The 144,179-nt window shown below is 42.5% G+C and overlaps 1 protein-coding gene across 8 annotated transcripts; it reads left to right on the top strand.

Annotated features, from left to right (window-relative positions):
• Positions 1 to 46,305: 46,305 nt before the first annotated feature.
• On the top strand, positions 46,306 to 109,779 carry LOC145355351 (uncharacterized). 8 transcript variants are annotated; one of them, XM_080207333.1, is made up of 4 exons: positions 46,306 to 46,911; positions 49,076 to 49,112; positions 84,770 to 84,969; positions 108,731 to 109,779. In XM_080207333.1, the coding sequence occupies exons 1-4, from the start codon at positions 46,873 to 46,875 to the stop codon at positions 108,968 to 108,970; spliced, it is 516 nt and encodes a 171-aa protein (XP_080063459.1). In that variant the 5' UTR covers positions 46,306 to 46,872; the 3' UTR covers positions 108,971 to 109,779. The 8 variants fall into 8 exon arrangements, 2 of the variants coding, with proteins under 2 accessions (XP_080063459.1, XP_080063468.1); XM_080207342.1 differs by lacking the exon at positions 108,731 to 109,779 and adding an exon at positions 95,929 to 100,863; XR_013888967.1 differs by lacking the exons at positions 49,076 to 49,112; positions 108,731 to 109,779 and adding an exon at positions 55,245 to 55,402 and having other exon boundaries at positions 84,770 to 91,709.
• Positions 109,780 to 144,179: the final 34,400 nt, after the last annotated feature.

The following is a 144,179-nucleotide window of genomic DNA, read 5'->3' as shown; positions in this document are numbered from 1 at the left end:
GCTTTCTGCTGCATTAATGATGCATGCCCAAGAAACGTACCAGGTTGCTGGTGGGTGGTCTCTGATTCACCCACACCGCTGTTAGCTTACCCCTTCCTCACTCTTATTTAAAATGCAACCATGCGCAGCCTTCTTCATCTTGGCAACTCAGAACTGATCCACTTGGCCTTAAACCCAAGAAGTTGGCAGCCTCACTGGAGCATCTATTGGATGTAGTTAAGGCCTGCTGTGGGGTCCTCTATCCCTGATTTGGCTACAGGAGATCCAGCAAGGTCATCAATCTGGCTTGCAAGACAGTGGCAGCTATGGTCAGCATCATACAAAAGAGGTCAGCTACCCAGTGCAGGAAGAGAATGAATGGCTTATCCATTCCTCCAGGGTAAGTTAATTATCTCATCACACTAAACTCGCACACTTGCAAGTCTATCACACATTCATCGGCATCTCACTCCTTGCCAGCACAAGACATTACTGCTCATTCTCACACGCTCTCACACCTCCATCTGACCTCACCTCCTCTGGAGCTTGCGTTCCCATCCCATCCATCGCTCCAGCCACAGATTTGAAACATCTACATCATCTGACCTGGCATGCATCTTAACTACACTCTCTCATCTCTCCTCATGTGCACAATAAAAGAGAGAGATGCTTCATGAAAGCCCAATTAGGGCGCTCCAGTTAGCGAGGAGGTAAGTGCCGAGCGTCCGACGGCTCTCTGCTTGAGATCAGTGAGGGTGGGGTGGGTAGGTCTGCTGCTGCTCTGCCTGTCATAAGTGAGGGGGGAGGGCGGTGGCGTCTGCTGACACTCTGCCTGAGATTGGTGGAGGGAAAGGTCTGTGGTTAGTCTGGATGGTGGGGGTTGGGGAGATAAGGGGGTCAGTAATGTTGTGGGGGAGGGGCACTGTCTGTCTTTGGGGGCCAGGGGGAGGCATTAACAGGCCCGGGAATGATGCGGCAGGGGAGCCACATTCTATTTTATTCCTCTGCGCATGAACAGTTGGAGGCGCTGATCAGAGCTACAAGATTTTGGGTGCATTAAGCCCCACCCACAGGCTTCTGCAGCGCGACTCAGAATTGCTGATTTTTTTTAGGCAAAGTGCATATGGGGGTGCCTGAGAACAGGTTTAAAAGTCGAATCTGAAACACTCCCAGTTTCAAGTCTACCCAGCACTTAGTGCCCTTTTTTACCATTTTGATTCTACGAGTGCTTTGTCCTGTTTTAAAGTTGCCTTTTTAAAAAAATCACTTTTAAAATTTATTAGTCATGAGTGTTGCTGGCTGGGCCAGCTCGTCGCTAACCACTCTCCTTTTCAGAACAGTCAACCACGTTGCTGTGGATCTGGAATTACATTTAGGCCAGGACAGAAGGTTTCTTTCCCTAAAGGACATTGGTGAACCAGATGGGCTTTTACAGCAACTGACAACAGTTTCATAGCCCTCAACTGTGACCCTGCCAACACATTGGATGAGGAACTAGAGGATACCACAGCTAAAGTCCTATCACAGCTCTGACCCACCCTCCACTAGCACAGATACAAGCACCTTGCTGCAAGTAAGGCCTAGCCTCTGGGTCATAATCCGCTATAGGCCTCACGTCTGCTGAGTCCAAGTTAGGTGAAGAACCCCTGGATTCGGTCTTAAGTCAGTTAGTGGAGCTGCCGTGATGAACATTGGAATAGCACAGAGGGACTTCAGCTGCATTCATCAGATTGCAATCTATGATGGAGGAATCCATCTGCGTTCAATCTAAGGTGATAGCACCCACGCTGTATCTGTCCGTGGCTTCATGATGAGAGGATGGACACATAACTCTCAGTCCAGCTTCACCTTCTCTTCAAAAAGTCAGCCAAGAGCTCTTGGGCCCCAACAGGGAGGAGGACCAGCACTTGAACAAACCACAGCTATCCAACCAGGTGACTCGCTGGCTGAACCAAATCTCTTCTTCCTGTGACCCCATCACCTTCAGCTGTACAGGCTGTGGAGGGTACACCTGCCCCATAGCAGGATACCCAAAGGAGGTCAGGGACCTTCTCTGTTCTCCAGGGAATGTCTGCCAAAAACATCACAGACAACAAGGAGTCAGCAGACTGCCTACACCTTCGCTGTGAATTTTGGAGAAGCACAAAGATGTAGCTGTAGGGTTTGAAAAGTTTGGATAGAGAACTGGTTGACAGGCAGAAAGTAGAGTGGGAATAAATGCGTCCTTTTCAGAGTGGCAGACAGTGAGTAGTGGGGTACCACAGGGTTCAGTGCTGGGACCTCAGCTATTCACAATATACATTAATGATTTGGACAAAGGAATTGAATGCAATATCTCTAAATTTTGGAGATGAAACAAAGCTGGGTAGCAGTGTGTGCTGTTAGGAAGATGCTAAGAGGCTGCAGGATGACTTGGACAGGCTGACTGAGTGGGCAAATATTTGGCAAACACAAAATAATGTGGATAAGTGTGAAGTTATCCATTTTGGTGGCAAAAACAGAAGGGAGATTATTGCTTGAATGGTGGCAGTTTAGGAAAAGAGGAAACCCATCTGGGGTGGCACTATGGCACAGTGGTTAGTGCTGCTGCCTCAGAGTGCCAGGGACCCGGGTACGATTCCCGGCTTTGGCCACTGTCCGTGTGGAGTTTGCACATTCTCCCTGTGTCTGCATGGGTTTCCTCCAGGTGCTCCGGTTTCCTCCCACATGCTAAAGATGTGCAGGTTAGGTGGATTGACCATGTTAAACTCGCCCCTTAGTGTCAGGGGGGACAAACTAGAGTAAATGTAAGGGGTTAGGAGGATAGAGCCTAAGTGGAATGGTGGTCTGTGCAGACACGCTGGGCCAAATAGCCTCCTATTGCACTGCAGGATTCTATGATTCTATGAAGTGCAATGTGACTTGGATGTCATGGAGGAACAATCGCTGAAGGTTGGCATGTAGGTACAGCAGGCGGTGAGGAAAGCTAATGGCATGCTGGCCTTCATAGCAAGAGGATTTCAGTGTAGGAGTAAGAATGCCTTATTGCAGTTATATTGGGGCCTTGAGTATTGTGTGCAGTTTTGGTTTCCTAGTCTGAGGAAGGACATTCTTGCTATTGAGAGAGTCCAGCGAAATTTCACTAGACTGCTCCCTGGAATGGCAGGAGTGACATACGAGGAGAAGTTGGATTGACTGGGCTTGTACTCACTGGAATTTAGGAGAATGAGAGGGGATCTCCTGGAAACATAAAATCCCGATGGGACTGGACAGGCTAGATGTGGAAAGAATGTTCTGAATGTTGGGGAAAGTCCAGAACTAGGGGTCACAGTCTCAGAATAAGGGGTAAGCCATTCAGGACTGAGATGAGTAAGAACTTCTTCACTCAGAGAGTTGTGAACCTATGGAATTCTCTACCACTGAAAGCTGTTGGGACCAGTTTGTTAGATATGTTCAAGAGGAAGCTGGATGTGGCCCCTATAACTAAAAGGATCAGGGGATAAGGAGAGAAAGCGTGAGGGGGATACTGAAAGTGCATGATCAGACATGATCACATTGGTGCAGGCTCGAAGAGCCAAATGGCCTACTCCTGCACCTATTTTCTATGTTTCTATGTTACAAAGATTTAGGAGCACTATGATGACATGGGTTTTGAGACCACATATATAATATAAACAAAGGTAAATGGAATCACACTCATTTCACATCTTCTCTTGTGTATGCCTCCTTCTTATAATGAGCTGTGTTGCTTTCAATCGCGTGTGATACCTTAGTCTCTCCCCTTAGACATGGCCAGACCAACCATTGCAAAGTCCAGAGATTAAGAAGAGGCATTTCAATATTTGACAGTCAAGTTTTTGATTACATCATGCTCAAGTGGTTTGCATCCATTTTAAACAGAAGATAACTGAAGCCCAGAATCCCAAACAGAGCATGTACAGATGTCAGTGCGATTTGGAAGAATGCATCACAGACAATTTAGCCATGTCCAAATGGATTCACAGCAACGAATCATCATCAACTGTGGATCATTTGATTCACCATTGATGTTACACAGAATGCATAATTCCATTGCTTGAGATGGATTTATTTGAGGAGCCTTGTTAGATTAAAACCATGCAGCTACAAGCCCACAAAGGATCTTGCGACAGCTCTTGACTCTTATAGGCTGTTGCTGGGAGATATTTGAAGATACAGCACCTTTTGACATCTGATGCAAAGTTCCCTCCACCATCTCAGCAAGGACCTCATCTCAGCAAGGACACTTACCACTGAGGGTTCATCATCCTTCAATTGATCAGCACACTGTTAGCTTGATGTATTCACTGTCATATTGAAATGCATGGACAGGATGAGAGGAAAAACAACACTGGTGTTCATGCTGTCCATGATAGATGACATTTATCTAGGAGGGTATTTACTGCAATGTGACATTCTGTCCATGAGATCTCGGGTCAATCAGGAAAACATGTGTACACCTAACTCATCTGGCTGGTGTTATGGCCTCTACCCTTGCAGCCTCAGCTTCCTCAACCTCATCCCCTTCATCCTCCTCATCAAAGGAGATTGCAGCTCCTCCGTCTCTTCCCTCCCACCCCCACTCCCCTTGCTGTGCCAGGTTGTGCAGTGCATAGTAAGCCACAATGCCCCACTTCCCCAGTATAGATCTAGACCTGCAGCCCCTTCTCCTATCTGAAGCCAGTTTTCCTCGTTCACCGGTACAGCTCTAGCTTTTCAGCTCTTGATAAACCACCTAGGCTGTACCGCTGGTTTGTTAGGTAGAGACTTGCCTGTGATTTAAATTCAATAAAAATTTTGAATTAAAGATGAATGATGACCATGAAACTACTGTTGATTGTTGTAAAAACCCGTCTGGTTCACTAATGTCCTTTAGGGAAGGAAATCTGTCATCCTCATCTAGCCTGGCCTACAAACAACCACGGCAGTGTACTTTGTTCTTATATGTCCTCTGAAATGGCCTAAAAAATCACTCAGTTGTGTCAATCTGCTACAAAGTCAATAAAAAAGAATTAAATCAGACAGACCACTTGGCATGGCATGGGCACCCAAACGTGCTGATCCTGAAAAATCCTTCTTACTAACATCTGGAGGCTTGAGCCAAAATTGGGAGAGCTGTCTCATAGCTGACAATCACTTTCCCAATAATGTTCCAGAGATGACACCATTGTCCCTGAATATGTCCTGTACCACTGGGGTGAGCTCATTCCACCAGTGTGACATTGCAGGATCCACTTCCTAAATTGTTTTTAAGTAAATGTCAAAAGATAGGACAAAAAAAGTTGGCTGTGGAATGACAATCTGCACACTGTTTTTCCAGCCTGATATTAATCAAAATAGTGATAAAATTCTGCCATGATCTGTGAAATAAGGGTCTTAGAAACTCACAGATGTATTTAATTGATTGCCCAGCAAAGGTTTTACAAATGGGTTCTTTTATAGACGATCATGGCACAGATTAGAGATTGAATTAAATATCATCTGTTTTTAGTTTGATTGTGCCACGCAAGCAACCCTGAAAAAAAATCAAAATTTCTTCATACGAAATAATGCGTCATTTATTGATCTTACAGATGATTATCAATATGTTGTGTATTTGCCTGCAATGTGTCATGTTTATTATCTTTGTTTTTTTTCTGAATATCTACTATGAATCCAGTTACATTCCAGGAATTGCAATTTGTCAGCTAGATTTTTATTTTCCCACAATTATAAATTTCAACCTCTTTCCAACCACCAAAGATACAGCGCTGCAGATACAACAAAACTAACTACCTGAGAACTGCAAAGGCATATAGATAAATAGATTAACTTTATCAGGAATAAGGATAAAATACTTCACACCTGAAGAAGAAAAGATAATGGACTAAGTTCGTATGAATAGTTATGAAACATTTAAGGATAAATTTGAAGGAAATCTTGAATATAAACGCTATTGTTCAATCTATCCAGTCACTGCAGTGCAGCAATCAGCAAAGCCAACAGAACGTTGTAGTTAAGATTATGTTGTATGGTGTTCAAAATTTGAGTTGTGATGGTATAGTTTGGGAATAGGGTTCAGGGATTTGGAGTTTAATTTGGACTTATGGGGCAATTTTTCTGGTCCTGCCTGCCACAGGAATTGTTATGAGCATGACGGAAAATTTGATGGACCATTGGAAGGTCTGTTGATCTCAGGTGGGAATTTCTGGTCTCGGAGCAGGTGGGACTGGAAAATCCAGAAACTCCTACCCATTGTAAAATATGGAATACATTTTGGTGGAATTGGATGTTGACAGAAAACATTCCTACTCCCAAAGTTTAAGGTTATTTATTGGTGTCACAAGCAGGCTTACATTAACCTGTTCCTGTGAAGTTCCTGTGAAAATCCCCTAGTCGCCATACTCCGGCGTTTGTTTGGATACACTGAAGAACAATTTAGCATGGTCAATGCATTTAACCAGCATGCTGTTTGGACTGTGGGAGGAAACTGGAGCACCCAGAGGAAACCCATGCAGACTCGGGGAGAATGTGCACACTCTGCACAGACAGTGACCCAAGCTTAGAATTGAACCCGGGCCCCTGGTACTGTGAGGCAGCAGTGCTAGCCAGTGTGTCACCGTGCTGCCCAAAGTGGTGCATATGCCTATGGTAATGCCCGGATAAGGAAGGCAGAAGTAATCCAACCATTCTGACTTAAAGTTAAAACTGTAGAAAAGAGGAGCAAGTTTCTTGTGTGACTGACCGAAGCTGGAAATGGTTATATTCTTGGGCTTTGAATGCCCATAGCACTTGTCTGAAATGTCAGTCTATGAGTGTTGACCAGCATGTGCACAGTATCTATTTTCAAGACTCATTTTGGATGGCATTTTGCAGCCCAAATGCGTGCTCATGCTTGTTCTGGCGGTTGTAAATCCAAGAGCACAGTACTGGCCTCCAATTTCTCAAGCAAGTGTAACTGCTCCTATCAGCAAGCTGCCTGCCCAGGACAATGAAGATATTAGGAGAGGAGTTACTGGAATCGGTTTCTAACTTGTGCAAGTGAGGGCAGTGGAATTAGGTGAAAGAGAAAGGAACAGAGGTTATTGGGAGCAGAGGAGGAAGAGGTATAGCATCTGAAGAGATCTGTGTGGAGTATGAATATAGAAATAGATCTGGGAAGTGGCTGGTTTCTGCGCTGTAAATTCAATGAAGCAGCTGAAAGAAAGATTTGCATTTATGTAGTATTATGTAGTCCCTACTGAACATCTCAAAGTGTTTTACAGTTTGTATGGCCTCTCTTTGAACATACGCTACAGGAAGTGTGCTCAGCAACAAACACGGCCCCCCCCCCCCACCCCTCCCCCCCCAGCACTATTTAAAACAATCAACTATCTTCAGGTTAGCTTCTGATGTGATGTGTATTCTGTTGTAAAGTAGGAAATGCAGCAGTCAAAATGCACATAGCAAACTCTCACAACAGCAGTGCAATAATTTGTTATAGAGATGTTCATTGAGGGATAAACATCAGCCAAGACACCAGGGATAACTAATGATCCTGCTCTTTTTTCAAAATATAGTGCCATGCAATCTGTTACATTCACCTAAGCAGGCAAGTGGGGTTTAACATCTCACTTGCAAATCAGCATCTCTGACAGAGCAGCACTCCCTTGCTACTATACTGGAATGCCAGCTTTGATATTCGGGATTAAATCCTGGATTTGGACTTGAACTCAGATCTTGTGTCTTTGAGTGCAAGAGTGCTGCCAACTGAACCACAACTGACATAGCTGGCAAAAGCTGTTCTCAGCTGCACTGCTAAAGAATGATTCAACAAATTGCTTTTTTTAGCATATTCACAAGGGGAAACATATTTTTTCAACACTCTCCTGTCACGAAGTATTTACCATGGGATTCATTACAGGCATTCTCGAATCTCCTGTATAACGTAGACAAAATTGGAGCAGGATGAGGAGGAAATTACAGGACGTGCAGGTTAAAACTACACTAAAGGAAAAAACATACAGTTAGGAATTACCCTGCCATCAAAGGCGATGGACTATACTACATCCTCAAGAATCTATCAGAAGGCAGTGATTTGTTAAGGAGGAATAAAAGGAGCAATAGCTGCAAAATTTGCTTCTGCAGTGTGTTGTTTTGGGTGGCAATTTTGTACCCAAATGGTGCATACTTCCAATGTAGCCCATGTCAGATCCCATTGCAGTAAGGATTTTAGTGTGGTTGTTGAGAGTGTCTATCAAAAGTATGCAAAATAGGCAGATCATATAATGCTGATTTGTCTCCAGTGCATCTTCAACCTTGCCATCCCAACAACTGCCCTTTCTTTAAACACACCATGCTTTCAGCAGCCAGAACAACCCCCCTCCCACCCCACCAACACTGGGCCATTTCTGTGGATTTCTATTGCGCCTTCTTAGGTTGTAGAGCTAGTTTGCTACTGTGGTTTCAGATTGTTGAAGTCTACAGGGAGTTGTGGGGGATGGGGGGAGGGAGGCTGCACATACTAAAGGCCTTAATTCTGACTTCAGTTGGACTACTTGAGCCTTGTCATGGATGCCGTTGTTTTCATCCCGCTTGCTGTACAGCGAGAAAGAAAACAATGAAAAGAGGCAGCACAGAAGATGAGATGCTCAGAGAACTCAATAGGTGGGGAGATGGGCTCTCAACTGGAGGCCTGAACCACTCAGGATCTTCAGCGAGCATTCTTACCTCAACCTTGGCCAGGAACAGTGTGTGTATTATCTCATTTTATGAAGGAAGTGCTCACTAAAATTATGTGTTTTCCTTGCCATTTAAGTAAGTCCATGTATTTTAGCTCTTTCACGTGTGTGCATTCTTGTCTCTCTTGCCTTTGTTTTGTTCCTTTTTTAAAATGCAATTCTACATTCACTTCTTTCCAATCCTCATCAAGGGTAACACTTGAAATGTTAGCTTGGACATGATTTTGTAGTAGTAATAAATCTGAGTGACATTACTGTAGAATCATTGAACTACAGCAATAGAATATAGTTTGGGTATAACTTGATAACTGGCCCAAAACATAATCTAAATTGCATTCCCAACATCCCAACCAGAATCCAAAGAAGAAAATTATTGTGTAAAATACAGAAAATGTTGGAAATACTCAGCAATTCAGGCAGTATTTATGGAGAGAAACTCTGATCAATGTTCACCCTGCATCAGAAAATTGTATAGCTATTTAGAATTTGAGGGCCATGGCACAGAGTTAACTTGATCTGGGCATAAGAGGAAGCATTTGATGAATTCTAGAACTGTCAATACATTTACACAGGAGAAGTAATTATGTTGATATTATCACACTTGAATCCACTGTTTATGCAGGAAATGAGATATAATGAATAACCTTAGTAACAGTTGCTGAGAAAATCAGCTTTGTACATGTTGGCTCATTAGTCCCACAGTGTTTGCAGTCACGTGCAGTAAAGTACATTACAAATGTTTGAAATGTCAATGGGCAATCAGTTAGCTCATGCTCATCCCATTTATTCGCCATCAGTTCCAGCTGATGAATCAAAAGTGAGGAATAATGAGATGAGTTGATCCTTTCAACCGGGCACTGAATTTCTGAGACACTGACTTCACCTAACCTTATTATCTCTGTTGTCAGGGTTATTTTCACACAACAACTTAGCACTGCTCCCAGTTGGGAGTTTGGAATCTGCTGGAGGGTGCAACAACCTGTGAGTTTTTAAGAATAGAAAATTGAAAGCCATGTGCCTATGAGATCTCCTGATGCATTCGCATGGGTGCTGTCGTCTGCTTGAATGACAGGAATGTGGGCAGAAACCTTTGCTCTCACAGGTGGTGAGCTTGAAGGCAAGAAGGACATTTACCCAATAGAGCTGATGAAGTACCTGAACCCACTGCTTTTTGGCCCCTATCAGAATTAAGTTCTGGGTGGGAAGGCCCATGGTTGAACGTTCTGTTCCACTTGAATTAAGGACCTTAGGTAGCCAATTGATAACCACTTAAGGGTCTCATCCCACCACTGCTAGAATTGACCCAGCTGCAAGCAGGCCTGTTGCCCTCTGTCATGCATGACAGGTGAATTTGCCACCTTGGGAGATGGGAGGAAATCTCAATCAAAAGTGATAGATGAGAGATACTCCCTTGCCTTTGCTTCTGACACACTTCACCATCTTTTCACTTAAAATAACACTATAAGATCTTTTTCACCTACCTAAAAGGGCAGGGAAAGCCCCAATTTGTCATCTCCTCCCCACCCCGTGAGAACCCCACCCCCTCAACATTACCAGCGTGCAGCCTGGATCTTCTATGATCCTGTGACCTGCAGCTATGGTCTCCTCAGTGACGTTACTGAGTGCGAGACAGCTCAGCAGCTTTTGCTAGGTGATCCTTCTACCCCTGAGTATTGATTCTAGGAGAAAGCCCACAAGTGGCTTTACCACTGCCTGATTGGCATGTTGTTCAGTGGTCTTTCCTGAAAATTGGCATATGGGTCTCATGCCTGACTTGCTAGTTTTTCCAAAGCAGCTCATGTCATCTTCTACCTGACACTGCATGAAAGAAGGTCCATGATGTGATGAAGGGACAATAATGCTAAATATTATTGGAAACTGCAATGGGAAATTATTGTGGGGGCTAGTTGTCTCAGATATTTGGGTTAGCAGCAGGATGATACAGAGCTGTGCCGTCTGCTTAAAGGGCAACAACAGCAAACTTGCAGCATAAGCTGGCACATGAGGTGACAATAGTTTCTTTATTTGTTCACAGGGTATGGGTGACACTGGCATGGGCACGTTTATTCTCCAGTTCTTGTTTCCCTGAGAGCAAAGTGGAAGTCACAGAATCACAAGAATTGTTATGATGCAGAAGAAAGCCATTTGACCCATTGTGTCTGCACTTGCTCTCCGAATAAGTAATTCACCTAGTACCATTGCTCTGCCTTCTCCCCATAACCCTACGCATTTCTCCTTCTCTGATAGCAGCCTAACTGAATGCTTCAGTTGAACCTGCCTGCACCACACTCTCAGGAGTGCTTTCAAAAATCAGAGCCAATTTGTTTTATAAAAAGGTTTCTTCTCGTATCACTTTTGCTTAACTTTAAATCGGTGCCCTCTTGTTCTTAATCCTTTCATCAATGGTGAAATGGGCGGACACATGCCAGATGACGTTCAGTGCAGAGAAGTGTGAGGTGATTCATTTTGGTAGAAAGAACATGAAAAGACAATATGAAATAAAGGGTATAACTCTAAAGGGAGCAGCAGCCTCCAGTGTGTACATGTATAAATCATTGCAGGTGATGCAACAGGTTGAGAATGTTGTTAATAAGATTTACTGTGTCCTAGGAATTATTAATTTGGCCATCGAGTACAAGAGTAAAAAGGTAATGTTGAATTTATATAAGTCACTACTTCAGCCTTAACTGAATTTTTGCATCCAGAGTCAACCACTTTAGGAATGGTTAGAGAGAATACAGTAGACATTCATCCCTATTTACTCTGTTTAGATTCATCATGATTTTGAACACCTTTATCAAATCTCCTCTCCACCTTCTTTTCTCTATAAGGAAAACAATCCTAACTTCTCTAACCTACCTTCATAACTGATGTTCCTCATCTCTGGAACCATTTTCATGAATTTCTAATGTAGCTTCTGCAAATGTTTCCCTTGACAACAGGTATGCTGGTGGCTCACTGGCTGCCTACCTGCTGCTGATGGCTATCTTGCTTGGCTCTTGCTCTCACCCTTGCTGGTCTGGTTGCCCAGCCCGCCTCACTCTTAGCTCTAGTAGCTGCTCAAGTCCTGCACTACTCCCTGAAAACCATGCTGGCGCCTGCCTGTCCCTCACACCTGCTGACTGCTCACCTCTCACTCAAGTGGTCGCACCTCAAGCCTCAATGATGGCGTGTGTTCCAGGCTGGCTGCCTTCCTGCTCCTGGCTTTATTTAGCTTGCCCTGGCCTCTGCTCTCACCCTCAGTTGGTGGTCTCACCCTTGCCAGTCCAGTTTCTGCCCAACCCTCTCATGCTCAGCCCTGATATCTGGTCGAGTCACCCCATTACTTTTCTAAAACCACCCAAATTCAGAGCGCTGAGGTTCTGATTGGTGCTCCCACAGCCCCTCTCAGTAGTGGGCCCACCCTTCGACCAGGGCCCCGTGCTGCAGCGCTGCATGTTTCATTGTAAGTCTGCCTCTGGGAATAGGTATTTAGCACTCAAGTCTGTTCCAGCATTCAATGGGATCATGGCTAATCTGCAACTTAACTCCCTATACACACACACACACACACACACATACACAGTCTCATATCTCTTAATACTTTTGGATAGCAAGATCTATCAGTATCAATTTTAAAATTAACAATTGGTCTAGCATAATTTACTGTTTGTGGATAAGTTTCAAACTCCTACTGCCCTTGTGTGAAAAAGGGTTTTCTAATTTCACACCTGACATGTGTAACTCTAATATTTTGATTAAGTTCCCTAGTTCTGGATTCGCCACTCAGCAAAAATAGTTTGTCTCCATCTATCCTATCTGTTCTCCTTAATAACTTGAAAACCTTGATCAAATCACCCCTTAACCATTGAAATTCCAATGAATGCCATTCTCGTTTTTTTTAAATCTCACCTTTAGTTTAATCTTTGGATTCTAGTAAATCTATGCTGCACTCCTTTCAAAGTCAATATATCCTTTCTAAGCTATGGTACCAGAACTGTTAATTGCACTCCAAGTGTGGTCTAAAACTATTGCTGAAGTGTGACTACTAATCCTATATTCTTGTCCTCTGTATATAAAGACCAGTATTCCGTTAGCCTTTGTCATTATCTTTTATACTTGTTCATGACAATTTAATGAGCTATGTACCTGGACCAAGTCACTTTGAATCTTCACTGTTTCTAACTTTTCACCACTTAGCACCCAGTTCTATTCTTTTTGGGTCAAAGCTGATGGCATTGAAATCCATTTTCCAAAGTTACACTCGTTTCTTAATTTACTTTAACAGTAAGGATGGACAACAACACCTTCTCCACGATCAACCTCAACACTGGTGCCCCACAAGGTTGTGTTCTCAGACCCCTACTGTACTCCTTATACACATATGACTGTGTGGCCAAATTCCCTTACTTTTCAAGTTTGCTAATGTCACCACTGTAGTGGGTTAGATCTCAAACAATAACAAGACAGAGTATAGGAATGTGATAGACAATCTGATGAACTGGTGTGGTGACAATAATCTCTCAATGTCTACAAAACGAAGGAGATTATCATCGACTTCAGGAAGCGTAGAGGAGAATGTGCCCCTGTCTACATCAACAGGAACGAAATAGAAATGGTCCAGCGCTTTGGGTTTTTAGGTGTCCAGGTGCCCGACACTGTGATTAAGAAAGCCCACCAATGCCTCTACTTCTTCAGAAGACAAAAGAAATTTGGCGCGTCAGCCATGACTCTCACCAACTTTTACAGATGCACCATAGAAAGCATTCTTTCTGGTTGTATCACAACTTGGTATGGCTCCTACTCTGCCTAAGACCGCAAGAAACTGCAAAAGATCATGAATGTAGCCCAATCCATCAAACAAACCAGATTCCCATCTTTGATTCTGTCTACACTTCCTGCTGCCTCGGCAAAACAGCCAACATAATTAAGGACCCCATACATACCGGACATTTTCTCTTCCACTTACTTCTGTCGGGAAAAAGATACAAAAGTCTGAGGCCATGCACCAACTGACTCAAGAACAGCTTCTTCCCTGCTGCCATCAGACTTTTGAATGGGCCTACCTTGCATTAAGTTGATCTTTCTGTATACCCTGGCTATGACTATAACACTAGAACATAGAACATTACAGCGCAGAACAGGCCCTTCGGCCCACGATGTTGCGCCGACCAATTAAAAAAGCAATGACCCTCTAACCTAAACCAATCCCTTTCCATCCATAAACCTATCCATGGATCTCTTAAACGCCCCCAAACTAGGCGCATCTACAACTGCAGCAGGCAGGGCATTCCAATCCCTCACCACCCTCTGGGTAAAGAACCTACCTCTGACATCCGTCCTATATCTACCACCCCTTAATTTAAAGCTATGCCCCCTCGTGCTAGCTTTCTCCATCCGAGGAAAAAGGCTATCACTGTCCACCCTATCTAAACCTCTAATCATCTTATATGTTTCAATAAGGTCCCCTCTTAGCCGCCTTCTTTCTAACGAAAACAACCCCAAATCCCTCAGTCTCTCCTCATAGGACCTTCCCTCCATACCAGGCAACATCCTGGTAAACCTCCTCTGCACCCTCTCCAATGCCTCCACATCCTTCCTATAATGTGGGGACCAGAACTGCGCACAATACTCCAAGTGCGGATGCACCAGAGTTTTGTACAGTTGCAACATGACGTTGCGGCTCCTAAATTCAATCCCCCTACCAATAAACGCCAAGACACCATATGCCTTCCTAACTACCTTATCTACTTGATTCCCAACTACATTCACTACATTCTGTACTCTCTTGTTTCCTTCTCTAATAACGGTATGCTTTGTCTGCATAGCACGCAAGAAACAATACTTTTCACTGTACGCTAATGCATGACAATAATAAATCAAATCAAATAATTTATCAGAATCTCTTTATAACTTTATGCTGCTTACAATACCATATATCTTTGGTTAGTTGGCTGGACAGCTGACTCATGATGTAGAGTGACAACAACAATCCGGATCCAATTCCCATACTGGCTGAGGTTATTTATGAAAGCCCACCTTCTAAACCTTGCTTCTTGACTGAGGTGTGGTCATCATCAGGTTAGAGTCACCACCAGTCAGCTCTCCCCTTCGAAGGAGAGAGAAGGCTATGATCACCTGAGGCTATGGTGACTTTACCTTATCTTTCAATAATCACAATTTACACCCTATTAAGAACTAGTTGGTGCATCTGCTCTCTTTTTTCAGTTGTTGAAAACAAACTCTTTATTAAGCACAGGAATCATAATTTTGGACTTTGAGTTTTTTATTAATTCTTTCATGGGATGCAGATGTTGCTGGACAAGCCAGCATTTGTTGCACAGCCTATTTGCCCTTGAATTGAGTGGCTTGTGAGACCATTTCATAGGGCGATTGATAATCAACTGCATTGCTGTATGTCTGAAGTCACCTGTAGACTAGACCAGACCAGTCAAGGATGGCAGATTTCCTTCCCTAAAGGACATTAATGAACCAGATGGGTTTTCACAATAATCAGTGATAGTTTCATGCTTACTGAGATTACTTTTATATTCCAGATTTTATTAACAGAATTTAAATTCCATTAGATGCTGTGGTGGAATTTGAATCTGTGTCCCCAGAGCATTAGCCTAAGTTTCTGGATTACTAGTTGAGTGACATTGCCACGACACTAGCATCTCCCCATAAAGAAGTCCACGCCACAAAGGGTGAGGGAGAATCGCGGGTTGAGAAAAGGTGACACTGAAAACAAGAAAATGTGTTTTTGTATTTAGTAATCACACTTTTACGTCATTTTGATTGTATTTTCTTGCTTTCAATTATAAAGATACAGAACGTGCAGGTAGTGTAATTTTTTTGTGGAGAAACTGACTTAATGTTCCATTGTTTCAAGAGAATGAAGTCATGCATAATTAATATTCACCATGTGAGCATGGTGTACTTGGGTGCTATTTATGTACCCATTGTTCTAAGGATTCGTTCAGAACTGCTATGTTTAATGGATGTTTACATCATGTTGCACTTGTCATGTCAACAACAATAAAATAAAGTATTAATTCTGCCCAATATCTACTTTGAGTTAATATAAAAACAAAATTCTTCGACGGCTGAATAATAAAACAGAAAATGTTGGAGACATTCAACACATCTGTGAAGAGAGAAACAGTAAATGGCCATTCTCCTGAAGCATTGGCCTAGATCCTCTGGACAGTGGCACTGGTTCCCTGATTAAAACAGTAGTCTTACCTTTCTCTGGTGGAGACTTAGGGATTGATCTTGGGTGCAAGATTCAGCCACAAGTGGTTCAGGTGAGATCCAAATTACTGAGGCCATTCTTCCTTTGAGGACTTTGGTGGAAGGAATATACTGGAGACCAAGCAGCTTTTCTCTGGCAAGTTGTCTGTGCAAGTGGAGTTGGGGGAGAGAGTGTTTAAATATATTTTGAAGCATGTAGCCTCTACTGTTATTTGCTTTCAACCCAAAATTAACAGCCTGAATATCCTGGAATATATTTCTGGGCATGTTCAGGGCACTGACCTATAATGGTCAGTGTTAGAGACATCAGTGAAAGGTCCAGGCAGTATTTCACTACTCACCAGAAGTTTGAAATTCCCAGCTACATATCAGGTACGTTCACATGTCAGGACTCCCTCTGGATTCTGACACACAACAGTCATGAACGTCTATATGATCTTTGCTAATTCAATTGGAAGATCCAGGTCATTAACTCAAGTTCCCCCTCCGCAGATGGTATCTGACCTGTGAGTGCTGCCAGCATTTTCTATTCTGAGCTGAAAAGTCAACAATCTAAGATCTCAATTGCCGGATATTAATGTAGATTATCCTTTGGAGAATTCTAGCCTGCTGCAAATGTCCTTACTTTAAAGCTTCCAGATAGGAAAGAAATGTGCTACTTATTAGTTTTGATGTGAATCTTGCACAATCTTGAAAGTGATAGTGGATTGGGAACAGTGTAGGAGGAATTGTAACCTCATTGCTATGCAGCCTGACCTACTTTACTTTGCTGATTTCATTATCTTTGTTGTTTTATACAAAGATTAGTTTATTTTCAAAATAATAGTTACAGCAATGAAAACTCTGGCAAAAAAACTCCACAAAGAAGTAATAAATATTAGCAGTGGAAATAGCATATGGTTTGAAATTTAGAATTTTGTCTTTCATTGCTTGAGGGATAGAGTTTAAAAACAGTGAGGTTATGTTGTAGCTGTATAAGGTGCTGGTAAGGCCACACCTGGAGTACTGTGTATAGTTTTGGTCTCCTTACTTGAGAAAGGATATACTGGCACTGGAGGGGGGTGCAGAGGAGATTCACTAGGTTGATTCTGGAGTTGAGAGGGTTGGCTTATGAGGACAGACTGAGTAGACTGGGGCTATACTCATTGGAATTCAGAAGAATGAGGGGAGATCTTATAGAAACATATAAGATTATGAAGGGAAAGATAAGATAGAAGCAGGGGAGTTGTTTCCACTGGCAGGTGAAAATAGAACTAGGGGGCAAAGCCTCAACATAAGGGGGAGCAGATTTAGGACTGAGTTGAGGAGGAACTTCTTCATACAAAGGTTTGTGAATCTATGGAATTTCTTGCCCAGTGAAGCAGTTGAGGCTACCTCATTGAGGCAAGGATAGATAATTTTTTAACAGTAAAGGAATGAAGGGTGATGGTGAGTGGGTGGGTAAGTGGAGCTGAGTCCACAAAAAGATCAGCCATTACCTTATTGAATGGTGGAGCAGGCCCAAGGGGCCAGACGTCCTACTTGTGCTCCTAGTTCTTACGTTTTGTTCTTAAAATCTGAGTTTAGCAAATTGCAATTTCACAAACTCCGATCTATCAAAGATTTCCCCATATAGTGACTGTCTCCTCTTTCTGTCCTGTTACTGTTTCTTATCATCATGCCTACCTCTCGTGTCAACAGCTCTTTATAAATATAAGCCTGACTATTAACTCTCATGTGATACAACTTGTGAGGCTTGCAACTGAGATGATAGCGATGGAACTATTGGATAACTCTCACACACTCACCTGCTGATGCCTGCTGAGATGAGCCAGAAGCTACCATCTATACTGGGTTTGGAGGAGGCTAGATCAATTCAGCTACGTCTATTTCTAACATGTGACCATTCCTCGGGTCTGACTTGGTTTCTGGCACTGGCTCAGTAGGATTCAGTGACCACATTTCATGAATCTCAAGAGACTTGAGCACATAACATTGACCAAACATTGGCAATCGAGTTCAACTCAGGAGGTAAGATGGGAGTGCCTGCCCTTAACACCAAAAAAGCATTCGACTGAGTAAGACATCAAGGAGACCTAGCAAAATATAAGCCAATGGGAATCAGAGAGAATCTTCTTCAGTTGTTGCTGTCATACCTGGCATACCTAGTAGGGAAGATGGTTGTGGTTATTGAGGATGATCATTTTGGCACCAAGACATCACTGCAGGATTTACTCAGGATTGTTTCTTAAGTACAACCATCTTCGACTTCTTCATCAGTGATCTTCTCTCCATCATAAGGGGAGAGTGGGGGTGTTTATTGATGATTTAATAAAGGTTCACAATGTTCGGTACTATTTGTTACACCTCGTGAGGTGTGATGGGACATGTTGGTGTATGATGTAAATGATAAGGCATCAGTGCTATCTAGTTAGTCATGCGTTGGACTTGAGAGAGAAGTTGAAGTCATGCCTAGGGGTAATTTGTCTGCTATGTAAGCTGTTTAGATGTAGTATTAATAAACAAGTATTAACCAGATACCAGAGTATGTCTACTGTCTGTCTAACCAAATCATACACCTGGAGTCCCAGTACCAAAGCACCCAATCTCAGAATACCGCAGATAATGAGGCAGCCCATGACCAAGACCTGGACAATAATCAGCCTTGGCCTGGTGAGTGGCAAATAATATGTGTCTCACAAGTGTCAGACAATACCCATTTCCAACATGACAGAATCTAACCATACTTTAAGTATTCAATAGCATCACCACTAAATTTTTTACCACAAACTTCCTTAGATTACCATTGACCAAAAACTTAACTGGACCAGCCACATAAATACCGTAGCCACCAGAGCAGGTCTGAGGCTGGACATTCTGTCATGAATAATTTAATTCCTGACTCTTCAAGTCTTGCCTACTATCTACAAAGTACTAGTCAGGAATGTGATGATACTCTCCATTTGCCTGGATGAGTGCAGCTCAGAAAAATGTACATGTAGTTCAAAACTATCCAGGGCAAAGGAACCCATTTGATCAACACCCCATCCAGCACCTTTAACATTCACTCTCTCCACCATCACTGCACAGACCAGCAGTGCATATCACCTGTAAGATGCACTGTGGCACGGATGGCACGGTGGCACAGTGGTTAGCACTGCTGTCTCACAGTGCCATGGACTGGGTTTGATTCCTGGCTTGGGTCACTGTCTATGCGGAGTCTGTATGTTCTCCTGTGTCTGCATGGATTTCCTCTGGGTGCTCTGGTTTCCTCCCACAGTCAGATAGATGTGCTGGTTAGATGCATTGGCCACGCTAAATTCTCTCTCAGAATACCCAAACAGGGGCCGGTATGCGGCAAATAGGGGATTTTCACAGTAACTTCATTGCAGTGTTAATGTAAGCCTACTTGTGACACTGATAAATAAAGTTAAATAAACTAAAACACTGCCGAAACTCACAAAGGCTATTTTTTAGTACCTTCTGAACCAGCAACTCTACCACCCAGAGGAACAAAAAGACAAATGTATGGGAACACGGCCACTGCAAGTTCCTGAACAAGTCACACAACATCCAACTTTTTGTTTACTGGGTCAAAATCCTGGAACTCCTTTCCAAATAGCACTGTGGTGTACCTACACTAGATTACCCACAGCAGTTCAAGAAATTAAAGATGGGCAAGAAATCCTGGCCTAACCAGCAATGCTCAGATCCCATGAAAAAAAAACAAATGAAGAACAGAATATAAATAGTACAACACTGTATTTAGTGCCGGAGAAGGAGATAAAACAAGTTGTTACACCTCTGTCAAGTAAATGTCCTTCTCAAAGGCAGTAAGTGATTGGTAATAAATGCTGGCTTTGCCAGCAATGCTTCATACCATGAAAGAATGAAAACATAAAAGCTCTTTTGACATAAAGTAAGGGGGGGTAGTTTTCCTGGGCTACATTTATCCCTTTGAGAAAGTAGTTGATTTGGTCATTGGTCTTATTGTTATTTATGAGACTTTTCTTTGCCCAGGTTGGCTGCCATGTTTCCCTCCATTCCAACAGTGACTGTAATTCAAAATGCATCTTGTATGATGTGCAGTGTTTTAGGTTATCCTGGTATTATGAAAAGCATCAGAGATATGCAAGTTATTTCTTTTAATGAATATCATCTGTCCTTTTAAGCTGCAGCAGCCTTTTAACCAGTTCAGCTAAACCAGAATCCCTTTCCTCAGCAGAGGGAGGGCTGCCTTTAACCCACCCTGCATACAAAATTTGTCATTTCCCTAAGCCCTCCGTCCATCACCCTATCTCCCTCAGGAGCATGCACTGAGATTACATGAATGGACAGAAGTCTCAATTCACCATTTTTCAGAAGGGCCTGTGTGTATCTAGAACTTCAGGTTCAAAATCTACTGTATTCCTTAAGGTATGATGTGGAGATGCCGGTGTTGGACTGGGGTAAACACAGTAAGAAGACTCATGACACCAGGTTAAATTCCAACAAGTTTATTTGGTAGCAAAAGCCACTAGCTTTTGGAGCACTGCTTCGAGTTCTTCATAGCACATGACAACACAGAGTTGCTGAGCAGAGACTGATAGCCAAGTTCCGCACACATGAGGACGGCTTTAACCGGGATCTTGGGTTCAGGTCACGCTATCTGTAACCCCCGCAACTTTCCTGGACTTGCAAAATCTCACTAACTGTCCTGGCTGGAGACAATACACATCTCTTTAACCTGGGCTTAATGTTATCTCTACTCACATTGTCTGTATCTTTAAGACTTGATTACCTATAAAGACTCACATTCCAACCATTATTTTGTAAATTGAGTTTGTGTCTTTATATGCCCTGTTTATGAACAGAACTCCCACTTACCTGACGAAGGAACAGTGCTCCGAAAGCTAATGGCTTTTGCTACCAAATAAACCTATTGGACTTTAACGTGGTGTTGAGACTTCTTACTTTGTTTAAGGTAGCCGTGATGAATTAATTATCCTTACTAAATGACAGGCAGTATTATTTTATTTTCATTAACAACAGAAGTAGAAGTGTCAGAATAGAATTCAGAACAGTTCCTGAAACCTGGGTTATATTAGGTCTTGAACATTTCCCAGTACTAATGGCGTTAGATGCCTCTAAGTAGGTCTATGAGAAAGAAATTAGTTGTTTCACTTTGTGTCTGCAGACAGCACGTTCACAGATCACAGACTTTTTCAACATGAAAAGATAAAGTTAACAGCAATAAATTTTCTGATTGAACACCTCTGTTAACAACAGAGTTGTTTTTTTAAAAGGGGTAATAACTGCACAGTGTAGACACTCTGTGTATTTAATTACTCATCTTTCACATGATTATAGTAGTTAGATCATTAGAATCTTGCTTATTAGAGAGAAGATGCACCTTCAGAATTTTAAAACATATCATTATGAGCACTTCTTTGATCATATTGCTCAGAGTATCTGAAGCAAACTGCAAATGCAACCACCCAAGTGCTGTGAAAGCCTAATATAGTGTGACAAAGGAAACCACTGGAACAGGTAAACAGGTACATGTTTTCACAGCAGTTTAGAGTAACATTTTCATTAAACCACAGAATTCTTTTGGATGCTAATTTCCTGACCATCCCCCCTCCCCCGCCACCCGCCCACCCCTGCTCTTCTCCTAAAGATGTTGACTTTAATATTCTTCCCTCTGGCTTTATTTAGATGGTGGAAGGATACACCCACTCAAAGAGCATTCTGTCTGCCCAAGCCCTTTATGCCTGCATTTGGTGGGCTGTGTCATTAACATAACCTAGTCATAGCTTTGCCCCGTCAGGATTTTGTGTCAGCGAAACTGAGCCAGGAGCTTACAGGCAGCTTACAGACCTGATAAGCATCATTGGTATTATGGTATCCAGACCAGGAGATTGGATGTGAAGGGTAACGCTAGCCTTTGCAGCTTCCCTGATCTTATGACTTGGTATCTTCAGACCATCCAATCTGTGAACAAGACATTAAATTATTGATTGTGGGGCCCTCAGTTGTGCGGAAAGGTCTGGGATGTAGGATGTTTGGAATTATTAACTCCATCTTAATGGCTTGACCAGCCCTACAGCTGTTGTAGATGTGGGCGTAGGATTATCTGTGGAATCCCCAGCAAGGCCGGAGAAATGTAAAGTTTTACTATCATCTCTTCATATCCTGCTCTTCTCTATTCTGCAAAGATGCAGCACCATGCATGATAGCAATCTGGGAACTCTAAATAGTTAAAGACTACCAATAATGGGTTCATGTTTAAAGATACAAGCCTCAAGAGCTCCTCATTGAGACACCAATATTAAGACAGAAGCGTATTGTATTGTCTTTGAGGATTGATATGAGGTGCTTTGTCAATTCAAGTCTTTATGCAGGATCCTGATGACTTTTTGGCAAACATGTTAATTTTGTCCCCATCTTTGTTTCTATAATTGTGGTGTTAGAGACCGAGTGAGCAAAGTAAGTTTAATTTTTGGATTTGGTTTACAGTTAACTTTTAAAAAAAAATTATGGACTATTGGCTGATTTGAATGCTAGTTTAACAGCTCTGCAACTAGTGTTTATTTGGTCTGAAGAGAAGGTAGGTTCATAGAATCATAGAATCCCGACAATGCAGAAGGAGGCCATTTGGCCCATCAAGTCTGCACCAACCACAATCCCACTCAGGCCCTATTCCCATAACATCACATATTTATCCTGCAAATCCCCTGACACTAGGTCAACTTAGCATGGCCACTTAACCTAACCCGCATGTCTTTGGTTCTCTCTTTATGTTTTCTTGCTCCTTTGCATGTTTGTAACATCTGTTTTTCCAGTGCTTTTGTGTGAGGGTGTGTCTGTGGTGTCTGCTTTCATTGCTGTGTCTGTCTGTAACATCTGTTTCTTTGGTTACACCATCAGGTAATGGTCTGGTGCAAAATCACAGCATACTGCAATGAATATTTAATTTTGCACTTACACTCGAGAAAATATTACATACATTAATATCTCCATTTTATAACAAATTGGTGAAACAATTCATTTTTTCCATTGCCTCAATATTAATCATGCAATTGCATCTATAATCTGACTACCAAGTGTTGACTAAAAATCCACGACCCAATAAGTAGATGCAAAATAAGGAATATGACCATTACAAATCCTGAGCAAAACGAAGTGAACAGGATTGAAACATGCACAAATACACTAAAAGGATAGAAAAAGAAGCATAATGTGTCCTGGTAAATGCAGCAAAATACAGTAACAGACACAATCTTAATGGTGATCATTTTTTTCAAGTCTTTTGATACAGAGTTGGTCATCAGAGAATGGATAACAATCACAAAAATATAAATTGTGCACAAGGTGAGGAGGAGTATGACATGCTTAATTCAACGAATGATTATGTCCCTAAGGAGTTTAAATAAGGAACAGGTGAACAACATGCCTTCCCCAATAAAAATAGTCCAAGTAAAATTATCCCCAATGAAATAGAAGTACTTGACAGGCTAAAAATGCACAAAACAAATAGCACTGAACAACATTTATCATCAAGCACCAAGAAAGACAAAATATGAGCTGGGGGGAGGTGTGATTCTCCCAGCCCGCTATGCTGCTAGAGGGGACTGGGAGACATCAGCAGAGGTCATTTCACACTCACTGGATACCACGGCCTACGCATGTCTCCCAGCTGAACATTTCCAGTGTCATCAGCTCCACTCCAGAAATCGGCGTGGAGCTGATTAGCATATGGAAACCTTCTTTTCCTTTTCATTAGCAGGCCCAGTACTGAAGTCTCCAAGCCCCCTTGTGTCTCCCAGACCTGGCCAGGAGTGGTTCACTCCAACATGGTTTACTACTGTTCCCCATGAACAGGGAACAGGCAACCTACCCCACTAAAGGGAAGAGAGGCCACTGACAGTCCTGCAAGAAGTTGGGGGTAAGGAGGGTGCCCCTTGACAATGTCAGATTGGCATTGCCCACTGGGTATTGGCAATGCCAATGGAATGGGGCCTATTGGGAGCAGGACTTATTGGGGGCAATTGGTAAGGATAGAGGGGTGAGCGGTCCTACTGCCACTCTGCATTTGGGATTGCAGGCAGGGGGAGGGAAGAGGCCATCAGGGTGGGGAGATGGTCAGGGCTGCTGAAGGGGGGGGGAGGGGACAGTTAGGGAGATCAGGCTGATGGTGGGGGGGGTGCGGGCATAGGGGCTAGCCCGGGGAAGTCCGGGAGTCCAGCGATGGAGGGGTTGCAGGGCTGGCTGATGAAGCAAGGCCACCGTGTATGTACCAATCTCAGCACTGACAGATTGGCACATGCGCAGTGGCCCATTCAGAGTGAATCACACTGAGGCACTTTGTGGTGCACAGAGCGTCAGAGATTTATTCTGGAAATCATGTTGAAAGAAACTAATGGGATTGACTCTCGTTTTCGTGCAAATTGGGGACTTAGAATTTTTTGGGGAGAATCCCGACCAAGATTTGCAGGGCATTGACTCTCATTCTGTATAAATCAATGAACAGGGTGGGAGTCTTGGGAAGGTAGAGACTGGCTAACATGTTATCCATTTTAGAAAACAGTGAGTAAAATTATTTGAATTACAGACAGATTAGACTGCCCAGGTCCTGAACCCAACTATATATCTCTCCCCAATCCTGTCAAGAAAGTGGACAACATTCAGGCTTGAGAATATATTCGTACTGCAAAAGTGCTAGGTGTTATGATGATGGAGAAAAAAAACTCCGGAATATTGGATGTAAAAAACCTGATTTTTATATTTTAAAATGGATACAAACTTCAATGATAGCTGAGAATATACAGTTGGCCACTGAGAGGAATGACTGCAGGGTGACTCTCTAAAGGACAATGGAACCCCTCCCTCTTCCCAGACAAGGTACATCTAAAAGCATCCAATGATTGATTACCATCTCTAGTAAAACCAAAGGAACAGAATAATTATCTCATCTCAGCCTAGATAGACTAGTGTGTTTTCGATTTCCCATTGGAATATATAAAGGTGGGGTTAAAAACCAGCTGAGAGAGTTGCCCAGGACCTGCCTGCCTGTGTCTGTTGGTCTGTGTCAGTATGTTGTGAGAAAAAGCAGCTAGAGATTTTCCATTCTGAATGTGTACGATACAGCACTGAAAGCAGTGCCCCTGCAAAAAGGAACTAGCTATCTTTTGCAGGAATAACTAAGAACTCTCTCTATCTGACTGTGTAAGTAAACCAGCCAGTATGAATCACAGCTGGAAAAAAAACTGAAATATCTCCACTAAACCATAAGATACCTGCATTGAATAATCAACTACCTACTTCGGAGTTGAGGGGCTTGAGCTATGAGGAGAGGCTGAATAAACTAGGCTTGTACTCGTTTGAGATGTATAAGATGATGAATGGGATGGATAGGATAGAGGTGGAGAGACTCTTCCCGCTCAGAAAGGACAGTAGGACTAGGGGGCAGAGCCTCAAGATAAAGGGGGGGCGGTTTAGAACGGAGTTGAGGAAGGGTGGTGAATCTCTGGAATTCTCTGCCCATTGAAATGGTGGAGGCTACCTCGCTAAATATTTTTAAGACACGGGTTGATGGGTTTTTGATAAGAGAGGGGATTAAGGGTTATGGGGAGAGGGCGGGAATGTGGAACTGAGCCACGACAGATCAGCCAAGATCTTATTGAATGGCGGGGCAGGCTCGAAGGGCTAGATGGCCTACTCCTGCTCCTATTTCTTATGCTCTTATGTTCTTGCAGAAGTCAATGCTACAGGAATGAAATTGTAACAGCTGCATAGGTTATCCTCCACTCCTCTCAAGCGAGGACTGTTCCATATCACATTTATTTATGTTTATTTACTATAAGACTCAATTCTTACTACTCATCTGTCTGATTGCAGATGCATGTGTTTTAACATCTTCTTACATTTTTAGTGGTTAATAAACTTCCATTATTTTAACTTAAGAAAGCCTTGTTGAATTGGCTCCTTTTTAAACCTAATTATTGGATTGGAAAAGGCATCCAAGGGAATGGGAACCTCATTAGATTAAACCTTGTTGCTACCAGCAATGAATAAAGAACAGATTTCCCCCACCAGCTTTGTAACAATTTGGGGGTATGGGTTGGAGACAAATTGAGGGATCTCACCTGGATCAACAACTTTTCACATAACAGAAGTAATGACCATCTCCCAAAAAAAAAGCAAATCTAAACATCTGCCTTCAACATTTAATGTCACTGCCATTGTCGAATCTTCCACTATCAACATCCCAGGGCTCACTAACCAGAAACTAAAGTGGACTATCGTTATAAATACTGTGGTTCCAAGGAGAGACCAGAGGCTTGTTCTGTGCCATATTGAGGGTCAGAAGCTAGATTTATCAATTTTGTCCCACATTGTTGTTAAGGGGTATTACAATCCTAGCCAATATGTCAGGTATTTAAGTCAGTTAGCTATGCTGATATTGTTCTGTGTGCCTACATTCCCAATGTCCTTTCCCAGCAGATAAAACTCTGGGAGTTTTATAAGCTGTTGTCCCATATAAGTGGGCAGATAAGGGCAGTTAAACTTAAATATGGGAGGTGGAAAGTACTATATGAGAAGAAATAATGAGCAGAATAAGTACCTCATAAATGGTGTTGATATAGTTATGGATGAAAGTGATCTAGAAATTTAAACAGACATATTCAGTTTTTACAAAGCAGACCTGGTCAGCCTCTGGGCTGCTGGTTCCTATGTGGGAAATTTCCCCCTCAGAACTCCTGTTACAGAGTGTGCCACCTCCGACCAGTCAGGCAGCAGCAGCTCTCCAATATCAATAGTGCCACTGTGAGCTAAACAAATGAAGTCTGAACCTCGCTGCCAAGATTGTATGGTGCTTTGATCATACCACAACTGAATATTGTGCCCAGTTCCTGAGATATGCAAACCCTGCTGGTGGTTTATGGAGACACACAAATCATCACTGGTGTCACAGGACAGGTATGAGAAAAGACTAGAGAAACGTAGGGTTACAGCCTTGACACAGTGGCTCGAGATGATCTCAGTAAACAGCAAGGAAAAGCTCATTCGGAAAATCATTTCAACTAAATCATGAGAGTTGGACACGGAGACATGGGGCTGAATTTTATGTCCCCCAGAGACAGGTTCAGAATTGAGGGGATTTGTGATCATGTGGGAAGATAAGAAATGGAGGCTCTGACATTTCCACTCCCTTTCGATTTGGTCCAGTGCGGGAAGGCTCAAAGATAACCTCCCTGTGTGGAGGTCAATTGGTGCACTTAAGAAGTCATGTTAGGTTCACTTAAGCTTTTAGCTAGCGATGGATGAGGGCTATGCCACACAAGTTGACCACAATGAAAACCCTCTGTGCCCAATAGAGGCACTTGCCAGCAGGAATGGAGGGACCTGGAGTAAAACCACCTTCTGTCCTTTAAATCGACACCTTTCCTCCCCTTTTGTCAGATCCTCCCAATCTCACCCTGGCAAACTTGCTCCACTTATCTTTTTTTCTGGGGCTCCAGTGATGATACATGATACCACTACATTGCAGTACTGGCAGTGGCCACCTCTCACAGTGGAACTGTTAGTATTGGACAGTGACTGCTGCCTGACTGGCTAGAGGAGGTGCACTCCGTAGCAGCATTTCTGAGTGGACAAATTTCCCACATAGGAGCCAGGAGCCATGAGGCTAACCAGGTAGGTGCCAGATTGGGATAAAATTCCATTGGGCCTCTTAGAAATGGCCACAACGAGGTTACCACCAGTTTTCCAGTCAGTGGACAGGCCCCCATCTGCAACCATTACATTCCATTCATGGATTGAAATTGTTGAAATGCAAATTGTGGACAATTTGTGAATGCAAGTTGTGAACAAGTTGTGTCAATGAATTATTTTGACACTTAGAATTGACTTCCAACTAATGAAAAGCCTTGGCTTCAGTTGAATGTTATGATGAAAGGACTGTAGAATTTTCTTTGCAAATATTTTTACATTCCTCCCAAGTGCATTGACCCTTTCTGAGGCAGAGTTTCACAGACACCAGGCACCTGCTGGAAGGATTGTTCTTTATATATAAGCCTTGCTAGTGAATATTGCTGGGCAAGTCAACCGTGAGGGCAGCAACAAAGCCTTACTCTGACTTGTCGAATATCTACACATGAATACTTACAGCAGTGGTCAATAGGTAGTGACAGATGCAGAAGCATTGCTTTTCCACCACCCCTCACCTTCCCCCGGTTGATGAATTTTAGGTATAGAATCCCAACTGATACCGACACTGAAATCAGCTAGCACAGAACAGAGCCAAGATCAAGCCTGTCTTCTTCCTGGTCTGCATGATTCAGTTACACACTGAGCACTGGGGATATCTGCCTAATTAGAATGTACAGTGCTATGTTGATGGAGAATGTATTTTGTTGGAATTTGATACCAAAAATATCTTCATGTTTATTCCAAACATTTTAGACAGGTAATTCTACCTCACCATTTTCTTTAATATGTGAGGCTTATCTATCAACATTATCTGGTCTTCGGCATCAGATTGACTAATTAAGTTTGCATTTAATCACAAGTGGAATTATTACTGCATGAAAATACAATACAAATTGTGTAATCACAGTAAATTAGCTTGCAAAACTAAATCTAAGTGAGGGAAACTGTATTACTGGCCATAATAATAACTCTGCTGCATATTGAAAATATTGGGACATGCGTGGGTATGAACATATGAATTAGAATCAGGCATAGACCACTCAGCCCCTCAAATCTGATACACCATTCAGTAAGATCGTGGTTGATTTGACTATAACCTCAAGTTGATATTTCCAACCTCAGCTGCACATTTCCATCCATCTACAATAACCTTTCGTCCCCTAAGTTATCAAGAATCTATCTAGCTCTGCCTTAAAAATATTCAAAGGGGGCGATCTTACCTTCTTATCCCACGAGCCAGTGAGATCACGAGATAGGCGAAAAATCAGATCGGTTCCCGATTTCTTGTCTGCCTGATCTTACTGAGCCCGGATATCTGGCAATGTGGGCATGGGGCTGATTATAATATTTTAAACTATTTTAAATGTAATTTAAATATTATTCATGAGCCAGGAATGCAGTCGTCCAGTCTCATTTGCCTCTGCGGCCTTGCTGGTGAATGTCCTCAAAGACTCTGCTTCCACTGCTTTTTGAGGAAGAGAGTTCTGAAAACTCATTATCCTCTGGGAGAAAATATTCCTCCTCATCTCTGTCCGAAATGGTCAACTCTTTATCTTTAAACAGTGACCCAAAAGTTTAGATTCTCCCACAAGAAGAAACATTTTTTATATATACCCTGTTAGGACTCCGAAAGATCTTTCAATCAAACTGTCTTTTGCTCTTCTAAACTTGTGGACACAAATCTAACTATCTAACCTTTCCATATAAGATAGCCTTTCTGGATATTAGACTAGTACACCTTATTCGAACTGCTTGTAATGCATTTACATCCTTCCCTAGACCAATACTGTACACAGTATTCCAGGCATGATCTCAACAATGTATAACTGAAACATAAGTCCCTCCTTCAATTTCACTCACAATAGCAATGACATAGATTTCCTATTACTTGCTGTACCTGCATACTAACCTTTTGCAATTAATGCACCAGCGCACCCAGGTTCCTTTGCACCTCAAAGCTCTGTAATCCATCACCTTTTAAATAATATGCTTCTCTTTTATTCTTATAAAAATAGACAATTTCACATTTTTCCATATTAGACTCTATTTGCCAGACCTTTGTCTACTCACTTAACCTATCTATTTCCCTTTGTATTCTCCTTATGGCATCTTCACAAGTTACTTCCTTACCTATCTTCAGTATCATCAGTAAATTTAGCAACAATACCTTTGGTCTCTTCATCCAAGCCATTTATATAAATTGCAAATAATTGAGGTCCCAGCACTAATCCCTGTGGCACACCACTCATTATGTCCTGCTGACATAATGAAAAGACCTATTTATGCCTGTGGTGCATTCTAATGGAACCTTTCACAAATCTAAGGAATCTCACTTGCCACTTATTTTAAAATCTGAGGATAAAGTCCACCTGCATCCAAGGATTTGTCACCCCACAGTTTGAAAACTTTGCTCTAACACTTTGGGGATCCTATAGATGTAGTATATCTGAACTTCCAGAAGGCATTTGATAAGGTGCCACACAAAATGTTAATTCACAAGGTTAGATCAAATGGAACTAGGAGTAATTTATTAGCTTGGATAGGTGGTTGGCTGCTGGACAGAAGACAGAGAGTCAGGACAAATGGTTTTTTTCTAGATGGCAAAAAGTAACTTAACAAAAAATAATTTATTTTTCTTGCTGGAATGTATCTATTTTGTGTATTCTGAAATATCCCCTCTCCCACTTGGTGGGTACTTTCAGAGGGTCTGTACACCACTCCCACAAATGACCTCTTGCCTTTACCATTTCCCATTTCTATCTAAACCACATCTACATCTTGTAGTAGTAATCACTGTGCCACTGTATCACTGGAGTTGAATCTGTACCATGTAGATCACCTTTATATATCCATTCAACAACAGATCCAGGAGTAATACAATGAAGTAGTTATGTTCAGATGTTATAGATAGATGTATTGTTTGCCTACCCAATAGTATGCACACACCCTTGACAGGAGAGGAAACTAGGGAAAGGTGGAAGGGTACTCTGTTAATTAATAATGGTAATTAATGAAGCATGTTATCTAAATGGTGAGGGATTACAGAGTTCTGAGTGTAAAGGAATCTGGGTGTGCTGGTGCATTAATTGCAAAAGATTAGTATGCAGGTACAGCAAGTAATTAGGAAAGTTATGTCATTGTTATTGTGAGTGGAATTGAAGTAGGGAGCTTATGCTTCAGTTATACATTTTTGAAACTTAAGTCATCCTTCTTTATTGTACTAATATCATCATTAATCAGCAGAGCCATCCCTCCGCCTTTTCTTAGTTTCCTCTCCTCTCTAGGGCATTTGCATGATATTGGGTAGGCAAACAGCACATCTAACTGTGGCATTTGAACACAACCATTTCATTGTCTAACTCCTGGATCTGCTGTTGAATGGATGGATGAAGGTGTGCTGCTGATCTGCATGGTACAAATTCAACTCCAGTGATATGGTGGCACAGTGATTACTGCTGCTGCCTCACAAGTACCATGAACCCAGGTTCAATTCCAACCTCGGGTGACTGTCTGTGTGGAGTTTGCATGTTCTCCTTGTGTCTGTGTGGGTTTCCTCCCACTCCAGTTTCCTCCACACTCCAGAGATGTGCAGGTTAGGTTCTTTGGCAATGCTAAATTGTCCTTTAGTGTCAGGGTAAATTAGCAGCATAAATATGTAGTGTAATGGGGATAGAGCCTGGGTCAGATTGTTGTTGGTGCAGGCTTGATGGACAAATGGCCGCCTTCTGCAGTGCATGGATTCTATGATTCCATGACTTAACCCCAATCCCAAGTGGAATCTAAAGGATCTCCAGCTCTGTCTAGCCACCTGAAGCACTTTTTGAGCTGGCGACCACTTCCCCAATAACATATCATTGATTGGGTTTCCCACAGGTGTCATCAGCCAAGGTTGAAGGATGTATCCTTTGTATTCTTACAGCCATCCATCCTCTTGCAGGTCCAAAGAAGTCAGGATGAAAACATCATGGCAATTCCACTAAAAGTCAACATACATCTGCGTAACTGCTTTCTCGTGCTGCCAAACCAGCTGCTCATGATGGACTGAAATCCCATACATTTTACAAATATTCCTGCTTGATCTGTGGTTGCACCAGTCACCTGTGGGCAAGTAACCAGAAGAGATGCAAACCTGAGAGCCTGTTTCTCTGGTGTTGTCATAGGTGAAGTTGACATGATTGCCAACTCAAGCAAACAATCCAGCAGGGGCCTATTTTATACATTTGTATATAACTGACTAGGAGATCTTGCATATATCTCTAGCAGCGCCTTGGAAGGATGTGGTGGAAAAGAGGCTGAGCACCAGTCACCTTCCCAGCCACATGCATTGTCAGCTAGTCCAGCAAGAACCATCTTCTAGGATTGCAGATGTCTGACACAACAACCTCATGCTCTGGAAACATTGCATTTTCCAGAGCTTTAGGAGTTGAGCTTTTGCCTGTACACCCTATTATCTGGGGAAAAACTCCTACAAGCTGAATCCCTCTTCCATGTTATACCGATGCCAGGCCAGTTGGTAAAGTATGAGATTAGACATTAAACATTTTGTAAGAATGGGTTTATTCACAGAATGCAGCTCTGCAATTGTTACATCCTACCCACCAACCCAATGTCTCAGCAGTCTCATTTTATGTTCTTTTGGGAAACTAAATAAACAAAAGTAATTAACTAAGTAATTTAAAAGCAGCAGTGAAACAAAAAGGCAAAGCTTCAATGGAAACGTAAAGCAAATTGAACGTGTCATCCGGGGCTGAAGCAGTGTCCACCAGTAATGCAAGGCCACAGGTGGACACAGTGGGTGGGATTTTACGGCCTTGCTTGAGCGAGACTGCAAATTCCTGCTTGAAGTCAATGGACATTTCTGTTATCCGCCCCTCGCCTGCACCAATGGCGGGCAGGGTGGTAAAATTCTGGCAGATGTATTCTTTCTCCCTGGACACCCAGTGTGCATGGAGCTGCAGAAGAGGAGAAGACAATCGGGTCATATGACCCCCCATTAATTTCCTACTATCTGGTCGGTTGATGGCCACCTCAGCCTGGCCCAGGAATCGGCTAACATGCTGCTCTATCCCCCTCTCTCTAAATTGTGTGCCCAAAAATCAGGAGCATGGGGCTGAAGTACAACCAAACTTTGAGGAGCAGCTCCCTACCACTCCCAACCCCCCAACCCATACCCCCACCCACCTCCCTCCTGCTCCCCCCCAGCCCCCGCCGCCCCCTCCACCCCCAACCTCAAAGTGGAACTTGAACCCCCAACCTTTTGATGCAGCGATAAAAACAGAAAAATGTTGGAAAATTTTAGCAGGGTTGATGCATCTGTTGAGAGAGAATAGAAGCAACGTTTCGAGTCCAGATGACCCTTGGTCAGCTCTATGTTAAAACTCCCTCCAAGTGTTAAATATGAATGTGCATAAAGGCTGATCTGATAAATCATGAATATTTGCCTTCTTGCTCATAAAGGATGTCATCAAACGGTAATTTTTCTGCTCTGCAGTTTGCCACCAGAGGCAACATCTATCTGCTGCCTTGTAGCCTACCCGGTGATGCATCATATAAAAATTGTCCTCACAACCGTGACATATTTTTTGACACAAGAAATTACATGACCTTTTAATATTCTGTCATATCTGACTCTGATCTTTTTGCATTACTCTAATGCTGCTATGATCAAAACATCTCATTAGTCCTGGTGCTGAGTCATTTCTTCTGCCGCTGTTCTTGTAGAAATGTATTGAAAACATCTTTTTAAAGGGCTATTTTTGCTACCAAGACAGCATCCGCAAAGTATTATTTTTGCTTTTCACTGACTTTAAAGTTACAGAGTGTACCAGAATCAGGCCCACACTTGATTTCAGATTGAAATAGAATTAAATGCTCTGGAGTTATTTCAATCCCTAACACTCCAGAGAAACACCAATACTCCCCACTGGACCTTGTCGCTTTTCAGAGCAATGCTTTAATGCAAAAGACTTTTGTCAGAATTACCAAAGCTTTCAAGGATCATCATTTCCTCTAATTCAAAAGCAAAATACTATGGACTAGAATTTCAAAATAAACTTTGAAAATGCTTGAAATACACGGCATGTCTAATATAATTGTGCATTGTTGGGTTGGAGTAGTTTCAATATCTCCTGAAGACTGTTGACTACAAACACTTGAACGTTATTGTAACATATTTACCAGTTTGAGAACACTAATTTCTTTCCCTGCTGCTTTCTCCTAGACCCTCTGAGATCACATGAGTATATGTCTCTTCCTCCTATGCAGACTGTTGCAGTTAATCCCTTATAAAACTTGGTCCAATATAGTCCATTATATACATTTGACTCACCTGATGAAGGGACAGCACTCCAAAAGCTCGTGAATCCAAAAAAAAGTTGGACTTTAACCTGATGTTGTGAGACTTCTTATTGTGCCCACCCCAGTCCAACGCCAGCATCTCCACACCATGGCAACATTTGACAGCATCAGTGGTGAGAGAAACAGAGCCCCCTATTTTTGCAATAAGAAGTCTCAAATCACCAAGTTAAAGTCCAACAGGTTTATTTAGTAGCACAAGCCACAAACTTTCAGAGCGCTGCTCCTTCATCAGGTGAGTGGGAGCCGTGTTCACAAACAGGGCATATAAAGACACAAACTCAACTTACAAAATAATGGTTGGAATACAAGTCTTTACAAGTCATCAAGTCTTAAAGTTACAGACAGTGTGAGTGGAGGGAGGGTTAAGCACAGATTAAAGAGATGTGTATTATCTTCAGACAGGACAGTTAGTGAGATTTTGCAAGCCCAGGCAAGTCGTAGGGGTTACAAATAGTGTGACATGAATGCAAGATCTCGGTTGAGGCCATCCTCATGTATGCAGAACTTGGCTATCAGTTTCTGCTCAGTGACTCTGCGTTGTCGTGTGTCATGAAGGCTGCCTTGGAGAATGCCTACTCGAAGATCAGAGGTATCCAGTCCAACGCCGGCATCTCCACATCCCAGTTTTTTCCCCAGGGCTGGGTTCTCAGCATTGTGAGATTTCCCAGTTTCGCGGGTCCACCATTAAAAGTAACTGTGGTAGGTTAGATTTTCAGTCAGGAGTGGTGGGGCAGTTGGCTGAAATGGGAGTCAAGATGGCCAATCCTGGAATAAGTCCATAGGTTGCTAGCAGCAAGGCCTGCCTCTGTGCTTTGACAACATGTTCAAATAAATAAATAATAATGAAAGTAAAACAGCCCTCACCCTTACCGTTTCCACATACTCCCCATCCATATCACCAGCTCTTGCTGACATCAACTCCCATGGCCCCTCACACCCACATGCCAACTTATGCTTCCCATCCACCCTATGTCCCCCATGCACTTCATATTAACTTAGCGCCTCTCTACCCCCCCATTGCCCCATGCTAAATTAGTTTCAATTTATGTTAATCCACCCCCCACCAACCATCCTTTGCCCTTATTCTTTCCATGTCAATTAACCAATATCCTTGGACAGTTCCTTGACAGCTTTAATAATTCCTGGACAGCCTTGACACTTCCTGGATAACTTTGCCAGCTATCCAGGACACTATCCAAAGAGGAACCTTATTACCCTCGCTATACAAACGAATTCACAAAGTTCAGACCACCTCTTACTTGTTTGAAACAGTAATCGCCGTGTTTAATGCTCCTAGCCATCGAAAATCTCACTTTGGTGGAGGCAGCTTGTGATTTAAAAGGGCAGCTGTCTTTGCAAATGGTGAATGCGTAAAGCTCAACCTGACTCCAGAACAAAGAACAAAGAAAATTACAACAAGGGAACAGGCTCTTCAGCCCTCCAAGCCTGCCCGACCATACTGCCTGACTTAACTAAAGCCCCCTACCCTTCTGGGGGCCACAGTCATCTATTCCCATTCTATTCATGTATTTGCCAATACGGTCCTTAAATGTCACTATCATATCTGTTTCCACCACCTCCCCTGGCAGCGAGTTCCAGGCATCCAACATCCTCTGTGTAAAAAATCTGCCTCAAACATCTCCTTTAAACCTTGGCCCCAGCACCTTAAAACCTGTGCCCCCTAGTAATTGACTCTTCCACCCTGGGAAAAAATTTCTGACTATCCACTCTGTCCGTGCCTCTCATAATCTTGTAGGCTTCTATCTGGTCGCCCCTCAATCTCAGTCATTTCAAAGATGGGAAGCGCCAGGTACGGGGACAGGAATTAGAAGTTTTGACCAATTATAAAATTTTCTCAGTTGGTGGCAAAAATCTGGGCCAGTTATTAAGTGAAATTCTCCTGCCATTAGGTTCAATGGCAGGTGGAGAGGGAGAAAATTCAGCGGAAGTCCAAAAATGTGTTTAATGCCAGTGTGAATTTCCTGTGGGATCTTCCACTGGGTGGCCACTATGACCAGTCTGAAACTGACTTGAATCCTGCTGATGGGATGGAGATGAAGGCCTGACCCGTTCTCAATGATGCCAGGAGAAAAACACGCCAGTCTAGAACACATCTGGAACAATTTGACGTGCAGAAGTCAGGACTTACAATGGAAATGCCTAGAGCTGTCTCCAGAATTCAGGATGGAGGTTGCTCACAGCCCTGGAATGCCACAGCAATGGGTGGGGGAGCAACAGTCAGGTGGATGTTCCAACTTTTTTATTGTTTAGGAGGTCCATTTTCCAGTTTTAGGGTATTCTTGGAGATTCATTTTTTTTTCAGGAGGTCACCTTTTTTCTTCAATATTGGGTTAGTGATGTTGGGCACCTTTTCAATTTATCATCCAGGTATGATGTAATCCTGTGTAATCAAGCCCATCCTATCACAGAATACGACATGACCTTTCATCAGTACTCCATAACAAATAAAAATACGTAGAAGTTACAACATGGAACCTGGGCATTCAGTCCCACTAGTTCATGGTAGTATTTACCAATTGCATGAGCAAATAGTTCTCATCAGAATTATCCATCCAATATAAACTAATGACATGTAGCACCTGCAGCAGTTATCAAATAATATTGAACTTTCCCCCACAGAGCTGTATTTTCAGAGTCATAAAGTCATAGAGGTTTACAGCATGGAAACAGACCCTTCGGCCCAACTTGTCCATGCTATCCTTTTTCTTTTAAACCCCTAAACTAATCTCAGTTGGCATTTGGCCCATATCCCTCTATATCCATCTTATCCATGTAATTATCTAAATGCTTTTTAAAATATAAAATTGTACCTGTCTCTACTACTACCTCTGGCAGCTTGTTCCAGACACTCGCCACCCTCTGTGTGAAAAAATTGCCCCTCTGGACACTTTTGTATCTCTCCCATCTCACCTTAAATCTATGCCCTCTAGTTTTAGACTCCCCTACCTTTGGGAAAAGATATTGACTATCTAACTTGTCTATGCCCTTCATTATTTTATAGACATCTATAAGGTCATCCCTCAGCCTCCTATGCTCCAGAGGAAAAAGTTCCAGTCTATTCAGCCTCTCCTTATAACTCAATCCATCAAGTCCTGATAGCAACCTAGCAAATCTTTTTTGCACTCTTTCTAGTTTAATAATATCCTTTCGATAATAGGTGACCAGAATTGCACACAGTATCCTAAGTGTGGCCTTACCAACGTCTTGTACAACTTCAACAAAACGTTCCAACTCCTGTATTCAATGTTCTGACCGATGAAACCAAGCATGCCAAATCCCTTCTTCATCACTCTGTCCACTTGTGACTCCACTTTCAAGGAACTATGACCATGTACCCCTAGATCTCTTTGTTCTGTAACTCTCCTCATCACCCTACTATTAACTGAATAAGTCCTGCCCTGGTTCAATCTGCCAAAATGCATTACTTCACATTTGTCTAAATTAAACTCCATCTGCCATTCATCAACCCACTGGCCTAATTGATCAAGATCTCGCTGCAATTGGAGATAACCTTCCTCAATGTGCACCATGCCACCAATCTTAGTGTCATTTGCAAACTTACTAACCATGCCCCCTATATTCTCATCAAAATCATTAATATAAATGACAAATAATAATGGACATGATGTGCAAACCCCAAAAGCTTGTGAGTCTACTATCAAATAAATTGGTTGGACTTTAACCTGGTGTTGTGAGACTTCTTACTGTGAAATAACAATGGACCCAGCACTGATCCCTGAGGCACACTGCTGGTCACAGGCCTCCAGTTTGAAAAACAACTCTCTATACAACCACCCTCAGGCTTCTGTCAAGAAGTCAATTTTTTATCCGTTGAGATACTTCACCCAGGTTTCGGTGAGATTTTTTGTAAAATAACTATATCACATAGCTATATCCAACATTTCTGATGTTAACTGATATCAGTTTCTGCTGGGTTGTAATGCAACAAACATCCCACATTTTAATATAAAGGCAAAATACTGTGGATGCTGGAGTCTGAAAATGCTGGAAAATCTCATCAGGTCTGACAGCATCTGTGTAGAGACAACAGAGTAAGAAATCTCACAACACCAGGTTAAAGTCCAAAGGTTTATTTGGTAGAAAAAGCCACTAGCTTTCGGAGCACTGCTATATCACATTCCAACCATTATTTTGTAAATTGAATTTGTGTCTTTATATGTCCTGTTTGTGAACAGAACTCCCACTTACCTGATGAAGGAGCAGTGCTCCGAAAACTAATGGCTTTTGCTACCATATAAACCTGTTGGACTTTATCCTGGTGTTGTGAGACTTCTTACTGTGTTTACCCCAATCTAGTGCCGGCATCTCCACATCGAGAGAGAAATGAGCCAACATCCTGAGTCAGGCTGACCTTTTGTCAGAGCTCTGAGATTTTCCAGCATTTTCTGTTTCTATTCCTGTTCTTGTTTCTGTTTCTGTCTCACATTTTAACGCCTGGCCAAACCATGCCTCAACAAGTGATATTAAACATGAATTTCTACACAGAAGAGCCAAAGTCCCAGAAGATGGCAATGTCAGTCGCAGTGTTATTGTTGACTTAATGTCGAATATTGAGGTACAGCTGCAGTAGCTCTTGTGTTCATAGTATTAAACTTTGATTAACTCACTAATAACTTGGGTAATGATTGCAGATCTCGAAGAGTCCATTTGGCAGAACTTTCCTCATGTGTTTATTTTAAAGCAAGTTGCTCAGTATAGCTGTTAAATATTTTCCTGATTGATTACTGAATATTTGCCTAGAAGGCCACTGTGCTATTTGAACCTGAACTTTAACTAGGGTACACATTTGGCATCTGCTTACACCACAATGACTAATTACCTTTGAGCCTCTTTACCAGTGCTGTTGTCGTTCAAAAGCCATTCCTGAATACCGTGAGGGAGGATAATTACTTGCTGAGAGTTTTGTAATCGAGTGCAAAGTTCAGAAAATAACAACAGAAAATGCTGGATAAATCCTGGATCTGTGGAGAAATGGACAGAGTTTCGAGTCTGTATGATATTTCTTTCCAGCATCCAGAGAGTTTTAGTTTTATATAACTAATTTTTAACCTGTGGCTCTGGTGTAAAATTGGTATTATGGATTAGTCTCCATTATAAAAACCATGCCAGTTTGGGTGGAAATTAAACCAGGCAGTTATTATAACAGATTGATCCACCAGTTTTGTTAACAGGTGGAATTTTGACAATCTTTTCCCATGTTTTTAAAATCCTTGCAAAGTACCTATTGGGCAGATTTTCTGGCCTCACTCAACCCAAAACTGTAAAATTCTATCCGAGGTCAATAGACTTTTCCATGATCCTCCACTCATCCACTCTGATTCCCGTGGCTGACGGGACAGTAAAATTCCAGCCATTATGTTTCTCTTGTCAATACTGCGTACTTAATGGAACGTTTTTGGTCTGCTTGTACGTTAGCAGCTGTCATCATTTATGACAACAGATAATGTGCTCCACTTTAATAATCAAATGAAAAGTTTGTGTTGTAATATAGTGACTGCATTTTTCCTCTGTTTTCCCCCTCCCCATCTGAAGTTGCTGGAATGATTGCTTGCATGGGACCTGTGAACTTAGGCAGTATCATCAAGCCATTCAGCTCTGGGAATCACTGTAGATACTATCTTCTTTAGCAAGAGTTAATAGTAGTGACCAAGAGTGAAAGTCCTGAATCATCTTTTTCTCCTCCAGCTGAAACCTATTCACTTTTTGAAAACTTAGGTGAAACTTTAAATGATGAAACCGGATCTATATTGTTTGATAGTGTAAGGTAGCCTAATGATTCATAATGCAAAGGTTGTGAGTTCAAAATCCACCATGGCCAATTGCATAACTGAACTTGATGCATGTTGTAAAACCCAAACTAGTTTACTGATGTTCTTCAGAGAAGGGAGCCGATCAAGGTGAACTGTTTTGGCTTTTATGTAACTTCAACCCCACCCACTGTGGTTAATTCTTTGTTCATAGAATCATAGAATCTATGGCACAGGGACAAGTCCTTCAGCCCAAACAGGTCCATGCTGACCAAAAAACCCATCTAAACCAACCCTGTTTGGCTGTATTTGGCCCACATCTCTCTAAAACTTTCCTATCCATGTATCTCTCCAAATGCTTTTTAAATGTTATCAATGTCCCTGCCTTAACCATTTCCTCTGGCAGCTCATTCCACATACATACCACTCTGTGTAAAAATGTTCCCATTAATTCTTTCCCTTTTTAACCTAAACCTATGCCCTCCAGTTCTCGATTCACCAACTTTGCGAAAAAGACTGAGTGCATTCACCCTTTCCATGCCTCTCATGATCTTTTGCACCTGCAGAAAACCACCCCTCCGTCTCCCACTCTCCAAAGAAAGAGCCTGTCCAATCTCTCCCTATAATTCAGTTCTCTCAGGACAACCAGCAATGAAAATTTCAAACTGATTTGCCAGTGTTGTTCACATTCCAAAGCATTTTTTTAATATACCACAGCTTAGAACATAACTGGCACCCCCTTCAACTACCCAGGGGCAGAATTTTACACACCCTGTGCAGGGCGTGCACCTGATCCAGAAGTACATAAAACAGCGTACGATGACATCGGGCGCTCATCTCAACATCATCCCGCAGTCACACAGTATTTCAGATTTGCAATGTAGCTGCTGGCAGTTAATGAGTCAATTGAGGGGATTATCTGCCCTAGTGCCCACAATATTATGCTGCCCATGTGATTTTTTAGGTCATTGCATGTGTAGAACAATGAGTCGGGCAATCTGTTTTCCATCTGGAGCAGGAGGTGGAGAACACTTCAGACCTGGGAGACCTGTCCCTCCCTACCCCACGATTGGTCTACCCCTCGATGCTGCAATTGCAGCCCCCTCTCCTCCCATCCTGACCCCCATCCTCCTCCCAGCTCTGCCCCCCACTATTTTCTATTTTGGTCAGCTTTGAGATGTTTGTTGAGACCAATTGAGGCCCTCCTCCCGATGTTCCAATTTTACAGTGAATTTTACAACATAGAAAAGAAGCCTTTTAGCTTAGAACACTGGAGTTTGTCCTCCACGCCAGTCTCCCAGCACCTTAAATCATCTCATCCTCTCAATATAGTCAATGAATTCAGCTAACTCATTTTGCAGCATAATTATGAGGTAAAACTGTGTAAGTTTCAGTAAGATCTGCAGCTCAGAATGCACAGCAACCTGGAAGAAAAGATACTACCTGGATAATTAATTATTTAGCAGGGTTTGCATACGTTTGTGTCTTTCTAAGTTTAGACTCTGTCCACTTCATTCAATGAAAACTCAGCATAATTTAAATGCAACATTTTATTTTGTTGCCGTATTTCATTTAAATGCTTTATTCAATCCATGGCAAATGTAAAATTCATTACAGCCAGACTTTTGCTGATGGAAACAAAGGCTAAATGAGACTGTTGGATTCCGACATTTGGAGTGGCTGCTTATTCATGAGCTTCTGGTCCTGTCTTCTGATTATTTGCATGCCTAAATAGAGGGACGACAGGTGATAGATATGAATAATGCTAGAGTCTATGCGGTGTTATATTCTTCCATTTCTTTTATCATGGATATGCAGACATGTGGGTCTGTAGTGTCAACAGCCAGTTTTTGCTCTATAGTTGTTTCAGGGCAGCTATTTGCATGTGAAAACCTCCAGTCCCTGACGACTGGCAAAGCCTGACCCGTTAAGAAGAGGTCTTCAAGCCTTTCAATCATTTTAGCCAGCCTAACAGTTAAATAATTCCTTGATGTCAGAATACAAATGATTTGCAGCTTGAAAAAAGGGCACAGATGTGAGTCGTTTTCAAGTCCAGTGTTACTGGCTGAACCAATAGTTGAATGTAAAGAAGCATGGCATCCTACACTGAAGTTCATGCATCTATTCTGCATCAATCTGACACTGCTGCTCTCTTAACAGAGCAGCCTTTTCTAAGCGATTTTTAAGATCCACCCATAGGCTAAGGCCTAGGGTGAAACAATAGACAGACAGATATAACAGTTGGTCCCTATTGACAGAGAGAGACAGGGTGGGCCACACCCGTTGAAATTGATTTCTTTAAAAGCATTGAGAAATGAATGGGAGAAGAAAGTTCTTTCAAAGTCACATGAAAATCAGTCTAATAATTGACTCCCTCTCGGTTTTCTAATTATAAAGTACAGGATGTGAAGCCCCAAACCATCCTGAGAAAATCATGTCCTAATGGACTAAGTAATGCTAATTTTATTTTGGCTTATGGGGAGTTCAGAATTTTAATAGTATGGGTGATTTTTTTTAATGTGTTCAAGGATAAGGGGTAGGAAAGCTTAAGCTAGTTAGTCAAGAGTATTTTTTAACTGTGCATGGGCCAAATGTGTGACTGTATATTTAATCTATGGTTGTGCCAGATGGTAACTAAATGGGAATTTTCAAATCGTGCAGAATGTGCACCAAAGACTGTCTTCATTGGTAGTTTTTAAAAAATGAGACTGAACAAGTTTAGCATCTGCTAGCTGGTATTATATTGCTGATTGAGTATGCCACCAAACAAATACAAGTAGACTTTCTCATTTATTATTGTTTTCTCAATCTTAGTATTCTTTTGCAAATATTGTACCTGATAACATCATTTTTAAGAGCTAGATGTCTGCCAATTAATTATGCTCCAGCTATTTGTTTTAAAGGGATTTCACTTTGTCACAAAGTTGGGAGTGAAATTCCTCCCGATGATAATTTTGCTGGGAAATTCAACGTGAGTTTTATTTTCTGCTCATAGCGATTTTTTTCAATAGAATTGTCACACAACAGAGAATTTATCCATTTCCATTTTGTAATTTTGTTTGGAAGAGAGAGGAGAGCCACGAGGAATCTGACGCCAACCTTCTCCTGATGGCACTCCATGTGAGTGCCAAGAGAGACAGAGGTTTTCTTCTGAGGTTAGGAAACAGAAGTTGGAACCATTTCCAGGTCCTGAACCCAACTCCCAAAGCAAATAATCACCGGGGCTCCTCCTTAGTTGTCATGGAGACAAGTTTGACAGGGGTGGGGGTGGGATTGGAGGTTCAAACATGGGCCCAATTTAAACAGATTAATGCAGCCATGAATTTTTCTTCTATTTTATGGCTTTACTTTCAGTTTGAAAGATTTTAGAATATCTCAGAAGAGCCACAAGACTGGCAGCAACTGGCAGGGCAATCTCTCTATTCCTGGATTTAGATCTTGAGGTATTTTTGCAAGCTGTGGGAGAGATGGCATGTCCTCTTGCCAGAGAGTAGCTGGAGGCGGCCATATAGTCAGAGGGCACAAAGTCAGCACAATGAGTATGATGCTCAGGCTGCCTCTTCCTTCTCTTCCAGGTAACTGTGCTGTTCATCTTCTTGTGGGGCCCATCTAATTTTCTGGGACATTCAAGACTGGCATATCTCAGCACATCCATCCTACTCCAGTCAGCCCATCAAAATCAAAACATGCTTTTTACTGAATTCTGAATGGGCTCTTCAATAATGTTAATTGATGTTATTCGTATTGGGCACGGACTCAGGGTTACTCTTTGCTTGTCCTTGTGAAACCTGGTGGCACAGGGAGAGTGTTGGAAAATTTATGTTTTGGGAAAGCAGTATATTCATTCCTGACCAGCTTCTGTTCCCACTCCAATTCCGATCTGAAGCTTCAGCCCAATATATTGTGGCAAAGCGCTCATCAAAAGTGTTAAACAGAGCATCATGGCAGAATATCCATTTATACGACTACTGTAACTTCCTGATGAGAATCTAAAAAAAAGGATAAAAACAGGACAATTGATTAATACATTAATGCATGAAAAAAGCATTCTGAAATATCAGCAGGGGTTCTGACATGAAAGACTTTCATATTGTATTGTGTTAATTTTATTATACCAAAAATACTTCCATTATGAAGAGGAATAATTCTAAAAATGCATATTCATCTTATTTGTTGAAATTGAAGGATGAGATTTGATATTTTAATACTAACAGTTGTATTAGTTTATGTAGATGGGGATCAGTGTCATTGAGTTTATTGAACTGACTTAGTATTGCCAAATGAATTTTTATCAAAGGCAGTTTTTCATTTTACTAATAGATATTTAAATAAGATAGAGATAATAATCACTGATGTGGAGATCAAAGTGAATCTTCTTAATGGGAATGGAAGCATTTAATTCTATAGTACATTTGTCCAATGAATATAAGAGCCCTTTACATTGGGAAGCATCAAGTTTTGATGCCTAGTTTGTGCTGGAGCGCCTATTCTTAGCATGATATAATGTAATCATAATTCAACTGGAATTGCTGTGGTAACATGTATATTTATTGCATGTTGTAGTTTGGAGCTATGGTAGAGCTTCCAAATTCATTTCCACCACATTGACTGATCAGGAATCTCTTCTACTCATACTAACTATTACAGACATGAGTTGAGAGAATTTGGAAGTCAAAACTCAATCTGTTTGGCCACATTCTGCATCCACCTTCCGTGGAGGGACTAAAACCCAGACCCCCGCTGGCTCAAGAGGTACAGACACAACTTGTCACATCACAAGACATCCAGGATTTTAGTTGGTGTGTTATTATTGTCCTCAGTACCACTGGCCAAAGAAAAAGAAAATATCAACAATTCTTGCTGCTGCTTGTTGTACTATGATCCCAACTGGAAGGGCATGGCTTTAGTGAGGATAGGAAATAAACTCGGTTATGTTACTCTCTGTAGTCAAATAGCTAGCCAACACAAAACACAGTGCCTAGTGCCGGGATCTTCAGGTCATGCCACTGTCCCATTGTTCACATCTTCCTCTGCCAGGGAACCTACAGCAGGTTGCCGTTGGCAGCACCAGGAGATCCATTGGCCCTTATCTCTTATTCCAATTTAGTGCAGGACTTGGGTTGCTATTCGCTGGCCCATCATCACCATCTTGGTATCCTGCACCTATATTGTTCTTCTGGGCTTGACTCACCTTTCCCAATTGCTCACTCAAGTTAAATCTAGAGGAGGGCCACCAAATGTCTTGGTTGGTCTGTAGTTAGATTTTTATTGTATATTTGTTTGATTGGCAAGACAACTTACTTTCCCTTTCCAGGACATTACCTGTGAACCCCATACCTTCAACACCTCCAATTAAATCCTGATCCAAGTTCCATCTTGAAGGCACCTGTCCCGTGTTTGCCTTTGTGGAACTCTGTTCTGTCATATCGCTGTTGTAACTTCAGCAGAACGGAACTGCAGGAAAACAGGAGGCCTGGCATGTTGAATGGGCGTGGGTGCAGTGACGACCATATCAGTCTGCTGCTATCGTAGTTCGACCTGATTGATTTTGGTTAATGGGTCTCATTTAAACACAGGCCAGCAGCAATGGAAGTGCTGATGTTGCGGCCTTACATTTGTGAAGGCAGGAAATCTGCAAGAGCAGATACTGATGTTTGCCCAGAGGAACACCTTAAAGGAGATGGGTGAAAGGGCTAGGGTGTGGTGGGGTCAACGGGCCAACAAATAGAAGTGACAGGAAATGTTAGGAGTAAACCAAACAGCAAAAGTTGTGGGAGCGTTGAAGCTTAAAAGTCACAGATATTACATTTTTCATCATTGGTGTGTCACAGCCTCCCCCTCCCGTTTCCCTAACTTAAGGCTGACAATTTAGTAATAATACATCCGATGTCTGGCATTCTCTCCTATAACCACTAAACAGTGTTTCCTCCAACCCTGCCTTCCTAAAAGCCCCTGCAAAGCTCTTCATTGCATATTCTTCAGTCGACTAACCTGAATTTTTGTTTCTTGCCAATGACAAGTTGAGCTCTATTTTTTTGAATGAACAGACATATATAAAGTCATTTTTGTTTCAGACTGTGTGTGACTGAGCCCATAATTGGATCCTACTGATAACTGGAACATTCCTGTATATTTTAAAATTAAAATCATGAAGAGTTTTTGAAGCTTGTGATTTGATAATGTACAGGTTACCATGTTTCACTGCTGCTATGTGACGATATTGTAATTAGGTTCTATCTTCTGAGAACACTTTGCAGAGGCTGTCGGGAATCAGACCAGCTAATCTGTGGATGAAGTTTTCAGGTCACTTCCCAGCCCCTCCCCCTCCCCCCTCCCCACCACCCCCCCATTGATTCCTACTGACCACAGCACTTTGCAGTAGTCACATGATCCTTGTACCCTGGGTTTAATGGGATTATAGTAAATGACCTTTTGTCCCAGATGGAGAGTTACAGCAGGTCTGTGGATAAAGCACAATTAGTGGTACGTCTTTCTATTTTTATTCACTCGCAAATCCCGCTAGAGGTTTTCACTAAATCCCTGAACCATGCTGCAGCAATGGTTCTGCAATTAGTTGTCAGGTTATGCAGCCACTGAGAAAGGTTGAGACATCTGGGACTCTTTTAAAGCTCTGGAAAGTAAGAAACTGACAGGAGACTGGACAGTTTAAAAATGAGGTTTGATTGGATGGTTGCACAGAAAGTGTTTTCACTGACAGATGAGTCCAGAACCATAGGGCATTTATATAAAATAGCCACTAACAGATCAAATAGAGGAAGGGATTTATTTTATACAGAATGTGGTGATCACTGTGAGCTTACTGCCACATGAAGCAAACAGCAATGACACACTTAAGGGCAGATTTCATAACTGAGAAAGGAACAGAGTGATATGGTGGCAGGTTGAGAGAGGAATCTAGAGTGGGAAGAAGCTTTTGTGATGTACAAATACTGACAGAGGGCACTTGTGCTAAGTGGTCTTGTTTCCATGCTGTAAATTCTATAGAATTGTGTCTTATCTAATTGTAGTTTGATGGTCACAAGTATCTAAAGGATCTGCACTGTAAGTGGAAAGCCTTAACTGCCGTAGGAGCTTATTTCAAATTAGTCCATGTTGCTTCATAATGTTCCAACTTCTAACATGAAATGTCAGATTCTTGTGACCGAGATGAACCCAGATTTCAGGTAGGTGCTGCTTTCGAGTGATTCTCTCTGCCCCATAATTTTATCTGTGTAAAGATGCCAGTTTCCCTTTTATTTTATAAGTGCACAAAATTATGTTCCAGTACAATGTACCCAAGACTCCATTGCATTTTGCCTGATTCATACTCAAGAACTTCTGACTAAACGGAGTCCTCCTTTTCCTCCCTTATTAATATTTTTACTAAAATGGCTGATTCTGCACATCCTGGTAGTATATTGAGAGTGCACAGTCAGAACGCCTGGCCATTGCCAAAGGTGTGTATTTTATTACCAGTGATTTCCATCGAGCATCCATAGCAGCAATAGCCTAATTACTACTGTTTCTCCAGTCTGACCAAACAACGCACTTGGGCTTTCACTCGCAGGACGGTTTGGAATTCCAGTGATATCCCTCCAGTCTCCCCTGTTCCCACTGATGAACTGGGCTGATAAATCATACAAAACGCCGCAGCTTACTGCAGACTTCTCTCGCTCAGTAATCAAATTATTGAGGCTACTGCAGAGAGTTGACTTGGTTTTGATATTTCATCAGTAGGAGTAACACTTCAAGTCCACTTAATTTCACTGAGGCCTATTGCCTCAGCCCCCACCTCAACCTGTACACAAAGAATATCCAGTGGTAATTAAAACAACCACCCCCACCCCCCCTCACAACTTTTTAGTAGGGATGTGTTTTTATCATATTACCTTTAAGATTTATTTTGATGCTGAACAGCTGTCCTTTGCATACCAGGCTGCATTAGGACTTGTTTCACTTTCCCCTAATGCTGATTGCTCAAGTACCTGTATGACTTTCCTGTGATATAGATTCCCCCAGGGCCTCCTATTCCATAAGCTGGCTTGCCTGTTTAAAGTTGAGACCTTAACTGCTTTCCGCACAAGATAATGCTTGTTGAATCGAAACAGAGATAATAATCCCTCTATTTCCCTTTGTATTATGGGGCTGACCAGACAACAATCTGGATTTAGATTGCACCATTTAAGTAAAAGGGAAAAGGAAATGGCTGTCAGGGAGGATTGGAAGAGATCATCAAATTCTTGGTTTAAGAGGTACTTGGGAAGATTGGGAAGGAAGCAGAAAGGTTAGCTGATTTGGAGAGTGAGGTCCAGTGTGTAATCAAGACAGTTCAAGGTCACGCCATAGGAGATGGACTGGAGAGAGGAGAGGGTAAACAGGCAGCCAAAATCAAAGGACAAAGGAAATAAAAGACCAGAAAACACTGCAGAGATCAGGTAAGATGAAGTCACGAAGGGAATTGCAATTGCCATTCCCAATGAACAGGAAGTCCCACCTCCGATAGCTGACAATTGATCAGATGTCAACAGGGCTACTGGGACCATTTGCCACTGATGATACTACACTCGGGGTTTGAGGAGGTGAGCTGTGCTGACTAGAGGCAATCAGTTGAACAGGCAAAGATGCGAAAATTGTAGGGAAGGGGTACCTGAGAACGGAGTAGCACTTTGCGTGTGCCCCCCCCCCCCCCCAGCAAGGGCCTAGGTGTTGTATTAAGGGGAGAACCATCCCCCTGCCCTCCACCAAATCCATGCAATGAAAAATGTTGGAAGGGTGCTTGGTGTGGGCTTCTCCCATGACCAGTTAAATGTTGGTGGAGTTGTTGGGAAGGTGATGGCATAGTGGTATTATCACTGAACTAATAATCCAGAAACCCAGGGTAATTACCTGGGGACCTGGGTTCCAATCCCACCATGGCAGATGGTGAAACTTGAATTCAATAAAAATCTGGAATTAAATATCTAATAATGACATTGAAATTATTGTTGATTCATGTAAAAACCATCTGGCCTATAGGTGACTCCAGACCCACAGCAATTTAGTTGACTCTGAAATATCCTTTGAAATGGCCCAACAAGCCACTCAGTTCAAACATAATTAGAGATGGGCAACAAATGTTGACTCAGTCAGTGATGCACACATCCCATAAATACATTTTTAAAAAGCTTAGTGGCCCAATTAAGGGCCTCAATTGGCTGAATGGCATTACCCTAACTCTAACACTGATTCTATCCCCATCACTGGTACAATTGTGGTGGGGATGGATGGGAACATAGCAAACAGGCAACCCACTGGATTTTTAGGTACTTTTCATCTTTGAACCCGCCAATGCTGTTATCTAAATTCCAGGATGTGGAGATGGTGGCGTTGGACTGGAATAAACACAGTAAGAGATCTCACAACATGTTGTCGTGAAGGCCGCCTTGTGGGAAACACTTCAACAGTCATGGGCATTCGACCTCTGATCTTCGGGTAAGTGTTCTCCAAGGCGGCCTTCATGACACATGACAACTCAGAGTTGCTGAGCAGAGACAGATAGCCAAGTTCCGCACACATGAGGACAGCCTCAACCGGGATCTTGGGTTCATGTCACACTATCTGTAACCCCCACAACTTGCCTGGGCTTGCAAAATTTCACTAACTGTCTTGGCTGGAGACAATACACATCTCTTTAACCTGTGCTTAACGGTCTCTTCACTCAAATTGTCCATACCTTTAAGACTTGGTTACCTGTAAAAACTCGCATTCCAACCATTATTTTGTAAATTCAGTTTGAGTTTTTATATGCCCTGTTTGTGAACAGAACTCCACTCACCTGATGAAGGAGCAGCGCTCCAAAAGCTAGTGGTTTGTGCTACCAAATAAACTTGTTGGACTTTAACCTGATGTTGTGAGACTTCTTACTGAGTCTAAATTCCAGCCCATGGCTTCAGCTTGGCTGTGCATTTTGCTGTTGATTTCCAACATTGTGAGACTGTAGGCAGGGGTGCACTCCAATTCGAGTGAGTGTTGCAATGGGGGGCATCAATTCAAATATATAAAAGAGATGGTTTTACTCTTTGTTTGATTATGAAGCTTGGCTCCTATTGCAACTCTTTTCAAATCAATACAAAAAGGAAAAGCTAGTGGAGAAAGATAATAGAATTGTACTTTTGCAGAATTATTAAGCTCACTGACATTAGATTAGAAAATGAAGCAAAATCAGCAGCAAAGATTTGTACCATAGTACATCAGGAAACATCCTGAGCTACTTTACAAAATGACAATGGGAAACAAATCAGAAGACTTAGAAGAGGGGATTGGAATAGTGGTTAAAGAAATCTGGGCAGCGCGGTATCATAGTGGTTAGCACTGCTGCGTCACATCTCCAGAGACCTGGGTTCGATTCTCAACTTAGGTCTCTGTCGATGTGTAGTTTGTATATTATCCCCAAGTCTGTGTGGGTTCCCTCTGAATGCTTTAGTTTCCTCCCACAACCCAAAGATGTATGGGTTAGGTGATTGGCCATACTAAATTGCCTCTTAGTGTCCCAGGATGTGTAGGTCAGAGGGATTAGTGGAGTAAATATGTGGGGTTACAAGGATAGGGCCTCGTTGGGATTGTTGTTGGTGCAGACATGATGGGCCAAATGGCCTTCTTCTGCACTGTAAGGTTTCTATAAATAGAGGAGCCATTGAGAGCAGATCGGCAATAACAATCCAAATTGCCTATTCTTCCAAAGAATTATTATGCAAAGATTGCCCAGTTGTTATTGGTTATTTATTGCCCTTTGTGTTTTACTTTGAAGAAGATGTCTAACAGTTCCAGCTGGGTGTTGCCCTCCTCTGAAAATGCGACAGTCTTTTGTATTGCTATATGATGGTTTGCACTGTGTTAAAAGCATTGGCTGCTATGGCTCAGGAGGCCCAAGCTGTCATGGCAGTCTTTGCTACATTAGTTGCAATGGGACACAGTGGGCTGAGAAGGTACAGAATTCACTGGCCTCTGTTTTCTCAGAGTCCTCTTCTCACCCTGCCGAGTTTTTCATTTCAGCCTCTCTCTTTCAAGGACGATTCAAACAGTCAGCCTTCAGACGTCATGACTATCAGCAATTGTCTCCTAGTTGTCAGTGGCTATGCCTGCCATCTCCATGTTCCACCTGCAGGTGCAAACGTGTAGCAAAATTATGGCTGTCCATGAGATTGTGATTCATTGGCTAATCCACTGTACAGAAAGTCTTGGGTTTACAGATGTTCCATCCGATGAATGTGGCTGAGTCAGTGCAGTTGTCATTGGCTCAGCAGTGAATGTACACTACTTCAATTAGCATGCCTTAGGCCTTGGTGACGTTGTCCTGCTAAGAGATGTCCAGGATACATCAGTGACAGCGAAGATGGAAACTGTTGAATCTTTCATCTTGCCTAGCATATTAGATCTCATCCCTCTAGAGGAGTGCTCTGGTGATCCAGGCTTGGTAGATTCACAGTTTTGGTGTTCTCAGTCAGGTTGCTGTTCTTCCATGTTCTCTTACTCAGCTTGGACATGACAGCTGCTCCTTTTGCGAGTGACAGATTGGTGGTGATTGTAGAACCTGAATATGTGAATCTATCAAGATCCTCCAGTGTCATATTGTCAATGCTGATAGATGGTGGTATGGCAACAACCTGGACCATGACATCCGTTTTCCTGAGGCTGATGGTTAAACAAACTTTGTACAAGCATGAGAGAATCTCTCCAGTTGCTGCTGAAGATGTTCTTCAGTGGGGAATGTGAATGCAGCATTGTCAGTGTGGAGTAACTCTCTGAAGACATGATCCACCTTTGTCTTGGATCTTAGGTGAGCAAAGCTGAACAATTTTCCACCTGTAGGCACCCGCTGTAGATGAACTGAAGGTTATAACAATTGCAAAGGGAAGAATATGTCAAGGAATGTCAGTGTCAGAAGTGCAGGTGTTCTGTTTTATACCACTGTGGATCTGAAAGAGTTCTGATTTTGCCCTTCCAAAGCTAACCTTATCTGGCATGTTGCCATGAAAATAAGTGATCACAATCAACAGCTCTGACAAGCAGATTAAATAGATTGCCTCTGCTAACCTTGTCGCATTAGTGAGATATAATTGTCTCCTTTGTTTACGGCATTTCTTTTGCAGCTGCTGGACTGAGAAGATTATGACAATTGCAGTTCTGAAATCACACTGGGATTCGGGGTAGATGTGTTCAACCAGGATCTGCAGTCTGAGAAGGGCAACATGGACAAAATCCTTTCTCACACTGCTTGAGGGAGATGCCTCAATAGTTGTTGCAATCATGACAGCTGCCTTGTAGAGTCATGTTTAGAGTTCACTATTTAGCTCTGAAATGTAAGGCCAACTTTTTTTATTGTCTACAGCTTACTTGGTGATAGTGTTCTCCCCATAGTAAAACTCAAAGAATGGTGATATCCTCCACCTTAGCTTTCAATGGAGCATTGTTCATTGTTAGGTGACCCTTTGCCATTTTGTTCCTTCACTGGGACACTTGAATATTTTGGCAGAGTTGTAATTGGACTTGCCGAGCAGTCCGTTGGACTGTGCTTCACGTGGCTCTGACAACATTCAGAGTTTTCTCACTCAGATTGCTCTTGTAATTAATGAGAGTGTATTAAGGAGAGAGACTATTTGGCTTCATTGATGGGTTCCATCACAATGATGTTAGCTCAAACTAGTCAACATGTTACCACTTTTTTTCCTAATTGTTGAGAGTGTGGCATTGCAGATAGTGTCTCAAAGGATAAAAGTAAAAGCAAAATACTGCAGATGCTGAATCTGAAACAAAAACAGGAAATGCTGGAAAATCTCAGCAGGTCTGATAGCATCTGTGGGTTACGTTGACTTTATTCTCTCCTCACAGGTGCTGTCAGACCTGCTGAGATTTTCCAACATTTTCTGTTTTTGTGTCTCAAAGGATGGTCCATTTGTCTTCTGCACTCTGTAGTGAGAGTGCTGGAATTTACATCTGGTGGGCAGCATTGCTGATATTGATATGCAAACGCACTTGTTTTCTGAATGAAAAAGTGTTAAATCCTCAAGTGTTAAATCCTCACCCTAGTGCACACCAGAGAGTGATCTGCATTACGGTAAATGCTATGACAGCTGTGTGTGTTAAGGATAACATTGAGAGAGTTATGTCTGGTGATAATAGATCCAGATGGTGTCAATGGCCTGATCTTGGATGTCTCTAGAACGCCTTGTGGATTTTTTTTCTGAAAGAGGTGTTAGTTTGGACTAATTACTATGGACTTTAGTAAGACGTTTGAATGGACCTTAGTACAGTGTTTACAAGGTCCCACATGGCAGACTGGTACAAAAGTTAAAATCACATGGGATTTGGGGTGGTCTGGCTAGATGGACACAGAACCAGTTTGGTTATAGAAGACAGAGAGTAGTGATGGAAGGGTGTTTTTCAGAATGGAGATCTGTAGCTATTGGCATTCTGCAGGGTTCAGTGATGGAACCTCTGTTGTTAGTAGTATATATAAATGATCTGGAGGAAAATGTGAGTGGTCTGATGAGTAAACTTGCAGATGAAATGAAGATTGGTGGAGTTGCTGATAGTTTTGGATATTGTCAGAGGATACAACAGGATTTAGATGGATTGGAGACTTGGACGCAGAAATGACAGATGGATTTTAATCCTGACAAATACAAGGTGATGCGTTTTGGAGGATCAAACTTAGGTATGAATTATACTGCAATAGGTAGAACCCTTAGGAATATTAACATACTGAGGGATCGGGGTGTGTAAGTCCACAGTTCCCTTGGCAACATGGGTGGCCAAGGTGATTAAGAAGGCATATGGCATGTTTACTTTCATCAACCAGGACATTGAGTATAGGAGTTGGAAAATCATTTTGCAGCTATATGAAACGTTAGTTCGGCTGCATTTAGAGTTTTGAAAGCAGTTCTGGTCACCACATTATCAGAAGAATGTGGAAGCTTTGGAGAGAATGCAAAGAAGGTTCACCGTGATGTTGCCTAGCCCTAAAGGTGTTGGCTATGAGGAGAGCTTGAATAAACTAGGATTGTTTTCACTGGAAAGCCAGAGGCTGAGGGAAGACCTGATAGAAGTCTACAAAATTATGGGAGGCACAGACAGGGAAGATAGTCAGAGGTTTTTTCTCAGGGTGGAAGTGTCAATTATAAGGGTGCACAGGTTCAAGGTGAGGGGGAAAAGTTTACTTGAGATGTGCAGGGAAGTTTTTCATGCAGAGAGTGGTGGGTGCCTGGAATGCACTGTCAGAGAAAATGGTGGAAGCAGACATATTTGCAATATTTAAGAGGCATCTGGATGAGTACACGAATATGGAGGAAGTAGAGGCATACAGGCTGAGTAAAGGCAGAAGGTTTTTTTTAAAATGAAGGCTGAAGGGCCTGTTCATGTGATGTATGATTCTTTGTTCTTTACAGTTACACAAAATCTGTGACAAATCAAATAAAGCTCAGGTAGGCTTTGTCCATTCACATTTCTTTTCCAGGCAATGATTTCTGAGGTCGGAAGGCCATGCCTCCTTTTGGTCCATGTGCTCTCTTGGATTGAAACCCTTCAGTCGGTAAAGATGTTCTGACTTGGGGATGCAGTTGATAGCAATGTTAAATTCCTCCTGGAACTGGGCTTTTGCCTTTATGGTGGAGCACAGGATCAGAACGTGGGTATTTATGCGATTAACTGACCCAACCTGAGTTGAAGGCAATTGGAGAAAAGACATTCTAACCATTTGTGGGACCCATTTTATAGAGGGTAATGGAACTTACACATTGCTCACACATTTCCTCTGGATACTTCCTCCACCAGATGGACATGTAGACTGGAATTCTCCAACTTCGCCTGCAGCTGGGATTCTCCAGTCCCGCTACTGCGAATGGAGATTTGGCTTAGGACCAAACTCCCCATTCTCGCTGGTGGTGGGGCATGAATGACGAGAGAATTCTGGCTGTAATGTTTCTCTGTTAGTGATCTACACCATGGGGGACCCTCCTCTCGATGGGATGCTGTGTAAATGTTCAAACTATCAAGTTCAATGTCGAGCCTGGGAAATTGTCTTTGCACATGAGGGGAGGTGGATCAGCAACTGCGGTCTCCAATTCCTTCAGCAAAAACCTCCCAACATCTGCTGCACTGGCAAGACACCTGGGGAAAATTATACAAACTTTAATTTCGTATCCAAAATCCAAATGAGGAAATGCGAGCCAAGGAAAACATTCTCCAGGTACAGGGTGCCTGAGAGTACAGAATGGGAATCTTTACATTTTTCATCTTATGCTTAAACATAAGGTGCTGACTCTACATTTGACTCTTTGAAAATTGTTCTGAATATTCTCTCTTCACGCTTCAGTTCATGTGAGAAATAATGAACTTTGACAAATCTTGTATGCATTTGCATTCCAATGGAATGATAATATTAAATACAGTACAGAAATTGACATAATGATTTATTGGCATTCCCTAGCCAATATTTCAGTATTCTCTACATTGGTGATGTTAATCTATTCTATCTTTTTAGGCAGAGTGGGTCCCACTAGATACATTCAGCAATGCTATCATCAAAGGAAGACACTGATTTGGGTCTCGGATCGTCAATGCGATTATTCTTGTTTAGTCGTTGTGTATTGAGATGCTTGGAAACTCATCATCCTGTTTAAAAGTCTCCGGGACACAAGGGTAAAGATTCTATTTGCCATCTATGGTGCGCACACGTGATTCCCACTGGGACAAAAAGAGAATGAGAAGACAAGGAGTATAAAGAGAATGCAAGAGATGAAGCTCAGGGGGAATGCTTATTGTAAGATGTATATCAAGGAATGAACAATAAAAGTAATAAAAAGAATGTGGATAGGAATGGAATGAAGGAGGGAAAGGGTTTTATGTGACGATAATAAAATATGAAATAATGAGAATAGGAAGAGGAGAGGGAGAGAGTCCCAGCTACACAGATTACACAGAAAGAGAAGACAGTGGCCTTGTTATGAATCCCTCCACAATGGATGGCAACAGATTCGAGGCAAGTTAAAGACTTAAAGATTGGAAACGCATCCCTATTATAATATGCACACATTCATTGCCTTTTTACAGTGGCAGATTTTGGAGAATTCAAGTGTTCCATTATGAAGATGCAAAGGACCGGATGGAATGTATCCGAGGGTTCTGAAAGAAATGGCGGAGGTGATAGTGGATGCCTTGGTGGTTATTTTCCAGACGTCGCTGGATTCCGGGGAAGTGCCGGAAGATTGGAAAACGGCTAATGTTACGCCGTTGTTTAAGAAGGGTGCCAGGCAAAAGGCGGGGAATTATAGGCCGGTTAGTTTAACGTCTGTGGTAGGTAAAATGTTAGAATCCGTCATTAAGGAGGAAATTGCGAGGCATCTTGAAGGGAATTGCTTGATAGGGCAGACGCAACACGGTTTCATTAAAGGGAAGTCGTGTCTGACAAATTTACTGGAGTTCTATGAGGATGTGTCTAGGGCAGTGGATAGAGGAGAGCCGGTGGATGTGGTCTTTCTGGATTTTCAGAAGGCGTTTGACAAGGTACCTCACAAGAGGTTATTGCAGAAGGTCAGGGGACATGGAGTTGGGGGTAGGGTGTTAGCGTGGATAGAGGATTGGTTGTCAAATAGGAGGCAGAGAGTGGGGGTCAATGGGTGCTATTTGGATTGGCGGTTGGTGACTAGTGGGGTGCCCCAGGGGTCGGTGCTGGGGCCTCAGCTATTTACCATTTATATAGATGATCTGGAGGAGGGAACCGAGTGCAGGGTGTCGAAATTTGCTGATGACACCAAGATTGGGGGAAAGGCAAATTGTGCGGAGGGTGTGGAGAGTCTGCAGAAGGATCTAGATAGGCTGGGCGAATGGGCCAGGAAATGGCAAATGGAATTTAATGTTGGCAAGTGTGAGGTGGTCCACTTTGGTAGGAAGAATGGTAGGAAGGACTATTACTTAGGTGGCGAAAAACTGCAGCAGGCGACGGTGCAGAGGGACCTCGGGGTCCTTGTGCATGAGTCGCAAAAACCCAGCTTGCAGGTGCAGCAGGTGGTCAGGAAGGCGAATGGGATGCTGGCCTTCATAGCGAGGGGGATTGAATATAAAAGTAGGGAGGTCTTGCTGCAGCTGTATAGGGCATTGGTGAGGCCGCAGCTGGAGTACTGTGTGCAGTTTTGGGCGCCGCACCTGCGCAAGGATATTTTGGCCCTGGAGGGAGTGCAGAGGAGGTTTACTAGGCTGATACCGGAGTTGAGGGGATTGAGCTATGAGGAGAGGCTGAATAAACTAGGCTTGTACTCGTTAGAGTTTAGAAGAATGAGGGGAGATCTCATTGAGACGTATAAGATGATGAATGGGATGGATAGGATAGAGGTGGAGAGACTCTTCCCGCTCAAAAAAGACAGTAGGACTAGGGGGCACAGCCTCAAGATAAAGGGGAGGCGGTTTAGAACGGAGTTGAGGAGGAACTTCTGCACTCAAAGGGTGGTGAATCTCTGGAATTCTCTGCCCGTTGAAGTGGTGGAGGCTGCCTCGCTAAATATTTTTAAGAAGCGGGTTGATGGGTTCTTGATAAGAGAGGGGATTAAGGGTTATGGGGAGAGGGCGGGAAAGTGGAACTGAGCCACAACAGATCAGCCATGATCTTATTGAATGGCGGGGCAGGCTCGAAGGGCTAGATGGCCTACTCCTGCTCCTATTTCTTATGTTCTTATGTTCTTATGAAAGCGCTTAATTAACATATTTCAATGGGATAATTGGAAACACAGGGCTTGTTTCCCCCATCGTGACCCATAACATTTCTGGTGGGTTGGGTCGGGAGAGGCGCACATTGGCCATTTCGCGGGTTCTCCGCGAGTGTTTATGACCCACGCGCATCTCGCAATCAGAAGAAAATGGCGCCACCGGGAAAGTGCAGAAAACTAGTGGAAAGTGAGATAAGTCATTTGAATATATTTTAAATGTATTTTAAGTGTGATTATCAGGCCTGGCACAGAACTTGCTGGGCCTGAAAGCATCTCCCGATCCACCAGGAGTACTTCATTCCGGTGGGGTTTAAAGTAGCTCCCAACATTCGGGGAACTATCAGGAGACCATGCTGGAGTGAAGGGGGGCAATCAGGGCCCTCCAGGGGGCTGGGCAGTAGGGGGTGTGATGCCTCCCTGGGCATGGGCATCCTGGCAGTGCCAACCTGCGCCTCCAGCACTGCCCAAGGGGAAAAGTGCCCATGCTCAAGGGACACGTTGGCATAGCTCATTGGGCATTGGACAGTGCCAAGGGGGCAGGGCCTATTGTGTGGGCGGGACCTAGGAGCAATTGAGGTGGGCGGGGGGGTCCTGCCACCACTCTGTATTGGGATCGGTCTGGGCTGGAGGGAGGCCAGAGATCAGGATGGGCTGGTGGGGGTAGGAGTTGGTGGTAATGGTCTGCCAGGGCTGGGCCTGCCTCTTGGGGGAGAGGTCAGCAGTGGGGGTTCTGCAGAGATGAGAGTGGTGGGGGCATCACCACTGCTGGGGGCGGTTGGGCTAGACATCAGGGCACTCTGGGATGCGGTGGGGGGGCGCGTGGGGGGTCAAGGCTGGCCCAGGAATTGTTAAGGGGAGCCATGATCGGGCTATGGGGGGGTGGGGGGCTGGAGGGTCAGCACTGCGGGGGTCCTGGGCTGGCCTGTGATGGAGCTGGCCAGCAAATGGACGAAGACCGTCAGATTGGGATGACTGCACATGCGCAGAGTCCCGGAGCTGTCAGACTCTGGCGTGAATAGGCTCCAGCCCCCTGGGTTTTTAATGAGGTTCACAATTGTGACCTCTGCAGTGCACAGAGTGGGGAGATATAGGTCTGAAGATGCACTGAATAAACAATTGTGATCTAGAACAGTTTTCCCACCAATTCAGCACTTTGAAGAAAATTGCACTGCCTCCACCTGCGCCAACGCCACCTCCCCCCCCCCCCCCCCCGCCCCCCCCCAAGCTTAGACACAACACCGAAAACAAAGTGCAAGATATCAGTCCACAAAGCCAATTCCAGCATTTGATGTGGGCTACGAAGAGCAGGAGTATTCCCTCCATCCCGTTGGCTGTGGATTCTGTCACTCCCCTTATGTGATTAGTGACCCCTGTCCAATCTCACCCTCCCTTGCCCCTACCCTTCAGGATCACTGACCTTCCCTTCTTTCTGTGACCGCCATATGCATATGGTGTCTTCCATTTCCCTCCAATCCATCTCTCATGCTGCCGCTTGCTGGGATCACATGGTGAAAAACGGTTATGTGTCCAGGATAGTGGTGGTAACAGCCTTGCTTGGTGTAAAAATGGAAGAAAGTTGACTCGCCAACTTTAAGGGCGTTCAAATGGTCAGTGGATAGACATATGGATAACATTGGAATAGTTTAGGTTAGAGGGTCATTAGATTGGTTCCAATGGTTGGCACAACATCGAGGGTCGAAGGGCCTGTACTGCGCTGTAATGTTCTTTGTTCTCTGTGTTCTATGAAAACGGCCTCCTTTCCTTCTCATTACATCTTTATTTCTTGCATGGCATAGACTTCATTCTTAGCTTAGGCCTCCACTAAATTTTGAACCTCTTAATCTTGCTTCCTAGAGGTGCCGCAGCAGAAATTGCCTACACACCCCCAGTGGGTAATCTTTGTCTGGTTCCTGTTGTTGAACACCTGTTGTAAACTTTGCCAGCATGAATGTTGGGGGTTGATATGACAGAGAAACCCAATAGTTATAGGTTAATTGAGTTAAATGAACTCTAACCTTCCTGGGTGGGAATGTTGTTACTTCAGTGGTGGGGGAGGGGTGGTGGGGACAGTCAAGCAACAAAATTCTTGCTTTTTACTCATGCAGGAATTTGTGCCCTAGCTTATGCAGGTGCAAAAACCTGGCCATAGGAACTTTTGACTCTATGAAAGTAGGCTGCAGTAACAGCGGGGTTGAATCAGAAGGCTGTAATTTTATCTTGCGATGGTGGATGGGCCATGGATATTATTATAATATGGATGGAACTGTGGGATAGCACATGGCATGTTAGTATGCTAATTTCCAGATGATTAGATTGGATCACAGGGACCTGAAAGAAGAATGGTTGACCCTGCAAGCACTGAGGGCTTGGGAAGATAGCAGGCAATGAGAATACTGACAAGGATAAGCTAGGAAGATTTCAAAACTCAGGAATACTGTGAGGAGTAAGGGAGGAAGATCACAAAGCTTGGACATACTTAGGGCTTGGCAATGCTGTTGAATATTTTCATCATTTTCTGTTTTCAATTTAGATTTAATGTAATTGGCAAAAGAACCAGAGGCAATATGAAGAACAATAAAATATATTAAGTTGCTACCACCTAGACTGCACTGCATGAGAAGCTGGTAAAAGCAGATTCAATAATACCTTTCAAAGGGGAGTTGTATAATACAATAAAGTATGTAGAGCTATGATGAAGGAACATGATTTACGGACTAATAGGAGAGTTCTCTGAAAAGGCTTGGCTTAAACATAATGGGCTGAATGGCTCCTGTGTTACGTCATTCTATGATTCAATGGCATATACATAAGAAAGAGCAAGAGATATCTAGACACAAGAGCAATAATGAATTTTAGTAATTTAGAGCACTAATTAATTTGTGTGTGTGGAAATGTATATGAGACTTTGTTATAAAACATGAAAATAAAATTATGTTGCTCCAGCAAAATGACATGCTCGCAGCCTGGTGAAGTTTCAGCTGCGGCTGGACCGATGGAGCTGTACCCGTTAACAACCACCTCTTTTTGGAGGCAAAATTAGAGAGGATAACTTACTGAAGAGGAAACTTGAAAAACAAAAGTTATATGATTTAAGTTCACAATTTAGCTATCCTAATAATCTTATGTTATTAAATAGAACATTTTACGTCAAACCCACTATTCTATAGATTGATTGCCAATCATTCTACAACTGATCAATTTCACTAAATGATTAAGCTTTACAAACAAAGTCAATATTACAACCATTAAAAACTGGAGCTGATGATCATTTTAGTTACATTAGATTAAATAACGTTTTGTATCTTGTTAAATCAATTATTCTGTTCAATGTTTCCCTTTTTTTATTACATAATAGATTTTTATAAACATGGTGATGAGATATGATAGCAGCTGAATCTCTAATAAAGATTTAAACTCATTAAACAATAGTTACTGTCTGAGGAACACCATTAATATGAGAAAGATTCCATTTTCCCATCGTAACAGCGATCACGCTAAAGTACTTAATTGGTCATACAGTGCATTGAAACTTTCCGAGGTTGCTGTACAATGGCAACAATCATCCCTTACAAGTGCTGACAGGAGTTTGAGAGAAGGGTTAAGATGAAATGCTTTGAGAAGAGAGCTCCAGGGTGATGAACATGAAGGCTGAAGTGTCTCTTATTGATTGGAAGGAGGCAGGGAATATACGAAAGGTCAAAACTCACATAGAGTCTAAGGGGAAAGAAGATGAAATATGAGTGTAAGCTAGCTAGTAATGTAATAGAAAATAGGAGGAGTTTTTTTCAATATATAGAAGGTAAGAAAGGGGCAAAAATAGACATTGGACCAGTGGAAATGAGGCTGGAGAAATAATAATAGGAAACAAAGAAATGACAGAGGGACTGAAGAGTTGCTTTGCATCAGTCTTCAGTGTGGAAGACACCAGTGGGATGCCAGAGCTCCAGGAGAATTGACGGGGGGTGGGGTGGGGTGGGGGGGGGGGGGGGGGATGCTAGGGGGGGCGCGCACATGTGAGTGTAGAGGCCATCACCAAGGAGAAGGTTCTGGGAAAACTAAAAGGGCTGGAGGTGGATAAATAATCTAGACCGAATAGACTACACCTCAAGATTCTAAAAAAGATAGCTGAGGAAATTGTGGAGGCATCAGTGGTGATCTTTCAGGAATCACTGGAGACAGGGAAGGTACCAGAAGATTGAAAAGTAGCTAATGTAACACCACTGTTCAAGGAGGGAGGGAAGCAACAGATGGGAAATTATAGGCTGGTTAGCTTGACTTTGGTCATTAGCAAGATTTTAGAGTCCATTATTGAAGATGAGATCATGGAGTACTTGGAAGTGCATGATAAAATAAGACTGAGTCAGCAAGGCTTTGTCAAGAGGAAGTCATGTCTGACAAATCTGTGAGGAGGTAACAAGGCAGTTAGATAAAGGAGAACCAATAGATGTGATTTATTTAGATTTCCAGAAGGCCTTTGACAAGGTGCCACTTAGGAGACTGTTAAATACATTAAGAGCCCATGTTGTTCAGGGTAAGATCCTGACATGCACAGAGGATTGGCTGACTGACAGAAGTCAGAGAATGGGGATAAAGAGGTCTTTTTCAGGATAGCAGCCGATGACTAGTGGTGTGCCTCAGGGGTCAGTGCTGGGACCACAACTTTTCACAATATACATTAACAATTTGGAGGAAGGAATTGAAGGCACTATTACTACATTTGCAGATGATACAAAGATAAGTTGAGGGACAGGTAGTTTTGAGGAAGTGGGGGGGGGGAACTGCAGAAGCACTTGGACAGGTTAGGAGAGTGGGCAAAGAAGTGGCAAATGGAATACAATGTGGAAAAGTGTGAGATGATGCACTTTGGGAGGAGGAATGGAAACATAGACTATTTTCTAAATGGGGAAATGCTTAAGAAATCAGAAGCACAATGAGACTTGGGAGTCATTGTTCAAGATTCTCTGAACGTCAACGTGCAAGTTCAGTCGACAGCTAGGAAGGCAAATGCAAAGTCAGCATTCATGTCGAGAGGGCTTGAGTACAAGAGCAGCAATGTACTTCTAGGCTCTATAAGGCTCTGATCAGACCCCATTTGGAGTATTGTGAGCTGTTTTGGGCCCTGTATCTAAGGAAGGATGTGCTTGTCTTGGAAAGTGTCCAGAGTAGGTTCACAAAAATGATTCTTGGAATGAAGAGCTTGTCGTATGAGGAACGGTTGAAGATTCTGGGTCTGTACTTGTTGGAGTTTAAAAGGATGAGGAGGGATCTCATTGAAATTTACAGGATACTGTGAGGCCTGGATAGAGTGAACATGGAGAGGATGTTTCCATTATTAGGAAAAACCAGAACTAAAAGGTACAACCTCAGGCTAAAGGGACAAGCCTTTAAAACGGAGATAAGGAGATATTTCTTCGGCCAGAGAGTAGCGAATCTATGGAATTCTTTGCCGCAGAAGGCTGTGGTTATTGAGTATCTTTGACAGAGTTAGATAGATTCTTGACTAGTAAAGGGAATAGAGGTTATGGGCAGGAGAATGGGGATGAGAAAAATATCAGCCATGATTGAATGGTGGGGCAGACTCGATGGGCCGAGTGGCCTAATTCTGCTCCTATGCCTTATGAAACGTTATTAGATAAGTTGCAGAAGTCATGCTGGGCGAGGCCATAAAGCAGTTTGTAAGAAATGTGCTGACATGGGGTTGCCAACTCTAGTTCAACATATTTCTGATAGTTTCTTGACATGATCACTCATAGCTAATTACCCAATACACACTTCCACCATTGACCAGCCAACACTTCCATCTGTGTGAGGCAGGAGGACCTTTGGAGGTCAATTCCAATGTTGACAAACACTTCATTTTTCATTTATGTGATTCTTGACAGTCAGTTAAACAGGCCTTCTTTCCACTTTCAATATTTTTCTCACTAATAAACAAAAATGTGCAAAAGAAAATGAGAAAAAAGACTTTTTTTCATGTCCTTACAGGTGCATGCATTAGTGCTTTTAATTTACAAAGTCTGCATGAAAATTCCAACCCTAGTCACCATTTAACAACGTATGACAAGTTCCTGGCTGGATTTTACGTGAGGGCACAGCACGCTGGAAAGAAGTCCACCCCACAGCCATAATGTGCTGCTGGTGAGTGACACAGGCAGAGAGGTGTGACCTCTGCCCTTCAGTGGGAGAAAGTCCTGCTTCGATAGCTCCTGGTCAATCAGATTGTCTGGCACTTCTGCCAGTCTGTGCAGCACCAGAACTGAGCATTGGGCACTGCCCAGACTGCAAGCAGGCCCATGCAGAGCTTTGATGGCTTCCTGAAAGTCGACATGGAAGGATTGGGCAGCCTAGAGGGAGATGCCAGGTGTATGGGGGCTGATTTTGGAAGACAAAGCAGAAAGAAGCTTAGTGGGGGTGGTGATGTGAGTGGGGAAGATGGGACAACATACCATGGTAACCCCAAAAGATGTGCCCATCTCTCCTTCTTGTCTTTTAATAATGGACTGCTGATATTAAAACCCAATCCTGCTTGCCTGTCCACACCAATGGTTTTATGGCATGGGTAGCAAAATATTTTGGTCAGTTGGTGTTATGGTGTAGTATGCATGCCAGACAATGAAATGTACCTTTAAGAAGCTGCATGGTGACATCTTTATGACATCACCAGGTTGAGGGAGGGTAAACTGTAGAGCCTCCATATTAGATGTTCATTATTGCCTGCGATTCCTACTGCAGACCTTCACTACTGTCTGTGCCTCTGAATCAGTAAGACTTGATATATACATTATGAATCAGGCAAATAATCAACTATGTAACTGTGAGGACCAAGGCTATATCAAGGCCTGTGCGGAGCTGTGTATTATTGTTACTAATAATAAACTTGATATAATTGTATCCAGCCAGAACCCTCATCATTCTCAATATTATGTTTTCGTAGACAGATCACTTGAGGTTCGCATCGAGACCCTCAACATGTATAGCCGCAGCAACACATAGGAAATCACAACAATTGGTTTGGTAACAAACTTAACTGACCATTACTTATTTATTTTAAAATGGCGGGCAGGTCACTGATCTTAGCACCTGTCAACCTTGTCATATAATATGGGACAGCCTGGGGTGGGCAGGAAGATGGTGGACTGGGCATCCCTCAAATTTGATATACAATCCCCCTCCTCCACTGCTGAAAGCATGCCTGGCTGGTGTCTGTAAATCTAACGCCATATTTCTGAATATTCAATACAACTGAAAGTGGGCATTTTTGGGATTTTGGTGGGATAAAATAACCTGCCAACATTTGCGCTCTGAATTTACATATTGAAGATTGGCTGCTTAGAGTCATAAGAGTTATAAAGATTTACAGAGTGGAGACAGGCCCTTTGGCCCAACTTGTCAGTGCCACCCAATTTTTACCACTAAGCTACTCCCAATTGCCCGCATTTGGCCCATATCCCTCTATACCCACCTTACCCACGTAACTTTCTAAATGCTTTTTAAAAGACAAAGTTGTACCTGCCTCTATTACTGCTCTGGCAGCTCATTCTAGACACTCACCACACTGTGAGTAAAAAAATTGCCCCTCTTGACCCTTGGCTAAAGCATTTAAAATACTCAGATTCTGTGCAATTTTACTGCATTAGAAAACAGAGTCTTGAGGAGATGAGACAAATCATATTATTTTAAAAACACAAAAACATTAATTATTGAGCAACATTTGCAAAATGGCACCACAGGAGTGGGAGAATAGATTGTTGTGCAAGTAATGGACAGATGGAGGGGTAATTATAACTGAATAATTGTGCTGATGCTTCCATTCCTGGGGGACTAGATAGATATTGGGAGGGCAATACCAATATCAGAGGCATCCATTGTAGCTCTATAAATTTCTAGATTTTTGTTATGTTCTTTCAATGTCTGCAAATAGTACAGTACGTATAAAAATGCCACTGTTCAAATAGTGATGGTTTTATTGATGTATGAACTGTTATTTATCTCTCTCTCACTCCATATCCACTGGAGTATTCTTTTTTGCTTTCCCTGCAATTTTACCCTTGTGCGTTGTTGAAAATCAATGAAAATGTTAAAACAAAAGCAATAAATAATATCAGTGTTTCAATTAAATATGATTGATCCTGTTAGCTGTCACCACAGCACCTTAAACAAACTGTCTTAGTGCTTTCCTTGAATCATTCTTACCTGGTAAGGAGAAGAGCAAGCATTCTGGACCATGTTATTATACTGATACAGGGAATCATGAACCAATACAAGAACATTTTGATTTGATTTGATTTATGTTAGACACATATATTAGCTTACAGTGATAAGTATTGTTTCTTGCGTTCTATACAGATAAAGCATACCGTTCATAGAGAAGGAAAGGGGAGGATGGAGAATGTAATGTTACAGTCATAGCTAGGGTGTAAGAAGGGTTGTAGGAAAGATCAACTTAATATAAGGTAGATCCATTCAAAAACAGCAGGGAAGAAGCTGGAGGGTGATTCTCCCAAAAAAATTCTGAGTGTTGACTTTGCGTAAAAGCGAGAGCAAATCATGTTGTTTTATTCAGAAGGGGTTTCAAAATGAATCTCCCACACTCTGTGCATTGCAAAGTGCCTCAGCATGAATTCCATTGAAAATCAGTGTTGAAAATAGTGGAGAGGCTGGCAGCATAGCGCTGAACAGGCCATTGCGCGTGTGCAGATCTATCAGTGCTGAGATCAGCATATGCGTAGTGGTCCGTACTGCTGGCCTCCCAGTTGTTAGCCAGCCCTGCGACCCCAGCATTATCAGCAGTGCGACACACTCCTGGCCAAATTGCTGATTCTCCAGATGTGTCCAGGCCAGCCTCCCCCACCCGTGACCCTCCCCACTGGCCCCAGTGCACCTCAATCTCAAACCCCCTGCAGCCCCGAACTCTGCTCCCCCACTGTGGTTCCGGCCCCCCTGCTTTCCTGACCCCCCAACAGGTTGCCCCCCTGACCCTGATGCCCAGCCCTGATCACTAGCCTCCCTCCCTCTGCCACTCAGCCCGAATGCAGAGTGGCAGCAGGACACCCACTCCCACTGAGCACCCTCAGAGTCCTGTCTCCCATTAGGTCCTCCCAATAGATCCCACTCCCTTGGCTCTGCCCAATGCCCAATGGGTGCCGTCAAGATGCCCCCTGGGCATTGGCATGTTGCCCCTTGAGCAGTGCCAAGCTGGCAATGCCCAGGAGGCACCCCTTCATGACGCCCGATCCTCTGGGGGGCCTTGATTGCCCCGCTCTTCACTCAATATATTAGGTTGTTACATAAAGTTAAATCTTGCGGGATCCAGGGTGAGATATTTAAATGGATACAAAATTGGCTTCTTGAAGAAGCCAGACGTTGTTTGTAGAGAGTTGTTTTTCAAACTGGAGGCCTGTGGCCAGCGGTGTGCTTCACGGGTCAGTGCTGGGAGGACTGTTATTTGTCATTTATACGAATGATTTGGATGAGAATATAGGAGGCATAGTTAGTAAGTTTGCAGATGACACCAAGATTGGTGGCATAGTGGACAGTGAAGAAAGTTATCTCCAATTGCAACGGGATCTTGATCAATTGGGCCAGAGGGCTGACGAATGGCAGATGAAGTTTAATTTAAACAAATGCAAAGTGATGCATTTTGGTTGATTGAACCAGGGCAGGGCTTACTCAGTTAATGGTAGGGCATTGGGCAGAGAACAAAGCGATTTAGGGGTACATGTTAATAGCTCCTTGAAAATGGAGTCACAGGTGAACAGAGTGGTGAAGAAGGCATTTGGCATGCTTGGTTTCATCGGTCAGAACATTGAATACAGGAGTTGGGACGTCTTGTTGAAGTTGTACAAGACACTAGTAAGGCCCCGCTTGGAATACTGTGTGCAATTCTGGTCATCCTATTATAGAAAGATATTATTAAACTAGAAAGAGTGCAGAAAAGATTTATTAGGATGCTACTGGGACTTGATGGATTGAGTTATAAGGAGAGGTTGAATAGACTGGGACTATTTTCTCTGGAGTGTAAGTGGCTGAGGGGTAACCTTATAGAGGTCTATAAAATGATAGTCAATATCTTTTCCCAAAGGTAGAGGAGTCTAAAACTAGAGGGCATAGATTTAAGGTGAGAGAGGAGAGATACAAAAGTTTCCTGAGGGGCAGCTTTCTCACACAGAGGGTGGTGAGTGCCTGGAACAAGCTGTCAGAGGTAGCAGTAGAGACAGGTACAATTTTATTTTTAAAACGCATTTAAATAGTTATATGGGTACGATGGGTATAGAGGGATATGGGCCAAATACAGGCAATTGGGATTTGTTTAGGGGTTTTGAAAGAAGGGCAGAATGGACAAGTTGGGCTGAAGGGCTTGTTTCCATGCTGTAAACCTCAATGACTCTATGACTCCAGCGAGGTCGGGCACCAGCTCCTCGCCAGTGGGGATCTTACTAAACCCTGCTGGAATGAACCACTCCAGGCGGGGGAGAGAGTCTAGTGGGCCTGGTAATTTCAGTCCTGGGCCCACTAAGCAAATGTAAAGTACATGTTAATTTGTATTTCCATAAATTATGCAGCTCTGTGCCAATTTCAGACTCGCAGAGACTGTGACATCCAGCGGGGAGCCCGAGAAACGGCCTCTGCTCAAGTCTCTCAGCCTGCTGCGCTACAAAAGCAGCGCAACGGGATGGGAGAGGCTCTCCCCTGTTCTGAGTCAGTTGTTATGTTGCCACTCAGCAACATTTTTTTGTTTTAATCTACTTTCAGTTTGAGAACATACCAGAACAAATCAGTACGATTGCTTCTAAGTATTACCGTGCACTGTCAGAGTTTGGCATTTAATATGCATATATTATGTTAGCATACAGTGGGAGAACATTGGCTTGAATTTTACCTTAAAGGTGTTTTCTGTGCCACATGTGTAATGGGGGTAGGGGAGATATTTTGAGGTCAGATGAATACCCTGTAATTTTTTTTCTGACAGGTTGCCTTTAATTTTTTTTATGTAGGTTTTCTGCCCATAGTCAATTAGACTTTTTGGCTTGTCAGATGGGAAATCCTACAGCATAAGGCCACAGTTGAGCTGATCTGAAAGCAGGTAGTTGAGTGTGGGGTATGGAGAAATTGTGCGTGTGGAATGGTTTTCAAGGGTCCGATCATGTGGTGAGAGAGTCCAATCACAAAAAGGGGTCTGATTGCGTTGGGTCCAATCTTGGCTGTTCTACTTATGAAGGGGGTTTGATAATGTCAGGTTGTATGATTGTCAGGGGTGGGGAGGGTTCTGGTGGTGGTCAATGGAAGAGTGCAATAGAGTTTGGTGGAGGGCTAATGGTGGAAGGATGGACAGATTGCATTCGAGCAGCTTTTATATTATGGTAAAATAAGCAAGACACGTGAAATTCACCATAGCTTGTCGTTGTTCCTCCCAAGTAGGATTGCAAAAGCATCACCTCATGGATTCAACACTTCTCACTTCCTTTCACTGGGTTCACTGGATTTACTAAAGCCTTGGAAAACTGGCCAACATGAGTTACAAATAGAATAACTGTTAAAAGGAAGATATGCAGCTTCATTATAATTTTTAAATGACCAACCCAGCATCCCACCTCCATTAAATTCAGAAATGAATAGATTCAAGGTGGGTTGGGTTCCTGAATTTTAATTTTTAACCCAACTCAAAAAAGGATTGATCTTTACAAAGTGATTCTGAGCAGTTTTTTTGAAAGGAAAGTCAGCATAGCCTTGTTCAGGGGAAGTGTTGTGAAAATACCCCCCTACATTTTGTGTTATGCTGTGGGTGGCAGACTCAGACATTAGTACATGGCTTTTCATTGTCGTTAAACACCTTTCCTGCATGATAATCTTGATTTTGATAACATCTTGCTTTATTGGGCTTTTACAACAGATTTAAAGATTAAAGTGGATTCTCTTTCAAAGAGACAGCACACCTGTCGGAAAAGACTTGAGACCACACAAGTACTTCTAATTGCAGATCCGACGTTTGATCAAGTCTTTCATCATGATATTAATTGGAAGAGAAAGGATATCCATTTTCTTATTATTTTCTGATTGCATTTTTAAATAATCAATTCTTCTATATAATCATTTCCCAATCAGCCTATTTAATTTGTATTGTCAGGCAAACGGATACTCATTATAATTGTGTTCTTCTCAATTGTCCAAAACTCACCTTCATGACTTTCTAAGACAAGTACAATCTGATAAAATGTTAAATCTTTATTTGATATGTTCTATAAACATAACAGCTGGGGGCTGTCAAATTTAGCCACGTATTTCTGAATGTTGGATAAGACATAAGACTGTACATTTTCCAAAGGTAATTATTATGGTTTTTGGCTTAAAAGTGTTAATTGAATCAATTTAACATTTCATTATTCACTCATTATACTGTTCATTATTCACTCATTATACTGTTCATTATTCACTCATTCAGTGAGTTCATTGTCCCAACTGACATGAAATGTGTCTTTACTGTTACAATTGTATCACCCCTACAGTTTAAAGATAGATTAGTCCACAGGCGTAGTGTGAGTAGCAATAGAGACTTACTAGAACCCTCCTTCCTGCAATCTAAACTTGTGGTCAAGTCTGGACTCTACAGGGGAGAGCAGTGAACCGTCACTGCACCTTTGGTTCTTACCTCCTCTGGCAAACACAAAATATGGTACCTGTTCACTATTGGGAGGATAGATTATCCAACTCCAAAAACTCTGGTGCAACTACCAACAAGGGACATTAATAGTAACAATTCCAGTATAACCAGAACCAGGGCTATAAGAGTTAAATTATGAGCTCAGTTTGTGTAGACTAGTCTTACATTCCTTATATATAGAAGATTAAGAGGTGATCTAATTGTGGAGTTTAAGACGATAAGAAGAATTAATAGGAAGAAACTATTGCATTTCCTCCGGTGGCTGAATCCACACCAAGGGAACATAGGCTGAAATTCTCCTGTCTCACCCATTGCAACAATTGTAGCAGGCGAAACAGAAAATTTGGTGGACTATTCAAAGGTCCATTGAGCTCAGGTGAGAATTTCCGATCTTGTGACATGCGTGGCCGGAGAGTCTAGCCCATAATCTTAAAATTAGATCTAGACTGTTCACAGGTAGCTCAAAAAGCAGTTCTTCAGACAAAGGGACTCCCATTAATTGGGCAGCCAGCATAAAATCATGTCCTGGGACTGATCACGGCCGGGAACGAATTTTGTGTCCACTTCCAGGCCTGGCAAGTGGGCGCTCCTGATGGATGAAAAATTCAGGCCTATATCTTTCTTCCGAATATGGAGATGAAAACAGTACATATTATTCCAGATGCAATCTCACCAAGGATCTGTACAGCTGCAGTAAATCTTCCCCACTTTTATGTGCCATTCCCCTTTCAATAAATGGCAACATTCCAGGCCCTATTTTACCATTTTGATTCTGAGTGCTAGGCAGACTTGAAGCTGGGAGTGTTTCAGATCCGACTTTTAAACTCGTCCTGAGATGCTCCCAGGTGCAGACTGCCTGAAAAAATCTCAGCGATTCTGAATCATGCTACACAAGCCTCTGGGCGGGGCTTAACACGCCCAAAGCTCTGCAGCTCTGATCGGTGCCTCCAACTGTTCATGCGCAGAAAATAAATGATAGAATGCTGCTTCCCTGTCACATCCCTCCTGGCCGGATAATGCCTCCCTCTGTCCACCACAGACATTGCTCCACCCCCACAACATTACTGACCCCCTTATCCCCCCAATCCCTGCCATCCAGACCAATTATGGTCCCTCCCTCTTTCCTCCCCACCAATCTCAGGCAGAGTGGCAGTGGAACACCCCGCTCCCCCCCCACCCGCCACAACTGATCTCAGGCAGAGTGGCAGTGGACCCTCCTTCCCCTCCCCACCGATCTCAAGCAGAGTGGCAGCAGACCCACCTTCCCCACTCCCCCTCACCCCCAGTCATCCCCACAATCTGAATAGACTGGGATTGTACTCGTTGGAATTTAGAAGGATGAGGGGGGGTCTTATTGAGATGTATAAGATGATGAAGGGGATGGATAGGGTAGAGGTGGAGAGGTTCTTCCCGCTCAGAAAGGACAGCAGAACTGGAGGGCACAGCCTCAAGATAAAGGGGGGGGGGCAGTTTAGAACAGAGTTGAGGAGGAACTTCTTCACTCAAAGGGTGGTGAATCTCTGGAATTCTCTGCCTGTTGAAGTGGTGGAGGCTACCTCGCTTAATATATTTAAGACGCGGGTAGATAGGTTTTTGATAGGCAAGGGGATTAAGGGTTATGGGGAGAAAGCGGGAAAGTGGAACTGAGCCACTTCAGTTCAGCCATGATCTTATTGAATGGCGGGGCAGGCTCGAAGGGCTAGATGGCCTACTCTTGCTCCTATTTCTTATGTTCTAATCTTAAGCAGAGAGCAGTAGGACACTTACCTCCTCACTAATTGGAGTGCCCAAAGCAAACTTCTATGCAGCATGTCTGTTTTGCACCGATTCTGGATGGGCAAATGTGGTGGTAAAGGGAGAAGTGCCGGTATGTTTGGGCGTGCAGTCCATTAAGTCAATTTAAGTCAACGCAAATGCATTGAAATGTCTGTTGCGCCTGTTTCGGGCACGGTCCCAATTATAGCCATTTTTGGGCCTTGGGAAGCTCTATTGTTGTATTCCTGAACCAATTGATAAAGTTTAAAGTAAAAAGTTTGTTTATTAGTCGCAAGTAGACTTACATTAATACTGCAATGAAGTTAGTGTGAAAATCCCCTGGTTGCCACACTCTGCCACCTGTTCGGGTGCACTGAGGGAGAATTTAGTATGGCCAATGTACCTAACCAGCATGTCTTTTGGACTTTGGGAGGAAACCGGAGCACCCAGAGGAAACCCACACAGACACAGGGAAAGCATGTAGTCTCCACACAGACAGTGACCCAAGGCAGGAATTGCCTTGGTCCCTGGTGCTGGAACCTGGGTCCCTGGTGCTGTGAGGCAGCAGTGCTAACCAGTGTGCTTCCGTTTCACCCTCAGGCACCAGGAACAAGTCCATTCCTATTTGTGAGCGAGAGCACCCATTCAACACCCCGCTGGAGTGTGGCAGTCCTGTCTGTTTTACTTATTTAATTCCCAGCTCCGCCAGAGAAGGCTGAATTGGTTGTAAATTTCTAACACCATGTATATAAATTTGGCATTGATCACAGCATTGACCTCATTTACCTCTTGAAAAAGGCTAGACAATAGTTGATTAATAACCTCATCAATCTGATGATCTGATTCCTTGCTGGTTACATAATTTATGAATGGCGGGGTGAGCAGAACAACTCACGATGAAAATGTATCAGTGAATTGCCACGTATTCCATGCCAGCATGGAAATACGCCCTTACTCATCCAATAGTGATTGCATCAATTCAAATTTGCACATGCTTCTTTGCAATGCAATTATAGATACAAAGTCCAAAGTACATTTGCATGAATTTCTAGCTATTACCTTTCAGCAGCTGTTGTCCTAAGTCTCAATCTTTCTTCATTCGTCATTCTGATAATGAAAGGGCCTAAACAGGGCAACTTGCTGCTTTGATGATCCACATAACTCGAACTTCAGACAAAACATAAAGGAAAAATTTTGCCAGGATAAGCTAAGCACCCATGATTCCTGGACATCCATGCAGGTCTCTCCTCCTTTGAGCTCCTTCTTAAAACCTAGCTTTTTGACCAAACCTTCGGTCACCTACTCCAATGTTTCATTCTTCGTCACTTTGGTCTGACTACACTTCTGTGAAGCGTCTTTGGATGTTTGCTATGTGAAGTTGCTATTTACATACAAATTGTTGTTATTGATTGTTTTTATAATAGTTATCAATCATAGGGAAGTTGAAATCTGAACTCACCTCTTGGGCTTTTGTAATAAATTCATTTGTCCGCCTTACAGAGGTAATGATTGGGAATACAGTGAATTATGTCAGGCTAGGTAATATCTGATCAGTCTTAGAGAGATAATATTGAAGAAACATCTTTGTTGTTAACCAAGTATTGAGTGTTATGTTGAATTAAATCATGATTACAACATAGAAAAAGGCCATTTGGCCTGACTGTTCTATGCTGATATTTATGTTTCACTCAAAACCTCTCGCACCCCTATTCATCTAATGCTGTCAGCTTATTCTTAAATTCCTTTTTCCCCGGTGTGCTATTTAGTTTCTCTATTAACTAATCTCTGTTATTTACCCCAAAGAGCAAAGGAAAGTACAACACAGGAAAGGATCTTCGGCCCTCCAAGTCTGTGCCAATCATGATGCCCTAAACTGAAAGAAAAGCCTTTTGCCCTTATTCAGTCCATATTCCTCTATTCCCTACCCATCCAGGTGTTGATAGCAAGGTCCCCATTCTCATCACTCTTTGAGAAAAAAGCTTTTTCCTGAATTCCCTATTTGATTGATTAGTGACAATCTTTAGGCCTCTAGTTTTGGACTTACCACAAGTGGAAATATTTTTTCTACATTTACCAAGTCAAACCCCTTCCTTACCATAAAGAGCTCTTAGTCACCCCTCAGTTTTTGCTTTTCTAGAGAATGAAACCCCAGTTTTTTTCAACTTCTCCTGAAAAATATATCCTCGCTATAAGAGAAGAGTGTGACACAACGATAATGTTAGTGCATAAGTAATCCTCCAGCGCAGGCTAATGTCCTGTGGACATAAGTTTAAATAGCAGTGGGTGCAATTAAATTCAATAATAAATCTGGCATTATAAAGCTCGCCTCAGAAATGCTCACCATTAAACTGTCATTAATTGTTGTAAAAACCCATCTGGTTCATTAATGTGCTTTTGGGGAGGAAAATCTGCTTTTCTTATTTGGCATGGCCTACATGTGACTCCAATGTGGTTGAGTCTTAAATTTCTTCTAAGATAGCCTTTCAAGCCACTCAGTTCAAGGGCAGTTGGGGATGGGCATCAAATGCTGGCTTTGTCAACAACAGCCACAACTCATGAAAGAATCAAAAAAGTTCTGGTATCATTCTTGTAAATCTGTTTTGAAGCATTTCTCATGCCTCTTCATCATTTTATAAAATGGAGACCAGGGGTAGAATATTTGTTAATAACAGAAGGCAGGGCCAGAAGCAGGCAAGTCCACAATTGTGGGCCTCCCAGGCCACATCTGATCAGGTAGGATTAGAGGTGGTGGTGGTGTGGGCTAATTGCATAGTGTTGGTCATAGGGTGGAGGGGGTGTGGTGACATCTATCCACCCTTATGCTGTCTTCACGTTAATGTTCTTGGTTCAATTTTAGTGCAACAATGTAGCTAGAGGCTGCTAGAGTCAGGGTAAAGGCGTAAATTATTTTTCATTGCTCTTGTTGCTTTTCTGTTAATTATATCTCTCTGAATCCGAGAAATTAAATCAAGGTATATGCTTTCCTGCAATGCTCTAATAAGGAGTCTAACCATATTAAATCACTGGAATACACAAGGAAGATCACATAATGAAACAACCAATTCAAACATCATTATTTCACAGATTATCATGGAGTCATAGAGTCAAAAGCAGTCTGGTGGGATTTTTCTGTCCCATGTCAAACAATAGCGCCTTAATTTTACAGCAAAGTTACTACTATAAGTTTATATTTAACTTTGATGTTAGTTCAAGGTGAATGATCAAAGGGAGTTCTGCACATTTAAACATTGAGACCTTTGGGTAACTTAATATGTTGCTGCACTTATATTTAAGTTATTTGGACAGCTGATGGATTGAATGTGTGAAAAATCTTGTGGAATTCCCTAGAGGAAGAATGTTTGCCAACACAGACTAGTGCAAAGTCAACATTGAACCGCAGGGACTGAAGTGAAGGATTTACAGTTCAACAGTCATTTGACCTTTGACCATTATTATTGGCCCTTGGTGTTGTCAGCTGGGCCACAGAGAGTTTAAAACTACAACAGCATCAGTCAAATTGTTCAAATATAATCTCTTTGAAGTCAGTCTTGATTTATGTTTCTATTGATCTACAATAAGGAAATATATATTAACTTAAAGAACGGAGAATCAGTAAAGTGTTAATCAAGAGCTGGTATTCTGAGCGCTTGCATTCAGAAAACTGAGAGTTACATTAAAGTGGGCAACTAAACAACAACTGCATTTGTACTCAATAAGTGTGCATAACAGCATAAATGTGCATTAGATACGTACACGAGGAAGATGAAGGATAAAAAAATAGAAGTATACTAACCCGAGATCTGTAAAACACTTGCAGTGTAATTAATATCTTTGTGCAACTCTGTTTCTTTAGATTCCATTCCATTCTATCCTCTCATGTCATCCCCACCCCATCCCCCATCCTACTTCTTCCTATGCCATCCTTATCTATTATTGTATCTCTTACATTTCATCCCATTCTCCATACCCCTTACATAGAAACATGGAAACAAGAAACAGGAATCAGCTATTAGGCCCAATGAGCCTGCTCCGCCATTCATTATGATCATGGCTTATCATTAAATTCAATGTTCAGATCCCCTCTTACCTTCATATCTCTTGATCCCTTTAGCCCTAAGTAGTATATCAAATTTCTCCTTGAAATCGCATGTTTTGGCCTTAGCTGTATTCTGTGGTAATGAATTCCACACATTCACCACTCTCTGGATGAAGAAATTTCTCTTCACCTCAGTTCTAAAAGGTTTACCCTTTATCCTCAAACTATAACCCATAGTTCTGTACTCTCCGCCATCAGGAACATTCTTTCTGAATCTACCCTGCTTAACCTTGTTCAAATTCCATACCTCCCATGCATTCTCACTCACATGCTATTGCCGTGGTCATCCTATTATAGAAAGGCTATTATTAAACTGGAAAGAGTACCGAAAAGATTTACTAAAATGCTACCGGGTCTTGATGGATTGAGCTATACAGAGAGGCTGGATAGATTGGGACTTTTTTCTCTGGAGCATAGGAGGCTGAGGGGTGATCTTATAGGGGTCTATAAAATAATGAGGGGCACAGATCAGTTAGATAGTCAATATCTTTTCCCAAAGCTAGGGGAGTCTAAAACGCGAGGGCATAGGTTTAAGATGAGAGGGGTGAGATACAAAAGTGTCCAGAGGGGCAATTCTTTCACATAGAGGGTGGTGAATGTCTGGAACAAGCTGCCAGAGGTAGTAGTAGAGGCGGGTACAATTAAAGAAGTGTTTAGACAGTTGCATGGGTAAGATGGGTATAGGCGAATATGGGGCAAATGTGGGCGATTGGGACTAGCTTCGGTGTTTAAAAAGGGCGGCAATGACTGAAGGGCCTGTAACCATGCTGTAAACCTCTATAATGCTATGTCTATGACTCTACAAGGTCCTCTGCTCAAAGGTCTGCCTTTTTAGTTAAGAGAGAGACAGATGGAGAGAAGCCACCTCTTTACAACTTCTAAATTATTACATTTTTGCCCATCTCTGTATTTGTCTCCTCTGCCCCAGAAGCTGCTGTCAGTTGTGAAGCCAAATGAGTGAATGTTGATGCTTTTACTCTCATTTTTACCAGAGAATTCAGGCCAGGATTTCAGTTTTCTACCATCATGTACAATTATACAATGCACATTTATTTGTAAATACATCTTGAAAGTGAATAGAAGGAACAGAAAGAATACACATTTTCAAAGAGCATTTTAATAGCTTCATTTCATTCTCTAGTGATTTACAGCCAATTAATTGTTTTTAAAATGGAGTCACTTTAATTTCATCGGCAAATGCAGCAGTCAGTTTATACGCTGCGTGCTTCCACAACCAACAGTGAGAAAATGACAAGTTAATTTGCTTTGGTGATGTTGATTGAGGGATCAATGTCAGCCAAGAATCCGGAGAAGCTCCCCATTTACTTTAAATAGTACTTTGACATCCTCTTAAATAGGCAGGGAGAGCTTCAGATTAATATTGCATTTGCAAGATTGCACATTTTACAATGTGGTATTCCCATGGCATTTCTGAAGTGTCAACTGAGATGAAGGGTTTATGTGCTGGAACAAACTCATGTACTGGAATTTTACTGCCTCATCCCTCCTGAGGTTTGTAAGTTCCCGCCAGAGACTAACGGAGAATACCATTCTACGAGCCACACCTACCCCGATTATGTTTGAAGGCAAGAACTGGGGGTGTGGGGATGGCCTTGGCGAGATGTTCATCTTCATCAATGACATGCTGAAGGCATGTTTGTGTCTTTATATGCCCCGTTTGTAAACAGAACTCTCATTTACCTGACAAAGGAGCAGCGTTCTGAAAGCTAGTGGCTTTTGCTACTAAATAAACCTCTTGAACTTTAACCTGTTGTTGTGAGACTTTTTACTGTGTTTACCCCAGTCCAATGCCAGCATCTCCATATCGAGAGAGAACAGAGCCAGCGTTCTGAGTCAAGATGATCCTTTGTTAACCAGTAAATCTTTCTGATTTGCAAATGCCAGATGATAAAATTGAGAGAGCTTAATGGCAGTCAGAACCATGTTATACTAGATTCCCATGTTCAAAGACTTTACATGCGAGCTGTTGCCATGGGCAAGCATCCTCCTCACTTCAAGGACTGCTGGAGATCAGAGAGATATTAAATAAGTTATCAGCTTGGTTCAGTAGCAATACTTTCTCCCCTGAATCAGTAGATTCTGGATTCAAATCCATACTCCTGGTCTTGAATCTGTAACCAGTGCTAAGACTTCGGGAGAGTACTGTGGACATGTCACACTGTCAGAGACATTGGGGTGGATTTTCTGCCACTGTTTTTGGCAGACAGAAATGGCAGCGGGGGCAGAGAATCAAAGGGGGGTCTACAAATGGTATTTACACCATCAGGATTTCCCATTCCAATTGTCCTTACCCTCTACCAATAACATAATGGAGTTCTCGCCATGAAAGTTCAGGAACGTTATGATCATACATTGTAATATAATTAGTGGACATCCCCTCTCTATTATCCGCCTACATTAGATAATCCCACCCCATCCCCACTATCCCCCACTGTCAAAATGATGGGGGATGGGGTGCCTGGGTGAGGTTCCCCATTTATGTGGTGGGTGGAGAGAGGCCTTTTTATTTTTAATGAGGTTGGCCCAATCTCTTGAAAGCCGACATTGCTGGCAGGATGGGTTCATGACATTGTGGGACATGACTCCAGGATTTTTTAAACTAAGTGTCAAAAAATATGGCAGGAACAGCTGGCAGTGGAGCCAGCAGTCTACAGAGCAATTTTCCTGCCTAAGCTGACACTTCGTCAAAAACATTGAAATTTCTACCCATTGGGTGGCACAGTGGTCAGAACTGCTATCTCACAACATGAAGTGTTCGGGTTCAATTCCAGCCTTGAGTCACTGTCAGTGTGGAGTTTGATGTGGAGATGCTGGCATTGGACTGGGGTAAGCACAGTAAGAAGTCTCACAACACCAAGTTAAAGTCCAACAGGTAGCACAAGCTTTCAGAGTGTCACTTCTTCTTCAGCTGAGTGAGGAGTTGTGTTCACAAATAGGGCATATACAGGCACAAACTCAATTTACAAGATAATGGTTGGAATGCGAGTCTTTACAGGTAATCAAGTCTTAAAGGTACAGACGATGTGAGTGGAGAGAGAGATAAGCACAGGTTAAAGAGGTGTGTATTGTCTCCAGCCAGGACAGTTAGTGAGATTTTACAAGACCAGGCAAATTGTGGGGGTTACAAGAAGTGTGACATGAACCCAAGATCCCGGTTGAGGTTGTCCTCGAGTGTGGAAATTGGCTATCAGTCTCTGCTCAGTGACTCTGTGTTGTATGTTGTGAAATCTGCCTTGGAAAAAGCTTACCCAAAGATCAGAGACTGAATGCCCATGACTGCTGAACTGTTCCCCTACAGATAGAGAACACTCCTGCCTGCTGATTGTCGAGCAGTGTTCGTTCATCCGTTGTCATAGTGTCTGCATTGTCTCCCCAATGTACCATGCCTAAGGACATCCTTTCCTTCAGCGTTTAATGTAGACAATGTTGGCCGAGTCACAAGAGTATGTACTGTGTACCTGGTGGATGGTGTTCTCACGTGAGAGGATGGCATTGGTGTTGATGATCCGGCACGTCTTGCAGAGTTACTGTGGCAGGATTGTGTGGTGCCATTGTTACTGCTCTTCAGGAGGTTGGGTAGTTTGCTGCGGATAATGGTCAGTTTGAGGTTGTGTGGTTGTTTGAAGGCAAGAAGTGGGGGTGTGTGGATGGCCTTGGCGAGATTTTCATCTTCATCAATGACATGTTGAAGGCTCCGGAGAAAATGTCATAGCTTCTCCGCTCTGGGGAAGTACTGGATAATGAAGGATACTCTGTCCGCCATGTCCTGTGTTTGTCTTCTGAGGAAGTTGGTGAGGTTTTTCGCTGTAGCGTATTGGAACTATCAATCGATGAGTCGAGTGCCATATCCTGTTCTTATGAGGATGTCTGTTGCAATCCTCCTCATCTGAGCAGATCCTGTGTATACGGAGGGCTTATCCATAGGGGATGGCTTCTTTGACATGTTTGGTGTGGAAGCTGGAGAAGTGGAGCATCATGAGGTTATCCGTGGGCTTGCGGTACAGTGAAATGTTGAGGTGACCGTTCTGGATGGAGATGCGTGTGTCCAAGAATGCAATCGATTCCGGAGAGTGGTCCACGGTGAGTCTGATGGTGGGATGGAACTTGTTGGTGTCATCATATAATTGTTTCAATGATTGTTCGCCATGAGTCCAAAGGAAGAAAATATCATCAATGGATCAAGTGTATAGCATCAGTTGACGGTCCTGTGCAGTGAAGAGGTCTTGTTCAAATTATGCATGAAGATGTTGGTATACTGAGGTGCGAATTTGGTCCCCTATGGCAGTTTTGTGCGTCTAGATGAAGAACTAGTTGTTGAAGGTGAAGCAGTGTGGCATTTGCACATTCTCTCCATGTCTGCATGAGTTTTCTCCGGATGCAGTGGTTTCCTTCCACAGTCCAAAGATGTGCAGGTTAGATGGATTGGCCAAGCGGAACTGCCCCTTAGTGTCCCAAGGTATGTAGGTTAGGGAGATTAATACATGGGTTTATTGGATAAACTGGGGTATGAGTCAGTGCAGACCTGATGGGCCAAGTGGCCACCTTCTGCACTGTAGGGACTCTATAATTTTACAGGTGGCATCTGGAGGTGACAGAGGTCTCAGTTACCTGTAGGACTGATGGCCATGTTTCCAGGTCCTGCTTTTCTAGAAGGCCCTATGCAAATTATGCCACTCAGGCAGACACAGCAACATTGCTGATGAGCCGTCCTCCCATCACTTAAGAGCTTCAATTGGTTGTAGGGTGGGAAGGTCTTCCATGGGCTTTCCTGCTTCAAAATTTATTAAGGTAGAAACAGGAAGGCAGTGATGGAGTCTCCACTTGCCTCCCCAAAGCTTGATAAAATGCACCCACCCAGCCACCAAATACACCACAGGGAAGGGCACAAGACTCCTCTCATTGTCACAAATTGAAGTGTAAAATTACAACATCTTTTATCCATTCAGATGATCCTATGATATATTTTAAAAAAACAACCTGGAAGTTCTCCTGATGTCAAGGCAACATCCATCCCCCAACCTACACTGCCATAAAATTCTGACATGAGATCCTTGCTGTAGTAAAAATGACTGGGTTAAAAATTAATCTGCTCCTGTTTTTGAGGAAGGGGGTCATCATTCGCAATCTGCCCGTGCTTGTCTCATCCTGGCCAGCAGTATGGAAACTTTGTACTTCTTGTTTCCACAAAGGCTAAATGTTCCACAGGTACCTTGGTGGTATGTAAGGTTAACAGGTGTTCTGGCTAGCCTCCAGCTCTTCAGAGCAGTCCGGTTTTCTTAAATGGGAACAGCACTGACTGAGAGGAAGCTGCTGCCAACTGCTGGTGCTGCAATTGTCTGCAATTGGAAACAAAGCAAATGAAACACCCAGGTTAGGGAGAGGGCTCCTGGATTCAGGGCTGAGACTGAAGGCCTTACACAGGATGGTCAACATGAAAGGAAATGCCATGTTTTTAGAGGAGGAACAGGAGACACACAAATAATACCTTCCAAAGAGAAAGGGGGCAGGTCGTCAGGGGGTTGGTCAAAGCAAGGGCTGAGACTCTGGTTACTTGGCAGTAATGTTGCAACAAGTTCAAGAGCCTCATGTATGTGGTCAATGTCAGTGAACATATCTTGATATGAAATTACATACCACCAATTCCTGCTGCTGAATGCACCACACATTCCTTACCATCAGCCCCAAGTCCTCAGCATTCAAACCTAACTTTCAGATTTTCCACTTCATCTTCACACATCTTGCCAATGATACCAGTCTTACATCTACTTACTCTCTCTACGTATGTCCGGTTATTCAGCACAGTGAGGTTCATCATGCAAATAAACACTCAGTGATCTTTTATCGCCTGGTGGACAGTAAGGCATACAATAAATAGCAGGAAACAGGAGAACGGCAGTGGATAAGTGTCCCTCTATCCCATAAGCCATATGGAGGAGATAGTGCTCTGCATCATGGGTCCCACTGTAAATAGTCACCATCACTAAAACATTAAAGATGAAAGTATGTCACTGACTTATGTCCTTTCTCAAATTCCACATCACCCTCACCTAACTCACACATATTCCCCTTCTTGATCCCAACAACCCTTCCCCTCCTAGTTTTCTGCTTTCAGTAATCCAAGAAATACCATCTGGTCAGGCAATGCAGTTTCAGGAGAGGGAAAAACATCATGTGAAGGGATGCAAGTTATATCCCGCTATAAATACAGATTTAGAAGATTAAAAGAGTGTTTCTCCTATGAAGTAGGGATTAAAAGTTAAAAGCAGCATTCATTTGTTTGACAAATGTTTATAAAATGTATAACCATTGCTGGGCATGATTGTATGCTCATTGACACTAATGTCCTGTGGCATAGGATATGGTATATTCTTTAACTCAAGACAGTTCTTGAAAAATCAGGAATCCGTTCTCTAAATTACCTTACCAAGGCATTGATATATTGACAAACTACCATAAATTAACAACGGATAACCTTAAAATAGCCCTAAAACACTTGTCAGTTGAGTCATGTCACTTGAGTTTTGTGAGGTAGTGACCACTTCCGCTCATCTTTTTATCCAGTTTGATTGAAGGATGCTAACTAAAATGAGGGATGTTGACAAAGAGCAAATTGTATTGTCCAGCAATGGTGCTCAAATGTCCCTTGCTATTTCAGCTCTTTTAATATATAAATATTGGAGGTAGGAGTTTTTGGTTCACTCTAGTATCTCTCATGGTAAGGTTATGCTGCTGTAATGTAGTGATAATATTCTCCTTTAATTGGGAAGAATGTATCTAGAAAGACCGCATAGCTTTCTAACTGGAGATGTAAGATAAATGTTACTTTAAATATTGATGGATTTCTTACAAATGTGTCTGTAATGTTAATAAGAGCTAGATTCTCTAACAGAAACAAAATTATACTTTATTTTTCTAGAACTGTCAATATTTATGAGCAAAAGTGAATTACATGTTCAGTTCTTTAATAAACTTTTATATAATTTAGAAAGTATATTGTCTCTCTTAGTCTTCTGCATCCAAACCAAAAATTCATTTCTGTAAATCCTTGAATGGAGAGGTACGTTATTGAGGAGAAATCTCAGGATCCTTATAACATCCAGTTTGTTATAATCTGGCTAAAACTTGTTCAAATGGAGGATGGTACTATTTTCTGGCGGCACCTCTCTTTCGTGGGGGAGGGTGGCAGGTGGTTTACGTCTCTTCTTCTGACCCATTTCAGTGTCTATGGGGCCTATTTTCCTCAGCCTTATGTGAGAGTGATCATCTGAGAAGTAACTGCCTGATAGGTAGAGGATTTCCTTGGGTTTATGGAAATGGGCTTAGCGAGGTTGCTTCCAGCTTTCTGGAATTCAGTCCTTACTGTAGACTAAGGGCCTTATTTTTCCATTTTGATTCTGAGTGCTGGGTGAACTTGAATTTGGGAGTGTTTCAGACCTGTCTTTTAGACCCATTCTCCAGCACATTCTGTCCGCAAAAATATCGGTGAGTCCGAATCGCACTGTACAAGCCTAGGGTGGAACCTAATGCGCCTTAAGTCCTGCAGCTCCAATCGGCGCCTCCAACTACGGATGCACAGAAATAAAAAGATAGCATATAGTTCCCCTACCATTTCAATCCCAGGCTGGATAATGCCTCTCCCTGGCCCCCACAGGCATTGCCCTGCCTCCACAACATTATTCACCCCCTTATCCCCCCATCCATCCATCACCCAGACTGATCCTGGGCACCTCCCTTCCACTGATTACAGGCAGAGTGGCAGTGGGTCCCCCTTCCTCCTCACCAATCTCAGGCAGAGATCTACCCTCCCTCCGCCACCATACAAATATTAGGCAGGGTGACCCCCTCACCTCCACCCTGGACCCTCCTTCACAAGGCCCCCATCTCCTTCAGACACCAATGGTGGTGTGACACCTCTGTCTTTCTCCGCTGTTCCCAATCACTGAGGCACTCACTCACTCCGCCATCCCTCTCCCCCCTGCAACCGGGAAGCAATGCCAGAAATAATTCAATGATCTCATCCGTGAACTCCATCTTGCATGTTCCCCCAAATCTCCCCCAGATCCTCCTATCCCCCAGCACCCTGCATGTTTCCAGTTCCTGATGTCCAAGCAGTTCCTTCTTTTCCGCCCCAAGTGCCCCACTGCACTTGCCCTCTAAAGGCCATACCTGATTCTCTGCAGGAGTCACACTATCATTTTTTCCTGGCTCCTTCTGTCTCCACAGGAGAAGGCCGACTATAAGATCTGTGTGAGGGTGAAGACTGGGGGTGGTGAGCCAGACCTCTGGGTCCTCACCCCCTTTGAGGATGAGTGCTGGAGCTGTCAAAGGAAGGGAGATGCAGGCTGTCAGCAACAGCATGGTTGGGTTGCCATCAAGATGTGAGCGCCTGTCATTCCTCCACTCACTTCTCGTGTGCGAAGGGCAATGTTTAAAGGAGATGTATGATCCATGTTTATTTGCACTGAGAGGGGGGTGGATGCCTGGAATTCGCTGCTGGGGGAGTTCGCAGATGCGGATATGAAAGTGACCTTTAAGGGCATCTTTACAGCTATGTGAATGGGACGGGAGTTGAGGCATATGGTCCTAGGAAGGGTAGGGGTTTACAAATCAGGTGGGCAGCTTGGTTGCTACAAACTTGAAGGACCGAAAGGCCCTGTTTCTGTGATATAATTTTTTTGGTGCTTTGTTCTATGTTCAATGGAGACATGTGAATCATGTGTTTGGCATTTCGGATTCCTCTCCCTCCCTTGCACTTAACCTTGTGTCCTGTGTTGCAGGGACAGAGCTGGATGCCCCAGAGCCTCCTGGACCACTGGCCCCGGCTACAGCTTCCACCCATCCTGATAACGACAGCTCGGACGAATCCTTGGAGGATATGGGTGAAGGGACCTTTTGGCGTCAGCTTTCACCTCACAACTCATCATCCCAAAAACTAACACATTGGTGGATCCAGTTGAGGCTTCTGGGTCACTCTCTGGTGAGCATGACACATCCGATAACATACATTGGGTAGAGGAGGGAACGCCCGAAGCCTCTAGCACGCGGGGGGGCCTGCCAGAGGCACGTACTCGGCTGGCCTCAGGCTACATGCTGGGCTGCTGAGATCACTTCTCCCTCAGCTGCTGGAGATGCAACAACAGAGCCGGGGAATGCAGGAGGGGCTGACGGCAACACTGGACGACTGCGCGGCTGTTAGAAGGAGTCCCACAGCTTTCAGGCAGACCAGCTATTGCCTTTCTTGCATGCTTCCCAGGCCAACACTGCAAGGGTGACGTCTACAGTGGAAAGCCCGGGGCAGGGAATCCTCACCATGAGTGGCAGTCTCCAAGCGATGGCAGAGTCACAGTGAGCCACAGCAGAGTCCCAGAGGGCCGCAGCTGAGCCATAGCAAGCCACATCTGAGACACTGATCAGGCTTCTTGAGATTCCCATGGCTGAGAGGCTCAAGAGCTTGCAGGAGAGCCAGCGGGACAGCCCTGAGGCATTGCAAACTACGGCAGCAGCCCCTGAGAACACGGCCTAGAGGGCCACAGCTGAGGGCTTGTAGAGCATGGCCCAGTCTCAGAGGACACTTGCTGCTGCCATTGAGAATTGGGCCCCAACTCAAGTGACCATCTTAGGGGGTTCCACCACCATGGGTAGGACGCAGGTGGTCCTCCAGGACTGGCAGTATCAGGTGATGCTGGGCCTTCTGGAGCTCTCTGCAGAAGCACGGCTGTCCCACGGAGTGGCCCAGGGATCCACAGGAACCTCAAGGGAGGAGGAAGGGCTCGAGCCCATGCTGGGGCCTTCTAGCCAGGAAACTGTTGCTGTGGCTACACCTCTGACTCCCCCCTGTGTCTCAGGAGCAACGGGATGAAGAGGGTGTCATGGAAACATCCCAGACACCTGGAAGCAGGCAAGGGCCCTCAAGGTCCAGAGCCTCCAGAGGATGCCCACCAAGTGCATCACAGGCCACTGTACATGTTAGGCAGTTGGCCCTCTCCAACTCTGATGTACATTCTGGGGAGTCACTGAGATGCAATGGTAGGCCACGTAAGGTTAGGAAGCTGTAGTCGCACTGAGGTGGCATGGGTGAAGGGCTACATTAGGTAGAATGATATTTCAGCACCTTAATGTTTTCTGTTCACAAGTTTTTATGTTAGAAAGTCTTAAACACCTTTATTGCAATTAAATGATTTTTCACTAGCTACCTGCGACTAATTTGTCTCAGATTTGTCTCAAATAGGAATCGCCTTCCATTGATGATCGTTGGACTGATACTTCATGTTGATGTCAGTTGGGGAGGCCCCTCAATGCTGTGTCACTGAAAAAAGGAAGCCACTGATTCCCCAGACCCCAGAAGCGATTCCCTCCTGTCCCCCACCCCATCCACCCAGGGCTCTGTGTGGGGGTTTCAGATCCCTTACCCACTACACAGATGTGGGCTCAGGTGCCAGCGTACATATGGAGCTCAGATTGGAGTCAGACTAGTTTGCACCAGCGCATCAACATAATAGTGCTTAGCGAGTCATCATCACCCTCCTGCCTGCCACAAAGCTCTCTAACATAGAGTGCTGAGGCCCACCATTCTGGTGTGACAATGTTGCAGGATATAGAAGGAATTTGGTGAGGTGGGTGGGGGGGATGGAACCCACAGACGCCATCACCTAGCGACCGAGCAGCCTGGTTATCAGGGTATTCCTTGCTGCCCTCGCACACCTCATTTGGGTCGCCAGCCTCCGGTGCCTAGTTCCACGGCATGCTCTTCCTCTTTGTCCTCCTCCTCTTCATCCGCCACATCCTGCTGTTCATCCTCCCCAGCGTTGCCCGGCTGCTCAGCCTCCATATCCTCCTCCTCCTCCTCCAATAAGTCACCTCTCTGCAGAGCCAGTTTGTGCAAGGCACAGCACACAACCACTATGTGGAAAGAGATCCCTGGGCTGTATTGGAGGACCCCGCCAGATCAGTCCAGGCACCAGAATCACATCTTGAGGAGCCCAATGCACCTCACCACTATTGCGCAGGGGGTTACATGGGCCTCATTATAGCAGGTCTCCACCTCAGACACAGGCACATTAGCCATATCCGAAGCTGGTAGCCCATATCACCCACAAGCCACCCCCGCAGCCTGGGCTCCTCCTCATATGCCTCCGGGATGTCCGAGCTCCTGACTATGAAGCTGTCGGTCATACTACTTGGATATCTTGTGTAGATGTGCATGATGGTCATATTATGGTCACACACGAGATGAACATTCAGGGAATGGAACCCCTTTCTGTTGGTGAATCTCTGTGGATTCTATAGGGGGGCCTTGAAGGTGATGTGTATGCAATCGATCACCCCCTATACATTAGGCATCCCTGCTATGGCTGCGAACACTGCAGCCAAAGCTTCCTGACGGTCCAGGTTAAATTTGATGTACGGCCCAGCCCGGGCATGCAGGGCTTATGTGATCTGCTTGACACAGGAATGAACGGCTGATTGGGAAATGCTACATACATCGACGCTTAGGGTTTAGAAGGAGCCAGTCGCGTAAAAGTTCAGAGCGGCCATCAACTTGACAGCCACTGAGGGTGTGTAATCCCCTGCCTCTCCCCCGGCCAACCCCCAGGTGAATGGCAGCCACCTCCTGCCTCTGGTGGTCATCTCTCTCCACTCCTGCAAGTGGTAAGGCTTGGGCCTTCTGTGCCCTCAATTCCTCTTCAGCTCCAGCAGCAACCAAAAGAACAGCAAGATCAATTGGCTGCGTTGCAAAAGCTATCTCGTCACTCTGAGGGAGTGTGTGGGGTGGGGTGGGGGGGTAGTTGGGAGAGGTGTAGAGGAACACATGTAGAAGTTAAGGAATGCCTACACATCAACAGTCACTGTCCATATCTCCCCCAATCCTCCCAGCCACATGCTCCCCACAATCACAGCTCCTTGAAAAGTTGAGAGGCTGAAGTAGTGCTATCTGCATGGGCTTTATGCACAACCTTCAGCTGGAAGTGAGCTGAGTTCATGAGGACCCAGCAGCACTGCAAGACCCAAGGTCAATGCTGAGACCTGGGTCCATACTACAAATCGGACATCTGGAGACTCTGCTGGCAACAGCCCTCCATCCCCCACACACTCACAGAGCCCCCACTGACCCAGGAAAGAAAATGGCCGCAACAACAGGACACCTGTGAGCAGCAGAGAGCCATTGGGCACTATGTACTTACCTCCTCACTAACCCTCACTGATGGAGCGCCAGAATTGGACTTCTATGGAGCATGTTTCACGCCAATTCCAGATTGATGAATGCGGTGGCAAAGGGAGAAGTGCTAGTAAAGTTAGGTGTGTAGCCAACCAATTCAATTCAAATGCATTTAAATGGCCGTTGCACCCATTTCGGATGCAGTACCGATCAAGTTCATTTTCGGGCCTTGGTAAAGAGGAAACTGGCACGGAGGCAGGCACAGATCACATTACTCGCCTCATGCCCGATTTTTCCAAGCTTTCACACGCGCAAATGGGTGCAACGTGATGGTAAAATCAAGCCCTGAGTGTTCAGTTTAGCATTACTGTCTCAGTTCTGGTCTTGGGTAACTGTCTGTTCGGAGTTTGCATGTCCCTGTGTCTGTATGGGTTTACTCTGGGGTGATCTGGTTCCTTCCCACAATCCAAAGATAAACAGGTTAGGTGAATTGGCCATGTCAAATTGCCCCTTTGTGTCCATGGATCCGTAGGTTAGGCAAATTAGTAGGGTAAATGTGAGGGGTTGCACAAACAGGATGAGGTGGGCTCGGGTAAGATGCTCTTTTGGAGAGTCAGTGCAAATTTGATAGGTTGAATGGCATCCTACTGTACTGTAGGGATTTTATGATTCTGTGGGATTCTATGCAGACAGGTGACCAAAGCCTCTGCCCTCCCTGAATGGATGCACCAGTTCACCAAAAGCCCCCCAAAAACAAGCCATTTTACTTGTATAAAATTTGTCACTGAAGAAGTTTGTCTACCTGTTGGATGGTTGTCCCTTTAAATGGCACTTGTTGTTGGCCTTTCATGAAGTTGAACACACATTCAGTTCTGAATGATTAGTGTAGGCATACACTGTGCCTTATGGTTCATCTTCCCAAAATTTGCATCAAATCAGCTGGAACAGCTGTTTGACATTGCAGTTCAACCACTCCTACTAATGCTTCTGGCATACGCATGGGACAATTCCACATTGTGTCTTCCCTAACAGGGAGCATGCACAGCCATACCAGAAGTGGCTGGGAACACCTTATGTACCATTTACAGACATTGAAGCTCCTGGACTGTTGGCACTCCTGACTGTGGAGCCCAATTTCAGGGATATATTTGAAAAGTAATCCGTTGGATCTGAAGCAATTAGGTGCTGTCTCAAAATTGTTCCTCCAAGGATGGTTGAAGACATTGAGCCAGATTTTACTGTCAAAATATCAATAATAGTGAGCATCAGTGACACTCACTTGTATTGATGTGTAAATAGTACAGCATTTTCAGCTGTGGTCTAGATGCACAGTTAAATGTAAATATCCAAGAGTTCCTGTCTAATTTGCTCTGATTCTCCCTCCACCAACCTTGATAAAATGGCATTTCACTGTCTGCATCAACTTTACATGGCATTGAGTGTTCTGAAATTGGTTCATTTGAACAGTAGGTATGAACTGGATTTCAGATACACAGAGCTGGGTGTAAATTTCCTTTCAATGACTTGATGAATGACTATCAACCTCTCCAGCACCGAGTATTAAGTATTAGAAGTCTCTTTTCTTCAGGCTGTGAATTATTTGAGGGGACATCAAAAGGTAAACATGTTTTGACTTACTTTTCCTTTACATTCACTTTTTCTCTGTTAATCCATTTGTTCTTTCGCTCTCTTTAATTCCCTTCATGCATCTTATTTGAGATTGAATTCACCAACTCTAATTTATTCTTGTTCTTGGACTTTCCACTATTTATTTCCCAACCATTACACCTCATTGGTTATGGAGATACCCTATTGGTTGTCTTGTCACTGAAGTTCCAGAAGCCTAGATACCCTTGGTGCATCATATCGCCTCATTCTTCCAGCAGTTTTGTTATGAAATGACATTGAGCTGAAGTGTGGAGCAACAAGTACGACCATTGGCAGATGCTATTAGGTACCCTGTCATAACAAGTTCAGTCCCAATGTATGCCAGAAATAGAGGAGGCTTCTAAAGGCAAGAAAACAGATGGCATGACAGAGGCATATAAATCCAGAAAGTTTCAGATCTAGTGAAGGTGAGTTCCAGAAAGTAATGAATAGTGTAGGATGTGAGTGCTAAGCAGTATAAAGATTAAACTAAATTTTTTTTTTCTTTACCAAGTGTAAATGCATTCTTTGATTGTCTCATGAGACCCTTCATCAACAGTTGTATGTAACAAAGTACAACTGCTATATTGTAAAAGTTGGGAGTTGTGAGTACTTCACATATTCAATTTAGGCTACATTCAGACCCAGAGCCTACAGACATGTAGACTTAAAAGTCTGGTTATCTTGGGATGCTAATTGAAGAGTTCATACATACTGGGTACAATTTTACAGGCACTAATTGACCTTAGATCACTTGTCCTGCAGCCATTACTCACAGGAGTCTTGACATGTCAAGGTTGGAATTTCCTCTGCTGTCCTTATGCAAATCATGTGTAACTGTAGCAGGGAAAATAGAGCAGTGAGGTTTACCATTGCCCCTTGCCCCACTGGAGCCTTCAGTTCTTATTTATCCCCACTGAGGTTGCTGCTGGCTTAACTCCCACCCAGCCCACTTGCCACTGTAAATGTAAGCGAGGAATCTGGCATCCCATTCAATTTACAGCCTGCTTTTACTTGCTTTGGTGCAGGTAACAATACCATAAAATTAAAAACAAAAATCAAAACCTTGAAACTTAAACTTGTGAGTGTCACGTTCTCAGCAAGAATACTGCCAAAATGTTATTACAGCGATTATGAATCCTCATTGAAATGTAACTCTTGTCTCTGCTTTTACCTAATTAAAAATGCACTGAATCTACTCATGAGGGTACCCTTCAGCTAGCTGTCACAGTGCTGTCACTGATTTCAACTAGAGCAACATAATGCATTCATTAATGCTGGATTCTTATCTGAATCTGACTGAGCTTTCTCTACTTTAAATTGTATGGAAAGTAGAACTACACAACTGTCACGTACAACTGCCACCCACAACTGTGAACTAACCTATATTCCATTTATGAGTTATTTTTAAGACATGGCTCAGGGATTATTTTCAGAAAATATTTGCATAGTATGCTTTCCTTGTTCACAGGAAAGCACTCAACAATCTGAATAGGGAATGTGAGTCAATGAAACTTCATCATTGGGAAAAAGAGTGAAGAATATTGTATTCATTCACTCAGGGCTGAGTTTTCCCATCTAGCCTCCAGTGGGATTTGTGAAAAATTTGGAGGGAGAAGCCAAAAATTGAAAACCTGCCAGCAGGAACACATTTTGGAATATTCCCCTCACCACTTCCATGCCACAGAGATGGTGGGCCAGGTTTACCACTGACCCATGATGGCAACCCAATTTACATGTAAGCATACAGTATAGAAGGAAGCCATTTGACCATAGAGTCTGCACTGATCGTAATCCCAGACATTTACCCTATCTGGGCCCCTAGACACTAAGGTGCAATTTAGCATGGCAACCGACCTAACTTGCACATCTTTGGGCTGTGGGAGGAAACTGTAGCACCCAGAGGAAACCCACGCAGACACGAAGAGAATGTGCAAGCTCCACACAGAGAGTTATCTAAGCTAGGAATGGAATACGGGTCCCTGGCACTGTGAGTCAGCAATGCTAACTACTATGCCACCATGCTGCCCCTCTCATCACTCACTGGAATTGTGTTCCCTTCCCCATTTCCCAGTGGGAAATTAGTCTGGTCTGAAAGACATTTGGATCTAAGTGGTGTGCAGCTGTTGGCCCTCACTTCACTGTTGACTTTGAGGTGACTGCAACACTCACAGCCTACCTGCAGCAGAGCCACTCCAGGTTCTCATCAAAGCCAATTAGATGCTATATTGGTATGGGTATAGAGCTGTTCTGCTCATTCCCTTTCTCTGTTTGAAAGGGTGTTAGTTATGGGTGTTGGGATGGTAGACACACAGATGGAGAATAGTGGAGGGGGGGTAGGTGCAGTAGGGTGCTCAGGAAGTGGATGGTGGGGGAAGGAAGGAAGAGGACAAGGGAAAATGGGCAAAGGTAGGATTGAAGGGATTGGAAAGGGAAACAATCGTAGGCAGAGGGGAGACCGAGAGTTGGGAAGCTTCAGCACAACATGAAAGACAGGAACATAGACACAGTAGGAGACAGTATAGGAACAGAACTATATGAATTGGAAGGGAAGCACACAGACTCAGGAATATGGGGAAGGCTTGTATTAGTTTAACACAAGAGGGTACCGCTTGTACAAAGACTCATGGAGGTGGGAGAGAAGAAAGGATTGCACATGAGGGAGAGGTTGCATAGAAACTTACGGAGTAGGGAGGTAGGAGGAGAGACACTGCATTGTTAGCACTCAGAAAGGAGAGTAAAGAGAAAGATGATCACTCTCATTGGGAGGGGGAACATACTCAGGACACTTAAGACAGAAGTGGATACAGGGCCATCAGCCACTGTAATGGGCAAACATAAGTTTCAATACCTAAGAAAGGAAGCCCAACAGTTGAATTTAGAGAACACTTCTGCCAAGAAGACTTACGTGGGAGAAGCAATATAAAAAAGAACCACAATGGTACCTGTAAGCTATGGACAACAGTCTACCCAGCTCTCAACGATAATCCTGATGAGATGAGAACCAAGCCTTCTTGACTGTGATTGACTTAAGAAATCTAGTTGAATTGGGCTGAGATTTTCAAGTGCCGGTAAGGGAACTACTCATACTGTTAAAAAAAATGACAATGTCTTCCATGACAAATTAGGCAAAATTAATCACCACAGATAGGCATTGGTCACCTGTCTCGGGGGGAAAGCTAACACAAAGAGGACATATTCAAAACTGTCCTGGGAGGGACTTCCTTCGTTTGTGACAATGTACACAATCTCAAGATGGCAAAGAGTTAGATTCACAGTGGGCATTGTGATGTCTACAACCATAGGTTCAGGTGGAAAGTTTGCAGGATTGACCACAATGACTATGGCATCCAGGATTACTAGGGGAGGCTGGAGAATAATAGAAGTATTGAAACATAGAAAATAAATGCAGAAGTAGACCATTCGGCCCTTCAAGTCTACACCACCATTCAATGTGATCATGGTTAATCATGTACTTTCAATATCCCATTCCCACTTTCTTCCCATACCCTTTGTCCCTTTAGCTACAGGGGCCACGTCCAACACCCTTTTGAACATATCTAATGAACTGGCCCCAGCAGTTTTTTGTGGTAGAGAATTCCCCAGGTTCACAACTCTTTGAGTGAAGAATTTCTTCCACATCTCACTCCTGAATGGCTTACCGCTTGAACTGTGACCACTAGGTCTGCACTTCCCTAACATTGGGAACATCTTGTGCATCTAACCTGTCCAGTCCTATCAGGATTTTATATAGTTCTGTGAGATTTCCTCTCAATCTGCTAAATTCCACTGAGTGCAAATCCAGTTGATTTAGTTTCTCAACATATATCAGTTCTGCCATCCCAGGAATCAGTCTGGCGAAACTTCACCAGGCTCTCTCAATAGCAAGAATGTCTTTCCTCAGATTAGGAGACCAAAACTGCACACAATACTCAAGGTATGGCCTCAGAAAGACATCCTTACTCCTATACCTAAATCCTCTTGCTATGAAGGCCAGCATATAATTAGCTTTCCTCACCACATGCTGTGTCTGCATGGGCGCCTTCACTAACTGTTCCACCATGACACCCAGGTCACGTTGCACTTCCCCTTTTCCTAAGTTTCCACCATTCAGATAATAACCTTCCTTCCTGTTTCTTGTCACCAGAGTGGATAACCTCACATTTATCCACATTATATTGCATTTGTCAAGTATTTGCCTACTCAGCCAGCCTGTCCAAGTCATCCTGCATCCTCTTACTATCCTCCTCACAGCACACACTGCCATCCAGCTTAGTGTCGTCTGCAAATTTGGAGATATTGCATTCAATTGCTTCATCTGAATCATTAGTGTACTTTGTGAATAGCTGAAGTCCCAGCACTGACCCATGCAGTACCTCACTAGTCATTGCTTGCCACTCTGAGAAGGACCTGTTTATTCCCACTCTCTGCTTCCTCTGTCGACCAGTTCTCTATCCAATCAATACATTACCCCCCAATACCATGAGCTTTAATTTTGTTCACTAATCTCTTGTGTGGGGCCTTGTCAAAAGCCTTTTGAAAGTCTATATACACAACATCCATTGGTTCACCCTTGTTCATTGTACTGGTCATATCCTCAAAAAATTCCAGTAAATTTGTCAAGCATGACTTCCCTTTAGTAAATCCATGCTGACTTGAATAAATCCTGTCATGCTTTCCAAATGCACAGTTATTATGTCCTTAATAATTGACTCCCATATTTTCCCCAACACTGATGTCAGGCTAACCAGTCTATAATTCCCTGTTTCCTCTCTCTCTGCTTTTTTAAAAAATGGGGTTACATTAGTTGCCCTCCAAACCACTGGAACTCTTCCAGAGTCCAGAGAATGCTGGAAAATGATCACCAATGCATCCACTATTTCTAGGGCCGCTTCTTGAGTACTCTGGGATGCACAGCATCAGGCCCTGGGCACTTATTAAGTTTCAATTCCAGCAATTTTCCCAGTACAATTTCCTGACTAATAAGGATTTCCTTCAGTTCCTCTTTCATGCTAGATCTTCTGTCCCCTAGTATTACTGGAAGGTTATTTGTGTCCTCCTTACTGAAGACAGGTCCAAAGTATTTCTTCAGCTGGTCTGCCATCTCTTTGTTGCCCATTATGAATTCATCTGATTCTAACTGTAAGGGATGTACATTTATCTATATCAATCTTTTTCTCTTAACTACAGAAATTTTTGCAGTCAGTTTTTATGTTTTCTGCAAGGGTACTCTTATATTCTATTTTCCCCTTCCAACTTAAACCCTTTGATCTCCTTGGCTGGATTTTAAATTTCTCCCCATCCTCAGGTCTGCTGTTTCTTCTGGCCAATTTATATGCCTCCTCTTTGGCTTTAACACTATCCCTGAATTGTCTTGTTAACCATGGATGAGCCACCTTCCCCATCATCCAGGCTAATGTCCTTCCTTCATTAATCTCCTCCTTAACCAGTGATGCTACCCTATTCTCTTTTCCTTTTTTTATCTTTCCTGAATATTGAATGCACTTAGTTGTTGAGTTCCCAAGCCTGGTCATCCTGGAGCCAGTCTCTGTGATCCCACTTACATCATTTCAGTTAATGACTGCCTGTGCAGTTAATTCATCCACCTTATTACAAATGCTCCTCAGATTGAGGTGCAGAGTTTTCAGGTTTTTTTTAGCATTTATTGCCCTCTTAGAATTATGATGTAATGTGACCCTTTTTGATTTTTGTCTTTGGTTTCTCTGCCTTCCACTTTTCCCCTATCTTTTGTTTCTGTCCCCACTTTACATCCCTCTGACTCCCTGCATCGGTTCCCATGCCACTGTCACATTAGTTTTAATGGGAAGAATTCCATTGTTTGCTGTGAGGGTCCAGGGAAATTGGAGGGACAGTGACAGTCACAGAGGGAAGGTCAAATCTGGTCTCATAGCAAAACCTGAGCATCCCCATTATTATAAATTTAAGTAGATGCATGATTGATTTAAGAGCAGGCCACATGATTTAATGGCAATGAATTGAGGTATGTGAGAGGCTCTTGCTTTTAGTTTCAGTGTGTACATTGTACAGGAAACAGCTCTGAAAATAAATTTGTTCCTCTTTTGGCTCTACTTATGCAAATCATGTTATTTTCTTTTCGATTAAAACCCACAGCCCCGAACATAGTTGGAAGATTACAACCATCTCGTCAAGTCAAAGTAATGTTCCGGTCAGAAATCAAAACTGATAAAGAGTCTGGGTGGGAGAAGTTGGAGGGAGTGTGGGGGTTTGATGGAACAGCCTCAACCTGCTTGAACTCAAAACATTGAAACAAAGACAAAGATGAAAGAAAATTGGAAGATCTGCTTGAGTACGTTCCACTGAAGCCATTGCCATTTTTAGCACTTTACAAAGAGACTGCAGGAGTAATTCGCTTCACTCCTTTTCAGCATTAACACAAAGAAATGTAAAGATTGGGAGTGCAGGCAGTGCTTTCTCCAATTGGCATGGATAATGGGCCAAAGGGCATTCAGTCATTACTCATGTGTACGTCAACTTAATTTACATGTCAGATCAGAGGAGTGAGTTTGGTAAGGTGGTGCGTGTGAATTAACGTCCAAACCTTTTCCAGCCTCTTTGGGATTGAAATGTTAACAATCAGGTTTGGCACCTTGGTCACCTAGCTCTGTGAGTTCACATCTCAGCTACAAGATTATATCAGTGACAAAGCTGGTGGCACAATAGCAGGTCCAGGCCATGAAAGCGGCTTTGTGTTTAGGAGAGGGAGTTTCCTATTTTTCATGCTAATCATTAATTGGATATATCTATTGGTCCTCAGACTGTCAGGCATGGTGGCGCAGTGGTTAGCATTGCTGCTTCACAGGTTTGATTCCAGACTTAAGTGACTGTCTGTGTGGGGTCTGCACTTTCTCCCCGTGTTTGCGCAGGTTTCCTCCGGGTGCTCTGGTTTCCTCCCACAATCGGAAAGACACACTGGTTAGGTGCATTGGCCATACTAAATTCTCCCTCAGTGTACCCGAACAGGCGCCAGAGTGTGGCGACTAGGGGATTTTCATAGCAACTTCTGCAGTGTTAATGTAAGCCTACTTGTGACCAATAAGTAAATTTTAAAGAGAGGAGGAAGTGATAATAATTGAACCTGGGCTCAATGCAGCCTCATTGGTTGCGGGGAGTCTGAGCCCAGCAGAAGTGTTCAATCTCCAACCCCTGGAGAGGTCAGATCTCCAACACCTGAGGGGCTGATTCTTGACCCTGGTCGGTCTTTATATATTGGCGTATTGGGAGCATCCGATTTGGGAAGATTTGCTCTAAGGCAAGAAGTTAATCTTGGGGGCGGAAAACTGCTACTCTTCCTAGCCCACGTGAAGTGTGGTAAAGTTACCTTCTTCCTGAATCTGCCTTTCATTATTTCAACTGTAAGATTTCCCATTGCTCAGGAAACTGTTAAACCTGGAAAGCAGGTTATCAATTTCACTACATTATATAATATTGGAGGTAAAATTCTTCCACCAAAAATACAAAAATGCCTGTAATACCCTGATATTGGCAATTCCTTAAATAAATTGTGGAATGCACACAATTGAAAGTTTTTGATTCAATTGTGTTGCTTTCACTAGCAGTTGGTGAGGGGCTGGTTAATTGTTCGCTCCTTGTCTCAATTCCACTAAACCAGGAATTTAGTGGGTTGGAGGCAGGTTGGGGTTGGGCTTTATTTTTTAAATTCAAAGCTCACATCTCTCCCATTGCACCTGTTTTTGGGTCGTAAAATCTAGCCCAACATTTCAGGTCAATGACCTCTCGATAGAACTGAAAGATGTTAGGCATTAAAACATCTTAAGCAGGTACAGAGCTGTGTAAAAGGATTGGTGTTGCAGTTAGAGGTGGGAGGCTACAGCAGGCAGATACCTCTTTCAGATCTGTTCCATGACATGTCACCTTCCATACCTGAGCTTCTGAGATACCTTTGTTTTCCTTAACCAAGGATTTCCTGCCACTGAGCTCAAAAGGGGTCTCAACTATGTCCATCTGTTTCCCCCACATCCATCCTCACACTTCTCCCTCCCAAAATTACAGTAGTGTTTCCCTAGTCCTCATGTTGCACCTTCAATGTATCATCTTTGGCATTTCTGCCAGTTCCAGCTTGATGAACTATAGCAGGCAGAGCACGAATATTTATAGTTAAATGTTTGTTATTTATAGCCAAATTTGAATTTTACAGCTGAGTTTGCTCTACTTTAGTCTCGTTTAATTTATGCGGTATTAGCTGATGGAATGTTAGAGTTAGTAATGGCAAGCCAAAGCCTTGTTTTATAAACAGCTTGCACATTCAGACCTGGTCTCAATAACAGCCAATCTGTCACTGGATTTGCCATGGAAATATTTTCATCTTTGTTTTCAAACCTCTCCAGGAGTTGGCCCCTCTCCATTGCTGTAATTTCTTCCAGTGCTGCAACACTCTGAGATCTCGATCCTCCACTAATTTTGGCTTCCTGGGCATCACTGGTTTTAATTGTTCTACCATTGGTGGCTACACTTCAGTTATCAAAGCTCTACAATTTAGTTTCCTTCTCTACACCTCTCTACCTTGCTTTCCTCTTTTAAAACTCTTTAAGACTTACCTCTTTGGACGAGCTTTTGGTCAACCAACTAGTGCCTCTTTATGTGGCTCAATGCATATATATCTAATACTTCAATGAAACACCTTGGAGCGTTTGACTGAATTTTGGACACTATCTAAATACAGTTGATGTTACTGTTTGATAGACAAAGCTTTGGTGAAGCATACCATCTTGTTGATTCAGATATACAGTTGGGTAGCATGTTATTCATGGAAAGAGTAATATCATGCTACTGCAAGCCTGCTGAAAACAAGTCCTTGTTTTGATCACAATTCTCTCTTGGCGTACTGCAATTATAATGTGCTTTGAGCATTCTTAAACCACACAGGATATTCCCCTGACACTAACGAAGACTCAGACAGATTGGAGAAAATGTCAGATTTAACAGCAATGGAAAAACTACACATTTTAAAGAGGCAGTCAACAAAACAGTAATCTGCACACAGGTAGACATTGGTAAGCAAAAGTTATAGAATTCCAGAAAATAGAAGGAGGCCATTCATCGTGTGCTGATTGTCCCTTTAATGACAACACAGCAGAGTAAGGGTCAGTTGGCCTAGGTGACCAATCAGAACTCAGAGTGGGGAATCACCTCAGGAGAAGGAGTTCTCCTGCGCTTAGGTATTTCAAAGCTAGCTACATATATGCCTCTACTCTTGAAGATCACTAAATAAATCCCCTTTTGTTCAGCAATTAAGTCTCTGAAAATGGATCATTACACATCCCATTGTATCTGTGCCAACTTTTTGAAGAACTATTCAATTACTTCCGCTGCCCTACTCTTTCTCTCTGGCCTTATTCTGATACTTATTCAGTTTGTAAACCCTGGGGCAGGATTTTCCATGCCCCCATGGCGTGTTTTGCTGTGGCAGAGGATCTTTTGATCCTGCTGCTATCAAGAGGTTTCTCATTTATGCACTCCCCGCTGCTGAGAAACCCATGGAGGGGGGTTCGCCTCAACAGGACTGGAAAATAATGCTGGCAAGAAAGTCAGAAAATTCCAACTCATGTTGAATCCCTATGTTCACACCACTAAATATAGTGCCCTTAGCTTAGTGGTAAAATCAGAGATCTGGTATACAGTGAGTGTAAAATCCTGTTGGTGAGTGATGTAGTCTTAGTAGTGTAACCTTGGAGAACCAGGTTCCCAGAAACCAAGCTGAAAAGGCACCACCCATGAAGATGCAGCAACCTATTTACCTCCTCATTCTAGGATGGGACTAGGACAGTAGTGATGCTGAAAATCAAAAAGCAGCACTTATGTTACCATTCCTGCTGCTGCTCCAGTGCCACCATTTTGCTGGGATCAAGCTGTCTAGAAGGCATCCAAAAGCAGGTGGAAATATTTGAATTGTGATCCTATGACATAATAAAATCCTAATGATTTTTTTGGATAAACGAGCAAGAGGAATGTGAAATCTGAATCCACTTAATAGCAATGGGTGGAACAGGCCATAAACCCCATTTCTAGCATTATTGTAAAGGCCACTCACCTGCAGGTGCTCAGACTTCGTAATCTGTTTGCAAAGAGGTGCATGATTTATACAGGCAATTTTTATATAGAAATTGCTCCACTTCAGCCTGTTTATAATTTCACAATTTATAATTTTAAAAAACCCCAGGGAAATTCTTGCAGCTGCAAAATCTGGGAATTACCTTGGCCATTTTATTTTGTGCAAGAGGTGGTGCAGGAGGAGAAGAAACAACAGCAACATTAGGAAAGCTGTAAGTGAACGGGCAGCACGGTGACACAGTGGTTAGCACTGCTGCTCACAGCGCCAGGGACCTGGGCTCGACTCCCAGCTCAGGTGACTGTCTTGTGGAGTTTGCACATTTTCCTCGTGTCTGCATGAGTTTCCTCCCACAGTCCAAAGATGTGCAGGTTAGATGGATTGGCCATGCTAAATTCCCCTTAGTGTCAGAGGAACTAGCTAGAGTAAATGCATGGGGTTATGGGGATAGGGCCTGGATGGTCTTAGGGTTGGTGCAGGCTCGATGGGCCGAATGGCCTCCTTTAGCATTGTAAGATTCAATGATTCTATGAATCCTGTTTCACCTATATGTAATCTCACAGCATCATATGTCAGACAATTTTACAGTGTTACCTTTTATTGCCTGTGATTGTTTATATTTTGTATTTTACTGTTTGTATTTCTTACTCTTGGGCGGTCGGGTCAATTTTATATAACCCAGCAGCAAAACATTTTGTAATTAAAGAAGGGAAGAAAGGTTAGTTTATTTATGTGTGTTCCTCTTCTGGAGATTAGTAACAAAATCAATGGCCCAGATTGTTGCTCATGGTTTAGGTGTGTAGAGATGTGTGAATTCCTGGTGGAATTGAAATTGGCTCATCTCTTCTGCACAAATTCAGAGTCTGCTGGTCATGGAGATGGGCTGGGTGGAAGGATTGCCTCTGTGCTCAGGTATTTTGTTGAATTAAATTTTTTAAAAATGATTGAATCAAAGAAAACAATCCTCACCCTCACATATTCTCCAAACACTCTCACAACCCTCACCTCCGCATGCCTCATCCATGCTAACCAATGCCATTTCATATCCCTACCCATCCTCCATGGTCCTTCACACTCACTACGTTAATCCATGCCCTTTTCACCCACCCCACTCCCCATCGTTCATTCTACCCTCATGCCATCGTATGCCCCCACTCATCCTCATTGGCCTTTATAGCTCCTATGTCAGTTTAGTGCCAACTCATGCCTCCCATGATTCCCCCCAACCTTTGCCCTTATCACCCACCACCGCCTCATACCTCCCAGGTCAACCTATCCACTATCCACCATTGACAAACCTTAGGAACCATGCTGAAGTAACATAAAGTTAGGTATCTACTGATGACACCACAACTTAAAAGGAAATCCTCTAACTGATAAACAAACCATTCAATACATTGAAATTAATCTCTTACGAAAACAAACATTTCTATTCTATAACCACTTGGAACTACTAATCAAATCGGTCACTTAACAGGAACCCCTCTGTGATAATATTAGGTTGTAAAATAGGTCATGCAGCATAAATCCTATAATGATAACCCTCAGATTATGTCAATAGACAGGGTGATATATCACATACTGATTTTGTTAAAAACACCAGACTTCATTAAAATTTAAGACCCAGTGGAGTTTAATCCCCTGACTGCTTTGACAATTCTGATGTCCATTGACAGTTCTTTGAAAGTTTTGTCAGTTCTAATTAGTTTATTCACTTTTTTTAACAATCATATCCACTTTTAACAAATCCAAGGGGGCCTTATCCACCCCAAAAAGTGCTCTATCTCTCCCAAAAGTGCCCAGAGACCAGATCCAAATGGTACCTTACTTCTGCAAAGGGCTGTCTGAATGAATCCACAAAGTTCAGACAAACTTTTACCTGGTCTAATCTGTACAAGCAGAGTTCCACATTTCTGACCTATCAAACCCCACTTCAATAATGGCAGCTGATGATTTAAATGACCAGCTGCCTCTGTAAGCATAGAAATATAGACGTAGAAAATAGAAGCAGGAGTTGGCTATTCGGCCCCATGAACCTGTTCTGCCATTCATTATGATCATGGCTGATCCCACCTTCTGTCCATTTCCTTTGATCCCTTTGCCCCAAGAGCTATACCTTCTTGAAAACATACAATGTTTTGGCCTCAACTGCTTTCTGTGGCAATGAATTCAACAGGCTTACCACTGTCTGGGTGAAGAAATTTTGCATCATCTCAGTCCTAAAAAAATTACCCTGTACCATTAGATTATGACCCCTGTCTGTGGAAACTCCATCATTGGGAAAATCCTTCCTACATCTACTCTGCCTAGTCCTGTTAGAATTTTATAGGTTCCTATGAGATCCAACCTCAAATATAATCCTAACCGAATCAATCTCTCCTCGTACATCAATTCTGCCATACCAGAAACCAGTCAGGTAAACTTTTTTTGCCCTCCCTTTATAGCAAGAACATCTTCCCTCAGATAAGGAGGCCAAAACTGCACACAATATTTCAGATATGACTTCACCAAGGCCCTATATAATTGCAGCAAGATATCCCTACTCCTGTTCTTGAATCCTCAAAGTCAACATACCCATTGCCTTCTTTTATTTATTGCCTTCTGCACCTGCATGCTTATCTTCGGTGACTGGTGTATAAGCACATCCAGGTCTCATTGCTCATTCTCTCCTAATTTATGGCCATTCAGATAGTATTCTTCCTTTCTATTTTTGTTACCAAAGTGGATAACTTCATATTTATCCACATTATACTGCATCTGCCATGCACTTGCCCACTCAGTCAAATCGTCCAAATCACAGTCAAGGACCTTTGCATCGTCCTCGCAGCTCACTCTCCCACCCAGCATTGTGTCATCTGCAACTTTAGAAATATCACATTTAATTCCCTCATCTAAATACTTATTATATCTGGTGAATAGCTGGGATCCCAACACTGATCCGTGCAGTACCCCACTAGTCACTGCCAGCCATTAAGAAAAAGATCTGTTTATTCTTGCACTTTTTTTTCCTGCCTGCCAACCAGTTTTCTATCCATCTCAATGCACTACCTCCAATTTCACAGTAGTGGGATGGGCAAACACAGTAGACTTCGGTGGTTCCAGAAGATCCTGCTGGCAGCCAAGGGTGATCTGTTTATGCTGTGGGAACACCTGCCATGAGGGGGCTGGAAGTTTCCAGATTTTACTTAATCTATGAAATTTTATTGGACCTCTTTTGATTCTGCAAGTAGTGGGGTGTCATCAATATACTACAAATTTATTATGTTCTTACCTGCAATTTTTACTCATGGAAGTACATCTAATTCTTTGATTATTTGTTTAATGTGCAGAATGAATAATCTTGGTCATAGTACACAGCCTTATCTTACTCCTCTCTTCAATTAAGACATGTCTGATTGTCCATCTCCTAGCCTGATGCACACTATATATAGGATAGATGTCAGAGGTAGGTTCTTTACTCAGAGAGCAGTAAGGGCGTGGAATGCCCTGCTTGCAACAATAGTGGACTTGCCAACTTTAAGGACATTTAAATGGTCATTGGATAAGCATATGCTTGATATTGGAATAGTTTGGTTAGGTGGGCTTTAGATTGGTTTCACAGGTCAGCACAACATCGAGGGCCAAAGGACCCGTGCTGTGCTGTAATGTTTTATGTTCTATTTGTTCTATATTGGCTGTGGATAAATCTTAGGGCTGGAATTCTGTGGCTGTTCACACCCCACCACTGCTGCATGTGAGGACAGAGAATTTGGCACTCAGCCAGTTTCTGTTCATTGTAGCAAGACCAGAGAATCCACCCAATATCTTCAATGTCACGTTTCAACAGTGTGTTTATTAGCTTTTGATGATAAACACAGCTGAATGCCTTTTCATACTCTGAAGTACATATATAAATTAAAGTTTATTTATTAGTCACAAGTAGGCTTACGTTCACACTGCATTGAAGTTGCTGTGAAAATCCCCTAGTTGTCACACTCCGGCGGCGCCTGTTTGGGTATCCTGAAGGAGAATTTGGCATGATCAATGCACCTAACCAGCACCCAGAGGAAACCCACGCAGACACAAGGGAGAATGTACAAACTCCACGCTGACAACGACCCAAGTTGGGAAGTGAACCTGGGAAGTGAAGCTTTGTGAGGCAGCAGTGCTAACCACTGTGCCACCTTGCCACCCATATATATCAATACATATTATCCATGTGTTCTTGTTTCTTTCTAGATCTAAATTGAGGATCATCCTTACTTCAAATATTCTCTCTCCTGTTCCTACTCCAGATCTAAATCCAAACTGTGTTTCACTAATTTCTGCTTCAAATTATTATTTCTTTCTATTATAACATTCAAGATCAGTTCAATGACATGGTTCATTAAGCTTATAGTTCTGAATTGATTGCACTTCATTGCTTCAGGTTCCTTAGGTAACTTAATAAAAACTGAGTGTCTCAAGTTGCTGAGAATGTATCCTTTGATACATATTTGATCATGAATTCTGTTATCACTTCTAATTCTGTTTCTCTGAGAGCTTTTAGATGTTATGTTGTTATTGCATCTATGCCTAGAGCATTTCCTGCACTCAGTAATTTCAAAAGCATTCTTTACTTCTGATATTATAATGTGTGGTCTTTCATTTGCTTCTATATCTTGAGGACTTCCTAGATTTGGACCATCATGCAATTCACTTATATATTCTCTCCATTTTTTGGCTTTTGCATCCCTTTCAAATTTTACCATCTTTTTTCTTTTATGTATCCACTATCTGTCATTTTCCCTTTCTTTCTATCTATTAAAAGTTTCACCTTCTGGAGCATATTGTGATTTCTTACTTCAAATTTATACTCCTGGACTATTCAGAGAATTAGATGTACTCCATTTTGTGATTCCTTTCCAGCCCCATTACTTCTTCACACACCTCATTATGCCATTCCTCCTCAGTCTGCCTACATGCATTCTTTATTTCCTTTTCAACTGTATCATACTCAGGAATATTTCTCTTCTTTCCCCTTTCTAGCATCTTTGTGAACATTCCATCTGTATCTACACCCAGTCTCCTTTTCTTTTCCATTTTGGTAAATTTTCCATCATGCTATGTTGTATGTTCTCCTTTGTATCTTTCCATTTGTATTCTGCATCTGAATCTGAAACCTCCTTGTTTATTTCTTCAGTCTTGAAACATTCATACTTTTTTTTCTTTAAGTGAGAAAGCCTCTCTGACATGCTCATCCTTCAACTTGTCTTGGTCTAAATATTTGCATTTCTTTCTTGATATTTTCCTTTGCTTTTGCCGCAAGGAAACAATGATCTGAATTTATATTTGTGCTGCATACTATGAATATTCTTTATGCTGCTTCTAAAATGTTCTTTCATTATTACATAATCTATCTGACTTCCACACACATTGCCTGGATTCTTCTCGTTTACAGTCTTTTTGGTTGCTTCAAAAAGGCATTTGCCACCATCAGGTCATTTTCTTCACAAAATCATAGCACTCTCTTTCCTCTTTTGTTTTGCAATCCAAGGCCATATTGACTGATATGTGTTCCTGATGTTCCTTCACCAACTTTAGAGATTAATTCACCCATTACAATTACCACATCAGTTCATTTAACTTGATAATAATGCTTCAGGAGGTCACCATAAAAACTTCAATTTCCTGCTCAATGTGATCTTGTGCCGAGGCATAAACTTGTATGACAAACAGATAAAAAAGCTTTCCTTTGACCTTAATCTGAGATTGGCCAGTAACCTTGAACATTGCTTGCATCTTTATTTCATTAAGATTCCTGCTCCGTTCTGAGACTTCTTTTTATTTCTTGAGTAATAAAGCGCATGATTCTTCTTTTTCATGGAACTGTAGAACCCCTACAATGCAGAAGGAGGCCATTCAGCCCATTGGGTCTGCTCTGACTCTCCGAAAGAGCATCTGACTCAGGGCTATCCTGATTGAGCCTGCCCCACGAGCAACTTAGGGTTTAAAAGATTAGGGCACCCTGAACATTCCACCACCCTGTTGAATCATTGATGGGGGTGGGGACAATCGCTATGGGAAATCCCGCTGGAATTTTCACTTCCGCCATTATTCCCATCCCACCAAAAATCCCCCCACTCCCATCGTTTTAGCAGGAGTAAAGGTAGCCACCATATCATATGGCCTTGTAACAAATGTTAAATTATCTTCCTAAGAAGCTATTGTGGTAATCTGTTAACTTGGTTGGATTCTTTGTCTAGAGGGCAAAGTGGAGGTGGAGATGGCCTCAGAAAATGAAGATGAGGAAGTGCACAAAGCCCAGGGAATGCTAGGCTGTCCCTGCTTCTGACTGCAGTGGGGATGTGTCAGTGACATATTCTCCAGAAAATGACCCCGAGGTGTGTGTCGCTGCACTGATGGGGGGTATGGGTGGGCACTGTGATGGTTCTTCCTGAGCCTCTTCATTCTCAGATGTGATTCGGGGGCTTGGAGAACTGGCTAGCTGGCTTGTATGTGAAAAATGCAAGAGGGCTGTTTTAGTGGATGTGCTGAAGTAAATTCAGAGCACATGGTACTCAGTATGAATTGCAGGATTGGGTGAAGTGATGGAGCTGAGATACGGGGTTAAAGGAACAGAGTCCAAACGTTGTATCACCACAGGAGCGATCCTTTCCTCAGCAGTAAACTCTGCAGCAACTGCCATGAACCTGGAAACCCAAATTCAATATTGTAATTAACAACCGCTCACCAGAGGGCTTTACGCACACACATCGAAACATGTCTGAACTAGCTTCCAGTTGTACTTCTGTCAATTTGCAAAGCTCTCCCAAATCCAAACAGTCCTCTCAGTTAACATTCCCCTCAAGATATCCATCCTAATGTCCTGCTAATTGGTATCAATGTTCAGCAGCACACTGAGAACGGTTAATGCAGGTTTTGATCATCTCATTTACATTTATCAAATTCCCAATGCAGGTTAAGCTTGTGACTAATAAAAATAAACATTTAACCTCAGTTTGTTACTGATTTCCATTGAGAAATTCCTGGGTTTCTTTTGAACAACTGAATCCATGAAAACGGATTTTCTCCTAATTTGGTGAAAACCTCATTTCCCATTGTTCTCTTCACAAAAATTCAACATGGAAATACATACAACCTAGACCCATGGGGTGGAAAGTTCCAATTTTCTGCAGTGTTGTAGCAGGTGGGAAAAGCACCATTATCTGGTGGCTTTCACCACCATATTGTTCACAACTTAGTACAAAAATTGCAAAGGTGGGTCCCACAATGCTCTGCCAGCTATTCAGATTGTTTAAAGATTGGGATCCCATTTTTAAAGGCCACCCTGGTCCATAAACGTAAAAGTAGGACAGCCCACCATGCACCCAAACCACCCCCCCCATCCCCTGGCATTCCTGTATACCAGTCCCTGGCACTGCAGTACCAGAGCAGTGCCAGGCCACTGCCCAGACATGACCCCCTCCCACACCCCCTCCCCTCCCACCCTCCCCAGCACCGGATTTCTGGCGGTATCAGATCCACGGCGGATATCAGTGGGGATGTGCAAAGACAATTTAAATAGTAATTTGCATATAATTTAAATGTAATTAGCGGGATCAGGACTGAAGTACCTGGGCCCACTAGCATCTCCCCCACCCCTGCCAAAATGGTTCACTCCAGTAGGAGTCAGAGTAGTTTCCCACCTTCAGGGAGCTAATGGCCCAACTCCACTGGAGGGAAGGGGGAGCAATCAGGGCCTCCACGAGGATTGGCGGCAAGGGGGTTGTGCCTCCTGGGCATTGGCACCCTGGCAGTGCCAGCTTGGGCCCCTGGCACTGCCCAAGAGGCAAAATACTGATGCCCAGGTGGCACCTTGGGAGTGCCCTTTGGTCATAGGGCATTGCCAAGAGGATGATCATTGGGTGGGAGGGCTCCCACTGGCACTCTGCATAGGGATCATTGGGGTAAGGAAGGGGGGGCAGCACAGCCCTGATCTTTCAGGCTTCACTCTGCCCATCCTAATTATGTCCTGGAGTGTTCCTTTCCCACTCTATTTCCCACATAGGACATATGTTCTATGTTCTATTGGGACAGGCTGGGGGAGGGAGGGTCAGTTGGAGAGGGGAGCGGTCAGCACTGGAAATCGGGGCTGGCCAGGAGGAAGGGTGTTGTCAGGGCTGGCCTGGGAATGGTTAGGGAGCCAGCGATCGAGCTGTGGGGGAGAAGGTGCAGAGAGTCACCGTTGTGAGGGCTGCAGTAGACCGTCTGTGCGGGGCCATTCTTCAATCTACATGCGCTGATCTTGGCTCTGACAGGCCATCGCCACATGTGCAGTGGCCCACTCAGCTTAATGATATTCATGCTGTTGGCTTCTGCAGTGCACAAGTATGGGAGATTCTTCTCTGAACTCCCACTGAAAAAAATGGGAATTACTCCAATTTTCATGCAAATTTGACAATTTTTGGGGGAGAATTCGACCCCAGTTGTTATTCACATTGACATGTCCTCACATCTGGAAAGTCACAACTGGGGATTGATGGGTATAGCCCCTCATAGCCACTAGAGTGGGAATGGAACACTCCAGGACATAATTAGGATGGGCAGAATGAAGCCTGAAAGATCAGGGCTGTGCTCAGGGTTGGGGAGGCTAAAGGACTCTTGCGGACACTGGAGGGAAGCATTCTTGTCTTACTTGCTCACAAAGAGCTTAAAAGCCAGCAAAGTTATCAGATTTAATTTGACTTGATTCAATTTATTATTCATCGACATGAATAGCACCATCACACATTAGAACACCACCCACCAGGTATACAGTGCATACTAATGGGACCTGGCCAACGTTGCCTACATCATACATTGCAGGAAAGCATGTCCCGAGGCATGGTACATCGGCGAGACCATGCAGAAATTACGACAACGGGTGAGCGGACACTATTCAACAAGCGCCAGGCAGGATTGTTCCTTTCCTGTTGGGGAACACTTCAGCAGTCAAGGGCATTCAGCCTCCAATCTTCGGGGAAGCATTCTCCAAGGCAGCCTTCAAGATATGCGATGACGCAGAATCGCCAAGCAGAAACTGATAGCCAAGTTCCGCATGCATGAATGTGGCTTCAACGGATCTTGGGTTCATGTCACACTATCTGTAATCCCCACCATTTGGCCTGGGCTTGCAAAATCCTACTAACTGTCCTGGCTTGAGACAATTCATACTTCTTTGACCTGTTATTATCTTTCTATCTATACCTGCAAAGACCTGATTACCTGAAAAGACCCATATTCCCATCATTGTCTTGCAATTGTACCTTTGCCGACATATGCTGTGTTTGTGAAACCTACCTGTCCACTCACCTGATGAAGGAGCAGCGTTCTGAAAGCCTGTGATTCCAAATAAACCTGTTGGATTTTGACCTAGTGTTGTGAGACTTCTCACTGTGCCCAGCCCAACGCCGGCATCTCCACGTCATGATTTATTTTTGTCATGTACCGATGTGCAGTGAAAAGTTTTGTTTCTTGTGCTATACAGACAAAGCATACCGTTCATAGAGAAGGAAAGGGGAGGGTGCAGAATGTAGAACTGGACATCTCTGTGCAGTGGGCTGTTCTGCTCTGCTTCTGCTGCTAGTGCAGCACTCCTCCTGTGGTGAGGTTAAAAATAAATTCCATTGCTGAATACGTCGTCAGGTTGCAACTTCTGCATTTTAAATAGGCTTCTTTGTACTTTTAATGGGCCATGCCCAGTGCCTGAATCACTACCGGAAATATCAAGGCAGCTAGGAATGGGACCAGTTTGCTGATCCTAATATTTTAAAACCCTTTCCCTCTCCCATCCGTCAGTGGGTTAAAATTGAAGCCCTTGTTTACATGCATCCCCAGTGAATTATGGTGACAGAGAACAACTCTACAGAAATTCCCAACTGTGGTCTTCTGTATCCAGTCTGGCCCTCCATTTTTGATCTTCTTATTGCCTTCTGCATTCTAAGCTATTTGATTTGCATTGGTCCAATAATTTCTCATTGTTATGAAGGTTAGATTTGAACTTTAGGAAAATTCCAGTTGGCAGGCTCAACCCATCATTGAGGCTGAAAAGAGGAGGCACAATGAAAGTAACATTAATCATACAAACTTACTGTTATGTAGAAATGCCTTTTCCTATGACACTTAAAAATGGAGAACCAATGTAATGTACTTTGTATGCATGAATGACCTAGAAGGAAATATCGTTTTTCCCTTGTAATCTTTTACAGATCTGATTATGCTTTACACATCTATCTTTAGGAAGCAATACACAACATTTGACACATTTTATCTTTGCCCTTCCTTTGTCAAGAGCCTGAAATTTTAAATTAAAATTGTGCTAATAGAATTGATTGAAATCAGCTTTTGGAAGAATCACACTAACCGCGCACTGAGTTATTTAGGAATGCCGTGAGATAAAGTTATCTTTAAAGGGCTGATATTGATTGATAGCATTTTCAAATAATGCTTTTCAGAACATTTCTATTGAAAGGGGTTTGGTCTTTGTTGAAGTAACTGGTATATAAAAGAAAATTATGTTTGTATAAAGACATTCTTACACATGCAATAGTATGTGCAATTGCTTTACTATTTATATAAAGGTTGAAAAACTGTTTTCCAATTCTCCTCCTTGTTCTAGTCTCTGCTACATAGCAACACTATTGGGGCTGGGAAACAGGAACTGTTTAAAGGTTCCAAATCCCTCCCTGAGGAGGAAACAGACACTGAATTGGGACCTTGACAGAAACAACCCCGTTATTGATATGGAGATAGATTCTGTGTATAATTAAGGGTGACAGCTGACACTGAAAGATAAGTCAGAAGTCTTTCAGCCTGAGAGGAGCAATAGGTTGCAGTAAAGGGTATCTAACCGAGAGGGTGCTTCTGTAGGTAAATGCCCTCTCAGCAAGTTGTTTAAAAATGTCATCAAAAGAACAGAAGAAGCAGCTCCCCTGTGTCATGGATGACAGTGGGATTGGAAAATTCTTTAGGCAGCCCTCACATTCAGGTATTCACGGAGAACCTCCAGGCTGATCTGGTGTGGTGCCCCATCATGCCCTCCCCACACCCACCTCCTCAACTCCCACCTTGGCCCTTGACTTGTCACTGGGTGCATACTTCCAGTTAGCTAAACTGCTGCCCACCATGTTAAGAAAGTCCAGTCAGCCACCTGTAAATGTCCTTTTCAAAGTTCTTAATAAATCTAATTGACTATCTACTTCAGTGGAGGGGCAGCCCTGCCAGGCCCCAAAACTGCCTTGGTAAAAATTGTTGGCCCTGGAAATGGAGTTGGGAAACCAGCATGTCAGCCAGTGCTGGTATTTTCATTCACCTTGGGTTTCTGATGTCAGCAAGACACTGAATTTCTGTCCAATATCTTCTTCATCACTATGGCTTTCCACTTCTAGCTTAGTAAAATTATCTGCCTCTGCCTCTACCCAAGTGCTGCTAAAACCATCATCATACCTTTGAAGCCTTCAGGCCGCAGTCATCCAATACACAGACTGGCCATTCCCTTAATTTCAGCTCATGCAAAACTCTGTTGCCTGTTATCTGTCCTGCACCAGGTTCTTCTTACCTATTGCTCATTTTCTTACTGACCTGTATTGGCTCCCAGACTCTCATACCTCTAACGTCAAATTCTCATCCTCATGTTCGTATTATTATATGGCCCTGCCCAATCCTATCTCTGTTACCCTACCAGAACAAGACATGGAGATGCCGGAGTTGGACTGGAGTGGGCACATTAAGAAGTCTCACAACATAAGATTAATGTTCAACAGATTTATTTGGAATCACAAGCTTTTAGAGCACTGCTCCTTTATCAGGTCACCCAAACAATGCATTGTATCTGGGATCACCATTGCAGATGTCAGAGCAGCTTTCTTGAAGGTCAACCCATGGAAAGCGACTGGCCTGGAAGGCCTTGCGCAGATCAGCTGGCAGGGTATTCACAGACATATCCAAGCTCTCTTTACAACAATCTGAGATCCCTACCTGTTTCAAGAAGACGACCATCATCCCGGTACCTAAGAAAAACCAAGCAGTGTACCTTAAAAACTATTGGCCGGTGGCTTTGACATCCATCATTATGAAGTGCTTCAGAAGGTTAATCATGGCACGAATCAATTCCAGCCTCCTGGGCTACCTGGATCCACTACAGTTTGCCTACCGCTGCAACAGATCCACAGCAGATGCCATTTCTCTGGCCCTACACTCAACCCTGGAACACATAGATAATGAGGACGACTATGACAGACTCCTATCTATTGACTACAGCTCAGCCTTCAACGCTATTATTCCCATGAAACTCATCTCCAAACTCCATGGCTTGGGCCTCGGCACCTTCCTCTGTGACTGGATCCTGAGCTTCCTAACTCACAGACCACAATCAGTAAGGATAGGCAACAACACTCCCTCTACGATCATCCTCAACACTGGTGCCCCACAAAGCTGTGTTCTCAGCCCTCTACTATACTCCTTATACCCCTATGACTGTGTGGCCAAATTCCCCTCCAATTCGATTTTCAAGTTTGCTGACAACACCACTGTAGTGGGTCAGAACTCAAACAATCACGAGGAGGAGTACAGGAATGAGACAAAGAATCTGGTGAATCGGTGCGGCAACAATAATCTCTCCCTCAATGTCAACAAAATGAAGGAGATTGTCATCGACTTCAGGAAGCGCAAAGGAGAACATGCCCCTGTCTACATTAATGGGGACGAAGTAGAAAGGGTCGAGAGCTTCAAGTTTTTAGGTGTCCAGATCACCAACAACTTGTCCTGGGCCCCCCATACTGACACTATAATTAAGAAAGCTCATCAACGCCTTGACTTTCTCAGAAGGTTAAGGAAATTTGGCGTGTCAGCTATGATTCTCATCAACGTTTACAGATGTACCATAGAAAGCATTTTTTCTGATTGTATCACAGCATGGTATGGCTCCTACACTGCCCAAGACCAGAAGGAACTTCAAAAGTTTGTGAATGTAGCCCAACCCATCACGCAAACCAGACTCCCATCCATTGACTCCGTTTACACTTCCTGTTGTCTGGGCAAAGCAACCAGCATAAGTAAGGACCCCACGCACCCCGGACATTCTCTCTTCCATCTTCCTTTGGGAAAAAAATTCAGAAGTCTGAGATCGTGTACCAACCGACTCAAGAACAGCTTCTTCCCTGCTGCTGTCAGACTTTTGAATGGACCTACCTTGCATTAGGTTGATCTTTCTCTACACCTTAACTGTGACTGTAACTCTCTCATTTCCTTCTCTATGAACGGTATGTTTTGTTGTATAGCGCGCAAGAAACAATACTTTTTACTGTATGTTAATATATGTGGCAATAATTCAAATCAAATCAAAATCAAAAGTCACTATATGTCACTGGGTTGTTTTGCACTTTTTTTATTTGCTGCACCATTGGCAGCTTTAACTTCAGCTGTCTTGGCTAAATGTTGGAGAATAACCTCCTGAAATCCCTCCCCCTCTTTTAAGACCATTCTTAAAACTTATCTCTTTGATCAAGTGAATGCAAATATTGTTTGCATCTTTGACAAGAGGTGCTGAGTGAATGATTTAGCAAGGCCACCACCTGAGGGCCTGACCATCACAGAGGCCAATCTTCGGATTCACTTCATGTGATACCAAGAAATAGTTGATGGATACAGTGGAGGAGGCAACGGTGCAGTGGTATTGTCTTAATAATCGATCCCAGGGTAATGCTCTAGGGACCCAGGTTCCAATCACACCACCGCAGATGTTGACATTTGAATCCAATGAAAACTGGAAATACAATTCTAATGACGACCAGGAAACATTAATGATTGTTGTAAAAACCCATCTGGGCCTTTCATGAAGGAAATCTGCTCTCCTAACCTGGTCTGGCTTAAATGTGACTCCAGACCCAAAGCAATGTGGTTGGCTCTGAAGTAACCTAGTAAACTGGATGGTTACAGATGGGCAATAAATGTTGGCCCAGCCAGCAACACCCACATTCCATGAATGATTTTTAAAAAAAAACAAATGGTAGTCCCATTATTTGCATATGTAAGAAGATTAACACCTATTGCTTGATTAGTTTAAATGGGCTGTAGTAGAACCTTTTAACTGAACAGTTTAGATTTTAACTGCATACTTTATTCATCACTACATATTAAGTGCTTTCATGGCAGTAATGAGTCACACTTTTTAACATGGACAGTTGATTGCAGGAGATAATTGTAACATTGTTAAATGAAACATATCACGAATAGTCAAAGTCAATTGACAAACAGGACAATAATTTTACATGGATTATATCATCATATTTTCATTATACAGTATTAAATGTAATTACTTCATGCTTACATGATAGAATATTGATTATAAAATTACTGACTTTTTACTTCCAGTTGTTCTACAAATGGCATAAGTTTTATATATGGCTGTTATACATAACAAGGCTTTCCAAAGATCTTTTTCTCTGGCTCCAAGTATTTAAAATGGAGGCTGGAGTGAAATCAACTCAAAAATAAACTTTCCTCGGCTGAGAACTAAGGTTAAAGATTATCTTGCAGCCAATTAAATAATGGATGTGAGAAGATCAGGCTCTTTTTAAAAAATATTTAAGATAGGATAAAGCTTCAACGTACAGAACACTAATCATCTGTCCAAGGACATGGCAGTGCTCAGGTCAATAAAGCAGACGTGGTTATAGGAAAAGTAAAAAAAAATACAATTGATAGATTTCTTATACAGCATCAAGACAAGTCATGTGTTACGTTAAGGAAATGAGAAACCCGTGTAAATTTCAGCAAATGGAGCAGAAACTTAAGGAAAGTTAAAGTTTTTTTATTATTTATTAGTCACAAGTAAGGTTTACATTAACACTGCAATGAAGTTACTGTGAAATTCCCCTAAGTGCTATTGTAATCATTAGCCTTTGCCATATTCCTTGCTTTTTATTTTAGGGATAGTAATATTATTAATTAAAATACTATTCTTGATGTTTCATAATTATATTGCTATGATGTTAATATTACATATATTAATATAAAGGGAGGTGATGACATAACAGTATTGTCACTGGACTAGTAATCCAGAGATCCAGAGCAAAGCTCTGGGGACCCAGGGTCAAATCCCACCATAATAGATGGTGAAATTTGTTTTCCATGATAAACCCTGGCATCACTGATTGTCATTATAACCCACCTTTAGGGAAGGAAATCTGCCACCCTTACCTGTTCTAGCTGGCAAGTCACTCCAAATCCATAGTAATATGGTTGACTCTTAACTGCCCTCTGAAACGGCCTAGCAAACTACTCAGTTCAAGGGAATTCAAGATGGGCAATTAATGCTGGTCCAGCCAGAGATGTCCACATCCAACGTATGAAGTAAGTGTTCAGGATTAACAAATAAAACTGATTGAATTGGAACATCACAGGGTTGAATTAACACCACTGGCCTGGTGGGAATCACTTGGAGAAACAGTTAAAATCCACCACAGACTTTAGTTACTAATGGCCAGCATGGATCCTGCCCTTTCAACTTGTTACTGACTATTTTTGACCAGTGGCTAAACTGTCCTATCCAGAATTGGCAGATCCTTATTCAAATATGTAGAACTGGGCCATATTACATTCTCTAGCCCTCCCTAATTACCCACCACTCACTCTCCATGCTCTATCCATGCTAACCCATGACCCCATTCATCCTCACGACCTCATTATAGTCCATATGCCAACTTTGCACAACTCATGACACACTCATCCCCATAACTGCTTATTGTCCATGTCGACTCATCCATTATCTGCCATGGGCATAGTTCAGGAATCACAGAACATTTACAGTACAGAAAGAGAACATTCAGCTCTTCAAGTCAACACTGGCTCACTGAAAGAACATTCTGCTTGATTCTTCTCCACGCTTTATCATATTTTACATATTCTTTCTTTTCAGAAAGCAGTCTAATTTCTTTTTGAATATCTTGATTGAACCTAATGCCCACACCCTTTTAGGAAGCTCATTCTAGATTCCAACCAGCCCCTGGGTAAAAAAGAAATTCTTCACATCACTTCTCCTCCTTCCTTTCACCCATTATTTTGAATCAGTCATCTAGTTCTTGATGTACTCTTGGGACGGAACTGTTTCTATTTATTTATTGGGTCCATACCCCTCAGGATTTTGAATACCTCTATTGAATCTCCTTTCAGCCTTCTTTCTTCAAGAAAAACCGACCCAATCTTTCCAATCTATCCTAATATCTACAATTGTCTATCTCTGGAATTATACTTGTGAATCTCTGTACTCTCTCTTTCAATCCTTTCTCGAATATTGTGCTCAGAACTGGACACAGTACTTCAAATGAAGCCCAACTAGTGTTTTACACAAGTTCAACATGACCTCCCTATTCTTGTACTCACTCCCTTTATAATTTATAGTAGAAAATGAACACTTTTATTCTCCTTAACCTTTCAGCATGTTTGTTATTTGCATTCTATCTTCTTTCTCATTTTCTGTCTGTTTACTTTCATTAATTCCCTTTAGTTTTGCTCTCTTTGTGCCCTATTGAACATCACTTACCTTTTTTATTTCATAACCTTGCATTTAAGCACTTTTGTTTCCATGTCAATTCTCTCTTTGAGCTCCTGACCTCCATCTTGATGGTAGAAGCAAGTTCAGAAAAACAGGCTTTTTTGACTAAAGAGCAGTTTTAAAACAGTTTCTTGCCAATTTGATACAATTTTTTAATTGTGCTTTAATGTGTTCAAACCCAGGCTTGCTGAAAATTGGGGGGGTGGTTCAAAGATTTAAATTACTTAACATTTATAATAAAGATGACAATTGTTATAGCGCTTAATCATGTCAAAACAAGTGTTTCATAATTAACTACTTTTGAACTGGTGTGACTGTTTTATATTGTAGAATGCAACAGCAATGTTGAACACAGCATAAATAATCTTTATTAGGGTTGAAGGAAGAATACTGCCCAGGACACTGAGAAAATTCCTTGTTTTCCTCTGGATAGTATAATGAGGTCATGGACATCTGAGCCACTGGAACGGAGAATTGCAATCTCAGTGTCATATCTCTTCAAAAACATGATACCTTCATGTTATACATCACGTTGGTAATCTGCGTGGGTTTCCTCTGGGTGCTTGGGTTTCCTCCCACAGTCCGAATGACTTGCAGGTTAGGTGAATTTGCCATGCTAAATTCTGCATCAGTGTACCTGAACAGGCACCAGAGCGTGGTGACTAGAGAATTTTCACAGTAACTTCATAGCATTGTTAATATAAGCCTATGTCTAACAGTAATAAATTTTAAAAAATACTCAAGGAAAAATGAATGCTGGTGTATCCGTTTATGTAATCAAAGCATTGTATGGAGCTCAGTCTACAACTTGTCTGACATAGGGATAAAAGCGATATACACTCATCCACCTGAAATGTAATACTTCACTACCGGTATTGCCTCTTTAGCTGTAATACAGTGAGAGCCGCAAGAAGTATAACTGCATTTGCAGAATTCATTTGTATGACATAGTAGAGGATTCTCAAATGAATCAACCTCTCTGTGAAGTAATCTCTGAGCTTAACCCAATTTGGTTGGCCTTCGAAAGGATCCAAGAAGCTTTTACTGCAGGGTGTCATCATTGAGTTACAGATTGGTGGGCTGTGAACTTGCATAGTCAACAGAATAAGTTTGTTCATCAACTCGATCAGATATTTTAAGAAAAGCAGAGACATAGGGCCAAATTTTACCATCAAGTTGTGCCCGTTTTCAGGCACGAAAACTTGGTAAAGTCAGGCGTGAGGTAACTAGCATGATCCACTCCCGCCTCCACGCCTGCTCCCCCTTTACCAATGGCCGAAAATGGCCGTTGTCAGCACCGCACCTGAAACAGATGTGCCATCAATTTAAACATATTTGCATGCATTTACATTGACTTAATGAGCTGCACGCCCAAACTTACCTGCACTTCCCCCTTTACCACCGCATTTGCCAGCCTACATTTGACATGAAACAGACATGGCCCGCAAAGGTCCGATTCGGACGCTCCACTTCTGAAGAGGTAAGTTCAGAGCTTCTGGCGGCTCTCTGATTCAGATCGGTGGTGGAGGGTGGGGGTTGTGGGGGGTGGGGGGTGGGGGTGTGGGGTGGGGGGAAGTAGGGGAAGGAGGCAGGTCAGATGGCTTTCTGGTGGGGGAGGAGGGAGACGGGTCAGATGGCTTTCTGGTGGGGGAGGAGGGAGATGGGTCAGATGGCTTTCTGGTGGGGGAGGAGGGAGATGGGTTAGATGGCTTTCTGGTGAGTGGGAGGTGGGTCAGCTTGCTCTCAGGTGAGGGTGAGAAGGAGGGAGATAGATGGCTCTCTAGCAGGGAGAAGGAGGCAGGTCTGTTGGTTCTCTGGTAGGAGAGAGGGAGGTGGGTCAGATGGCTCTCTGGGGAGAGATGGGAGGCAGGATTAGGGGGTCTGTTGCCACTCTGTGTGTGATCAGTGGAGGGAAGGGGGGGGGGGGGTCCACTGCCATTCTGCGTGTGATTGATGAGGGAGGAAGGGAGCAGGGGGCCGCGATCGGTCTAGGTAGCGAGGGGGGGGGTATAAGAGGGTCAATTATATTGTGGGTGTGGGGCAATGTCTGTGGGAGCATGAGGAGGCGTTATCCTGCCTGGGAGCGTTTTCTATTGTTTTTACTGTGTATGCGCAGTTGAAGGCTCCGATCGGAATTATGGCGTTTTGGGTGCAATAAGCCCTGCCCACAGGCTTTTGCAGTGCGATTCAGACAGAATCTTTGCTACTTTTTCAGGTAGAGTGTGTATGGGGGCACCTGAGAATGGGCCTAAAAGTCAGATCTGAAACACTCCCAGTTTCAAGTCTGCCAGCACTTACAATTAAATGGTAAAATAGGGCGCCTAGAAGGGCAATTCCTGACCTCTGCACAGGTGAATTATTTGCACATTGTGGGTAGTTTATTTATATGTCCTTAACCTTTCTTAGGATTGCATTGTGCAAGTTCTTGGAATTTTGGCCTGTCTCGTGTCTATATTCTGCTGTCCAGATATGATTACTAGCACATTCTTACTTTGTTTTCTTTCTTAGGTGTTCCATTTTAAACATCTGTTTGGACTTTTTTCTCTTTTAGGTTTTGTTGCTCTTCAGTCAAGTTCACTATAAATTATTATGTTGTTGGCATTCAGAACACTAACAGGCCTTTAATCTTGCTCTTCTTTTAACTTCATCTTGCCATCTTTTATGTTTCACTGCATTCCAATCAATATGAAAGAACTTTTTCTTGGGAGGAGGGAATGATAGAATTCAAGAATGTTACCACTGTTTTCCCCCTTTATTTAAAAAAAAGCTATGATTTGGCATCATTATGCAGTGTATTCAAAGGACATATAAAAGTCTTTTTATACTGAAGTATTTATGCCAAATGTTCAGTGTTTTGCAGCTCTGAAAGAAGTTTTCAAAGGTCTTGCAAGCTGTTGTTGGGTCTCTGTAACTACATGTGTGGATTAATCCTCTTGTTTCCAACCATTAATTGTAGGTCTCGGTTTTTGACTTTGGCAAAGCACTTGACGAAAAATAGGGGTGGGGGGTGGAGGGAGTGATACACTGAGGGCACAAGCATCTTTTTAAATAGGTCTCCTGGCACTCCACCACTGAAAGTCAAAGTGCCAAATAATGATCTGTGGCAAGTGATTGAAGTACAGTGGGCCCTTCATTAGAAAGAGCTTTCCATTTAATCCATTTTATCATTGTTGATGTTGGATGTAAGAAGTCGAAAATGCTTCCACTTTTGAACATTGATACCCAAACATTACAATCAGTTGATCGATTCACATTTTTCGGGAAGGGGGTGTGATAGAGATTACCTTGCATTTTGAAAAGCTCACTGAAAAGAATTACAAAATTGACAACAAAATATATTGTGTATTGTAGAGTGGGTTTATGCTTGCTTGCTTTTTGTTTTCAATAGTTAGCAAGTAGGCTGCCATGTATTTCTCCCAGTTCGTATTGATTATACAATCAATAAACTATCTCACACAGTGATTCAGAATAAAGCATTGTGATCAAACAGAGGCCGATAATGATCAGGTTGTTATCTCAAGCTGGCAGAAACTCCTTCAAACAAAGTTGAGTAAAAACTTGCCAGCTTTATCACACTAAAGAAATTAAAACACAAAAGCATGAAATAAGATAGAATAGGTAAATCAAATCAGATCGACAAAATACAACCACAAACAATTTCATACAGTTGGAGATGTAGGCCTATGTCATTTACCCACAACTACGTATTTCCAGAGTTTGATGGCAATGCATTTTATGCATTACTTATGTCTAAAGCATACAAGTAAAGATATTTCATATTTTGGATTTCTTGAGTGTATTTACTTGCATCAGAAGAGCATGCAACTAGGTCAGCATCAAATAACACACATTCTTAACTGATGGCATTTATAACAAAAAGTGTGTTCCAGAATGATTATGAGTTACTCCACAATGATGGTTGGTAAAAATAGCACTTCTTATCCTCCTTATTAGACAGTGTGCCAGAGTGGAGGATGACTTGCTCCAATTTCAGTTGGATATGTTCTGAGGTGACTGATGAATCCAATATACAAAGAACAAAGAACACCGCAGCACAGGAAACAGGCCCTTCGGCTCCACAAACCCGTGCCGCCCATTTTAACACTCAGTGAGTGCCTTTTTCAAGTCTTTCGTCAATCATCGACGTTTTTGTCGACCTCTAGTGGGACTCCACAATAAAGGAGGTGCAAATTTAGGGAATTATGTGTACGCCAGATTAAGGGAAATCTAATTCAGGGACAATTTACTGACACCAATCAGCCTAAAAAGCACAACTGCAGACTCTGCTAAATGTGAGGTAGGTGGTGCTTGAATGTGGAATAGGTAAGTTCTTTGGAGGTTTGTGCACTTGCTCTAATGCCTTGACTTCACCTCTGCACATTCCTGATGATGTCTTTCTCTGATCTTCCCCAGTGAGGCTTCTTGGTTAAAAGCCAAGATTTCTCATGAGCTTACGGGTATGTTTGACTGCTTCAGGGATGCCTTGAGGACATCCCCAAAACATTTCTGCTGTCTTCCTGGGAGCGTGCTGTTGCTGCACCAAGTTGAGAAGTTGCTTCAGGATTCTGGTGTCAGGCACAAGAACAATGTCATGTTCATGTTTTGAGCGATTAGCATGTTGATGCTGAATAAGTTGGATTGGGAAAGGATGCTGCTATCGGGCTGCCTATCTCACCAATAAGATTGGGAGAGTCAAGTGAAGGTACTGCTTGTGGTACTTTTCCAGTGCTTTGTGGACCCTTCTGTAGCTTCTCCAAGTGTCCGAAGCATGCAAGAGTGTAGGGATCACCGCTACCCAATAAAGCATGATCTTCTGCCAATTACCCACAGGCATGGAGGTGTGGAACAGACAGGAAGCTGCTCAACCTATGTTACCTTCAATCCAAAGCTAAACCAGTCAGACATCAGTCATAGACCTCCAGTATTCATATGATGCTTTTATGGGCACTCACTCAGAAACTGAGCTTCAGGTCATTGTCAATTCCTTCTATGAAGCACGTGAGACACACAGAAATCTAAGGTCCTCTTCTGACCAGCTCCCACTGCACAACACCTCTCCCTGTCAATTAAGATGAATCAAAAGAAAGAGAAGGCCTACTCAAGAAAATGCAAGCCATTTTCAGCGTCTTGGGAGCCTCTTCTTGCTGAAGGCAAATTAAGGGAGGGTATTATTGCTAGACTGTTAATCCGGAAACTCAGCTAATGTTCTGGGGACCTGGGTTTGAGTCCCGCAGATGGTAAAATTTGAATTTAGAAAAATACTCTGGAATTAAAGTCTACTGATGACCATGAAACCATTGTCAATTGTTGGAAAAACCCATTTGGTTCATCAATGTCCTTTAAGGAAGGAAATCTGCTGTCCTCACTTGGTGTAGCCTACATGTGGCTTTCAACTGCCCTCGGCCACTAGAAATGGGCAATATAAGCTGGCCAGCCAGTGATGCCCATATCCTGCGAATGAATAAAAAAAAGACATTTTACGTATTTCGTTGAGTTGAGGGGATTGAGCTATGAGGAGAGGCTGAATAAACTAGGCTTGTACTCGTTAGAGTTTAGAAGAATGAGGGGAGATCTCATTGAGACGTATAAGATGATGAATGGGATGGATAGGATAGAGGTGGAGAGACTCTTCCCGCTCAAAAAAGACAGTAGGACTAGGGGGCACAGCCTCAAGATAAAGGGGAGGCGGTTTAGAACGGAGTTGAGGAGGAACTTCTTCACTCAAAGGGTGGTGAATCTCTGGAATTCTCTGCCCGTTGAAGTGGTGGAGGCTACCTCGGTAAATATTTTTAAGAAGCGGGTTGATGGGTTTTTGATAAGAGAAGGGATTAAGGGTTATGGGGAGAGGGCGGGAAAGTGGAACTGAGCCACGACAGATCAGCCATGATCTTATTGAATGGCGGGGCAGGCTCGAAGGGCTAGATGGCCTACTCCTGCTCCTATTTCTTATGTTCTTATGTTCTTATGAACACATCTGAAGGAAGAAAATAAAAGTATTTTCATTCTTCTAGTTCTAGTTTTATAGAACGTGTATCTTTGGCATTCAACTTTATATCGACTTTAAATTAATTACCCTGGTACAAGTTTATCGTATGAAGAGAAGTTGAACAGTTTACGGTTATACTCTTCAGAGTTTAAAAGAATGGGGGAGATCTAATTGAGGTATATATGATGCTAAAGGGCATTGACAGGATAGACATAGAGAGGATGCTTCCTCTTGTGGGACAATCTAGAATGAGAGGTCATAGTTGTAGGATAAGGGGGTAGCAGATTTAAAACAGACTTGAGGAGAAATTACTTCTCTTAGAGTCATAAATGAATGACATTCACTGTCTCAGAGTATGGTGGAGGCCAGGACATTTAGTAGATTTAAGGGAAAAGAGACAGATTTGTAATTAGTAATGTGTCGAAGGGTTATGGAGAACAGGCAAGAAAGTGTTGAGGCACGAAGAGCCATGATCATATTGAATGGTTAAGCATTCTCAAGGGGCTGAATTGCCTACTCCTGCTCCTAGTTCTTACGCTCCTATCTTCATTGGTACACAAGGCCACGAAGGGGTTTGACAGCATAAACATTGAGTGGTTGATTTCCCCAGCCAAAGAATTTACGACTTGGAGCACAGTTTCAGGATAAGAGACCTATCAGCTAGGACTGCGATGAGGAAAATTTTCTTCCTTAAGAGGACTGTGAATCTTTGGAATTCTCTGCCCAAGAGTGGTGTGAATATTGTATTATTGAATACAGTTAATGCTGAGATAGACTAATTTTTGATCTCTTGGGGAATTAAGGAGACAGAAAGTGGGCAGGAAAGTAAAGTTAAGGTTGAATAATACTGAATGACAATGCAGCATTGATGGACTGTATGGTCCCATCCTGCTGTGATTCTTTATGTTCTTACTGCAGATTGCTGTTCTCTCCGAATTCCATAGCTCTAAACCTTCTCCAGTAGTCTTGCATTTCCCTAGGGTCGAGATAGAGAATAGACATATCCCTTTCTATGATGGATTATCATTGAAAAATTCTGTGGGGCTTGTCAAGCACAATTAGTCTTTTAAAATCAGTGCTAACTGTGTCTATTCACCCTTAGTTTGGATATTTGGTGACTTCATATTTGATTGGAGACAGTTCAACCACAATATCAATCATGAGAAAATAACACTGGAAACACGAAGGCCGGAATTTTACCAGCCTGCCTGCCACGGGAATCGGAGCAGGTGAGGTGCTGAGCACGGGATAATCTGTTGACCTCGGGTGGGATTTTATGGAGATGAGCAAGGCCGTAAAATCCCGCCCATCTTGTCTGGGGTCACACATGAATAGTGGGTGAGATTACAGTCACATTAGGAGTTATATTACATAGATTGCTGGTACATTTTACTGATTCATAAGTGAAGGTCGAAATCCTAACTTCAGCAGTTCCTGAGATTCAAGGTTGAACATGTGCAGATGCTTTTACTTCTAAGAGAACAATAAGCTTCCCATTTTATTTTCAGGATATGTGATCATGTCACATTCATGCATGATACTCTAAAAACTGACCTCTGTATGCAATCTCTGCATTCCACAGAAACAATGTGCCAATCCAATTTTAGTTTATTAATTCATAGTGACAGTCCCTACACACAATCCTTTTGCTCCAAAAGGTTATATCACCACAATTTAAATTATTGTTTCAATACAAGAATGATGAATTTATTTGATACTCAAAAGAGACAAAACCTGGCTTGACTGTTATTGTTAATCATTGGAAGTCACATTATTCATCATAAAATCCTGAGTCCTGTTCACATTTGCTAAATTTCATTTATGGCACAGATTGAAACTACAGTTTTGTTCCCCGATGATCCATTGATAATTGTATCAGCTAACATGGAATCAAACCATAGGGATCAGAGAATCTCAAGTTTGATCTCTGAACTGTGTCAGTTAGTTAGTTGATCTCATCCAGGGCACCAGAAGGAACTTTACAATTTACCCATGAACTGAGAAAGTGAAACACAAGCCCAGTCACAACTCATTGTTAGAATTCAGTCCTCCTGATTGAAAGATGAGCACAGCATTGGGCTCAACTGTGTTGGCCTCTTGTTGGATAACCTGCATCCATTGTGTAAGTTTATCCAGCGCCAAACCCTCATCTGTACAATTAACACTATCGGACTTGACTATAGTAAAGCTATCCTGGCTAATAGTGCCCACATCTTATTCAACACCATGTCCTGCTTACCTATCATCCTTGACCCCACTGCCCTACACTGGCTGCAATTGTCAGAAGAATTAATTTTTAAAATCTCATCCTCGTGTTTAAATTCCTTCATGAAGTAGCCACTTCCTTATCTTTGTAAGTTCCTTCTGTTTTACTAAACCTCACTGGCTGAGATTCTCTGGTCTCTCCTCAGTATTTTTCTCGGTGGTAGGAGGTAATGCATTGTTCGAATGGCAGAGGGATCCTCTGGTCTGGCCGCTGTCAATCTGAATTCCCAATGAAGCCACCCCATGCCACCAGGAAACCCACGGGAGACAGTGTACCGCCAGAGGGACTAAAGGATCACACCAGCATGAATTGCCAGAGAATTTTGGCCTTTGTTTTTTCAATTCTGGTGTCTTGTGCACTCACATATTCTACCAAGAATTCCATTCAGTTCTTCTGTGTGCCATTCAGATCTCTGTGTGCAATCTCTGCAATCCACAGAAACAACGTGCCAATCCAATTTTAGTTTATTAATTCATAGTGACAGTCCCTACACACAATCTTTTTGCTCCAAAAGGTTAAATCACCACAATTTAAATTATTGTTTCAATACAAGAATGATGAATTTATTTGACACTCAAAACCCGGAGGCTGAGAGACAAACTAAACCTGGCTTGACTGTTGTTGCTAATCATTGGAGGTCACATTATGCACCATAAAATCCTGATTTGGGATCTTCTTCTATGTTAACAATGCCATATTGGAGATGGTGATACACACCATGATACATAAGAGCATAAGAAATAGGAGCAGGAGCAGGCCATCCAGCCCCTCGAGCCTGCCCCACCATTCAATAAGATCATGGCTGATCTGTCGTGGCTCAGTTCCACATTCCCGCCCTCTCCCTGTAATCCTTAATCCCCTCTCTTATCAAAAACCCATCAACCTGCGTCTTAAAAATATTTAGCAAGGCAGCCTCCACCACCTCAACGGGCAGAGAATTCCAGAGATTCACCACCCTTTGAGTGAAGAAGTTCCTCCTCAACTCCGTTCTAAACTGCCCCCCCTTTATCTTGAGGCTGACAAAGGAGCAGCTGGTGGTGCTGCATAGTCACTGGAAACTTTTCACCCATTTTCAGGCTAACTGCTCCCGCTGATGAGAAAATGGGAGTGAATTGCAATGGCACCAGGAGCATCTATTAAGTGGGATTCTCCACCTGATGGATGTAAATATATGTAACCCACATTTTAGGTCAGCCCACCCCACTGTTGGGGTTGATGTTCAAAGATTGGGCACCATTTTTAAAGGGTGTACCAATCTCTGCATTCCTGGATAGATCTCCTTTCTTTCCAAAAACTTAGATGGTGCCTGCCAAACCTTTCCCCTCTATGCCAGAAGCTCCAGGTGTGAGCAGACCCTTTTGAAGTCCTCTCAAAGAGAGGAGCTGTCAATTTCACTGGGGGAGGGGTCCTTTCTCTACAGCTGTTCACTCAGCCCCAGTGCATGCATGCATTTTACTTGAAGTCTCTGAGCCTTCCTAGAAAGCCAAAACCTTTGAAATCCTCTCAGTAAAGAAACCACAGCTGTCAATCAGGCTTAGAAGATTAATGTCATGGTGATATTCACTGGCGGGGCATGATAACTACTACTGCCCTTTGAAAATTTAAACTGCAAATCTCGACAAGCTCTTAACAAGTTTTAAAAATCTTTAATTGACCTAAACTAGAGGAAAGTGGGATTCCTGTCCTACCCTGGTGATTATTGCTGGTTCCAGCAAAGGTGTTTTGAACGTGACATGCTATAGGCACTGGCATTTACTGCATGCACCCTGTTCTTCCCACCACCCTTGCCACTTCATCCCAAACCTCGGTTCCTGATATGCCCCAAAGTTTTAGCTGAGCTCAATTATTCTCACATTCATTGATAGAGGAACAAGCTCGGAGGCAGATACAAGATGCAGATCAGAATTGAAGAGGCACTGACCATAATTTCCCAATCTTCCTTAGACTCTGGGATGGTGTCAGATGACTGGAGAGTTGCAAATGTTACACTCTAGTTCAAAAAAATGGTATAAAGATAAACACAGCTGCTACAAGCCAGACAGTTTTCTCTCAGTGATGGGGAAGTTTAAAGGTAATTAGGGACAAAATTAATAGTCAGTGGGGCAAATGTGGGTTAATTAAGGCAAACCAGCATGGACTTGTTAAGAGAAAATCCTCTTTAATCAACTTGCTTAAGTTTTTGATGAGGTAAGAGGGTGAATGAGGGTGATGCTGTTGATGTGCTGTACATGGATCTTGAATTGCATTTGATAAAATACCGCACAACACACTTGTGAGCAAAGTTAAAGCTCATGGGCTAAAAGGAACAGCAGCAACACAGATGCAAATCTGACTTGAGTGATAATAAACAGAGAGTGGTGGTGAACGACTACTTTTTGGGCTGGAGGAACATTTATTGTTGAGCTCGCCAGGGATCAATATTAGATCCTTTGCTCTTCCAGGGTATATATGAATGACCTAGACTTTGGTGTATGGGGCACAATTTCAAAATCTGTAGATGATCTGAAAATTGGAAGTATTGTGAACAATGAGGAGGATAGTGCAGAACATCAACAGGACATAGATTAATGCAATGGGCAGACAAGTGACAGGTGAAATTTAATACAGAGAAATGTGAATTCAGTTTGGGAAGAACAGAACAAGACAATATAAAATTAATGGTACAATTCTAAAGAAGGCGTAAGAGCAGAGGAACCTGGGTATATGTATGCATTAATCATTGAAGGCAGCAGGACAGGTTGCAAGAGCAGTTAATAAAGCGTATAACATCCTGGGATTTATCAATATCAGCATAGAGTACAAAAGCAAGGAGGTTATGCTAAACCTGTATGAAGCACTAGTTCGGCCTCAACTGGAGTATTGCATCCAGTTCTGGACACCACACTTTAGGAAGGGAGTGAAAATAGGATATGAAATTAGCAGATAAAGTCAGTGGAAACTGAACAAAGAAAGGGGTGAGAGAGATGCTGGGCTACATAGACGGGAAGGCAGTAATATTTTGAATGATCTGTATGGAGCTGAGGTGGGTTGACTAGCTCAGGAAGCATTAGGGGAGTCAAGCCTTGGGACAATATGGGCATTGATTAGGGCTTTAGCAACACTAGGGGAGATTTTGAGGTGGCACCAGAGACACTCAAAATTTTAAATATGTGTAAATATGGAAATAACACCACATCAGAAAATATAAATACACACAAGAGCATGGAAAATGAACATATCATTTGGTTTATGAAGTTCCCTCCTTGCATAGACAAAGCACAATAAACCTAGATCACTGCGCCCACCCTCTTTAATTTATTAATGTACATTTTGAATATCTCACTGCGTTGAGAATGTTCTTGTTTTGCAATATGCTGCATTGTTGAAGTGTAAGTTATTAAAGCTGGAGCAATGTGTTTCCTGCTGAGTCGGGTTGCTTTGAAACAATGTTCTATACTGTACAGAGCAATAATTCCCTTTCGACTCCCCTCTCTCAGGAAGGGAGGAGCTAGTAAACAATTTCCAGGTGCAGGGTACTGCCATTGTTTAGTTTGCTCACATTTGTATTGGGGGAGCAACTGGTTCGTCATTCTCTAAACAATTAGCAAGGGCATTCTTGGAATAGTGAAAAACAGGGATAAATGTTTCATTTCTGGCGAATGATTTTTATCTTTCTGAGTTTGGCAGCAACGATTTTAAATCAAGCAAGCAAAATGTTAACAGTATTGATCACATACTGCTCGTACTCTCTTGCAAATAACAGCAAGTCTAAGAGGCAGTCTGATGACAGGTCTGCTGAAGGAAAATGCCAACCTCTTTCTTTGCTCTCTGTTGTGTGAGCGAGGCTGTCTGTTCCTGTCTGTATTTTGGCTGGATTATTCTGGGAAAGGAAATAACTAGGTTTTATTATTAAAATATAGCTGTTTCAGTTTTTCTTTCCAGAAAATCCACTATAATCAGAGCTAGTTGCATTACATCATTCACATTTTATTGAAACGTCACTAACTGGACACATTAAACCTGCCTCATTCTCTCCACAGGTGCTATTGTAATTGCTGCATATATCATCATTTTCTACTTTTATATTAAAATCAAAACCTGAAGCTGGTCCTAGCGGTGCTCTTTCCATCTTGTCAGGTGGCAGATGTAGGGGCGCCCAATGGAAAACTTTCTCTAAGGGAATCCTTCCTTGCACACCTGGGGAACTGGGCTGGAGAGTATTCCATGGAGTAGTTGCGCACAATAGATTATTAAACAACTTCACATGCTCCCAGGCTGCATGCGATTTCCGTGACTTGGAGGAGTCCGTATTTCATGTCTGTGTCCAATATGATGGGTTGAGGGGGCTGCTCCTCTTTGTTTGTAGAAATTTTTAGCCCCACATTTCTGATCTTTAGTTCCCTGATGCAGAGGAAGATGGACCTGCTCATGGGCCTGCTCCTTGGTTTTACTAGAATTGCAGCTTGTAGGGAGGATGAGCCCATGGAGGTGAGATCCAGCCTGGCACCAAATCCCACTTTTTCTTCTGAAATAAAGCTCCCGAAATATAAAATGTCATCCCTAAAGATTGTTCAGTTGTTTAATCTTCTTATACATCCACTATTCAGGCAACCAGTAGCATTGCCTAAAAGCAAATTACTGCGGATGCTGGAATCTGAAACCAAAAGAGAAAATGGTGGAAAATTTCAGCATGTATGGCAGCATCTGTATTGCATTGCTTTCCTGACATAACCACACAGGAATATCTTTCCCCCAAGGAACACTGGATTATTTCAGTCTATATATAAACTTACACCATTCAATCATATTCCTGATCAGGAAGTGTCCCGCACTTTGTTATTTATAATGCGCTTACTGATGAGTTTATATCAAAATCAACTGTGTGCTTTTGGCAATAAAGTTGATAACTTTTAAAGTATGTTATTAAAATAACACACTGAACAAAAAGTGTCTAAAAATGTGCATAAAAAAATTTCAATTGCCTGTTGAATAGCTTTGTTGAAAGGCATTAACAGAACACCTACACACTAGTTTTAAATTTAGGTGTGAAAATTGGGCCTCATGCTTCATGTGGATAGCTCTGTTGATAATTAGGTCTCTGTCTTAAAGATGAAAGCGAATTACTGAGGATGCTGGAATCTGAAACCAAAACAGAAAATGCTGGAAAATCTCAGCAGGTCTGGCAGCATCTGTAAGGAGAGAAGAGTTGATGTTTCGAGTTAGAGCTTTGACAAGGTCATCTGGACTCGAAACTTCAGCTCTTTTTTCTCCTTACAGGTGCTGCCAGACCTGCTGAAATTTTCCAGTATTTTCTCCTCTGCCTTAAAGACCTTTCTCAGCATCTGCTCTTTGGACAGCCTATGGATCTCAAACTGCAGTACTGTAGTTTTGTGCAGAAGATCTGAGAGCCTGTTCCATGTACCTATTAATATTGTGGGGGAAAATGTTTCTTCTGAACTACATGAGATTTCCTGCCCAGTCTGTGCTGCCAGAGGACAGCCTTGCCCTCTTTGAGGCGTGTATGATTTTTCACCAATTCTGAAAATGAGTGGCCAGTAAGTGAGGCTATCGGGCAGAACATCACTCCACTGTCCAAAAGTAGGATGTTTTCAAATCATCAGTGGAAATTATAGGAAATCTTCCCAGTGGTGGGAAAAACAATTTTTAAACAAATTATTCACCATTTATCTGTGTTTGGTTCACTAAAGCCTACAAGCATAAAGTGATAACAGAAATGTTAAAACACTGTTCTTTGCAGTTTGTTCAAATATTTAAGTTGCTTTATCAAATGTTTATTTTAACAAATAAACAAAAACTTTAAGGCTCCTGCAGTCAAAAAATCTTTTAGTGTCTACAGATTAATAGACAGTTAAAGGGTGCAATGAAAGTATCAATTTTAAACACTTCAAATACAGCCCTGCAAACTGAAGTATAAATATGATAGATATTTTATTTAAATACATAGATCTTTCAATATGAATGTTCTCTCATGTATTTTTATGAATATCAATGCCTTGAGGCTTTAACAAAATGAGGAAATTTAGCTGCAAATCGTACCATGCATGATACAAATTTAAATATGGAAACCAATTAATTAGTTCAAAATAGAGTTATTCCCTTTGACCCTTCAATTAAACCAGGGGTGCTCTTATTAACAGATTAATTTGTAAGTCCTCTCCTTGCTATTTTATTGGAGGAAACAGCTATTTAATAATGCTGGAAGGAATTCCGCAAGGAACTTTTAAGCAATCCGATGTTAGTTTGCCCCAGTGTAATCCCAAGACCTATGCTTCTTAGTTTTTTTGTTCTAAAGTGACTGGCAATATTATTACAGGCAGGACTTTTCTGAAGGTGGGATTTCCTTCCTCTTCACCTGAAGAATCAGCAGGTAAAGCATCCCTGCCAGAATTACATCAACCCTACAGTTGCTATTCCTTCCACACATTGCTCAGGAGGCAGTCCAGCCTTAGAGAGATGCCGGCCAATCTGATTGGCTAGCATCTCTGTAGTCTCAGCAATGACCAGGACTGGGAATACAAGCAGTCCCCAGATTCCAGATTCTAAATCCTGGAGTCCAGCACCAGATAAATGTGGGGATCATTTGGAAGGAAGAGAGGTGAGGCCTAGGGATGTGTTTCTTAATGGAGATGCCAGGGCGCACCAGTGTGAGTGGTGGGAGGTAGACCAGGGCAGGAGGCAGACCTTGGTAGGGGTCCAGTGTGGAATGGAATCCTCCTTGCTTGAGGCTCGAGCAGGGTGATCTACCAGCCTATCTCCTTTGAACCTGAAATTCTTATGCCAGCCTCAAAATTGAGGCTGTGTGGGATGTGGACCTTAACTGCCAACAATTGCCTGCTTACGTGACTCAATTGGGAGGGCAGGTCTTGTAAGGCTCATGTAAAATGGCAGACAAATATGTCCAATGACTTACATGTTCTTAATTAATTAAATTTCTTGGATTCAAGCATAAATACAAAAGAAAAAAATCAGATGTAATCAGCCTGCTGGGAGATTCAGCCAAACTTTTTGTCTCCTTTTATCTAATTGTTTTCTTTGTTTTCATTTTCCTCTGCAAAGACAAACATTATTACTCAGATGTCAGGGATAGCCATACTATTCACCCAGCACACTGACAGTCCCTAAGCAGGCCTCAAATTAAAATAGCCAGCCTTGTCTTTGAACCCAGCCATATCCTCACCCCTCCCTGTAACTTTCTCCTACAGGTTTTTCACTATCCATAATCTCCATTCCCCTGATCCCAGCATTCTGTGTATTCCCCTCTCTTTACCATGTGACGGACATGCCGTCAGACAACAATGTCACTGTCTCTGGAGTTACCTCTGTTTGCACCTTTACCCGTCTGTCCTCATAACTGTCTCTAAAACCCAACTCTCCCCACTCATTGATAATTAAATGTTTAAAGGCTCATTGCCCCTGAACAGCACATGTGGGGAAAGAGTGGCAACTTGTTTACTAGTAAAATAATAAGCTGGGACAGCATCAGGGCTGGAAATTTCTTGAAGCTGGAGTTGCTACTTTTGATTCTCAGGTTGGCCCTAGAATTGCTGTGGCAATCAGTTTGCCAAGTGAGTGAAGATGTACTAGCTTCTTTATGGACCTATATGGACTAAATCAGTATTGGAACCCGAGTAAATGGCTTACACACAAAAAACTATTAAAAGGAATTATTTCCTAAAGCTGTTTGGAATTCGTCCCCTTTTTCAGGGGGCCTGAGAGGTTGATTTAGGTCAACTTTTCTCTGTCGGTATTTCTAATGGCAGGTACTTTATAACCTTGTCATATTGTACTCATAACCTCCCAGCATTGGTGGCCCTGTGACATCTCTACCAGCCCTTCTGCCCGTACTATAGTGAAATCCAAGATTCCAGCCAGTTCTATCTTCCAAAATTGTTCCCCACATGACAACAGTGTAAGATGACCATTCATCCAGTTTTGTACCAGGCAGTCTTTTTTTTTAAGCTGGCCTGTCCACTGACTGGTACTGGATGCCTTTAGGTACAATGTACTCAAGTTACAAGAAAAAATCATTTAAGCAGAGCATGTACCTGAAGTAATTTTACAAAATATCTAAAAGATAATGAAATAAAAGCAAAAACTGTGGATGCTAGAAATCAGGAATAAAAACAGAAACTGCTGGGTAAACACAACATGTCAGATAGCACCCGTGGAGAGAGAAACCGTTAATGTTTTGAATTTGCATGATTCATTGTTAGAAATGACGAGGGACAATGGATTATATGTTTGGAGAAGTGGGTGGAGGAGCTGGAATGGAAGTTCAAGGATAGGTCTGAGTAAGGAGAGATTGCAAGGATGTTATGGGCACAAGGCTGAGGGAGTGTTAGTAGTAACATTAAGGGCTATAGAAGGTGCTAATAGTGGCAGAAAGGTAAGATCGCAGGCAGTGTCAAGAAGAGAATAAAGGTCAATGCTCAGTGAAAGCAGGTATTCGGAAGAGATGGAATGCTCCTTCAGAGAGCCAGTGAGACTCAATGAGCTGAATGGCCTCCTTCTGCACTATAAAGATTACGTGACATTGTGATACAAAAATATTTCATTCGCTATAACGCACTTTGGTACATTTTGAGATTATGAACAACACAATATTTTTTGTTGTAAGTTTTGTTCTTTAATTGTAACTAAGGACATAACATCATTGTTTCATAAAAACAAGTACACAACTTTAAAACAGGCAATGAATTATGTCTGTGCAACACTTTTCAATTATCACCAACGTCCTACTTGCTTCATCAGAAACTACACATATTGACAATCATGTGCAACACAATGACAAGTATGTCAAAGCAGGCTGGGTGCAATCTACAGAATTTAGCAACAGCAATTTTAGTTAGCAGCACATTTATGAAAAAATAACTGATGCAGCTCAAGCATTCACCAATACTCTTTCTTTCTCATAAATAGTTCACCAACAATTTCTGTAAACAAGTTGTATCTCCGAGGAATTGAAATCTATTTTTCAGTTTTCAGCCACTCTTGAGAATACTAAAATACCAACTATATCTGTTATTAATTCAGAGAGCTGTTACAGTTTTTACAAATAGATATTTGGGTACAAAAGCAAGGACATTATACAAACCTTTAGAAATCACAGACGCAAATCCAAATTTGTACTCAATTGTGTACGCCACACTTTAGGATATGTATTAATGCCTTGAAGGAAGTGCAGAGGATATTTACCAACATGATCCTGGGGCTTCAGTTATATTGAGAGACTAGGGCCAGGATTCCCTGACCTTGTCCAGGGCTGTGATTCTCCATCCTGCGCCAAACTTTTCGTTCTCGCTGGCAGTGGTGGTAACGCCAACAAGACTAGAAAATTCTGGCCCAGGGAAACTGAGACTGCCTTCCTTAGTTCAGAGACTAGAGGGGTTCAAATTATGTGAGGTATTGATAAAGTAAATAGGGAGAAAGTCTTTGGACTGTTTGATGGACCTGGAAGGGCATAGATATAAGATAATTAGCAAGATCTCCTTCTTCTTAGGCAGTCCCTTGTCATCGATGCTGACTTGACTTAGTTGTGGTTCATGCACTAAGTCCATGAAGCTGATAAGTCAATTCCATGATCCTCAGACTCTGCGACATGCAGAGCAGCTGATGTTTGGAGAGTCATGATTAAATAATTAATCATTGCAAAAAAATGCAGGCAACAATACTAAAGAATACAATAATTGTGTAACTGACAATGTGGAAATAGCTGATTAGATGTTAATACATCATTTTTCAGAACTCTACATTTAGCTTACAGTGTTTTGAACTGAAGTAGATTTTGCTGGCAAGCCTACTCTCCAAGGGAAACAAGTGATCTCAAAGTGTATTTTTTAAGAGTCTATGGATAAGCTTGAAACATTAGTAGAGGTAGGTGAATTTGTCCCTGAACCAAAAACTGGTAGCTAGAGTTGAGGCAAATATCCTGCTGACTCCCTAGTATCAAGCCCATTAAACAAGAAATAAATCAAAACTGTGTACTTCAAGTTTTACTCCTTTTAGCACTTTTTCAAACTGACTTTTGTTGCACCGCAAGATGGTTGCTGCAAGTCACTTGACCATAATATTGACCACAGTTTCTTGAAAGTTCCAGCAGCAGGTACAAAAACAAAATAATTCCTCTCTCAGTTTATGTAATCTCACATGTCATTGTGCAAACCCCTTATAATCAACAAAAGCAAAGGAAGTGCAAACAAAATGATTCCTAAACATGAACGATCACAAAAGGGAAAGATTTAAACTTTTTATGCCTGAAGAGATGATGATAATGAACTCATCTCTCTCCTAAGTGGGGAGGGGTGGAAGGGGGAAGGATTCTGACCAGAGGCAAAGAAACTGGTCACTAAGTTGCAATCAACCCAATAGTGGGCGACATCACATGACCACCCTCTAGCCTTTTGGCCACTTTTAATATTGCAGCTGGAACGTTCCAGCGGTCCAAGCTGGTGGGATCTTCTGGTCCAGTGATGGCACACACCAGCCACAGGTTTCTCAGCATCAAGGGGTGCATTCAACAGAAAACACTGTTGATAATGGCAGCAAACACTACTAGTTTGCTACCAAATAAACCTGTTGGACTTTAACCTGGTGTTGTGAGACTTCTTACTATGTTCACCCCAGTCCAACGTCAACATCTCCACATCATAATAATGGCAGGACCAGAAGACTCCTTTGCCAGCCAATGGTGGGCTGTTTCCCACTGCTGCGAAACACATAGTGGGCTGTGTGGTAAATTTCACCCTACATCTTCCTTTAACATCCAACCGATAAGCACCCAGAAGCAAAATGTCAGATTGAACAACAGCCTATTGCTAGCAGCCTGCCTCGATTGAAGATTTCTTAACATCATCTGCAGAGCTGACCTAGTCTCTGTATACCAACTTCATCTTATGGTCGCAACACCAACTGTAAAGAGAACTACTGTCTTTTGCCAGATGAATGCAAGCTCCAATGCAAACTAACTCCTTACTGGATGCTGACTGAACTCTGATAATCATGTGAACTAATATTACTCTTAGTGGTTCTTTTACTGTTACTACCTTTAGTTGTAAACTTTGTTTTTTCTATTCCCCCCACCCCTCCCTTAACTGTGTGTATGTTTACTGGAATGGGACATCGTGAAAACTCCTCCTTTGAATGTGAATAAACTAACCTTCTGAGTTAATTGTAACACGAGTTTGCTGCAAATAACTATTCAATTGGACTGAGGAACATGCCACAACCTCCCTTAAAAAAAACAAAAACACCTCTGCTTAAGGCAAAAGGATAAAGAAGTTCAGGTTCTCTCTCTTTTATCTGTATCATTAGTAAGTAAATCAGGTTCTTTAAAGAAGCCAAGCAAAGAAAATGTTAATTGTATTCACATCTTGATTGGCAATGAGATGATGGCCTGCGCATTTGGATTATCTTTTCTCCATTTCAACAAACCCATATTGAGATAGAACAACAAGACGGCATTTTACCTTCCAACATTGTATTTTTAATATTTTAAACACATTCCCCTCCATTAAAGAGACTCTTAATTTATGACAACAGATCTGCCAGCCTCTCAAGGATGAAGTGCCTCTGGCCTTCCATTTGTATTTAATGAAGCAGTAACTTCTACTCTAAGCATTAACTATTTAAATTATATAAAACTAGAATGAAGAATTCATTTAAACAAAAAGCAAACAAAAAACTACAGATGCTATTAATCCAAAACACAAAAGTAGAAATTGCTAAAAAATATATTGCTAAAAAATATTCAGTACTTACAGAAAGAACAGACGTGTTAACGTTTCAGGTTGAACTCTTCATCAAGTTAATTTCTTCTTTTGCCACACACATGCATATAGTATTTATCCCTCATTATTTTCATATCAAGTTTCATTAGAAATTTCCTGCATTACCATAGTGACTATACTTGTAGAATATGTCATTGGTACTAAATATTTTGGGATAGAAACATAGAAACATTGAAAATAGAAGCTGGAATAGGCCATTTGCCCTTCAAGCCTGCTCTGCCATTCATTTTGATCATGGTTGATCATCAAATTCAATATCCTGATCCCACTTTCCTTCCTGTCCCTTGATCTTTTTAGCCCCAAGAACTATATCTAATTTCTTCTTGAAATCACACAAGGTTTTGGCCTCAACTATTTTTTGTGGCAGTGCATTCCACAGATGTTCTGAGATTGTGAAATGTACTATATAATGGGGTGGCTTTAGCTTAGTTGGCTAGACCTTTGGCTAGTGATGCAGAGTAATGCCAAAGGCATAGGTTCAATTCCTGTATCGGCTGAGGTTATTCATGAAAGCCCCTCTTCCCAACGTTACCCCTCATCTGAAGTGTGGAAATTCTTAGGTTAAAATCACCACCAATCAGCTCTTCCTCTCAAAGGGGAGAGTAGTCTATGGTCATCTGGGGCTGTGGTGACCTTATCTATAACTGCACATTCCTCCTTCCAGCCCACTCCGCGAATTGGATAGGGTATGGGGTGGACCATGGTAAGGTCCGTTAACCTTGGGTGGGAAGTTTCAGGACAAGCGAGGCCATAAAATCCCATCCAATGACTCTTCTCTCAATCAAGCTCTGCGGTACCAGGCAAGTTTTGCGGTGAAGACTGGGACCATACTCCCAGGTAAACTTTGCAGTCCCAGGCAACTTCTACATTGGAGATGTGGAGCCTGTTCAAGGAATGATCTGCAGTATCTCAACCAGAACCATAAGCAGGTTCCTGATGCAGGAAGAACCTTCTCTTCCACATTATCCAAGATGTGTTGGTATTCTGCCAAAGCAGAAACTCCACATGACCTTGTATGTAATTTGTCAGCAGATTGCTGGTTCAGATTCTGCCCCAATAACTTTGCATTTCATACAATGTAGAATAAAAGGGTTTATCATTTCAATATGATAAATTTTAATTTTCATGAACTTTATCCTTCGTACCAGTTAAAATTATTAGGCATTGAAAATATTTCAATTTATTGTACTCAGAGCAGTTGTTCAACACTATAAAATGTCCTGATTTATAAATAGGAAGGGCCAGTAACGAGAGGCCACAGATTATGAAAATTGGGGAAAGAGCCAACGAGAAGCTGAAGATTTTTTTAGGTGGTGAATTGTAGTGATTTAAAACACACTGGCTGGACTTCTCCGACTGTTCACGCCATTGGGATTCTCCAGCCCCACCAACAGCGCACCCCCACCCGCAGGTTTCCCACTGGCGTAGGGTGACATCAATGGGAATTCCTGCTGTGAGCAAACAAAGCGCCCCCTCCTGTCGGTGGGAAACATGCAGCTGGGAGACCAGAGAATTTCGCCCACTATTTTTGAAAATGGTGGAAGCAGATTCAACAGTAACGTTCAAAGGAAATTGGAAATAGTACTGAAACAGTACAAGGGCTGTGGGGAAAGAGCGGTCATCGGGAATAATTAGATAGCTCTTTCAGAGCCATCACCAACATGATGGGTTGAATGGCCTCATTCTGTCATGTATGATTCTGTTGAGTAATAAAAATCAAAAAGAGTCTTCATAAAAAAAACCTCAAAGGAAAATGAAAGGAAATGGAAATTTTAAAAGTGAGTGTATAAGAGAGAAATAAAAGTCAATTATTTGCACTCACTTGCCTCTGTTACCTTCTGTTCAATATTTTATACAACTTTCCTTGAATTAATGTGCAGGAAGCAGTTTGTCATAAAACAATTGACCTTGAACACTCCTTCCCTGACTTGGAATGCTTTTTCTCTTGTTACCTATTAGTGTATTGCACTGAAGGTTCAGAAGGTAGCAGACATTGAGCCTTTTGTTTGCTTGAATAGCTCTTTTTCTCCTGCAGATAGGATGCAAGTGCTTTGTTTGAGTTTTGGGTTCATCGGGTTTTCGCAACAGAAACTGGAGAGTCACTGTTGCATGCAGTTTTGTACTGCTGGTTAATCTTGTGTCACAGATAATGGCTGTTTCTTTTCTTTCCTATTTGTGTGAAGTTGTGATGTTGACAATGGCAGATCCGGGCAGGTGAACAAATATCTATTCATTTTTTAAAAAACAGATCAATGCAGACGTTTAAGTTACAGAAGAACAGACAGAATGACAACTAACGACCTCTTTTGACACCAGGAACAATATTTTGGCATGAAAGGAACAGTAATCCTATACTCTCCCTAGCAGTTACCTCAATGAATAACTGACGCTGTTCTGTGTTCTTAGGAAGCTGATCTGCTTAAACTTATGATTAATGCACCAAAAGAGCCCGCATTGAATCTTGAGGCCAATATCGTATACCTGAGGCACTGCTTTGACCTGAGTACCTGCTTTTGGAATGTCAATTCAGTTTTTAATGTCAGTAAAGATTTGATTGCTCTGGTAACATTCCAGGCTTCAAGACAATGCAGTAGATTATTTAGAGTATTCTGAACACTTTAAAAAGCATGTTCTCAATCCTACAGCCTCAGCAGAGAACTCTACTGGGAGGCTGGGTCACAAAATTAGGCAGCGTTCCAGAATTCTATTTCTAGATTGTGCAACTAAGGTTTGATTGGATATAAACATGGGATGATAGATACCGTTGAGTCTCGTCATGCTGCTGTGATGTGGAGTTGGCCAGCAGCAGCAGATGAACTGGCCAACTGTTTGTTATACTTGTCACAGTATAATAAGCTGCTGAGCACAGAGCTGTCAATCAAGTCAGATTCAAAGGTACACTTGTGTATCTTGAACATGACACCATTCGAAGACCCGTTGATTACATTTTATCCAGGAACTGCTGATGGTGCAGGCAATTTGTTACCTGTCCTGTTGCCAAGCACAGTTTCCACTGTAACTTGACGAATTATCAGATAACCTGCAATCTTTTCTTTTCATGCCCTCACCCTGTTCTCCCCCGATGCTCTTCTGAGGACACGATGTCTGCACTAAAGCCAAGACTGAGAGGAGGAAAGCCGTGCCATTGCTATATTGTCCCTGTATTTTGGTAATTTATAGGATAGCTAATGGAACATCTCCCATGTAAATGAGGTCTGAGGGGATGATCCAAACTGCCTAGCAATGCAAGTGGCTGAGCCTACACTGAAACCTGTCTCAGTATGAAGAGTCTGAAATGGTCCAGCAGTAAGCTGAAGACAAGCCAATCTATCAAATAATTTCACACTCATGCAGAACTCACTTACGTTTTCAGTTTGTTCTACAGCAATCAATAGGATTTCAGACCAAAAAATCAGGACTGCTACATCCCTCCAGAACTGCTACAAACCTCTTACCTCTAATAAGTCTTTGCCTCCCTGCCTAAAATGGTGGGAAGGAGGCTGGTCAATTTTTGGTGGAGCTATAACTGGGCTGTGACAATGCTCTGGTACATCAAATTCAACCCCTGCTAGGCTTGAATTGTCACATCACATTTTGGGTGTGGACAGCCACAGTACTGAGATAGAGGATGGAATTTAAGGATGTTTTAATTTTAACTCAAGTTACTCTTTCACATTTCCCTCTACATTGGAGTGGCATGGTGGTGCAACAGTTAATATTGTTGCCTTACAGCACTAGGGACCTGTGTTTGATTATCAGCTTGGGTCATTGTCTGCGTAGAGCCTGCACGTTCTCCCCATGTCTGCGTGAGTTTCCTCCAGGTGCTCCAGTTTCCTCCCACAGTCCAAAGATGTGGGGGTTACGTGCATTGGCCACATGCTAAATTGAGCCTAGTGTCAGGGGGATTAGCAGGGTAAATATTTGGGGTTATGGGAATAGGACCTGGGTGGCATGTGGTTGGTACATATTTGATGGGCTGAGTGGCCTCTTTCTTTACTGTAGGGATTCTACGATCTATGATCATGGGGTTACGAGGATAGGATTTAGATGGGATTGTCGTTGGTGCAGACTCAAAGGGCGGAATGGTCACCTTCTGTATCGTAGGGATTCTATGATTCTATTCTATCTGAACAAACTGAGAAAAGAAACAAAAATGTCCTTCAAGGCATCATGAATTTGATTAGTTATATATCAACATTACTTTCACAGCCAAGGGAGAATTTTTTGACAGTTTCATGTGATGCTTATCGATAGTACTTTATTTTTGCTTTATCCTCAGGCTCTCAAGTCAAGGTCAAAGGAAAATTTAACAGAAAAAGCAACCATGGCTATATAACCCAGTGCATTGATCTTCTTTCTTTTTCATCAATATTGTTCAGAAATATTTTAAAATTTAAATAGACATTTTTCATTGATGCAGTTTATTTTGACCAATTCTTTGCAATTATTTGAATTCCCATTGACAGCAGTTTTCCAAACGATTAGCCGGACTAGGGGATGTGAAATGAATGATGCAACTGACAATCCTCTCTGCAGAATTTTAGTCATTAGGCCAATAATATTTGCAAAGTTAAAACCAAAGCCAACCCTAATCCAAATTAATCACTGTGTACCTTCCTTGTTATACTACCTCAATAGGTTAGGTTGATTGGCCATGCTAAATTGTCCCTTACTGTCTGGGGGATTAGCAGGGTAAATATGTGGAGTTACGGGGATTGGGCCTGGGTGGGATTGACGTTGGCGCAGACTCGAAGGGCTGAATGACCTCCTCCTGGACTGTAGTGATTCTATGATCATTAGGGAATATGGTGGCATTCTCACTTCCCAGTGGCAGCAATCAAGAGATCAGGTATAGACTGTACATGATCCGCTGATAGATTAACTCATTCATGCAGCCATTGAAATCAAATCTGCACTATAGCAATTTGCAGTATGCACTGAGAACCCAGTGGCCTGTATGACAGATAACATTCATCATTTAAAATGCCTTTGTTGTTTGCCTATGCTCTCCAATCCAGCATATCCCCGTCAGTGGATAGTAGGATGTTAAAAAGGAAAACTGTGTTTCCATGTTCCATAAGTCTTCAGCTAAAATACACGTCCTCATCCCCACCCCACAATCAACATTGTGCCATAGCCTTTCAGAAAAGTAGCAGTGGTGTATGGATCACTCAGGGACCTTCCTAAGTTGCTGTGGCAACATGCACTGTTAGAAGCATGCTGTAGTCTTGAGCTATGGGTAGTGATGATAGAGGCTCCAACTTTCTATCACAAGGTTGAGCAGGCATCTCTCCTGCTTTTACTGCCTGCCATTAATGTGTGTTTGAAGGATTTGTGGACTGATAATCAACCTGTTTGACCACATTATGAACACACCTCCTTTAGCCATTGAGTCCTGGAGTGGAACTTAAATACTTCTGGCTCAGACAGAGGGACAGTACTCATGCACTGTACTATAAGTAAAAGCATTACCTCTGTGTATTATACTCCCACCACTTTTGATTTTGGAATTGTAAACATCATAGGGCTGAAAATTAGTGATCCATTTGATGAGACCTCAACATAACTGTGGTATCTGAGATATATTCAAACATAACTGGAAAGAGAAAATAAATGAATGGGTGGGACAGTGGCACAGTGGTTAGAATTGCTGCCTCACAGCACAGGAACCCAGGTTCAATTCCAGTCTTTGTCACTGTCTGTGTGGAGTTTGCACATTGTCCCTGTGTCTGCGTGGGTTTCCTCGGGATGCTCCAGTTTCCTCCCACAGTCCAAAGATGCGCGGGTTAGGTGGATTGGCTAAATTGGCCATGGTGTCAGGGGGATTAGCAGGGTAAATGTGTAGAGTTACAGGGATAGGGCTTGGCCAGATTGTGGTCTGTATAGACTCGATTGGCTGAATGGCCATTTTCTGTACAGTAGGGGTTCTATGATACATCTTTGCCACTAATTTTAGAATCCAATGCACTACTTATGCTAAGTAAATTCCTTTTCTGAATAGATCAATTAAAACCATTTCAGGTCATCTTTATATATAACTAGCAAATCTGATAAATTGAATGTAAAGATTTTACATTTTAAGATATGAACTTCATACAAAGAAACCTAGAGAATTAGCAACCTGACTAACAGTTTCAAAAATACTCCAGCCTTTACAAAAGATAAGGCAATAATAACTTTGATAATTGTTTCATAGAATTTCTAATGTAAGCTATACATACATCCACACTTTTTTGTATTGATAATTAAGCCACACAAACATATGAATGCTTTAATAGGAAATGAACATGTTAAGGCTACAAAACTGATTGTGCATTTTTGGAGTATTCAAGCTCTTGCAAATTTATTTTTTATGCTAAAAATACTATGTGCTGTTAATTATAAGCATATTTTCCACAGAATTTTAAAAAAAGTGACATTTGGACTTTTTAATGCACCGTAAAGATCACCGATTCTTAAATTTATCATTCACTGTCTCACAACTAACATCTTAATACCCCAATCCACAGTGACACTCTATTCCCCAGACCCAGTTTACAGAGACACTAACCCCCAAACCCAATTCACAGACACTCTCTAACCCTCTAGACCCAGTTCACAGAAACACTCTAACCCCCAAACCCAGTTCACAGAGATATTGTACGCTCCAAATCCAGTTCACAGAGACACTTTCCCCTCAAAACCCAGTTCAGAGAGACACTCTACCCCCTCAGGCCCAGTTCAGAGAGACACTCTCCCCACAAACCCAGTTCACAGAGCCAAACTGCCCCCTCAGGCCCAGTTCAGAGAGACACTTTATCCACCCCAAATCCAGTTCACAGACACTCTACCCTCTCAGGCCCAGTTCATAAAGACAGCACTCTCATCAAAGTCCTTAGTTCAACCTGGAACTCTTTTTACCCTCCAACCTAGTTTTACTGGCCCTTTTCTTTCACATTTCCTTGCTCAACATAATTCTCTTCCCCTTCCTGAGTACCTCTTCCCTTGGTTAGTACCCACAAGCTAGTTAATGCTGGAATTCTGCTTTGTTCCCATCCAAAGCAACATTGTACCTTCAATTCACCTCATTACTATCCACTTCTCCCATCCACCAATTGCTATTCATTGACCTCACCCTTCAGTGATCTCATTGCCTCCTTCCCTCTCCCCTTGACTGTTGTACACTCTGGAGTTTTCCTGTTACCACAACCTTCTTTTAGTGCTATATAATCCATCATCTCTAGAACTAAGGTGAGGAAGACTTTCTTCAACCAGAGGGTGGTGAATCTATGGAATTCATTGCCATAGAACACTGTGGAGGTCAGGTCATTGAGTGTATTTAAGACAGAGATAGATAGGTTCTTGATTGGTAAGGGGATCAAAGGTTACGGGGAAAAGGTGGGACAATGGGGTTGAGAAACATATCAGCCATGATTGAATGGTGGAGTAGACTCAATGGGCTAAATGGCCTTATTCTGTTCCTATATCTTATGATCTTATGATTTTTTGTGTCAGTGCCATCTTTTCCCATTCTCCCTATAATTTGTCCTATCCCTTCTGAGTCTATTGGCTAAAGCACATGATAGGTCTACTTGTTTCTCTTCAGCTTACATCCTGTGCTGTGCAACTCTTGCAGCAAAATTCTGAGACTCAGATGATTGGCTTCCAACAGCTGCATTCTTCAGCATTTGCTCCAAGTGTAACGG

The sequence above is a fragment of the Carcharhinus amblyrhynchos genome, chromosome 2 (assembly GCF_965287045.1).
Source record: "Carcharhinus amblyrhynchos chromosome 2, sCarAmb.v2.hapA, whole genome shotgun sequence".
Lineage (NCBI taxonomy): Eukaryota > Metazoa > Chordata > Chondrichthyes > Carcharhiniformes > Carcharhinidae > Carcharhinus > Carcharhinus amblyrhynchos.
This window is presented reverse-complemented; position numbering and strand designations above follow the sequence as displayed.

Coding starts and splice junctions, on each gene's coding strand:
- LOC145355351 (XM_080207333.1), top strand. CDS start 46,873: ATGTCAGATTCTTGTGACCGAGATGAACCCAGATTTCAG. Junction 49,113..84,769: donor GTTGGACTGGAATAAACACA/GTAAGAGATCTC, acceptor CCTGTGTTGCAG/GGACAGAGCTGGATGCCCCA. Junction 84,970..108,730: donor GGCTTCTGGGTCACTCTCTG/GTGAGCATGACA, acceptor CATACATTGCAG/GAAAGCATGTCCCGAGGCAT.